At 41.8% G+C, this 127,315-nt stretch overlaps 5 protein-coding genes and 1 long non-coding RNA gene across 11 annotated transcripts in view; all 6 read left to right on the top strand.

Annotated features, from left to right (window-relative positions):
* Window positions 1–2,008, top strand: part of LOC308088899 (uncharacterized protein) — a gene marked incomplete at its 3' end in the record, with an annotated part of 2,674 nt that extends 666 nt beyond the window's left edge. The window contains exons 2-5 of the mRNA XM_080433482.1: window positions 1–84; window positions 407–564; window positions 678–990; window positions 1,874–2,008. The exon at window positions 1–84 is cut by the window's left edge and continues 189 nt beyond it. Coding sequence (XP_080289608.1) covers window positions 1–84; window positions 407–564; window positions 678–990; window positions 1,874–2,008 — 690 coding nt within the window. The remainder of the gene's footprint in view (window positions 85–406; window positions 565–677; window positions 991–1,873) is intronic.
* A 6,202-nt stretch (window positions 2,009–8,210) lies between these two features.
* pomt1 (protein-O-mannosyltransferase 1) lies at window positions 8,211–21,379 on the top strand. Of its 2 annotated transcripts, XM_080432876.1 has the most exons (20): window positions 8,211–8,323; window positions 9,212–9,348; window positions 10,517–10,623; window positions 10,806–10,856; window positions 11,249–11,395; window positions 12,833–12,941; window positions 13,057–13,104; window positions 13,946–14,039; window positions 14,296–14,451; window positions 14,575–14,705; window positions 15,185–15,280; window positions 15,953–16,045; window positions 16,173–16,269; window positions 16,704–16,796; window positions 17,515–17,635; window positions 17,924–18,021; window positions 18,243–18,356; window positions 18,569–18,695; window positions 18,881–19,058; window positions 20,040–21,379. In XM_080432876.1, exons 2-20 carry the CDS (start codon window positions 9,221–9,223, stop codon window positions 20,212–20,214), a joined length of 2,163 nt encoding a protein of 720 aa, XP_080289002.1. In that variant the 5' UTR covers window positions 8,211–8,323; window positions 9,212–9,220; the 3' UTR covers window positions 20,215–21,379. The 2 variants fall into 2 exon arrangements, with proteins under 2 accessions (XP_080289002.1, XP_080289003.1); XM_080432877.1 differs by lacking the exons at window positions 8,211–8,323; window positions 9,212–9,348; window positions 12,833–12,941 and having other exon boundaries at window positions 10,533–10,623.
* A 1,178-nt stretch (window positions 21,380–22,557) lies between these two features.
* snapc4 (small nuclear RNA activating complex, polypeptide 4) lies at window positions 22,558–53,917 on the top strand. Its single transcript, XM_080432240.1, has 24 exons — window positions 22,558–22,665; window positions 25,147–25,269; window positions 25,480–25,538; window positions 25,638–25,731; window positions 27,414–27,436; window positions 27,556–27,684; window positions 27,904–28,032; window positions 28,464–28,548; window positions 28,779–28,860; window positions 30,262–30,384; window positions 30,468–30,540; window positions 30,667–30,831; window positions 32,373–32,523; window positions 32,928–33,034; window positions 33,545–33,639; window positions 34,163–34,257; window positions 38,801–38,883; window positions 39,559–40,960; window positions 42,245–43,836; window positions 45,134–45,464; window positions 45,889–46,158; window positions 46,532–47,065; window positions 49,777–50,138; window positions 53,186–53,917. The coding sequence occupies exons 2-24, from the start codon at window positions 25,155–25,157 to the stop codon at window positions 53,312–53,314; spliced, it is 6,228 nt and encodes a 2,075-aa protein (XP_080288366.1). The 5' UTR covers window positions 22,558–22,665; window positions 25,147–25,154; the 3' UTR covers window positions 53,315–53,917.
* A 5,421-nt stretch (window positions 53,918–59,338) lies between these two features.
* LOC308088379 lies at window positions 59,339–60,209 on the top strand. The gene is made up of 3 exons (XR_013933437.1): window positions 59,339–59,441; window positions 59,828–59,889; window positions 60,067–60,209. It is a non-coding gene; the product is annotated as an uncharacterized lncRNA (long non-coding RNA).
* An 8-nt stretch (window positions 60,210–60,217) lies between these two features.
* On the top strand, window positions 60,218–69,068 carry LOC308088898 (scavenger receptor cysteine-rich domain-containing protein DMBT1-like; the record flags this gene model as incomplete). Its single annotated transcript, XM_080433481.1, has 7 exons — window positions 60,218–60,227; window positions 62,093–62,407; window positions 63,070–63,096; window positions 63,305–63,529; window positions 65,183–65,485; window positions 68,417–68,502; window positions 68,991–69,068. Coding segments are annotated over 7 exons (1,044 nt in total), but the record flags the coding sequence as incomplete, so codon positions are not given.
* A 3,484-nt stretch (window positions 69,069–72,552) lies between these two features.
* On the top strand, window positions 72,553–94,636 carry card9 (caspase recruitment domain family, member 9). 5 transcript variants are annotated; one of them, XR_013933448.1, is made up of 18 exons: window positions 72,553–72,971; window positions 75,744–75,813; window positions 76,615–76,752; window positions 78,091–78,209; window positions 79,281–79,487; window positions 81,105–81,272; window positions 81,683–81,850; window positions 82,601–82,726; window positions 83,136–83,324; window positions 84,261–84,321; window positions 85,561–85,659; window positions 85,751–85,878; window positions 88,242–88,306; window positions 88,569–88,667; window positions 89,658–89,755; window positions 91,369–91,429; window positions 93,362–93,421; window positions 94,173–94,636. XR_013933448.1 is itself a non-coding variant. In XM_080432947.1 (15 exons), the coding sequence occupies exons 1-15, from the start codon at window positions 72,840–72,842 to the stop codon at window positions 89,761–89,763; spliced, it is 1,875 nt and encodes a 624-aa protein (XP_080289073.1). In that variant the 5' UTR covers window positions 72,553–72,839; the 3' UTR covers window positions 89,764–90,540. The 5 variants fall into 5 exon arrangements, 2 of the variants coding, with proteins under 2 accessions (XP_080289073.1, XP_080289074.1); XR_013933449.1 differs by lacking the exon at window positions 85,561–85,659 and having other exon boundaries at window positions 94,173–94,634; XR_013933450.1 differs by lacking the exons at window positions 93,362–93,421; window positions 94,173–94,636 and having other exon boundaries at window positions 88,565–88,667; window positions 91,369–91,391.
* The last annotated feature ends 32,679 nt before the right edge of the window (window positions 94,637–127,315 follow it).

The following is a 127,315-nucleotide window of genomic DNA, read 5'->3' as shown; positions in this document are numbered from 1 at the left end:
AACCTGACGTCCAGTGCCTCAATCGAAAATGCAGCCAAAGCCTTTGAAAGACTTCTGTGCACAGCTTTGTACAGATGGCCCAAGGTATATTTAGTTACTAGTTACATTGTAGATATAAAATGTTACAGTATAAAACATACATTAACCACTTTAGCCCTATTTTATCCATAGGCTATTTTCAAAAAATTTAGTACTTTTATTGTGTTTGTACTTTTTTTTTGTTTCGTTTTTAAGTATATTTTGATGCCAATACTTTTGTACTGTAAGTAGCATTTTGAACACGGGACTTTTACTTGTAAAAGGATATTTCTACATTGCAGTATTGATACTTTTACTTAAGTAAAAAAAAAAGTACTTTTTCCACCACTGCTGCTATTATATTTCTTTCTTCTTTTGCATACTGTAGGTGTTTGTCCTGGATTTCCCCCTGCGTCGGTTTGATGTTGAGGATGAGGACATCTGCTTGACTTATCAACAACACCTGAAAGACGAGTACCACAGAGCCGCTGCGCGAATTGGGGTTCGCTACCTATCTACAGAAAAAAACTTCCCTCACTCAGAGAGGTAAGGGGATAACTAGTACTCTGAGAATGTGAGAATGGTAGTGGCTATATGCATGTAAAAGTTGTGTTTTATGTCATACATTTCCTAACTGATTACTGGCTTTAATCCAACAGCCGCCTGTGGTGCCACGACCGGGTCCATCTTAGCGATGACTTTGGCATGCCTGTCCTGAGAGATCTCATCTGGCAGGCGTCGCACAGAGTTCTTCATGTGAAAGAGCCAGTTACCCAGTACACAGCACTGCGCAGTGTACCGCGTCGTCGCCAGCATAAATGGTGGCTACTTCCTGTTCCACTTCCTCCACGCCAGCCCAGCAGCCCAGCAAGGAAACCGGGTTCGACAGGTCATACTAGTCCTGGGCAGTCCCCTGTACACAGGCGGTCACGGCAACTGTCAGTGGATAAACAGAAACTGATGGCCTTTGAGGTACAGTATGTTTGATCAATGTGATTCACTATAAGCGGATAATCATTATTATTATTTCTCATGCGGATTACCATCTAATTTAAATTTGTACTTGTATTACTATATATTTATATAGTGTCAGTTTCATCATGTGTACCACATATTAAACAGCTTTGTGAATGACACACTTGGGGCTCCTTTCCTTGGAAATGACCTGCTTTGCCTTAAAAGTCTTGGTCGCTATATTTGTACTCAATGTGGTGACCAGGCCGTACCATCTAGAAAGAACATATCAGAACTCATAGTGCAGCCACTTGAAGTGTCACAAAAAGGCATCTTGGACACAGTTGCCAAAATATGTTGTGGTATATGGACAGTGTGCAAGTCAAAACATATTAAGAAATGATACTCAGTTTACTAAAGTAAGAGAATCATGAATGTGTTGTGAGCCAGCCTGCCATCTGCTACTCAGAGTGTGACTGGTGAAATTGCTATATTCTAACGCAGCAACAGCTGCAGCTGAGCCAAATGGTCATTGTGTTGCTCTTATTTTAGTACATACCTTATATGGCTATTTAGAATGACTTCTTTCCTATAAGAACGGTGTAAGATGTTTGTTTGGTGTGTGGTTGTGCCCAGAGAGGGCTGCAGGAGAGAGAGGGCTCTCTGCCCTGGATGATGATGATGCTGTACTTGAATGAATAAATGAACATGGGGAACTTGGAAACCCTGACGTCTTCTCTGCTTCTTCTCCTCTTCATTATTACCACCAACGAGCCTGCTAACCTGCAGTTTATGCCTCAAATACACGACATATTTGGCGAGCCAGCTCCATCGTTGTGCATGCTTTTGCGAGTGTGTGCTTCGATTAAAGAACCTGTGTATCTTGAGGTGACCGTGGCAGCGGGCCTGTGAGGAGGATCGGACCGTGGATGTCTTCGTACGGCGGGGTGGACCGCCGCGGAACAAGCCGTGGGGACGTCAGCGCGACCTGGGTGTCTACTATGATGACGACCTCGCAGCGGCGGCGACGCTGTGATGGCTACCGCTCATGACCAGATCTCTGATGGCTACTCAACTAACTACTCTTCTCTGCGGGGCGCCTGGCTGGGTGGACGGCGGAGCGAAGAACTTGCTGGTCGAAGTTCTCCGTGGGGGGATGAGTTGGTGAGGAGCGGCTATCTTTTTTGGCTGGAGGACAATGACGTGCGTGGACATTGAGCTAGAGGCGACGAAAGCAGCATTATCGGATGGGAACAATGAACAATGCAGGAGAGAGGTTGTATTTAGTGATAAAGTGATTTAAACTACGGAGCGTTATTTTTGTTGCCGTGCGTAAAAGTGTGAAGTGAGGATTTTGTTATTCTGGTCTCTAGGGTTAAATGTGGAGTTTTTGAGGGCGATTCCCTTATGTTTTTTGTTTTTTATTTGCGCGAGGAGTTTGCGACAAAAGCTGAACCTATCATATTAGGGTGGGCGTGTGTTATGGTCCCTTTCCAGGTAAAGGAGACATTCGTTCATACCACAGGATGTTATGGTTTGCTGTGCACATTTTATCCTAGAGTTTAAATTAAACAGAAAGGCCTGCACACTGATTAGAAGGGGAAATGCATACTGGATGCGACGTGAGGGGGTGTCTCTGACAAACTAATAAGGCTATAAAAAGTTTAGTCTTGAGATATTTGATTCCCTTATGTTAAGTATGCGACTGAGATTGATAATGAGAGGCGAAGGGGGCTAGGAGAAAAAAGATTTTTTCAAAGCGACGGCAGGCGGAAGGAGAGATCGATGCGCTGAAGTGCATATTGATGTATTTTCTCTGAGAATAAGATTTTATTTTTATTCTGAAATTTGATGTAAACCACTGTATGACTATTGTGTAATTTTAGTGCCTGTATCTAAGTTGTTCTATCTGATGTGATGTTTGATGTTAATTCTTCCTAAATGTCCTTTTGTTTAAACTTCCAGTCGTTGGTCATGGGGGGTGTAGGTGGAAAGAAGGTTATTTTTTTGTGTTTTCTCTCGCAAACTGTTTATTCGATATACCTGGTTGCGAAAGAAGTTTGATTCTTTCGTGGGGGGAAGTTGTGTGGTATATGGACAGTGTGCAAGTCAAAACATATTAAGAAATGATACTCAGTTTACTAAAGTAAGAGAATCATGAATGTGTTGTGAGCCAGCCTGCCATCTGCTACTCAGAGTGTGACTGGTGAAATTGCTATATTCTAACGCAGCAACAGCTGCAGCTGAGCCAAATGGTCATTGTGTTGCTCTTATTTTAGTACATACCTTATATGGCTATTTAGAATGACTTCTTTCCTATAAGAACGGTGTGAGAGGTTTGTTTGGTGTATGGTTGTGCCCAGAGGGGGCTGCTGGAGAGGGCTCTCTGCCCTGGATGATGATGATGCTGTACTTGAATGAATAAATGAACATGGAAACTTGGAAACCTTGACCTCTTCTCTTCTATTCTCCTCCATATTATTACCACCAACGGGCCTGATAACACGCATGATGCCTCAAATACACGACAATGTTCTGCTCAACTTGACCAATGTGAAACATGTAAGCAGGACTTAAGCTTATCAACCTATCAAGTAATTCACAGCCCACAGACTTTACTTCTCCTGCTAAGATCTGGTGCAGAAATTCCCAAAACGTTCACTCTCTCCTGTCTGTACCACCAAAATGATTATGCTGTGTCCAGCATTTGTGCATTTTTTGACAAGTCACCATATGTGTCATTGTACACGTGTAAAGACCAGCAATGGCATATCATGACAAAAGCATCCAATGACACAGCAGGCTATACCTTTGAGCTGATGCTAAAAATACTGACCACAGCTAGTTGCTTTGTCGTGTCATACGAGAAAACTAATAGTGTGAAACTAATCAACTTTCAGCAGGTCGAACAAAAACATAAATGCACAGACAGATGCAAACAACACAAGCAGACAAGGGCTAGAAAAGGGAGATCCATTCCAACAGCAGCTGTGGAGAATAACGAGTGGCTGAGTGATAAGATGATCGATGAGTACCATAAGCTCTTGCTTTCGAGTGTTGAAAGAAAAAAAAATGCATTTATTTGTCCCAGCACTTTTGTAAGCCAACAGTTACAGAGTTTTTGGTGTGATGACATCAGTGTCCTCCCAGATGTACCACGAGCATCACGCAATTGGTGGAACTACGAGTTGGTGATATTGCCCGTCAACGCAAATAAGTCCCATTGGGGAGCCATCGCGGTAGATTTCACCAAAAAGACAGTGAATGGTGATGTTATAGTATTAGATGTTGTGATAATGGATTCACTACGTGTGCATGAGCAAGACCTGGTTAAGGCATTTTTTCCACTGCAAAGGTACTTAGCATTACAGTACTTTGCATTGTATGGTAGAGGTATGGGTATTACATTTAGATATGAGTGTTATCACAGTTGTCCCAATTTCATAGAACAAACTGACGGCAGCAGCTGTGGTATTTTCACTTGTTTGTTTTCCAAAGCTGTTCTGTTTGATGTGAGCCTCAACACTTTCAAAAGCCACCGTGAAAAGCGAGATTGTGTTATGCATGAGTTGTCAGGCAAAAAGATATTTATCTGAGTACAAAGTTAAAGCATGTACTGTGATTTACTGTATCTTGGACAAACTACCTAAAAGGCTCTGTTGTGTCTGTTGTAGGAGAACGTCACAAATGGAGGATGCGAGGGACCAGAACTGACATGTTCCCAAGACACCAGGAGGGAACGTCATTTTGGTCTTCCTTTTTTTCCTTTAGGTTTTGATTTAATCAAATGTTTTCTTCTTTTTTTCTTTTGTCTTTGTGCTTACTGTGATCATCTAAAAACAAACATTAGAGCACAGGACTATGCAATGTTTGGACTGAGCTGGTTCTGCTTTATATACGTACATCTATCTATTGATCAATTTGTGTGTGTGTGTGTGTGTGTACAATGTTTGCACTTTAAGTTTGCTGTGTTGCACTTTTGAGTGATGTTTGCACTTCAGTATATTGCATGTTATACTTTTTTATACATTTGAGTGATGTTTGCACGTTGGTACATTGCATGTTGTACCCGTTTATTATACATTTGAGTGATCTTTGCACTTAGGTACGTTGCACGCAGTACCATTTTATACTTTTGAGTGTGGTTTGCACTTCCTAGAACTTCCACATTTTTACAGTTTTGCATGATGATTGTGTTTGAATAATGTTTGCTGTTATTAACACACACACATATAGTAAATTGATCAAATCTGTGACTACTAAACTACTAAAGTAGCCTCTCAGTCCACCTTAAGACAATTGGCAATGTTTAAAAACAAATATTGGAAAATGTATTTATATATATTCTGTTTTTGATAATTTGTACACTGTTTTATTAGTAAAGAGTAATTAAAAGGTCTTTTTTTAAACTTTCAAAGCCTGTCTGTATTCTTTTATGGTGTGGGGTTGTGTGGCCACTTGTATACACTATTGGGTTAGGGTATGGCCACTTGTATACACTATTGTCTGAAAACGGCCCTTTTCTGACCCCTGACCTCACTGGACGGCCCGCCACTTTTCCAAATACAGCTCTCCCGCTTAGCGGAGAGTGTGGCGGTGTAGAGGGGCTCTCCCCGAACGCGTGCGTACCTCCGAAGTTCCGGCGCCAAGCACCGTCTCCTGTCCAGTGTCCAATTTGTATACACTATTGTCTGAAAAGGGACCTTTTCTGACCCCTGACCTCACTGGACGGCCCGCCACTTTTCCAAATACAGCTCTCCCGCTTAGCGGAGAGTGTGGCGGTGTAGAGGGGCTCTCCCCGAACGCGTGCGTACCTCCGAAGTTCCGGCGCCAAGCACCGTCTCCTGTCCAGTGTCCAATTTGTATACACTATTGTCTGAAAACGGACCTTTTCTGACCCCTGACCTCACTGGACGGCCCGCCACTTTTCCAAATACAGCTCTCCCGCTTAGCGGAGAGTGTGGCGGTGTAGAGGGGCTCTCCCCGAACGCGTGCGTACCTCCGAAGTTCCGGCGCCAAGCACCGTCTCCTGTCCAGTGTCCAATTTGTATACACTATTGTCTGAAAAGGGACCTTTTCTGACCCCTGACCTCACTGGACGGCCCGCCACTTTTCCAAATACAGCTCTCCCGCTTAGCGGAGAGTGTGGCGGTGTAGAGGGGCTCTCCCCGAACGCGTGCGTACCTCCGAAGTTCCGGCGCCAAGCACCGTCTCCTGTCCAGTGTCCAATTTGTATACACTATTGTCTGAAAAGGGACCTTTTCTGACCCCTGACCTCACTGGACGGCCCGCCACTTTTCCAAATACAGCTCTCCCGCTTAGCGGAGAGTGTGGCGGTGTAGAGGGGCTCTCCCCGAACGCGTGCGTACCTCCGAAGTTCCGGCGCCAAGCACCGTCTCCTGTCCAGTGTCCAATTTGTATACACTATTGTCTGAAAACGGACCTTTTCTGACCCCTGACCTCACTGGACGGCCCGCCACTTTTCCAAATACAGCTCTCCCGCTTAGCGGAGAGTGTGGCGGTGTAGAGGGACTCTCCCCGAACGCGTGCGTACCTCCGAAGTTCCGGCGCCAAGCACCGTCTCCTGTCCAGTGTCCAATTTGTAGACACTATTGTCTGAAAACGGCCCTTTTCTGACCATTTATCCATTTAGATAAATTATTAATGTTTAAAAAACCGTTTTTGTTACACAGAAACATAATATGTGTTGTGTAGAAACATAATATGTCGTTTAAATGCTTAATTTATAGTTTTAATGTGCAAATTAACCGTTTTTCAATGGCTCCTTTTTGCTCTAGAGTGTACTCTTATTCTGAAGAGATCGTCCACCGGAAGTCTTATATTTGCTCCGTTATATTTGCTGACGGAACACTGCTCCGCCACCCGCAGCCTCCGCTCCGGAAATACAAACAAATGAGGAACGGCTCACCAACCTCCGCACTATGGGAGATCGAGCATTCTATGCAGCTGCCCCCCGGCTGTGGAACTCACTCCCAGACCATCTCAGAGCCCCACAATCTGTGAACACTTTTAAGAGAGCACTAAAAACCTACCATTTTAACAAAGCATTTGGTTAGCTTTTTAAGCCGGTTTAATAACCCTGCCTCTCCTTGTTTTTAACCACCTGTTTTATACTTTTTGATTTCTTGCAAATGGTTATCCTTATCTTGTTTTATTATGTACTGTAGCACTTTGAGGTTTGTTTCAAATGTAAAGTGCAATACAAATAAAATGTATTATTATTATTATTATTATTATTATTATTATTATTATTATTATTATTATTATTACCCTTATTATTACCCTTATTATAACAAACACGTAATAAAATAGTTATTTTTAACAAACCAGTAAACTCTAAATAAAATGATGATGATGATCACTATACATCACCAAATTGTGAGTATACAGTTGCTAAATGTGGAGGAATCTGGCCAAACACTACACTAGCCTACTATTTTGAATTACAAACAAAATTGATTGATTGATTGATTGATTGAATAAATACTTTATTAATAGTTTGTAAATAGTACTGTGGTACGATTTTACAATGGTGCTAAAAGGATAACACAATAAAAAGCCCTAAGGGCTTTGATTGATTGATTGATTGATTGAATACTTTATTTAGAAGGTTGCAGAGAAAAAGCACATGGAAGTACAGTTTACAACAACTAAAATGGATCGCTCATAAAAGCCTCAATGGCTTGTTTCAAATGAGATCAAATGACATTTGTCCTGTGTATTCAATTCATTTAGACATTTAAATTACCAGTAAACTGCTAACATACAGTTCTGTTATCTGTTATTCACTCAGACTCTACAGATGATTCTATACTATTTTGCCATTGTAGTGAGCCTGACTGTTCTGTTTTTAGAGCAGTGTAATGAGTTAATGAGGTAGTACAGTAATGATGTTCAAGAAAAACAAACAAAAAGATTATGTGTTGTGAAAAAACAGAGTTATTCCTTTTCAAAGAGAATTGAGTACACAAGGACCCACATTGAAAACAAGCCATTGGCTTTCTTGGTTCTTTTTAATCCTATTTAGTTAACCTTGTATTTGAACTGTGTATCTTTCATGTGCTTTTTTCTGCAAACTTCTAAATAAAGTATTCAATCAATCAGACCATCCATAGCTCTTTTCTGGACGCGGCTACCTGTTTCCATGACAACAGGCTTTCCAGCCGAGTGCCGAGAGATGTGATCCAGACTGTGCTAGTCAACGCAGAAAGCATCGATCCATGTCAGGCTGTGCTAAACCAAAGCAGACAAAACAACACCTGAAGACTGAACTAGTGAAATAAACACATCCTTATAATGTCGAATTAGGCAAACAACAACCAGGACAGAGGTAAGGACACATTTATATACACAATGTTGCTGTTTGGACACGTATATAAATATATGTAGACTATTTGACTGGGTAGCAATGTGCTAGCAGCCAGAATGCTAACAGGAGCATTCTGTAGTAGAGGGGATAGATTTAAGATTGATCAGTGGTTGAAAAAGTTCTAAAGTGTTTTACTTAAGTAGAAGTATTGATACTGCAAGGTAGAAATACTCTGTTACAAGTAAAGTCCAGAATTCAAAATTTGTTTGAGTAAAAGTACAAAAGTATTGGTATCAAAATGTACTTAAAGTACCAAAAGTAGAAAGCACTCAATATGCAGAATTTCACAAGTTTTGAAATGGATAAATTGTATATAAATCTTTTGAAAATAGCTGATCTACAAGCTCACAATGCGTTGCATTGTGAGCTTGTAGATCTGCTATTTTCGAATGGTCAAAATGTATATAGGGCTGAAGTGGTTAATGTATGTTTTGTGATAATAATCAAAATCTACAAAGTATTAACTAGTAACTAAAGCTTTCAAATAATTGTAGTGGAATAAAAGTACAATATTTGCCTCTGAGATGTAGTGGAGTAGAAGTACGCGTACTGGGATCAGATTATTTCACTCCTATTGGTTGATGCGTTGTGAGCTTGTAAATCAGCTAATTTCACAATATTTATCTGTGGAACCGAGTCAAACTAAATGTAATTCCATGTGCTTATAAGGTTTGGGGGGTCTCCAATTCAAATATGATTATATTGGGGGGTCACGGCCTGAAAAGGCTATTCTAATGCAGAGAGAGAGAGAGTCATAAATGACTTAGACGTAGATGTCTGTCCCATTGTCTGTCCTTCACTTATTTGAAAGAAACCACCAATAATAATCATAATCTTTATGTCCTCCAGGGGGGAGCCATGTTGGGTGTGGGCTGGCTGAAGCTCCCTCTGGTGGTCAGAGCAGAGATCAACGTGGTTCTGCTGCTGGTCACCGTGCTGTCGTTCTGGACCAGGATGACCAACCTGGCCTTCCCCAGAGCCGTGGTGTACGTACACACAGAACACACACACACACACACACACACACACACACACACACACACACACACACACAATTCAAAGGGCTTTATTGGCATGAGAAAACATACGTTTACATTGCCAAAGCAGAAAGCACAATACAACAATACAGCAATACAATCAAAACAAAAAATATGTACATTTGAAAGTCAGTCTTCAATAGATCAATTTCTATGTACCAAGATCACTGGGTGCAGGTATAATGCCGGAATATACACAATGATTAGTCTTTAGGGTGGTTGTGTTCCGTTTGTGAGAGTCCGCTCATACATAGTCTATTATGCACCTAGTCTCACGAGCCAGACTAGTTGTCTCCCACAATTTTCAAATGCTTCTGTATGACGGAAGCTCTGAAAACGATCAAGCGATAAAGCGGATGTGGCACCTCCTCCTCGCAAATTTGTCCTAATATATATATCTAAATAATCTAAGCATATATAGCTTGCTGCTTAGCAGAAATGGAAATTCAAAAATAAAATGTGAAGATATTTGTTTTTATATATTTTCATGAACGGAAATGACGAACAGATGTCAGCTTCCTGACTCGGCTTTCAGGAGGTGTAGTTCCAGACTATACAGCATTTGGAGATTGTGGAATAGTCACTTTAGATTTCTTTGGCTATTCAAAAATAGCAGATATACAAGCTCATAGTGCGGCACTCGGTGCCGCGGTATGAGCTTGTATATCTGCTATTTTTGAAAAATCTTGAAAACATTTTTATTTTTTTATTTTTTTCAAAAAACTGTTAGGATTTAGCCTGGCTCCACCCCCTGAATCGCTTGCCTCGCATTCAGGGTCTGGTGACGGTGTCGAAGGCGGGGGTTTCTCGGTTGAAAATCTGTACGACGAATCGGGATAATCCAGTATGAACCAATCGCCAAAGAGTCCCAACTTTGGCCACGCCCCCACCTCAGAAAACGTCTGCACTGAGAGGGCTTTCAGACTGAATAATGGAGTGAAACTAAATGAAAATTCAGGCTGAGTGTCAGGCTAGTTAGGATTTAGAAAACATTTTTAAGAATCGCCTCAGGTCTTAATGGGTTAAGCACCAAGAACCTGTTTTGACATCTTAACTGCTTTCATGTGACCATTCTATTGTCCTGGTCCTGTGTGTGTGTGCGTGTGTGCGTGTGTAGGTTTGATGAGGTGTATTACGGTCAGTTTGTGTCTCTCTACATGAAGAGAGTGTTCTTCATCGATGAGAGTGGTCCCCCTCTCGGTCACATGATCCTAGCCTTCGGAGGTCAGTTTCCACAACAGTGCACACACACACACACACACACACACACACACACACACACACACACACACACACACACACACACATACATACACATACACATACATACACATACACACGACTCACTCACTCTGGGAGTTGCCCTAACATAGTCTGTTACATTATTTTGTGTGTGTGTGTTCCAGCATATCTTGGAGGTTTTGATGGGAACTTCATGTGGAACAGGATTGGAGCAGGTATGAAACAAACATTCCGTTTTCTCTCGAAATGTTATGCACATGCATATTAGCGCTGCTGCTGGTCTAGGTCCAAATAAGTTACAAGACCAAAAGGAAAGAAGACTCCGCACAACAGGACCTGATGAAGAAGCGGAAAAGTTGTGTTGCACATTAAAAGTGGTGGAGTAGCATGACGTTGTGCGGGCTTGTCCTTCTTTTTGATATTGCCACATTGTTACCTTGTTATGAACACATTAACGACATTAACACATTACCAACCTCAATGTTGGATCCGGTTCCTCCGTTTTCCTTTGGTGTCGGATCCCAACCCTAATCAGTTGGCTTCACAAGACACAAGTTTGATATTTCTGTAAAGCTCTGAGTTTGTTTTGTTTCGTTTTGTGGTCCAGAGTACCCCAGCAGTGTATGTGTGTGGAGCCTGCGGTTGGTGCCAGCAGTGTGTGGTTCTCTGTGTGTCCCTCTGGTCTACCTGCTGCTGCTGGAACTGGGCTGTTCTCACTATGCGGCCCTGGGTGCAGCGGTGCTGGTTCTACTGGGTACGTACTACTCGCAACACAATGCACCGTCCAGTCTAAATAAATCAAAGGGGGTGGGTGGGGTCTGGTGGCGATGGTGTGAGAACCGCCTGGCCACGTTATGCTTAGAGAGAAACCGAGGCCAGATGTTTAGACCACAGATGTTTTGCAGATGTTTTGACCGATATTTGATGAACAAGCAAACCAGTATATCGTCCCTGTCGGGTGAAAACCTTGTATGTTCAAAACTGTTACTTTTCAGGATTCAAATTCAAAAATTGTAAATATAGCAGATCTGCAAGCTCAAAACGCGTCGCTGCGTTTCGAGCTTGCAGATCTGCTATATTTGATTATTTTGTGTGACGCTGTAGTATGATCAAGTAGGGCATTAATTTACAAAAAAACACAAATAGTTGGAATATGGCGAGAGAGGCGTTTGCCCGACAGCAACGAAATAAACACAAACTTAAATATATTTTATTTAATCACTTAAGCCGTATACCGAAACATTTCAAAAATCTCAAACCGATGTCATAAAAAATGTCAAATAATGAATGAATAATGTCGGTCTGGCTCTCCTGGTGGAACTCCTCACTGTCTGGTGTGTGTACAGTACATGTGGATCAGAACAGACATGTGGTTGTCTTCATCCTCCACCGTACCGCTGTGGGCGTGGGAAGGGACAGGCACCACAGTGCACATGGCGGGAATGACACCAACTAAAATGGGGAGAAATTGAAAATAATGATCAATTGTTGAAAAGATTCATGATCAGTTAACTGTTACTTAACTCTTTAACTGCCAGAGTAATTGTGTAATAGTGTTACGCTACTGCCAGCGAAAACTTTGAAAAATCATGGAATATTTTCTGTGAATGCTATCCGCACGGTGATCCCCTCATTACACACACAGGGGTCTCGTAGAATGTGGGATTTTTTTTTATCCGATAGTGGTAATCTGTGCCATAGTTGTGGCAAGTTGAAAATAGCATGTTTTGTCAAAAATATATAGTGTAAAAAAAAAGTTTGCAGGAACCGACTTAACATTTTTAAGCAATAAGTTAACCAGGGAGTGAATGGAGCAGCACATCTTTGGATCGCGTTATCTCTGGTTCTGTGTGAAAAAAATCCATGGCAGTTAATGAGTTAAGCATCCAGAATTTTGGGGGTACTAGTGGTGAGGTACATGATCTAGTGTTGAATTCAACATTATGAATCGGCTCACGATGACTTAGGCAAGGTCCAACTTCCTCTAAAAATACACACTCACACACACACACACACATAGCAGACGCCTACCCAGGGTACGGGCCCCACACTGGCTGTTACTTGCCGACCGTCTCCTAGTGCCTATGTTTATGAATATATACTGTACATTTGAAATCAATATCTTCCACACAGTATTCACACACACATGGATTACATTATGTTTGAACGCAGCTTGTTTGTTGTTCACCAGAGAACGCGCTGATCGTCCAGTCACGTTTCATGTTACTGGAGTCTGTTCTCATTTTCTTCCTGCTGTTGGCGTTCTTCTCCTACCTGCGCTTCCACAACTCTCCGAACAGGTAAAAACACTGTAGAACAAATGTGCATATATTCATATTCATTCACATTGTACAGCATTTGTACTATATATTTTACAACTAGTGAGGAAGATTACAGATCCTCTCCTCTCCTCAGGTTTGGCTATTTGCTGTTGTCTGGATTTTCCTGTGCCGGAGCAGTAGGGTGAGCTATAGAGAGAGAGGGAGAGAGAGAGAGAGAGAGAGAGAGAGAGTGAGTGTGAATGTGTGTTAACGAAGCCCACAGAACCGCGGTAGAACAGTGAAGCTGCTGGTGGGAAATCTGGGATTGCAAGACTTTTAACACATTCATTGCCAGGTATTATTTAATTAATTCATCCGCCACTGCCAGCGCTTTTACCTTATTTTGACGATCCACAGAAGCAAACGATGTCTCGTTGGAAAGACAAGTCCCTCTTCTTTCCACCGCAAAAAAAAAACGTTGTAACCGCAATCGTCCGTTCTGTAGTTATCGGCAGTTGAATATAGGTAGTTTTCACCAAAAACGCAATCTGGGAAAATAAATCTGGTATAAATGTATTTTTTATAAATCTGATAACATTGTAGCGGACGGGGTGAAAATGTTTTATATTACGTAATTTCCGGGTGTAATCCTTCTCTCAAAGTCAAGGCATCATTCATTGGTTGGCGAAGAGCGCCCTCTAGCGTAATCACTAAAAACACCAGATGACGTAATATTACCTCATTGGCAGTCAAGCGTTTGATTTGAGATTATGTAATATTACGTCCATGGTAGTGTTAAAACGCTACTGCGCGTGCTTCTACCGTTTGAAACCACAGTGCGCCTGCATCGGTGCTCAAGTCTTCCGCATTTCAGCACCAAAATTTGGTGCCCAAATGCGGAAGAAGAGGGTACTTCCGGGTGCTTCATTGCGCTGGGTGAGCAACTTCATTGAAATGAATAGGTGGGGAGCGGGGCCGTCCGTTCTCTAGTTATATTATAACTCTATGGTGTTGACCAGTGCATTGTGTGTTTATTTTTTCAGGGTAAAGTACATGGGTCTGTTCTCCTACCTGCTGCTGCTGGGCGTGGCTGGCTATCACACCTGGCAGCTGATTGGAGACAGAGCTGTCAGTCATGTGAGTCTGCTGCTCCGCACCCACAACTGTCTTAACAGTTCCACCAATCAGATCACAGTATTTCATTCTATACGCGTACAGCTGTTAACATGAACACATCATTAATTAACACAGTAAAAGGTTTTACTTAAACACGTGTGTGTGTGTGTGTGTGTGTGTGTGTGTGTGTGTGTGTGTGTGTGTGTGTGTGTGTGTGTGTGTGTGTGTGTGTGTGTGTGTGTGTGTGTGTGTGTGTGTGTGTGTGTGTGTGTTGCAGGCCAGTGTGTTTGGTCAGTGTGTGTACAGGTGTGTGTGTCTGTTGGTTGTGCCTGTTGTGCTGTACGTTGTGTGTTTCTATGTGCACCTGTCAATTTTGCACCGCAGTGGACCACATGACCAGCTGATGAGCAGCGCGTTCCAGGCTAGTCTGGAGGTACAGTACACACACACACACACACACACACACACCAGACATAAAGTGTAATTATGATGTACAACTTCAGGAATAATGACTTGTGCTGCTACTGTACGTAACTTAACTTGTGTGTGTGTGTAGGGTGGTTTGTCCAGAATAACTCAGGGTCAGCCATTAGAAGTGGTCTATGGAAGTCAGGTGACTTTAAGAAGCTCTGCCTCCCAGCCAATCCCCTGCTGGCTACACTCACACAAGGCCAACTACCCAATCAGGTACCGCCACATCACATGACACATAGCTGCTCTCTAACCTGGTCCTGGACAACCTTCTGGTTATCTATAACAAACCAGCAGTAGGCAACTAGAGGTCCTGGTAGGATGGAAAACTGGTTTGAGATTATTTAATGTTCCAGTACAGAACCAGTCCAGCAGGGGGTGCTTTTCACCTGGTGTCTGTCTACCATGAAGTTGAAACTTCATACGTCACTGTGTTGAACTAATGCAGTGGTTCTCAAACCTTTTAATTTCAAGGACCCCCACAATGGGTCCATTTGGTTCCATTTGTACACTCTCAGAGTTACAGACCAGTAAGGGTCCATTTGGAACTCCCCAAAGGACCCCTGATAGTTCCTGGAGCCCACTTTGAGAACAACTAATGTATGACTGACTGTGATTCTGCTCTTCGAAACTGTGTTCCATGAAGCTAAACTGTGTGCGTGTGCGTGTGCGTGCGTGTGTTTGTGTGTGTGTAGGTATGATAATGGTAGAGGCAGTTCTCACCAGCAGCAGGTGACCTGTTATCCTTTCAAAGATGTCAACAACTGGTGGATCATCAAAGACCCTGGCAGGTGGGTTTCCATGGTAACATACGCACAGCTACGTCACCACCACGGTAACAGATTGGTAGGTTGTCGTGGTAACTACGTGGCTCTGGTGTTGGAATGGTTGAGCTAAAGCAGAGGTAAGGCTTTAGTGGCTACCAGTCCGAGTCGATTGTACATTCCGTCTGTCAAACCTGCAGGTTTAAACTTGAAACCCTACAAATCCCTGTCCTATATATATGTGGCTCTTTGGCCCGCCGTCTGCTGGTGTATTAAACACCTAAACCTGTTGCAACGCCTGCAGATCTTCTGTTTCTGCCAAATGTTCACCCCAGAATGGGGACGCTAGGGTTCATCTGGTTATTGAGAATACGTTTGGGAAGAGACTCCTCATTTTGTATTGAATGACTATATTTATATTCATAATTATTTTTAATGCAATCAGCCATACACATTGTAACAACACAAATTGTACGGCTGATTGCATTAAAAAATAATTATGTAAAATAAATAAGTTCCAAGGATTTCTTTTTTTGTTATTGTTTGATCTACTTATACTCCCCAGATAGTTTTGTAGTATGACTTTAATATTAGTATTGAATTATTCTATTGCATTATTGTGGTTAGCAGCCTGTAATAAGAAAATCTCTCTCCCTATCCTTCTCTCTCCCTCTCTCTCAATCTCTCTCTCTCACACAGACAGGAAGTAGTTGTTAGCACTCCGCCCCGCCCAGTTCGTCATGGGGACATCGTCCAGGTTCTGCATGGCATGACCTCCCGCTTCCTTAACAGGTAACCATAGCAACGCAACAATCACACTGAATAGGTAGGTACCTGCTAGCAACCATGAACCTGCTAGCGGTACACAATTAATGTGTGTGTGTGTGTGTGTGTGTGTGTGTTTGTGTGTGTGTGTCAGTCATGATGTTGCAGCTCCCATGAGCCCTCATGCCCAGGAGGTGACAGGCTACATTGACTTCAACGTTTCCATGGCAGCGCAGAACCTGTGGAGAGTGGTGAGTATGATCTCCGACCTCAAATACTCTTCTACTGCTCTCCTCCTTCTCCTCTAGCCTGGCATTGGCCAGACTGATAACGTGGATTCACTCTCACGTTCCTCCCCGGTATCATATTATATCATATATGATACCGGGGAGGAACGTGAGAGAGCCAATGCCAGGCTACTTCTCCTCCAACTGTAAATGATCCATCTACTCTTCTGCTCCTTCTCCATCTCCTCCTCTCCTCCTACTTATTCTTCAACTCCTCTCGTCCTTCTTTTACTCTGTTCCTTCTCTTCATTCTACAAATTTTCTCCTCCTCTTCTCCACCTCTCCTCCTTTTTTACTTCTCTCCTCCTACTGTTCTTGTTCTTCTTCTACTTATCTTCTGTGTGTCTGTCTGTCTGTCTGACTGTCTGTCTGTCTGTCTGTCTGTCTGTCTCTCTCAGGATATCACAAACAGAGAGGCAGAGTCAGACTCGTGGAAAACAATCCTGTCTGAAGTGCAATTGGTTCACGTCAACACCACTGCTGTTCTCAAGGTAACATCCCCCCCTTAGATACTGTTGCTATGTTCCACTATAATACCTGCTACAATCCAGTATAGAGAAACCGAAGTCTGACATCACTGCTGCTAGAGGGTCCCGCTATTCCCCTAGGTCACAGAGTTATATTTTTCCATTGAAAATACCATAGGGCGTGGCGCATAAGTCCAAAAATAAACAAACGAGCCCGGCGATTTTGCTCATATTGATATGAAGCATCAATTGACGGTGAAAAAGTACTATTTTCTCCAAACACAGACGTTATCAAATGTAACTCAATATCACAAATGACACATTTGTCACATACCTGACAGAATTGCCGGGCTGATTTGTTTTATTTTTGGATTGATTGATTGATTGAATACTTTATTTAGAAAAACTTTATGGCTTTTTTTTTACTTTATGGAAAAAGTACATGGAGGTACAGTTAACAATACAAGGTACAAATGGATCGCCCATAAAAGCCAACGGCTTGTTTCAAATAAGATCCCCACATACTCAAATCATGGTGACATTAAAAAACAGTTATTATATGACAAATTATGACAAATTATATGACCGAAAAAAAATACCTCTGTGACCCAGGGGGAACCCACTTCAATACTCTATAATACCAGTTACATTCCAGTATAATACCGTGCGTGCGTGCGTGCGTGCGTGCGTGCGTGCGTGCGTGCGTGCGTGCGTGCGTGCGTGCGTGTGTGTGTGTGTGTAGTTGAGCGGTGTTTCTCTACCAGACTGGGGGTTTCGTCAGTTAGAGGTCGTAGCTGATAAACTGTATAAAGGACATCAGAGCAGCTTGATGTGGACCGTAGAGGAACACAGATATGGAACCAGTGAGTGACCTTTAACCTTTCACTGTCTGTGCTTGTGCGTGCATGACAGTATATCAAGCCTACCACAAACATTTGTGAGAGAGTGCAAGTTGAACTCTGCTTAAAAAACTAATATAGACTTGTATTGTGTGTGTGTGTGTGTGTGTGTGTGTGTGTGTGTGTGTGTGTGTGTGTGTGTGTGTGTGTGTGTGTGTGTGTGTGTGTGTGTGTGTGTGTGTGTGTGTGTGTGTGTGTGTGTGTGTGTGTGTGTGTGTGTGTGTGTGTGTGTGTGTGTGTGTGTGTGTGTAGGTCAGGAACAGAAGGAGAGAGAGTTGGAACTTCACTCTCCCACCCACATTGATATCAACAGAAACATCTCCTTTATCAGCAAGTTTATAGAAGTACAGGTCAGTACTACCTGTCTACTAACTATCTATTCTAGTCTACTACTACTATTTTAACGATAACTGTTAGAACAACTATTATTACCATTGCTACGTGTCGTTTATCAATGTTTTAGAAGTGCAGTTTATTGTTTGTCTTTTAGGACAGTGTTGATAAGCTGTTACCGTTACAATGTTGACAGCATACAAATTCATATTTACTGTTGTTGTGGTTGCCATGGCAGCGGAAGATGCTGATGGTGAAACAGGAAGAATCAGAACATAAATATAGCTCCTCCCCTTTAGAATGGGTCACCATGGAAACCAACATAGCATACTGGCTCCACCCATCCACCAATGTAAGAGACACACGCACACACCCACACACACACACATGCACGCACGCATGCATACACGCATACACATATAAATAAGACTATACATTAATAACACATACATAAATGATTAAATAAAGCAACGATTACACAACATCTCATTCCTAATCTCATCACTGTTTTTTTTGTAAATCATCTGGTTGTGCTATGTCGTTGTGATTGGCTGTCTTCCTCAGGCTCAGATCCACCTGATTGGTAACCCGGTGTCATGGGGCGTGGCAAACATCAGTCTCTTGGCCTATCAGCTGCTAGCACTTACATATCTGCTCAGGAGGAGGCGGGGCATCAAAGATATACCTGAAGGTACCCATGGACGCACGCACAGACACAACCACCCACGAATATACACACACACACACACACACACACACACACACACACACACACACACACACAGAGATGCTAATGGCCATGGTATTATGAGGTTCTGTCATGAAGATTATGTATTTTGTGTGTGTGTGTGTGTGTGTGTGTGTGTGTGTGTGAAGCTGCGTGGACTCAGTTCCAGATCATAGGTGTCGTGTGTGTTGGAGGTTGGCTGGTGAACGTGGCGCCGTTCTTCCTGATGGAGAAGACGTTGTTTCTTTATCACTACCTTCCTGCTCTCATCTTCAAACTGCTGCTGCCTCCTGCTGTTATGCATCACATATACACACACCTTCTGAGGTACACACACGCACGCACACATGTTAAATCTGAAAGTGTTGTTGAACTTCCTCCTTCTGTACAGCTATCTGGTCATGATAGAAGTCCAGAAAATGTTTTAGTGATAGACAGTGTCTATCACTAAAACATTTTCTGGACTTCTACACTATTGATGGAAAAAGTACCTGAAAGATTACGATTATTTCTTTATCCAGACAGTACAGTCGAAGTAAAGTATCTGATATTACTGACTAGGGTTGGTTGGGTACTTTTCACATTTGAACTGATTCCGGTACCCAACAGTAGTTTTTCTTTTGGTATGTTTTGTCACTCCCTTTTCATTTCCTTTTAAAAGGAAACCCATCTCTTGATTTGCTTAGAATGTTACAAGTACTGGGAGGGGACATGGGGTCAATGCAGGGGTGCCGATCCTGCGGGTTCCTCCTTGTCCATTCATTGGACCTGCGGGCAACCTAAAATAACTTATACGTATTGACCACCGCTGATTTTATCACATAAACAAACACGAAACAGATTCTGCTATTCAAAAAAAAAGAAAATTGGAAGAGCCCTAGTGCTATGTATGGACAAACTTTAAATGCTGTATTTGTGTTATATTACTCCTGATAGAAGTTCTGTAGCACCACAGAAATTGATAGGTCACAATATCTGTGTAATGCAATGACGCTACTGCCAGTGGGTTAAACCAGGCAAAATACCAAGAGTTTTTATACATACTGACAGAAATGGCTTTGCATTCATTCATGAGTTACAGTGAAAGTGTCATTTTTGAGACCGGTTACTTCATAAAATGACAGTGAATCTCTATTTCTGTCTGCTTGCTCAATAGAGCACCGGAACAACATAGTTAAAAGATAATGGACAATATCTATCTATATCTTCTGTCATGTCCAGGTAGCTGTACAACCCAATCTTCGACCAACGTTATACATCATTTCAACAATCTCTCTCTCTCTCTCCTCCCCCCGCCCCCCCCAACAGCAGGGGGATCCAGCAGGGGGCGCTGTCTGTGTCCGTGTTGGCGTGCATGTGTTCCATCTATCTGGCCTACTCAACCTTCTGCCCTTTGACCTACGGAACACCTGAGCTCTCGGCCAATCAGCTTCAGGCGTTGAAGTGGAGAAACAGCTGGGACATTCTGTACCGCAGACGATAGACAGACAGACAGACAGACAGGTGGAATGGAGACAGATAAACCGCCTTGTGGTCTGTCTCACATTAAGGAACCCTGCTGACATGGGGGCGTTAGGTTTACACTACAGCATGGGTCTTCAACAGGGGGTCCGGGACCCCTAGGCGGTCCTCAGAGTTACTACAGGGGGGCCACCAAATCTTTGTGTGATAGGAACTTTTTTTGTACTTGAACCCTAGCATCCATATTCTGAGGGAACATTAGCCGCAAATGGCAGATCTACAAGCTCACAACGCCTCGCAGGGCTTTATTCGCAGTGGTTATTTTCGGCAAAAGAGCAGATTAAGTTTACTGTATTGAGGGTTACAAGTATTGACGGTTTAAGTGGTTAAATGTCTGAAAATACATATTAACATGAATCCAACATGATAATGCTGTCACAAGTTTACGAAGCTATCTATGAAATCTATGAAAAGGTTTAACCTGCAACACAATTTTATACAGTATGTAGTGGGGGTCCCTGCTTCATCTCTCTCATCTAAGGGGTCCTTGGCCTGAAAAACCCTTGAAGACCCCTGCACTACAGTGTTCCTGGGTGCGTTCGGAAATACAGCACTGAGCGCACTGGCCAATACAAACTAATAGGCGAGTGTGCTCCGGTGCGCAATTTCCGAACACACCCCCTGACAGACTTTGGGAGTCAGTGGTGGTGTTGCGATTAATATTCCCATTGACTCCGCTGAACCAGTAGAGTGGTCTTTGATTGATTGATTGAAATTTGTATTAGGCAAAAGAATGTAAAACAACACAGTTACATTTATAATACTTTTGTCTAAAAGGTCCGACCAAAAAAGTCCTTGCGGACTTGTTTCCGTTGGGGTCCTTGAAACACTGTGAACACTGTTGGTTTTGATTAAAAAAAGAATACACGTGTGAGAGCGCGGTTATTTGAACAGGAGAGTTTGATGGAAGACCTCAATGTTTTATCAGGTTATAAATAAAACATTTTTATTTCTTTGAAAATGTTTGTTTCATGTATGTTAAACTGTCTCAATCATGTTCTATGGATGTTTCTGTCATTTTGTTAAAAGACCTAAGTCTGATAAGTACATACCAGAATTTTAATGGATCACAATTTTTTGTCACAAATGCTGCTTTATAAACCTTGTCTAATAATAAAAATTAGACGTTGAAATAATCTGTTTGTTTTAAGGTTAATTACAGAAAAGAGCATTACAATTCATGCCAGGTTGCTGCTCTGCTGGTGGTGAACCACGTCTAAAGTTATTTATTTTGTAATATCAATTTATAGCTATAATATTTTTTTTACTACTGTGTGTAGGTTTCCTTAACCTCGCATCACCAGACTTTCCGCCGCGGAGGAAAGTCTGGTATTCGTTCTAAAACTAGCCGTGTGATCCGGTAGAAATAATCGTAGTTCCGGTGGTTGGTTCCGGTTGGCGTCGCATTGTTTTTGTTCCCCCCTAGTCGCGCCACGAGTTAGAATAGAAAATGGACATACCAAACGATTATTATACCAAAAGAAACAAAACTATTATACCAAACTAAACAAGTTTTAAACTAGGGGAATCCTTTTGAAGATGCACGGTGCTGGTGGTTCCGGTCGCTTGTTCCGGCCACCTGATGACGTACCGTTCCGACCGGATCTTTTCAATATAAATACAGGGCAACAAAGTATTAAGTAGATATACTCCGTGTTGTTCAAGAAAAAACATTTTAATCCGATCGGTGGCCATTCTCTCATTGAGATATAATGTATCAGAGTGCAGTACACCTCCTAACCGAGAGTGGCGTAGTTGAAAGCATATGGAGAAAATACGAAGAAAATGGACACCGGATCGGATTAAATTTATTTTTATTGAACAATACGGAAGATACGGGTACTTCTGAGGGCCCGTAAAGAATTGTAACATCCGCCATGGGGTAAGCACTTTAAATTAGAAATTTGAACGTTTATGTAGATTTACCGGGCCGTAAATGGAGAAAGAGCCAACACTATTTTGAAGATCATCCATGACTGCCATATAATATAAGACAGTCATGTATCAGGGCTAAGCCGGTTGGTGGCGATATACACCATAGGTCGTTTCAAACACGCCATTAAATGACGCAGGAAGAAGAAATGCGGCTGGACGGATTCCGTCAATATTTATTTATTTTTCATTGTATTTTTTTTCTGGTCATTATTACCAAGAGACGTTAATGTTTCATTCATATTCATGCTTATTTACAGCATGTTGGGCCGTTTAACGCAACACGTCGAGGCTCAAAGGAAGCGCTCCAGCCACGGCGCGGTGCATGCTGGGCAATATGATAATGACGCGGGACGACGTTGTTGATTCGTCAGGAAAACAAGCGAGAGCGAAAATAAAAAGTTAACCCGTTTATTTAGGTTTTTATCCTTTTGAACTCTCCATTCCATCACATTTATAAACCTTCTCGTCCAGCAGGTGAGTCTTGAAGCATGAGAGTGTCCATTTAAAAGTGAGTTAGCTAGAGGCTAACGTTTAGCATCATCACCTCGAGCTGTCAGATGAAACTTCTTTAAGCTTCATGTTATATCCATGCTCCGTCGTACGACGGTGTCGCATGCCCACAAAGACCAGGTATAAATTAGTATAAAACTCCTCCTAAAGCTTAATTTATGCTCCACATCGTCATGCATTGGACTTGGAGAACAAGTTAAACTTAACAGGGAATGTACGTGTTGCAGAAGCAGAATAATGCATAAAAATGTAAGTGTGCAAAGATCTTAATCCAGAGCGACTTTACAGTTACAGTAAGCAAGGACAACACAAAGTAATACATCAAATGCATAGAAATAGTCATCTAGGATCATAGGTAAACCAAGATAGTCATCTAGGATCATAGGTAAACCAAGAACCTATCATCAGTCTAATATCCCAATAATCTGTACATTGAAACTATACACACTATAGGATGCAATGACCTGGCATCTGTCTAGACTCTAGACTGAATATAACTAGAAACCATCATCACACAGCTGTTGTTTGTTTGTAAACCTGCGTATTGATGTATGTACCACCACCATCTGATGGATGCTGCTGATGGGAGAGTGTAGCCACCGTAGAGGGAAGTAGAGAGGCTGTGGGTGCTTCAGGTTGATGTGCCCATGATGCCACATTTGAGGCAAGCAGAGAGGCTGTGGGTGCTTCATGTTGATGTGCCCATGTAGCTCAATAAAGAACCTCTCACTCCGCTATACAGCTCCGAGATGAGGTTCTATGTGGTTACCTTCCAGAATCGGGTGAACGTCCGCCAAGGCTCCGCTGTTTACCCTTTTGTATATGTTGTATCCCAAAACTAATGGTAGATTCCAAGCCGCACGGATGTTTAAAGTTTGGAACGGAGCATAATATTTTAGGTCCGAAGCGAAACTACCCGTTTAAATCGCTTATTTAGTCAGTCTGTGGCCATGTTTCCCATTGTAGCCAAACCGGGAGCAGTACTGGCAGCGGACGTAGGGGGGTTTTCCGGGTTGAATGGGAAACATGGCCACAGACTGACTAAATAAGCGATTTAAACGGGTAGTTTCGCTTCGGACCTAAAATATTATGCTCCGTTCCAAACTTTAAACATCCGTGCGGCTTGGAATCTACCATTAGTTTTGGGATACAACATATACAAAAGGGTAAACAGCGGAGCCTTGGCGGACGTTCACCCGATTCTGGAAGGTAACCACATAGAACCTCATCTCGGAGCTGTATAGCGGAGTGAGAGGTTCTTTATTGAGCTAGTGCCCATGATGCCACCGTAGAGGCAAGCAGAGAGGCTGTGGTTGCTTCAGGTTGATGTGCCCATGTTGTGCCCATGATGCCACCGTAGAGGCAAGCAGAGAGGCTGTGGGTGCTTCATGTTGATGTGCCCATGATGCCACCGTAGAGGCAAGCAGAGAGGCTGTGGGTGCTTCATGTTGATGTGCCCATGATGCCACCGTAGAGGCAAGCAGAGAGGCTGTGGTTGCTTCAGGTTGATGTGCCCATGATGCCACCGTAGAGGCAAGGAGAGGCTGTGGGTGCTTCAGGTTGATGTGCCCATGATGTGCCCATGATGCCACCGTAGTGGGTGCTTCAGTCTGATGTGCCCGTGATGCCACCGTAGAGACAAGCAGAGAGGCTGTGGGTGCTTAGGGTTGATGTGCCCAATCTGCCCATGATGCCACTGTAGAGGCAAGCATGACCTATGGCACTGTACTTGGTCTGCTCTTTTTTCCCTCTAGTCTACACCAAACCTCTTTGCCAAGCTTGTAGATCTGCTATTTTTGGCTAAAGTTCTCCTCAGAATAGGGATTCTAGGGTGGTTGATGTAAAAAAAAGTTCATATCACATCATACAAAGATTTGGTGGCCCCCCTGTAGTAAATCTGAGGACCCCCCCCTAGGTGTCCCGGACCCCCTGTTGAAGACCCCTGGTCTAGTAGCAGTGGGTTGGAGGGAGGGAGGTGAATTTACCACTTTCAACCTGGCATCCTATTGTGGGTATTTCATCATTGCAGGCAAAACGTGTCAGAAATGGCAACAATAGTCCATGTGAAAATAGTAAACGACACCATGTGATGCATTATGATCTTTTTAGAATTTAGATTGACTGTTTTCGCTAGTGAAGAGGTTAACGTTGGTACAGAAAGTTGATGAATGCCTTCTGGCCACGCAGACGTATTGCCAACCTAATAATAATACAATTTGGAATAATACTTATATATATATATCAGTTATATCTTGGTTATTTTTGTCACAGGAAATGTTTTGATTTGTAACACACCATGTTTCATGATTATTATAATGGCTGTATGCGGTTAAGATGGCAGTCATAATGTTATTTGATATACAATTATGGGTCTATTTATTAGCTATCTTATTCATGATAATGTACTGACGGTGATGATGATGATGATGAAGGTATGTGCCCCCCCCAGGCTGCATCATGTCCGAGTCTCTGGAGGAAGAGAGACTAAGAATCCAGAGACAGATTGAACAACTGGAAAGGAGTTTGTCTGGAGCACACAACGACCTAGTGCTGTCTGGGGACAGCTCCTCAGGTACCTGTCTGCCTGCCTGCCTGCCTGCCTGCCTGCCTGCCTGCCTGTCTGTCTGTCTGTCTGTCTGTCTGTCTGTCTGTCTGTCTGTCTGCCTGCCTGCCTGCCTGCCTGTCTGCACTCACTATCTTTCAGTCTGTGGTTTTAAAGTGGCCTGGTCTCATAACCTGATTGCTTAAGATGGCTAAAAAAACCTTCTCTCTGATTGGACAGATGACGATGATGATGATGACAACGAGGACGATGATGAGCTGGAGGAGGAGCCAGTCAATGTGAGAGACATGCGTGCAGCTAGACACCCAAATACACTAATAAAGAAAAACAGTAAGAATAAGAAGTGTGTGTGTGTGTGGGTTTGTGTGTGTGTGTAGGATGCAGTCTCCCTGGCAGAACAGAGACTTCAGGTCGAGCGGGAGATACAGCAACTGGAGAGTGCTCTGGGACAAGATACCATCATACTGTCAGGTAAACACAAACAAACACTGTCATGTAACACCATCAGACTTTGAATAGAACAGAAGTCTGACATCACTGCCGCTAGAGGGCGGCTAACCCCCTGGGTCACGTCGTTGTCGTTATTTTTTCTCTTGAAAATCCCATAGGGATCTTAGATCGCGTCATATCGACAAATCAGCGGGGCGATTTTATTCATATGGATATGAATTAAGCATCAACTTTGATGTTGAAAAAGTATTCATTTATCCAAACGGTAAGAAAATATTATATATTTTTTCTCCAAACTCAGACGTTATCAAATGTTATCAAAAACTCGATATCATAAACGACACAGAGACACATACTGTACCTGAAAGAATCGCTGCGGTGGTTTGTGTATTTTTGGAAAACAGTTTATTATATGACGCAATCTCAAGATTTCTCTATGGGATTCTCCAGAGAAAAAATAACGCTGTGACCCAGGGGTAGTGGGAGTGACGTCAGGACTTTGGTTAACCCAATCAATCCGGGAGCGCATCTGTGTCATTTCAGATGTCTTTGGCTATTCAAAAATAGCAGATATACAAGCTCATAGCGCGGCACCGAGTGCTGCGTTACGAGCTTGTAGATCTGCTATTTTTGAAAAATGTTGAAAATTTGGGCAAATCTCTGAATATAGTACCGGTATATGTTTTAAAGCGAACATTTCTAACTCAAATCTTTGCTTCTGGGGATTCTACAAATGTCTTCTAAATCCTAACAAAGTGTGTGCAACGATGGGTGTTCACCAACAATACATACAACAACAGTAATTCTTGCATCCACTGTTTGTTTGAAACTCGAACAAACACTATTTCACATACGATAATTATGAGTAGTTTCGTCCCGCGTTGAGTCACCTTTCAACTTGCTGGAAATGTGCTCTTGAGACTCATCTGTAGTGATGATCAGTGTCAGTCCTTATAAACACAACTGCAATCAAACACCCATTGACGATAACAATGGAAATCACGTTTTGTTCTGGCAAGGATCTTTCATGATGCCATGTTGAACATTGCAGCACATACTGTATGTTAGGGCAGTGGTTTTCAACCTTTTTCATGCCAAGGACCCCTAAATTGATATACATTTGGCCGCCAACCCCCATTTGAAAATGTTTTGTGCCAGGGACCCCCAGAAGCAAAGATATCAGTACATTTTCACTTTAAAACATATAAATATTCAAAGATATGCACACTTTTTCAAGGTTTTTCAAAAATAGCAGATCTACAAGCTCATAGCGCGGCACTCGGTGCCGCGCTATGAGCTTGTATGTCTGCTATTTTTTAATAGCCAAAGCTTAAGTGGTTAAAAATGATTCTGACGCTATTAACTAATTTTGCTGGGGACCCCCTGGTACTCCCTCAAGGACCACTGGTTGAAAACCATTGTGTTAGGGGAAACATTGCAGCTACAGCTAAAAAAAAGAAGAACAATTACAATATCAATATATATACCCATTGTCCGGGCAGCTTTTACTACACTGTATTCTTTAAATGCCTTCTTATGTAAAGCATTTTGAAATGCCTTTGTGTATTAAAATAAACTTGTCTTGACTTCCAGCCATACTGCTCGTTGACGTTGTTACCATAGCAATTCCATTTGACATGTTGAGCTGCACTAAAGGATGTATATTGTCTCTGTCTGTTTCTCTCTCTCTCTCTGTGGGCCAGATGAAGATGATGACAGTGATGAGGTTAGTATACTTCTTCTCTTCTCCATCATTCCCTGCTGTTTATCCGGACATGCAGTCCTCTAATTGTGTGTGTGTGCGTGTGTGTGTGTGTGTGTGCGTGTGTGCGTGTGCGTGTGTAGAGTGGCAGTGATGTGGATCTTCCTATGAACACAGAGAGTTGTCTGCAGATGAACATGGTTTACCAGCAGATTCTACAGGAGAAACTACAACAGTTGGAAAGCCTTCTACAAGACAACAGACTGCAACAAGTATACAGCACACACACACCACACCACACCACACGTATAGTACAGTATATGTACATGTACCCATGCACACAGACACACTGCTGTGTGGAAGTGTTTTTAGAGGTTTTCCTCGGTTACTGGAGTGTAAACATAGTAGCACACTCAAGACTCTTATGATTTTATAATTATTGTTATTAATAATGATACAAATAATAATGTTTTTCCTTCTTTGTCCCCTAGAGGGAGTTGGAGGCTCAGCTGTCAGGCCCAATAAGAGCTGAAGCGCCACGTAGTAACTCCCAACAACCAGCCAAACTGTTCCTGGGACGCTTCCTCAAACCATACTTCAAAGACAAACTCACTGGTCTGGTAAGACTAGGGACGAGTGCAGAGAACTGGTGCCAATTTGGTACTGGTTCCTGATTGGTCAGAACCAAAATACCAATACCTGCTATCATTATTTGAAAGTAAAATCATTCTAAGAAAGTGTTTAACGTACATGCTTTAGTGGGGTGGGTTGGTCTGGTATACTAACAGCTGCCGATGTACACATTGTCGCTGTTCATTCACAGAACACACTGTGGCCAACACAGTATTACATAGGAGACACGGTCACAAGCTGTGGAGTGTTTTTAATGAATAATAAAAAAGTAATTGTGTAAACCAGTTCGTTCAGTACCAACTGCGTTGGGTCGCCAGTCACTGAACTGGCATTTAATTCCCTGACTGAATCAGTCAGGCAGACTGATTCACATATTCGACCATTGTCCAATGAAACATTGTTTTTATCTTTTTTCCAGGGTCCTCCAGCCAATCCGGAATCAAAGGAAAAGGCCAGAAACATGACACAATATCTGGACCACAAACGGATGAAACTGAAAAGATGTAAGAACACATCCATACAAGACTACTAGTCACATGAGATGAGGTTAGGTGACATTAGAGGAGATGAGATTATATTATATGAGGTTAGACTGGGTGAGGTTAGGTCACATTAGATGTAATCTCTCAAAATAGATTAGATTAGATTAGGTTGGGTTACATTAAATGACTAAGCAAAATGCTCCTTCTGATGCCTCTGACTTCCTGTTTCCTGTATGTCATTTCCTGTCCAGGGGAGGGCTGGCAAAAGACTCTGCTTATCCATGCTGTTTCTGAAGACCGCATGAAAAGACTCATCAAGCCCAAACTAAACAAGTACAAATACAAATAATAATAAAACTACTCTTACAAAGGTCATTCCTATGTTCCCTCAGCTCTGTGGTCCTTCAGCCCTTTGTTCTTAAAGGACAAGTCCGGACTAAATAACATATAGGCTAATTTTCCTACTTATATTCATCCCAAATGACTGGTCATGGGGTCTATTTGCAGAATTGCCCGTCATCCAGTTTCTCCAGCAGCCCTCATAGCATGGAGTGGAGCCCATAAGCATATCGCTACTTAAGCTTTTTTTACGGTCAGAAGTGATTCTTTTTTTCATGAATCTGTTATTAGTTGTCATTACATCCGCATCCATTCCATGCGTGTGTAATGACAACTAGATGTAATTTTGGGCTTTTCTGCCTCTATGAATAGGACAGTAGGCTGACAGGAAATGGGGAGAGAGATGGGGAGTGACATGCAGCAAAGGCCGCCGGGATCGGGACTCGAACCCGCGACACGCTGCCAGGCTACATTGAGCCTAGGTGCCCGGACCGTTACGCCAGCTGTCCAGGCCAAAAAAACAACAAAAAAACTGACCTTAACACCTTTACCGCCGGGCCCGTAGTTCTACGGGCCGTTAAATCCAACGGTTAAGCGCCGAGCCCGTAGTCCTACGGGCTGCGGTCTTTTCGCGCATGCGCGGTCCGGGTGCACTTTCGGAATTTTTTTGATCCACTTCCGTTTCCGGTTTGATGACAGGAAATAGAATTATTTGGGATCCGGTTTCGACGATCACGCCCGCTCCCATTCTACAGACGAAACTGAAACTCAATTCTCTTCCTGTAGTTTTTTCTCCTCGCATTTCACTGTTTAACGTAATCCGCTCTAACTCAAACATGGATGCCCCGTTTGACACGTGGTTTTCACTGGGAGATACAAGGAGATCTCGCGGATGTAAACAGACCGTTCACGGCTCAATCTTAAGGATTTTAACAAGATCTATGGCGACATGAAAAAAACAAAAAAACAACAAAAACACCTTGGCACTGGTGAGTACATTATGAGATTAACCTCTGGCGGTGGATGTGTTAACAAATTGCTTAAGTAGCATATATGCATATTATGCTTATGGACTCCACGCTATGCTATGCGGGCAAACTGGGGAAACTGGACGACAGAGGCAATACTGCAAATAGACCCCATGGCCAGTCATTTGGAATCAATATAAGAAGGAAAATGAGCCTATATGTTATTTAGTCCGGACTTGTCCTTTAATTTAGGGTTGGGTTTAGGGATGAGGGAACATATATACGCTCCCCTATTACTACTCTACCTGAACTACTGCATGTGTTAGATACATCTTTCTATCTGTCTTTGCCCTGTTGTCTCATCCTGTGTGAATTTCTTTCTCCTGCTGCCTCCTTGTTGTCCATCTGTCTGTCTGTCTCTCTGCAGGATAGACTATCTGACTCAGAAGTTGTCTTCGTCCCAGAAAGAAGACACAAAGTTGTCCTTGTCCCAGCAAGAAGACATCACGCAGCAGATAGACCAACTGGAGAAAGACATACTCACGCTGAAGTAAGACCGACTGTCAGTCTTTGCCTACCTGTCTTACTGTCTGTTTGTGTATCCGTCTTACTGTCTGCTCTCTGATTGGCCAGAGCGCAGAACGAGGAGGAGCTGGTTGGTGATCGCTATGACAACCACGACTGGGAAAAGATCTCTAATATTGATGTAGGTTTTTACCTGTCTGTCTCTCTCTTACTATGTGTCTTTTAATTTGTCTCTCTGTCTTACCATTTGTCTGTCTCTCTGTCGACGTGAGTGTTAAACGGCTGACCTTCCTCTCCTTTTCTTCAGTTTGAGGGAACGAGGGAGGCGCAGGACATTTGTCGTTTTTGGCAGAACGTTCTCCATCCGTCCATCGACAAGACCCGCTGGAGCCAAGAGGAGATCGATCGTCTGGAGGAGCTCATCAAGAAACACCAGGAGAGAGACTGGGACAAGATAGCAGAGGAACTGGGGGTGAGAGAGGGCAACTAGTCTGGGAGAGGATTGCACTAGAACTAGTCCATGAGCCAGACAAGATTTCATTATCGAAAGAGTGGGCAAAACCATACCTATATTAAATTATTCATAGGGTCAATACGAGTAAATAAATATATGATAACCTCTCCACAGGAGCAGCTTTTTCATGGTTATCACACATTTTGTTATTTTCCCCATACGTACATGACAGGTGAAAAAATGACAAAATTTAAAAAAGAGTTATCATAATGAAACTTCCCCAGTTGATTACTTACATGAAGACAACGATTTATCGTATTACAAGTTTTCTGAAATTGTATATTTAAATATGCAAATTAGGCATTTAGTCCATGAGCCAGAGCCCCAAAATTGAGCCAGATATTGAATATTCCCTCGTTAAAAACCTTTGACTCCAACATCTTAACAAAATGAAATAACAATGTTGACTCTGGCTTTGTCCAATGTTCCAATGTTGATTCTGAAAGTTATGCAAATTCAGGCATATTTTCCTAATGCCTAATTTGCATATTTAAATATACAATTTCAGAAAACTTGTAATACGATAAATCATTGTCTTCATGTAAGTAATCAACTGGGGAAGTTTCATTATGATAACTGTTTTTTAAATTTTGTCATTTTTCATGTTCACATGTACGTATGGGGAAAATAACAAAATGTGGGATAACCATGAAAAAGCTGCTCCTGTGGAGAGGTTATCATATATGTATTTACTCGTATTGACCCTATGAACAATTTAATATAGGTATGGTTTTGCCCACTCTTTCGATAATCATTGCTCAATTTTGGGGCTCTGGCTCATGGACTAAACTGAGAGGGAGACTGGGAGAGGATAACTCAGAGAGAGAGAAACTGGGGGAAAGAGGGGTGGGACATAGTGTTGATTTTGACAGCAATTTTATATTCAGTTTTAGTCTTTTGAGTCAAATTCCATTAAGTTTTAGACATATTTTAGTCACCTAAAATGTTTTAGTCTAGCTGACTAAATATCATAAAATTATAGTCTACTAAATCTACAGTTGATTTAGTCGACTAAAATGTATTTTGGCCGGCCTTGATGGCATCGTAATGGCTGATTTTACACTCGTTGCATGCTGAAAATAGTCGATCTACAAGCGATCTACAAGCGATCTACAAGCGATCTACAAGCGATCTACAAGCTCACAACGCGTCGCAGCGCGACGCGTTGTGAGCTTGTAGATCTGCTATTTTCAGAGTGCAACACCCGAGCGCAGCCAAGCATAAAATGACTTGCCTTTTACTTCTACTGGATCTCTTCTCCACTAGTCCCTCCCTAACATTTAGTCTAGTTTTTATTTGTTGACGAGGTCTTAGTCGTCGTAGCTTAGTTTTTATTTAGTTTTCGTCAGTGAAAAAAAGGCAGTAGACGAATATTTTTCGTCATAGTTTTAGTCGACGAAATCAACACTGGTGTGACATACTTTTTTTTCCTTCGGTTTCTTTATGTCTGTCTACCTCTCTGTCTGTCTGTCTGTCTCTGCCTCTGTCTGTGTCTGCAGACCCACAGGACAGCGTTCATGTGTCTCCAGATGCATCAGCGTTACATCTCCAAGACGTTCAAAAACAACATGTGGACAGAGGAGGAAGACCAAGCCCTCATAGAGCTGGTGGAGAAGATGAGGATGGGAAACTTTATACCTTATACCCAGAGTAAGATTACTTTATACCTACAGTATACAGAGTAAGATTACTTTATTCTTAATAACCAGGGTTAGATTACTTAGATTACTACTTACTACTTATTATTCCCATAGTAAAATGTCTTCATATTTATTTCATATTTTATTATGAAAAGTGGCTGACTAGACATTGAACGAGATTGAATGGAAGGTCAACAAGTACACAATAATACCTATATTTGGCAATCTATAAATTCAGCCACCACAACCCACCTTTTCTTGGTACAGTGTGATTAATATACTGTATTATACTCTTGGCTAGCCAGTGTAACTCACTCCCTGATTGTGTGTGTGTGTGTCTGTCTGTCTGTCTGTCTGTCTGTCTGTCTGTCTGTCTGTGTGTGTGTGTGTCTCTCTCTCTCTCTCTCTCTCCAGTGAGTTATTTCATGGAGGGTCGTGAACCTGTCCAGTTGATGTACAGATGGAATGGGGTTTTAGACCCGTCTCTCCGAAAAGGCCAATGGATTCCAGAAGAAGACGAGGTGAGAGAGAGGCCGCTTCCTTTCAATATCCAGCATAATAAAAATATCTTAAAAATAATGTCTGAAAGTGTTTTACAGTATAGAGAATATATATTTTAAGGGAGTAGTTCACCCAAAAAAAAATACTTATTTTCTATCAATTACACAGCCCATGCAGCCTTGAATTCATGGAGATTCTTTTTGTTTTTGATGTAGTCCTGAGCCAATAATTTGATAACCAGGTGTATTTCCGGTAGGAGACTCAAAGTGACTCCTTTGTGTCTCCTACCAGATACATTAGCATTTTTCAGCCGGTAATCAGATTATTGGCTTAGGAATGCGACAAAAACAAAAAAATCTCCATGAATTCAATGCTTCATGGGATGTGTAATTGATAGAAAATAAGTAATTTTTTTGGGGTTAACTACTCCTTTAAAGCATGAATATTAGTGTCAATTATAAGTTGCAGCTTCCATGTTCTCTGTGTGTGTGTGTGTGTGTGTGTGTGTGCACGCGTGTGTGTGTGCATAGCTGTTGATACAAGCAGTGTCTCGTTACGGAGAGAAGAACTGGTGGAGAATCAAAATGGAGGTTCCTGGAAGAACTGATGGAGCATGTAGAGACAGGTAGAATCCTATTGGATGGTTTCACTCACACAGACAGACAGTTAGCCTGAACGTTTCAAACTCGCATTATGTTTGATTCATAAAACCCTTGTTGGACAGCTGTTAATTGTGAGTAACTGTAGTCTCACATGGTCAGACCCACCGTTTCACATCATCGTGTAAAGTTGTCTCTCATACGATCATTTTACAAGATCAATCCCATGGTTCTTCTGTCGTGTTCAAATAACGTCCAAATAAAAATAAACATCACAATAAAATTGATTTACATTTGTATTTTGTTGTACTGTTGTAAACATGTATGTATGCATGCATGTGTGTATGTATGATCTATTTTGATTGGGTGTTAATCAATATCAACCAATCCGATGAGGGTGAGATATTTGTAAGAGTGAAATTCCTTCTGTCAAACTGAGATGTCTGAATTACAGATCATTGTAACAAACACTTTAAATGGATCTAGTACAGATTGTTAACATGTAGATAGCTGGTAACGTAATATTTATGTATTTGTGTGCGTGTGTAGGTATTATGACTGTCTGAAGGCAGGAACAAAGCGAGGGGCATTTGATGAAAATGAGAGAAGACTTCTACTCATGCTGGTCCAGAAACATGGAGTTGGTAAGACGTGTGTGTGTGTGTGTGTGTGTGTGTGTGTGTGTGTGTGTGTGTGTGTGTGTGTGTGTGTGTGTGTGTGTGTGTGTGTGTGTGTGTGTGTGTGTGTGTGTGTGTGTGTGTGTGTGTGTGTGTGTGTGTGTGTGTGTGTGTGTGTGTGTGTGTGTGTGTGTACACATATACATACACACGCTCCAGTGTTAATTTTGACAGAAATGTTTGATTTTGTTTTAGTCAGTCTTTTTGAATATAATTCCATTTAGTTTTTGTCATATCTTAGTCATCTGAAATGTTTTAGTTTTAGTCTACTAGTCCATCCCTAAAGGTAACTCCAGACCAAACAGACTCGTCCAGACTTATTGCAGACTACTTCAGACTGCAACAGACTGCAACAGACTGGTATTCGGTTGCCAAAAGTTGGCATTTAAGTCTGTCAGCCGACTGGCCATTCATGTGCTAATTTGACTTTTAGCCTGCCAGCATTGCCAGGTCTGCTTATTATAAGCGACTTTGGGCTTGTTTCCCTGCAAAGCCACTTGTACATAGGGATGTTCCCAGCGTTTTTTCTTCACTGACGTGCAGTGGTGTAAAGTAACTAGTACATTTACTTAAGTACTGTACTTAAGTACAATTTTGAGGTACTTTTACTTTACTGGAGTATTTCCAATTGTCTATACTTGTACTCCACAACAATTATTTGAAATGTTTAGTTACTAGTTACTTTGCAGATATAAATCATTATGAAACATACATTCACCACTTTAGCCCTATTTTATACCTATAAGCTATTTGAAAATAGCAGATCTACAAGCTCACAACGTGTTGCGATTCAAGCCTGGAATTTCGTCATTTTAGGGGCAAGGCCACTTGGCCTTTGGTGTTGTAATTTTTTGGAGGGCACAAAGGCCAAATGCCAGGGCAGGAAGGCCATCCAATTTTTTTTAAAAGATTTTTAAGTCCAAAAATAAGTCCACGGAAATAATGCATTTAACTTGAAGGTTAAGGATGATTGTATTTTAATATATTATAAGAATAGTATAACTATCTGTGAAATATAACCCATTTATTTCACAAAATAATGTGTTGGCAAATGACCAATATTTAGTTATATAGGTCTCAATATGTCACATTCAGCCCTGGACTTCACTGACTGAAGTAGGGGTCACATTAATCACATTAGATTCACAGAATGTATTTTACCCACAAGTTATTTTCATTCAAATGAAATGTGAATGAACTTGCTCTAATATTGACTTTAGTTGATTTTTCAGTCTTTAAAATATAGTATTTCTTAATTATTAAATAATTACAGCTTGTAGATTGGCTATTTTCACGATTTCAAATTGTTTTTAAATAATAATGAAAAAGGAACATACAAGATTTCCACCCGACAGCCATAATATATAGCCAATATATGGTTCTGTATCAGTATATGAGTCCGTTTTTGCAGATTTCATTCTAATTGGCTACTATGCCTGCATATGAATTTCATGAGCCTGGGTAGGTCACCCTGGCTTGGCGGAGATATGCCCTGTAGCGCACACTCCGCACAGCAGCAGCAGGTGAAAGCAATTCACTTAAACGAGGGTTTGGGAGAGCGAATGTCATTCACAGAAGAAAAGTCACTCTAGAGTGAATAATAAAGTTTAACTGTGTTCCTGACGTTGTCTTGAGTTATAATAACAACAGATCAACAATACACATCCAAAGCAGTGCATCCGATCGTCAGTGCAGGAAGGATCAGGCAGAGAGTGACTGGGTGACAGCTGTCAAACCGCCGCTGGCTACTGCTTGCAATCCGACTAGTGACATAAATACACTAATATCAGCGTATCCAATCAATAAAATCCAATGGCCATGTGAACATGAATGAACAAAGGTCCAAAGTAAAAAGGTGGATAAAAGTTACGGTGTTAAAATGATAAAAGGAGCCTGTTTGTAGAGGAGCAGCTGGCGTCAGGTCTGCCTCTGTCAGGTGGTGACACATAGGACAAATCACGCGACCACACATGTGTTTTTTGTTTATTATTTTTCACGGCTCGCGCTACTCAAACACTAGCGGGATTATTATTTCTTGTCAACAAAATCGCGCATTGATACTTTTACTCAAGTAAAACATTTGAGTACTTTTTCCACCACTGCTGACGTGTACACAACATTTTTGAAAACTAATTTACACACCTGCTCCCAATAAATTACATCACCACAGCGCAAAAGTAGGTCAAATCAATCAATCTCTCTCTCTCTGGGAGCAACAACGAGAAACAGTGAATGTAGGTTTTCATAGACATGGTCGCTTGTTTCTCTCACATAATCTGGCAACACCGACAGCCGTCTGTTGTCACTGCCACTGCTCTACCAGTCGGCTAAAAAGCTGAACATGTTCGGTCGGCTCTGGGTCGGCCGAAAAGGTCCCGACGGACCCCTAACCGACTGGACGACGCTTCCCAACGCCAAGTCGGCCCAAAATCGGGCCGACTAGGATTGGTCTGGAGTTACCTTAACATGTTAGTCTAGTTTGTATTTGTTGACGAAATTGTTAATATATTTAGTCATTATAGCTTAGTTTTTGTTAGTGAAAAAAGGTAGTCATAGTTTAGTCGACGAAATTAACACTGAAAGACACACACACACACACACACACACACACACACACACACACACACACACACACACACACACACACACACACTCACACACTCACACTACACACTACACACTACACACTACACACTGACAGCGTACGCTTCAGCCTCCAGTAGACATTTTACTTTTTGAGAAGGATCAGAGTGTAAGGGATTAACCACCAACTATGTAGCTGTGCTACCACTCAGTCTTGAACAGCCTAATCAAGTATGGAATACAGGCATGGTAGCAAATCAGACTAGTACTAGCTTTTACCAGTGGTGGAAAGTAACTTGAGTACATTTACTCAAGTACTGTACTTAAGTACAATTTTGAGGTATTTGTACTTTACTTCAGTATTTCCAATACTTCCACTACATCTCGGATCCAAATATTGTACTTTTACTCCACTACAATTATTTGACAACTTTAGTTCTAGTTACTTTGCAGATATAAATGATAAAACATACATTAACCACTTAAGCCCTATTTTATACCTAGGCAATTTGAAAATAGCCGATCTACAAGCTCACAACGTGTCGCAATGTTTGCTTGTAGATCTGCTATTTTCAAACATGTTGTACTTTTACTTTTGGTGCTTTGAGTATATTTGGATGCCAATACCTTTGTACTTTTACTCAAGTACATTGAGAATTCCGAGCTTATTGATACTTTTACTTAACTAAAAAATGTGAGTACTTTTCCCACCACTGGCTTTTACCCTCTGGCAGACCATGATGCAGTATCCAAGTGGTGACTCAAGTGGTGTCTTTTTAAAAACTCATTTGTGACATAGTATGAGCCATAGAGGCCATAGTCCCCTACTTTTGTATGATGGATAGATAGATGGATACAGTCCTAGATCTGATCTACAAGGATCAGATCCTAGATCAGTGGATACACAATATACCTGTGATCCTAGAAAGATCGTGAAGGGAGGAAGTGACAGAACCAGTATAGACGCATGAGGAGTGGAGCAGGAGGAATAATAATAATAATGTGCTATCCTAATATTCTGTGTAATCATAATATACTGTATGTGTATCATGCAAAGTAGATTTTCTTTATTTGCAACACGATTTGTAAAATTGTTGGCTATTTTTTTTGCAGCTGATGCCTTTAGTTATACCAGCATTGTTGTTGTGAAGCAGTTTTCACTAATAGGAAAGACAGTGTTTGAAAAAGATCACTATTTATTGAGTCAGGGACATTAGTTGCACATGGGCAGTGACAAAGTCTAAGCCAGTATTTTTGTTGAACTGTAGGATGTGTCCACAGACATACAGCTTTACATTTAAATGTAAAATCTTTAGAAGACAAAGAAAAACGGGAAATGTAACAATGAAGAAAATGAGGAAATTTATGGTTTAAAATATGTCAAACATGCAGTGGTTTCTTGACAGCAATGTGAAAGGATCAAAACTTTCAGTGTCTCCTTTGAACACATCTCTCCTGCTGTTTGCACGCAATTGAACTTTGTTAGCACGCAATTGAACTTTTACTTGGGAGAGTTTTTGCGTGTGATTATGATCACCACAACATTTGCCCTTACATTCCAAACAACTCCTCTCTGCTGTAAACTTGACAGACTCAGTTACTTTGTTTTCTTTTAACTCATTCAGTGCCAATGACGTCGCAGACGTCACGTTTTTCATAAGCCCAGAGTGCCAATGACGTCTGAGACGTCAGGAAAAAAAAATCCTTTTTTTTTTTTTTTTTTTTAAGGTTCAGAACCCAAGATGTGATGATTTGAAGATTTGCTGCTCCATTCACTTCTTGTTTAACTTCTTACTGAAAAAGGCTGTATCTCGGCTCCTAAGCACTTTTTTTTTTTACAATGTATTTTTGGCCTTGGCACAGGGGTGATATAGCCAGAAATATTTTTGGCACTGAATGAGTTAATGTGCGTTCCATTTTGTTTCAGGTCGGTGGTCGAAGATTGCTGCTGAGATCCCAAACCGTTTTGATGCTCAGTGTATGAGAGAGTGGTGGAAGTTCAATGGCAAGGTTACTGACACACACACACACACACACACGCACACGCACACGCACACGCACTCTCACTCTCACACACACACACACACACACACACACACACAAACAAACACAGGGCAGAGGTAGCGCTAGGATTTTTAATTCCCAGTTATCATGGCCAGAATGATTACAGTTTACCGTACATCTGATAAAAAATAACATAAGATTTTTTTTCTGTCAAACGGGTGCATAAACAGTTACAGCATTATATTTGGGACCAAAAAACGATGTGAACGCAAAGGAGTAGGCTAATAAACAGCTAAAATAAATATCATCTTGCATAAGGGAATTACAATCGTGCAGCTTGTGTCTGTGGCTAATGCGTGCGTAATGAATTCTCAACAAAATGTTGAGTCAGTTTTATAGAACACGTTCTTTAGAATCAAATAGAAATCTACAAAGTAACAAGTAACTCAAGTTTTCAAATAATTGTAGTGGAGTAAAAGTACAATATTTTCCTCTGAGATGTAGTGGTGTAGATGTAGTAGAAGTAAAAGTATGGACATTTTTAAATACACCAGTAAAGTAGAAATTCCTCAAATTTGTACTTAAGTACAGTGTACAAATGTACTTAGTTACTTTCCACCACTGCATACATACACACATATCCACACACACACAGATTCACTCATTTCTGTCTCTCTGTAGGCGCCTGGGGCAAAGAGGGTCAGGAAAAAAAGGAGCAATGAGGCGGGTCAACGGGCCGCCCCGACCACCAGGAGGAAACGGCGGGCCGCCGACGAGGCGGGTCAACAGGCCGCCCCGACCACCAGGAGGAAACGGCGGGCCGACGACGAGGCGGGTCAACAGGCCGGCCCGGCCCCCAGGGCGAGACGGAGACGGCCGGCCGCCAAGACCGCCGGGAAAAGAAGAAGGAAACGCATCAAAAAGGAGAGCGAGGAGGAGGAGGAGGTCAGTCTGGAGGAGAGCGAGGAGGACGACACGCAGGTGGTCTACATGGACGACAGCGACGAGGACGACAAGAAAGCGGTGATAAAGAAAGTGGAGGAGAGACGGGGAGGAGATGAGGCGCAGACAGAGGAGAGACGGGGAGGAGAGGAGGCAGCGCAGACAGAGGAGAGACGGGGAGGAGAGGAGGCAGCGCAGACAGAGGAGAGACGGGGAGGAGAGGAGGCGCAGACAGAGGAGAGACGGGGAGGAGAGGAGGCGCAGACAGAGGAGAGACGGGGAGGAGAGGAGGCGCAGACAGAGGAGAGACGGGGAGGAGAGGAGGCGCAGACAGAGGAGAGACGGGTAGGAGAGGAGGCAGCACAGACAGAAGAGAGCATGGGAGGAGAGGAGGCGCAGACAGAGGAGAGCATGGGACGAGAGGAGGCGCAGACAGAGGAGAGCATGGGAGGAGAAGCTGTGCAGACAGAGGAGAGCATGGGAGGAGAGGAGGCGCAGACAGAAGAGAGCATGGGAGGAGAGGAGGCGCAGACAGAGGAGAGCATGGGACGAGAGGAGGCGCAGACAGAGGAGAGCATGGGAGGAGAAGCTGTGCAGACAGAGGAGAGCATGGGAGGAGAGGAGGCGCAGACAGAAGAGAGCATGGGAGGAGAGGAGGCGCAGACAGAGGAGAGACGAGGTGTGGAGAAGGCGGTGCAGACGGAGGAGAGACGAGAAGTGGAGAAGGAGGTGACGGCAGTCCAAACGGTGCAGAGGGCGAAGAAGGAGCACCCTCTCCCCCCCATGGAGGAGTGGCTTCCTCGGACGAGGGTGAAAAAAATTGACGCGTTGAATGGCCGTCTGGTGGAACGCCCAGAACCCTGCTCCTCCTCCTCCTCCTCCTCCTGCACCACCACCACCACCACCACCACCACCTCCTCCTCCTCCGCCCCGCCGCCGCCCCCCCAGAAGAGACCCCCGAGTGGGGTGCGCTGCACCATCGTGACCCCCCGCGGGGTCCCGGTGGACTCTCTGTTCGGTCAGGTCCCTAAAGCGCTGCCCCGCTGGCAGCGGCACCAGCCCAAGGCTCTGATCCAGGTGTCGTGCCCGCATCTGAATTCTCTGATGCAGAGGAAGGCCTCCTCCGTCCCCACCAGCAGAGGTACAGTAGGCCTGTTCACCAATTATTACATAATCGTTTAATCGAAATTATTTGAGAGAATCGCAGTTATTTTTGCACGATCGTCATAATCGTTTTCCATGTTGAAAAATGTTCACACATTTTCAAATATAAAAAAATAGCAGATCTACAAGCAGATCTGAAAAATAGCAGAGCTACAAGCAGATCTGAAAAATAGCAGATCTAGAAGCTTACAACGCGCATTGTAAGCTTGTAGATCAGCTATTTCTGCTATTTTTTACATGTATAAAATTATAGAATATGTCAAAGTTATTTGTCATATCTGCCCTGTGCAATTTTTGATTACGAAGCTTAAAAGGCGAACAGAAATTAAGTCTTTATTCATGTGTTTCAATGTTCAATGCCAAACACACAATTAAATCGTTAATCGCAATTATTTGTGCGACAGTTAATCGCTAACTTAAAGAGGTAGGGTAAGTGATTTACTTTGGTTAAAATAAGTGTTAAATAGCTCTATATATATTCTGATAGTGCTCATTGCTATAGAGTGTTTATTCAGTAAAAGGAGTCTCCCATGTCTCTCCAGCTCTTTATTAAACAGAAAATGCATTTTCAGTGCTCTCTCCTGATTGGCTTAAATGTTGTCACCTAACTGAAAATGTTCTATATTCTGTTAACTAAAGAGCTGGAGTGTAAAAGTGACCAAAATGAAAATCGATTACTATAATTCTATTCTTACCGATTATTCGAATATTCAACGACGCCCCTTTAAAAAAAAAAATTAAACATTAAAAAAATATATATTGTTGCTTTTTTTTTTTTACTGGGATTTGATTGGGTGAAATTGTTCTGGGGATTGTCATCAAATGACTCATAGGTTACAATAACAGCATTGCATTGGCCTATAAACTGATTTTCAGAAATTAACAAAGACAGTATCATGTATATCTTTTAAATTATTGTAACTAAACTATTAAAGACGTGGTGAAATAAACAATATAGCCTTTTTTAATATTTTTTTATTTTTTAAATATTCGATTTTTATCCTACAAACGACTATTCGAATTAAACTTTTTAAAGTTTTTATTCATGTGTTTCAATGTTCAATGCCAAACACAAAATTACATCGTTAATCGCAATTATTTGTGTGACAATTAATCGCCAACTTAAATTTGTAACCGTGACACTTAAACAAGCTTAGTGCTTAATGAGAGTTCCAGTTTAGTAGACCTTGTATTGTGAATTTGTACTTCCATGTACTATTCTCATGTCTTACTAAATAAACTACATCAATCAATCAAACAGCCCCGACCAGAGGCGTCGACCTGGTGATGGAGTTCAGGCTCATGGCGGCCGTGACGCCGTGGATCGGACACCTGCTGCTGCCTCCTCCCAGGACCAGAAGAAGGAGCTCCACGGACCGCCTCCGGCAGAGGGGAGAAGAGCTGCACCTCTCCTCCACCTCGGTCTTCCTGCTGCTGCTGAAGACGCTCCGCGTGGACCTGACGGGTTGCATGGGGGCGATAGAGCAGAGGACGGGGGGGAACAGATCTGCATCGCCTCGTGCGGACTCCCTCTGCGCGCTGAGCCCTAAACGCGAGCCCAGCCCGAAAATGACTATATCCGAATCCGAAATGTTATCGTTCATCCGACTGACCAAACCACGACAACACGTACAACAACTTGTAGTTCAACAGCAACCACTACTACAGCAGCATAAACAACAAAGGGTAAAGTACTTACTTCAACAGGAACGACAACAAAAACAACAACAACAACTGGTACAAGCACACACATCTCGCCAACAGGAAGTGACACCAAGTCAACCGCGTCCACAATCGCCTCAACCGCATCATCTGCAGCTGGTGCTAACACAACAGCCGAAGAAGAGCAACACTCCTCCTCCCGTCTCTCCGTGGATGATCCCCCATCCCGTACCTCCTCACATCCTCATGCCGATACCTCCTAACATGCTTCTTCAGTATCTTCCCCTCATGCGTCCTGCCGTGCTGCGTGCTCAGATGCCTCCTTTGCCGTTTCCTCTCCGGTCCGTTCCCCAGACGTGTCATCCGCTGGCTGTGTCCATGTCCTCCGCTACGCCTATCTCCATGTCTTCCAGTGGCCCTGTCTCCATGTCCACAAATACCCCTGTCACCCTGTCTAATACCCCTGTCTCCATGTCTTCGCATACCCCTGTCACCATGTCTGATACCCCTGTCTCCAAGTCCTCTAATACCCCTGTATTTGTGTCCACCAGTACCCCTGTCACCATGTCTAATACCCCTGTCTCCATGCCCTCTCATACCCCTGTCACCATGTCTAATACCCCTGTCTCCATGCCCTCTCATACCCTTGTCACCATGTCTAATACCCCTGTCTCCATGCCCTCTCATACCCCTGTCACCATGTCTAATACCCCTGTCTCCATGCCCTCTCATACCCCTGTCACCATGTCTAATACCCCTGTCTCCATGCCCTCTCATACCCCTGTCACCATGTCTAATACCCCTGTCTCCATGCCCTCTCATACCCCTGTCACCATGTCCAATACCCCTGTCACCATGTGCTCCAATGCCCCCGTCTCCATGCCCTCTCCTAATGCAGTACAAGCTGCACCACTTCCTCATAATCCCTCAGCCATCCCTCCCTCGTTGCCTGATTCCTCCTCTATCAGTCGTGCCTCTGCTCCCACCGTCCCAGGCCAACCAAGTGTTTCCTCTGAAACAACCAGCCAGTGCCACAGCCATGCCTCCTCGCCTGCTGAAGAGAAGCCCAGTGGGAAGAGAGATCGTCCTGACGGCATGATAACCAGTCCGGGGGAAGCGTGCGAGAGCGGGAAGCGGCAGCGCAAGCTTACGGAGAAGGTGAAACTTCTGCAGGACGATGCGATCGCCAAGGTAATTACGGTAATTGTAACCTTGATGGCAACATATAACGGTCATCTTGGTCTCAAAGAGGATTCAGTGTCAACATCTGGAATGAATAGGATGTAGCTATCTCATTTACTGTGTTTCCTACGTTCAGAAACGCCTACGGACAAACTAAATCCATTTTAAGTTAAGACCTTCCTTAAAAAAGCACTCACGATTATAAGGAATATAACATTAACAAGATTACTAGTAGCTACTCCTAGTGCTGTTGCTTACATCCCACATGACCTAAGTAGGCCTGACCTCAATTAGCCGAATAGTCGACTAATCAACTAATCGATCGAGGGAGTCTGATTCGACTGCCAATCCCTCAGTTGAATCATGCAAAAAAATTAAAACGTTTTCTTTTTTTCATTATTTGACCAGTCGACTATAGGCAACATTTGGCCAATCAGATTGCATGATTCAACTGAGAGATTGGCCTAATTTGTTATATTAATTGACTAATAGTTTGCCAAAAATAGGATATATATCATGATTGGGAGAAACGAAGAAAATATGTTAAATCAGACATTAACTCTCTCAGTGCCAAGCCCCGAGTTATCCCGATTTTTATGGTTATACCCTCAGTGCCAGAACGAGAAATCCAGAGTTTTATTTTATTTTTATTTTTATTTTTTATTTTTTGTAAGTGTTCAGAACCCAAGATATATTTATCTGAAGATTTGCAGCTCCATCCACTCTTTGTTTAACCTATAACTGAAAAAGGCTGTATCTCGCTTTTTAAGCACTTTTTTTTTTCTTTGAAAAAACTAAAAAGAAATTCTGGCAAAGTTCGCAATAATTTTTTTATTTTATTGGCAGTGAAAGAGTTAAGCACCCACCACAGCCCAAATGGAATGATCCTCTTATCTTTTTTTTTTGTTGCATGATTCGGCTGAGATATTGGCAGTGGGAATCAGTCTGATTCGACTGCCAATCTCCCAGTCGAATCATGCAACAAAAACGTTATTTGTTTTCTTTTTCATGATTCCACTACCAGTCGTCTATAGGCAACATTTGGCCAATCACATTCGACTATATAAATTCTTAGTCGGGGACAGGCCTAGACCTAAGTCATTTGAACTGACAGATTAACTGGCATTGCTATCCCTAGATGCTGAGCTCTTGCTATCCGGGTTAAAAGCATCTAAAACTAGAACGTTTTCTCAGTAGAGCACAATCCTCCACCAAAGGACACAGTTTCCTTCCTGTTGTTAGTAGTCTGTTGACTCCTTGTCGTTCTGGGTCATACGAATCTGTTTCCTTGTTGTTTTGATCCTAGGTTGAAGCCAAGGAGAAGAAAATGGTTACTCCTAAACGGAAAAAGCTAAAAATTGTCCCGCATGCTCCTGACATGCTGCCTAAGGGCCAGTCACTGTGGAAGATGACAGTCGACGGACTGGTTCAGGTGACCGCCGGAGACGAGCTACCCCCTGGTTTAAAATTGCCACTCCCTCCCATCGGTGGTCGCCCGACGCCACCAAGGAACGTCGTCTTCCAACAGCTGATCCCGTTCCCAAACAGCAGCACCAATAAGATACAGGCCTCACCCCGCTCTCAGGCCTCACCCACCAGTGTTCCACCTCGATCCGCCTCCTCCCCCCTCCTCCCAGGTAGGCCTGTCACAATTATTACATAATCGTCTTATCGCAATTATTTGAGATAATCGCGATTCTTTTTGCATTATCGTCATAATCGTTTCCAATGTCGAAAATGTTTCACACATTTTCAAATATAAAAAAAAGCAGGAATAGCAGATCTACAAGCTTACAACGTTGTAAGCTTGTAGATCTGCTATTCCTGCTTTTTAAATATTTAGATATTTTGAATATATAATATTTTGAATATTTTTACATGTATAAAATATGTCAATTTCTTTGCATATTTCAGTTATTTGTCATATATATGCGCTGTGAAACTTTTGATTACGAAGCTCATTATGTTCCAATGTTCAATGGCCAAACACACAATTAAATCGTTAATCGCAATTATTCGAGTGACAATTCATCGTCAACTTTAAATTTGTAATCGTGACAGCCCTACTCCCAGGCATAAACCATCCCGGGTTGCTCGTCTTCCCCGGCGTCCTGCCTCCGCCTGGTACTTCTTCACCTGGTCCTTCAGGATTTTCCCTCCAGCTACGCCCCACAGCACCCACCACCAGTGTTCGGCCTCAAGCTGTCTCCTCCTCCTCCTCCTCCCTCCCGGTTGGAAGCCGCCCCGCGTTTCACGACCATCGCGTCTGGCATCAAACGTCAGGTTCTCCACGTGGTCCTCCTCCGCCTGGTCCTTCCCCTGGCCCTACAGGTAGGCCTGTCACAATTTTGCATTATCGTCATAATCGCTTCCATGTTCGCATTTTTTTTCACACATTTTCAAATATAAAAAAAAAAGCAGAAACAGCAGATCTACAAGCTTACAACGCATCACTTTGTGACGCGTTGTAAGCTTGTAGATCAGCTATTTTTTTACATGTATAAAATTATTGAATATGTCAATAATTTCTTTGTATATTTCAGTTATTTGTCATATCTGCCCTGTGCAATTTTTTATTACGAAGCCTAAAAGGCAATTTGTATTCATGTTTTCCAATGTTCAATGGCCAAACACACAATTAAATCGTTAATCGCAATTATTTGAGTGACAATTAATCGTCAACTTAAATTTGTAATCGTGACAGCTCTACCTACAGGATCTCCATTCCAACCACGACTTCCACCCTCACTATCGCAACCACGACCTCCTGCTGGACCTCCTTCGTTCACCCTTCTCCATCCTGGTCCCCCGTCCTTGCCTCGTCTACCCAGCCCCCCCATCTCTTCCGTCCGCGTGCCTTTTAAAGGCACAGCGAACACTGCTGCTGCCCCCGGGACGCCCCCTAGGACGCCCCCTCTGCTCAGGATCGAGCCGACGCAGTTGGATCCCTCCCTGATGTTCACGGAGCCCGTGGCGGAGGTGCAGCGGTGGATGAGCGGGTGCAGGGGGGTGGAAGTCCCGGGGTCGGACTTGGCGTTGCCGTACCTGCCGCCTTTTATCAGCAACCTCAGAACGCTGTGTGCTCTGCTCAAGGCCAAGAGGTCTCTGGTTGACAGGGCTCTACAGAGTGAACCTGTCGGTGACTCCAAACCTTCTTCCCCTAGACCTGGTCTCCCCAGCCCTGCCACTACACCTGGTCGCTTTCCAGACCACGATTACATCCAGACGAGTCATCCAGGTACGCACGCACGCGTACGCACGCACACACACACACACACACACACACACACACACACACACACACACACACACACACACACACACACACACACACACACACACACACACACACACACACACACGTGTGTGTATTTGACCCATTAAGGCCTGAGGTTCCGATTCTACAAAATGTCTTCTAAATCCTAACAGTTTTCTGAAAAACTTATGTTGCTACAATATATCAGTGGGTTCTCAAACTTTTTCATGTCAAGGACCTCCAAAATTATATGTATTAGGCCGCAGACCCCCATCTGAAAATATTTTGTTCCAGGGACCCCCAGAAGCAAAGATTCGAGTGGAAAATGTTTACTTTCAAAATATATATATTCAAAGATTTGAAAAAAAAAAAAATAATAATAAATAATAAATCAGATCTACAAGCTCATAACGCGGCACTCGGTGCCGCGTTATGAGCTTGTATATCTGCTGTTTTTGAATAGCCAAAGAAATCTTAAAATGACACAGATGAGTTCCCGGTCTTATTGGGTTAAGAGATTCACTTATAGGACAGGAATTGGATAACATGTCATGTTTTTTATCTTCGTCTTTGTGTTTATTCAGATTAGAGGGTTTAAAAAGACAGAACGTTGAGTGAAAGACACAGCTACCAGAGTTGGGAGTAATGTTTTACAAAGTAGTGTTGCTGTAATAATAATATTATCCAGAATTTTTCTCAATTGTTTTAATCGGTCAACGATCTATATTGTTTGACTATTTTAATGTAATAGATACCTATTTTATTTGAAACCACATACTTAGCATCTTGTTAAAAAGAATATTAATAGTCTAATGGGGCATCTTGTCAAATAAAAAAGGAAGGAGAAAAATGTGTTGTTTCCACAAGTTGAGTAAACGTAAAAAAAACCATAACTTAAAATGTGTCCTGATTTAATGAGGTACTTCGTCCATCATACTTTTTGGTTGCCACTAGTTGGCTGGAAAATGTTGTTGACATTGTTTTCCTCTTTAGTGTGTCCCATATGGGCTATGTGTCCCACAGTGCTATAGGAACAAGGCTGTTTTAGTAAATAATGGCATAATGCTCAAGACAAGCTGCTTGGCCTTACCACGGCAATTCCACAATCGCAATTTTTATGTTTTGTACGTGTCAGTGGACTGGAATGTCTGTATTTACCGGTTATTCCAGTTCTGTGGTCTCACTTTGTTAAATGAGACGGCAGCAGCAGCAATCTACCCCTATGTTTTTGTTTTAAAGGTGTTGTGTTAACTTATGGTTATATGATATCAACAAACATTGCACTCTTTAACTCTTTGACTGCCAGAGTATTTTCATAAAGTACTCCCCCAGTGCCAGCAATTTTCGTGTTTTTTTATTTTTATATTTTGAATTTTTCTCATGAAAATAATTTAAGGGGACATAATGTAAAGACCCAGCACAAATCCGCCACTAGAGTGCAGCACATGACTGCTTGATCAGATCGTTGGGTCTCTCTCAGCCTTCTTGGTAGATTAGACAAGGAAAAACATGAAAACGGAAGTGACGTCGTCCCAGATTGTTTTGATCGCCAAAATGCCGTCGTGATACACGACGGCGATGACTGATCGTCACCCAGACCATAGATTATAGAAGAGAAACTGTCCGTTTGTCCGTCATACCGTGTGAAAGACCGTTTATTTACCTATTTTGGACGAAAATGACTGGGGAAAAGAATCAAAAACCGGAAACGGAATCCAGGTCATGAAACCGGATGCAGATGTCCGTGAAGTAAGTGGAACTCGAGAATAACATTGAATATTAAGCAGCATAGCGCAATCAGAGATTAAACAATGAACGCGCGTCCAGCGCGTCGAGCGCGTCGACGGCCAACTGGACAAAGTAGCACTTGACGCGTTATCGCGTCGTCCGCAGTCAAAGAGTTAACAACGCAACTGATCTATAACCGTACGACAGTATCCACTTTTGTACCATAGTAATTTAAGTCATGTTAATGTTTCATTCATTACTCTGTCTCTCTGTAGGACCAGTGTTGATTTCGTCGACTAAAACTACGATGAAAAATGTTCGACAACTACCTTTTTTCACTGATGAAAGCTAAATAAAAACTAAGCTATGATGACTGAAACTAAGACTAAATATATTGACAATTTCGTCAACAAATAAAAACTAGACTACAATATTAGGAGGGATAGTGGAGAAGAGATCCAGTAGAACTAAAAGACTAGTCATTTTATGTTTGGTTGTGCTCGGGTGTTGCGCTCTGAAAATAGCAGATCTACAAGCTCACATCACGTCGCACTGCGACGAGGTTGTGAGCTTGTAGATCGGCTATTTTCAGCATGCAACCGAGTGTAAAATCAGCCATTACGACGCCATCAAGGCACCGCCAAAAATACATTTTAGTCGGCTAAATCAACTGTAGATTTAGTTGACTAAAACTAGACAAACTAAAATATTTCAGATGACTAAAATGTTACTAAAACAAAATGGAATTTTATTCAAAAGACTATGCCGTCTAAATCAACACTGTGTAGGACACATTACGTCCCCTAGGATTAAGGCCCTTCCACATCAGCGCATCGTCTTTTCAGTCGGATCAGTTTGATCCCTGCGTTTCAAAACTGATAGACCAATAAAATAGTGCATAGGACTCTGTGTGCAAGGGCCTTTAGTTGACAGATGTGTTGTCGTTTTTTCCCCCCCTGCTCCAGAGGAGGATGAGCGTGTGGCAGCAGTACGCCACCTAGTGGCTCAACGTTTTGCCGCTAACCCAGCCTACCAGCTGCTGAAGGCACGCTTCCTGTCCTGCTTCACCGTACCTGCCCTCCTGGCCACCGTTGAGCCAATCATACATCTGCCTGATTCCTGCACAGCCAATGAGGAGGAGGAGGAGGAGGAGGCGGAGGAGGAGCTAAGAGTCCTAGGGGCGGAGGAGGAGCTAAGAGCCGGAGAGGCGGAGGAGCTAAGAGTCGGAGAGGCGGAGGAGGAGCTTAGAGGTGGCGAGGCGGAGGAGGAGCTAAGAGGCGGCGAGGAGGAGCTAAGAGGCGGAGAGGAGGAGAATGTTGGCTCTGAGGTACGTCATGGTCAGAGACAAACTAGACTGTTAGGACAAGGGCGGCGGGGCGGGGGTGGGGGTAAATAGAAAGGAGAGGGGGCACAGCCAGAGGCATGGCTATTAGGGGATCCTTGACATGGAGCGTGCCATAGGACGTGTACCATAGACTGTTAGTACATGTAACATACAGTATACATGGATTAAAGTTCTCCGTCGTGGCGTGTCGTGGATTTCCGTCGTGAGGATTCCATAGGGGCTATTTATGATATCAGTACAGATCTGCAAGGGGGTTGGGGGGGAGGGGGGGGAATATGTGAAGCGATGGCCGCGGTGTGAATGACATGACCAAAATCGTGAAAATGCACCATATACTTGCTAGTCAAAATGATCTCCAAACTACAAAGCATCCATCCCCAGCGAAAGTGCTGCGCTACGACCCGCTGAATGTAACCCGGCCGACACCAAAGTGTTTAGCCTCAGCTATACTTAGTTGTGTGCCGGTGTCATGCGCAGTAAATAGCAGATCTACAAGCTCACAACGCATCACGAATAGGACGCGTTGTGAGCTTGTTGATCTGCTATTTACGGCATGCAACACCAGTGTGCAACTAAGTATGTTGTGCTCCATTCCCCTGTCATTCATTTATGACTTAAAGTAGCACGGATTTAATGTGAAGTTATGGAAGGTGATCCGTGTCCAAAAGATGAAATAACAGGAATAATGGAAGACACTGGAGTTTTAAATCGAAAGTGGATTACGCTACGTAACAGGTAGGATCTAATTATTTGTTGACAGGGAAGGACCAGCAGTAATTAACAATAAACGTATGCTTGTGTTCTTTTGCATTAAAATAAGCAGTGGAACAATTGTTATGTTTGCCAATCGGAGATTCGAGAGGATGAATTTGTCACTCACAAAAGTCACTCATACAGGTGCCAATGCAAATACTTCGGTGCAGTGTTTCATTTGGCACGGTATCATGATTGGTTTTCAAAGCAGTAGGCGGAGGTTTATCCAGCCTCTATAATGGATTGTTTCTCGATAGAAAATGCATTAAATTACTCCCACGTGTGATCGCGGTCCAGTTGAGTGATATCATCGAGGCGTTGATAAAAGAAGGTCCGGACGTGACTGTCATTGAGAGCACAGTTAAACATGAATAGAGATGAGCAACGGTTGCTAAGCTAGAATTGGACAATCGCTTTCGGGGTGAGGTTTAGCGAAGCGTCCATTCCCCCATTATTAGCAAGCACTTGGCAACAGCCAGAAGGAGAACCTCCCCTTTTACAGGAAGAAACCTCGAACAGAAGACCAGGCTCTAGGTGTGCAGCTCTTGGGGGTAAATTTCAACTTAGCATTTTAGTTAAATTCCACCTTTAAATTTTAGTTAAATTCCACAGTAATCTTTTCATGTTCCTTCATGAATCTGAAACTTTAAAACATGAACTCTTCCTTTTGTTTTTAAACAAGGATATTGATTATTTCTGGCAATATCTTGAGTTGCAGTCTGTATGATGCAAATATTCGTCTATTCTATTCTCTTCTGTCTCTGTGAGATCTCTCTCTAACTCATTATGCTCTGACCTTTCATTCCTTCCTAAAATAAAATGTGTGATGTATCTGTGTCCATGCACTTCCTCTTCTGTTCTCATTGTGAGAGAGAAGCCTGTCTTACAGGGTCAGGTTCCTCTGTTGTGAGAGAGAAGCCTGTCTTACAGGGTCAGGTTCCTCTGTTTCACCAATGGCTAGTGTTGTACGCCCTTCTAATTCTCATTGAGTGTCCCCCAGGCAGCAGGCTATTACCGCTTTTCTTCTTTCTTAGGCCGGCTCCAATTATTTATATACTGGTGGGTGTGGTGTTATTGGATCGATATTTAAGTGGCTCATTCCAACATCAATAATTACGATGCCATTCTGTATTTTCAATTGGGAGTGGAATCATGAAGGCACTAGCATGCAATCTGCCCTGAGGGCCCATGCCAGCTCCACATCTGGCCACATTGTTCACGAAAAGCTGAGCTGTCTCCAAAAATGAATATGATTTGGCTGTACAAGAGCGCATCTTTGCCTATTTTTCTTTTACCACAATCACAGCTTCAGATTGTTGGACTGTACACAAACTTGTTTTTCCTGGGCTAATGATGAGCTGAAGAGAGATCTGGACAATGCTGTTTAACCACTCAATTATCTTCAGCCATCACTCAATTATCTTCAGCCATCACTTGATTGATTGATTGATTGAACATTTTATTAGGCAAAAAGAATGTAAAACATCACAATTACATTTATAATACCTTTGTCTAAAGGGTCCGTCCAAAAGAGTCCTTGCGGACTTGTTTCCGTTGGGGTCCTTGGTATTCATTTCATAGACACATATAGTAGCAACCAAACAGTTCAAATATCAACATAAAAATACAGAGAAAAATTTACATTATATACAAAAAAAAGGCAAAAATCATGAAAAAGACAAAAAATATATACAAAAAGAGGGAGGGGGGTCGTCTGTCTGCCGAGAAACTGGTACTACCTCCTCTTTTGGCCTCCAGAAAGATGAGTTTTTAGGGCTGTTTTAAATGAGCCCGGCGAACTGCATTTTTCACTGACAATTAGTCAGTTAAGTTAAGTACAAACGCGTGCGTTTGCGTGCTTCTGAACCGATATATATGGAGATCCTTTTGCATCCAATGCAACAGCAAATGGTACCCCGTTTACATCCGCTCGGCTAGCTTCTTCTTCTTAGATGGCGTGTCTGTCTTGCTTTAAGTTTCCTGTAGGCTTTGTTCTGAGCATCCTGTGTTTTCTATTGTTTGGGTGAATCATGGCTTCATTGGCTTGTCTTTGTTGTACCTCACACTGGTCTTTTTGAGGCACAAAATGATGTAGGCAGGCAAAGAAAGGCAAGGCAGGATTTCATACAGTGCTGGTTAAATTCCTCCATACCACTGCATCCTAACAGAAGGAGACGTTGATTTGTACGGTTCTGGTATATTCATCCTTACCGCTATTAAATGCTTCTTGAGAATGAATTAATCTGTTTCTGTTGTTGTTTTGTGTCTTTCCCCAGAATCCCTTGCTGCTCATGCGGGGGTCTCCTGCCGCCCACTACTCTGGCATGACGACTCGTCTCACATCCAGACTGCTGGCTACCGAACCACCTCAGACCGGTCCAATGGATACCGGACCAGAACAGTAGAGACAACCAGATAAGAGCAGACTGTAGGTATAGCAGGGACACTACCGAACCCTATCAGACAGGACCTATGGATCCCAGGCCACAGTTGAGCATAGCAGACGGACGAGGAGAGACCAGATTAAGGTCAGATGGCTGGGAAGGGAACTATTATGTTTTACCGGCATCATCAGTTCCTCATGGTGAGTTGCAGCGTTGTGGGGGTTGATGCCAAGGTATTATATATTCGCTGTCGGGTGGAAACTTTTCACTTTTTTAAAGGAACCCGTCCCTCCCAGATGGAGCTTTGACCTTCCTAGAGGTCATGCAGAACCTATAAGAACCTTATGGAGCCATGTTGTATTTTTAAAGAGCCAGAACAGAAGAATGTGGTTTTGTGTTCAGATGAGGAGTTGTTTTGTTTTAAGAATAAACTCCTGCTGCTAACTAAATACTAGTGGTATTGTAATAAGTTGATTGTTCACAATTATCTTTGTTCTGTATGTTTTTTTGTTTATTACGGGGGAAAAAAGTTTATCAGAGTAGTACAATACTTGTGGTATTATACTAGTATATGTTTTGTTTCATGATAATCTTTATTTTTGTTATGTATGTTTTTTTTTATTACAAAAGGGTATTTGCAATAAAAGTGCATTTTTCAAAATCTGTGTACGTTAGAAAGATTTGTGAAGTGTTTTGAGTCAACTGTGTGTGTGTGTGTGTGTGTGTGTGTGTTAAGAATAGAATTGTCATCGAAGAAAATCTTTCAAACTGAACATCTTGTAATAATGAAAGTGTGTGTGTGTGTGTGTGTGCGTGCGTGTGCGTGCATGCTCCTCTGTGGTTGTGAAATGTGTGACACCGAACAGGAAGTGGCTCATATGTGTCTTCATCTGAGAACTCTTCATCTGATAACTCCTATACTTCTCAGCTGGAATATAAATAACACCTGTTTCCGTATGCTTCCATTATCAGACCTGTCTGTCAGAGTCTCTGACAGACAGGTCTGATATCTGAATCTCCTGGATTTCTCCTGGATTTGGTATCAAACTCCCAAAATTCACCAGAACACAGGAAATTAGTTACGTCTACTATGTTAAGTTTCTGGGGGAGGACCCCCAGACCCCCCACTTGTGAGGGTGTGTTCAGTGAATGCCATCATACATAGTGTAGATGGAAAGTGGGGTCCACGCGCATAGGGTGGATTTTTTTCCGCCACTTGGTTTTTCATCATCCTTGAAGTGTGTATTTTAAGATTCTGCCAGGTAACGGCCTAAAATAATGTCCCATGGGGTTCATTTTAACCCTTTATTACACATATCCTGAACCCAAACCATAAAATGGAGAAAATAGAAAAGAGCATAACTTTTGAAGGAAAGACCGGAGACAAATAAGGTAAAATAAATCTCATACAATTCGGACCCAAGGAATAAAGTGATTATTATTAAGATTCAAGCCCATCTTGACTATTGGGCTACAGGACAAAAACTGAGCTGAAAATGTTCATATCATATATTTCTGTTTTTACTAAATAGTTCTTGGCAACTGCATTTTCTTAATCCTTGAAGTGTAAAATGATGTCCCACAGGGTTCATTTTTAACCCTATGTTACACCCAAAAGGGGAAACATAGCAAATATCTGGAAGTATACAACATACAAACAAACATATTCCATACAATTTGGACTTGAGGAATTAATTCAAATTAGTATTATTAAGCATACCTTGACTCTATTTTAGGGCAAAAATTAAGAAAAAATATGTACAGATTACATCTATATTTGTCTTTTTACTAAATACTTGTTGATAGTTTTCTTGCGGACTATTTTCTCATAATACTTGGAGTGTGTATTTAAAGATTCTGCCCTAAGCTGAAATAAGGTGCGCGCACGTGTGTAATGTAATGAATTGCATTTTTATAGCGCTTTTCTAAGTACTCACTTTCTCAAAGAGTGTGTGTGCGTGTGCGTGCGCCTCTGTGAGTCTGAGTACACACGTGTGCGTCCCTGCATTCCCAGTAGGCTATGAAGGCTTACTGTGTGGCTCGTAGAATCTCAACCTAGAGAGAACTTTCAACAATCAGGCTCCTCTCCTGTTGGAACCATCTTGGAGGTTTGGTCCAGGAGGCAGACACCGTTAGTTTAAGAGCAGGCTAGGCTTAAAACGTTCCTTCCATTTGGGGAACAGCACCATCATCATCCATAGTCTCAAATGCCGTCATAGCCAGTGCAGTTTCACGTTTGATTACCCATTTTGGGCGGGAATCGCTATTTGTAACTATACCTTTCAGGACGGGAACCCCTTTTGGGGTTCTTGTTGCCATGTACAGTATATTCTCTGCCTGAGAGGCGCAATAATCATTGGTACCCCTTTATTTATTTGGTTGGAAAATTACCACCTTATATATCCTCCATGCTACGTCAGAAACCTAGTCACATTCTAACTCGCTCCAGCGATTGGCTAGTCCTTCTGGTTCCTTTTGTCAATTCGAAACTGGGAAAGACTGCTTTCAGCTTTGGTGCACCTGAGTCTTGGAACCTCTTACAACAAGAGCTTAAACTGAATACCCTAGCATCTATTGGCCATTTTAGGAATTTATATAATAACCGTGCATTACCTGTATGTAACTGATTGCTGTTAACATGCAACTGTTTTAACTGTTAGTGTCAACTTTTTTTTTCTTTCCTTGTTGTTCTTATGTTATTTATGTGTGTGTAATCTCGGCATCATTGTAAATGAGGGTCTCCCTCAATGATCTCTCCGAGAATCTTAAAAAAGGTTGAATGAATGAATGAATATAGCAACATACATTTGTTGTAATTTTTGAATAAATATTTGAAGTTTTTCAGAATTTAGAAGGCGTTTTTAGAATCGGCCTCAGATCTAAATGGGTTAACAAATGACATGACCTGCCTGGTTAAACATGTTCAACAACTCTTATGAACGTGAGGTGTGGTGAAGTAAGTAAGTATGTACATTATATTTGTACAGTATATAACACTTCTCACAGAGAGAACTCACAAAGTGCTTTACATTACAACAGAAATAAAACCACAGCATGAAACATTCAAATGATTAAAAACAACAAAAACGCACACAAAGAAATCTAAAGACATTCCTCAAGTCGTTCTTAGAAATGTCTGCAGAGGCTGCAGCTCGCAAGACTTGTGGAAGGGCATTCCGTACCTATTTGTTTTTTACCTTTTTTCGTCCCGCCTCCAGCTTAAAATCGAAGACATTCCACAACTGCTTGTTTAAACAGTAATGCTTGTAAGTGATGCTTAAAAAATTCCACAGGGCCACACCCCCCCCCCCAAAAGAAAACCACCACCCTAACATCTCCTGGATTCTGACAGTCCAATGTTGGCAGCCCTGGTCAGAGACACAGAGATGCCTTCATCACTGCTGCTTACCGCCTTGCTTGGCTTGTTCATGGGACAAATCGCAACCGGTAGGTGATGTATAGGCTAAATGCCATTCACATAATTGCGTTATACCTGTGTTGTATTTATTGTTCGTATCCCGATTATTTTGTGTGTTTTTTGTCCGTGTAATACAAAATGAGAAAATGTAAGTATAAGCCTATACATTCTATGCAGGAGCACAGTGTTCCAGTGGGATACTATGGTACAAAAAGCTCTTTAAGATATGATGATGCATGCCTCACCATTTAGGGCTTTATACTGTAGGCGAGGAGAATGATTTACATTTTATTCTGGTTTTACAGGGAGGCAATGCAGAAAAGCTAATATTGAAGACATATTTGGTAGTTCTTTCCTAGTCAGTACACCAGGATTATTATAGTTAAAGGTAGGGTAAGTGATATTTTTTGGCATCATTTTTTTTGTTAAAAAGGATAAAGTATATATTCTGATCATTGCTACAGAGCGTTTGTTCGGTCACAGGGGTCTCTCCAGCTCTTTAGTAAACAGAATATAGTACATTTTCAGGTAGGTGACAAAATTTAAGCCAATCAGGAGAGAGCACTGAAAATGCATTTTCTGTTTAATAAAGAGCTGGAGAGACATGGGAGACTCCTTTTACTGAACAAACACTCTATAGCAATGAGTACTATCAGAATATAGAGCTATTTAACACTTAACCAAAGTAAATCACTTACCCTACCTTTTAACTAAGACTAAAGGTCCTTACACACCGGGGCGATGTTTTTCATGCGAATAATACGTTCTTTTTTAAAACCTTATAAAGTCAATGCAAGCTTCCACACCAGTTTCGCGGAGCGAAAAAAGCGTCTTTTAATTATTCGGAACGAGTCCGAATTTTGCGTATATTCGCATATTCGCCGGTGTGTAACTGCCTTAAGACTAAAACTAAAACGGAAAAACGTGATTTGTTAACAAAAACTAAAGTAAAAAACTAAGAAACAAAATAAGAGCTAGAATGAATAATGCACAACCAGCAAAAACTAAATAGAATTGCATGTCAAATCATCTCAGTTTTAGTTTTCCCTCTCAGCTTGCACTGTGGTTGCTATACCTGGTGAAATTGACTGGCTTAATAATGACACATTTGTAAATCATATCTTATGTCATGCATTCTATAAATCAAGGCTTTCCTCAGAATACCTGAAAAACTAAAACTACTAAAAACGAATGAATATTTCAAAACTATAGTAACTCACTAAACTAAAGTACACACACAGCAGCATTCTGGATCAGTAGGAGACGTCTTCAGAGACTTGTTAGAGTAGCTTGATAATAAGTTATTGCAATAGTCCAGCCTCGAGGCAGCAAAGTGCATGGACGAGTTTTTCTGCATTTCTTTGATACAGGATGTATTTTTCTGTAATGTTATGTAGGTTAAAAAGGCAGTCCTTAAAGGACGACTTCACCCATTTTCAACCTATCTTCATATAATAGGTCCTCACTAATGCTCATGATAAAATGTATATATTTTTTTCTACTTGGTCTGTGTCTCAGAGGAGGGCTGTGGACAGTCCAGAAACCCTAACCCTAATGATGAGTGACCTCATCATTAGGCAGGTTTTTTTTTTTTTCTCCAAAAAGAACATTTTTTTATTGTATTAAGGCTAGAACAATGGGATCTATTATTGCATTGCAACTTTCCAGGAATACAAAGCCTGCAGTTTCTATTAGCTTGGATTCCCCATCGATGATGTCACTGGTAGACGGGTTTCTGAACTGTCTACAGCCCTCCTCTGAGACACAGTCTGATTAGAAAAAAAATTGTATCATTATATCATGAGCATTAGTGAGGACCTATTATATGAAGATAGGTTGAAAATGGGTGAAGTCGTCCTTTAACCCATTCAATCCGGGAACGCATCTCTTGTCATTTTAGCTATTCAAAAATAGCAGATCTACAAGCTCATCTATGAGCTTGCAGATCTGCTATTTTTAGAAAATCTTGTACATATTTTTAAAGCGAACATTTGTAAAATATTTTGTTCCAGGGACCCCCAGAAGCAAAGAAATGTTCGCTTTAAAATATATACTATATATTCAAAGTAGATCTACAAGCTCATAGCGCGGCACTCGGTGCCGCGCTATGAGCTTGTATATCTGCTATTTTTGAATAGCCAAAGAAATCTAAAATGACAGTGATGCGTCTCCGGATTTAATGCGTTAAAGGATCATCGTCAAATCACTGATGGGATTCTAAGGCAATAGAAACTACAGCCTTTCTCTTCCTGGAAAGTTAGCATGCTGAATTAGATGCCATATAGAGTATCGAAGTCCTGACATCACTCCGTTATCCCCTGAATCAAGGAAGTCATCTTGAATCACGTCATATACTGTAAGAACTGTGTTCCAAAAATATATATTTTTTCGATTCTGTCAGGTATGTGACTCGTCGTTTACTCTTTGGATAAATTAGTACTTGTTCACTGTCAGCTGATGCTTCATGTCCATATGAGTAAAATCGCCGGGCTCATTTGTTTATTTTTGGAACACAGAACTTTACCGCTAATCACTTTCAATATATCACTACTCAGTTACTAATTCAATATTACTGCAACTGTTTCTACCCATTGTGCAGCTACAACACCTGCACCACCAGCAGAGCCAAAGGTCGTGTTGGAATTTAAAATACAGCAAACCTTCACACCAGCACTTGCAGACACATCCTCACTCGCATTCCAGAGCTTAGCAACCCAAGTAGCTTCAGTGGTAAGTCCATTATGATGATGCACAGCCTGTCAAACCATACCCTATGTTTTCAGCGATTCCTCCTGTCATGCATTTTACTATAATATTGATCTCTGGTAAAATGTATAATAATTTTGTTTAAAAAGAAACATACTGTATGGAAATGTTTAGCTTTTATTGTACAATTACCAAATAACAAAACAACTTAAAATGATTAAAGTTTTATAGATTTTGACAAACATCTTCCTCCAGCTTTAAACATGAGAAGAACATTCTTATTCATTAATTTAATGTAAATCTATTGATCATGAACCATGAAATGAACTTGGTGGAATAATAATGATTCTTTTACAGTTCCTCTGGAATTATTTCCGTAATTATTTCAATGACTGATTTTTTGTTTACAGTTGGACAACGTCTATAAGACAAAGTATTCTAATTTCAATCGCACAGTTGTAACCGGCTTCAGGTATGCACCAATGGTTTTTACTGTATTAAATATATAAATGTTTTATTAATTGATTAACTTATAATTGATTTGTACCTTTTAATGTAGTCATAAATAACAAGAATGTTGATGCAGTAAAATTAATAATAATATGTTTTTATTATAATGAAAAACAACTTTTCGACATCAATTTCACAGCTCAGGATCAGTAAAGGTGCAGGCTGAATTAATTTTCAACCAAGAGGCAAATGCCACAGTACCAGATGCCACTTCTGTGACTGATACTCTCGTGGAGGCTGCATCCAGATCTAATTTCTCCCTTCCTGTGAACACATCATCTATTGTTGTTGTTGCCACTGGTAAGAATTAATGACTCAACCGATTATAGCCATACCTTATATCCATACATTCACCATACCTATAGTCCATACAACATCCCCACCAGTCAATGCAGCTATAGCCCCGGTAAAACAAACGAACCATTAGTCAAAAGAACTTTACCACCAATTACTTTGAACAGTGGCGTGCACAGACATTTTGAGGGGCAGGTGCTCAAGTAAAAAAAAGGGCGCCTTGTGCGGCGCGTGGAACCGCCGACTGCCTAGTAGTGTGAGATTTATTACAGGCACATCTTGTACGTCGTAATTGTATATGTATTTATTTCAATAGACATATGCTGTCTGATGCAGATGTTTAATAATATTCAACAGGTTGGTTTCTGCTAAATTACTGTAACAATTCAATACAACATAAATAAGTAGGTTACTACTATTCTTAATGTACCTGTACAGAAGATTGAAATACTACCTTGAACTGAGCATTATTGTCTCCGCCAGGCCGAAAGGCATGGCGAGAGAGTATGTTTTGCGCCCTGTCCGTCCGTCATTCTGTCTGTGTACAGCTATCTCCGGCACCGTTGTCTTGATCGCAGCGAAACTGTGCACACACACTCCCTGGATGCCAATTCAGAACCTCTGCCCCAAATTTTTCTCATGGGCCTTTTATAGTGCCACCAGGAGGCCGATTTGTGCAAAACATATTTTTTGACAGTACTCCTACAGATTTTGTCCAAAAATCACGCAAATTGGTATACAGTATCTCTATAGTCATTAAACGAAACTTGTCTTTCAGATTTTTCATATTCCATCCTGATTGGCTAAAAATGTCTTCCAAAGTTTGCAGGAGTGCTCAGTTTTCAACAAAATGACTCAAATCATGAACACAGCATGCAATTTCCGTGAAATTTTGCACGCACATTCCCAGATTAGGCTGAGGAAGAATTACCAAATCAGCCTCATGGTGGCGCTATAACAGGCCGATTCGTGTTTCTACCTATAACTGCACCGATCTGTGTAAAACTTTGTATGCACACTCCCTAGAGGTCAAGGAAAAACTTTTGCCCTGCATTTTTCACATCTGCCTTTTATAGCGCCACCAGGAGGCCGACTTATGTAAAACACATTATTTTATACTACTCCTTCCAATTTCATCCAAATTTCACGCAAATCGGTACACATGATCTCTATGGTCATGTGATCACGACGGATGTGTTAGATTTTTCATATTCCATACTGATTGGATAAGATTGACATCTAAAGTTTGCATTATTGGCTTGTTTTGAACAAAATTCCGCAAATCATGAACGTCCGATTGCGGTCAAACTTTGCACGCACATTCACACTATGTTGAGGAACAAATGCCACCCTTTTAACATTGGTCTGTTATAGCGCCACCAGCAGGTCTAATTTAGCGAAACAAATGTTTTTAACAAAATGCCTCAAATCATGAATGCAGTCAGTGTCCGATTGTCGTGCAAGGCAAAGAAGAAATGGCACCCTTTTCACGTTGGCCTATTATAGCGCCACCAGGAGGCTACAATAGCCTACCTGACCTGGCGGAGACCTGTGCTTTTTCTAGTTCACTATCAGTGGTGTCAGTCAGTGGACTCATCCACTGTCACAGCTAAAGTGCACTGTGTATGTTTTACGATTCTGCCTCGGACGGTGCTGAGTTGGCTGAAGGTGATTTTGCAACGCTGGCTCGGCGGTGCCTCTCGTGGCTCAAGTCACTTTCAGACGTTGCGCCTCCGTTGGTGAAAACGAGTGCATCATACTGTGAGTGCATCATACTGTGATATATATATATATATATATATATATATATATATATATATATATATATATATATATATATATATATCTTTTTTTTTTTCCTTCTCATTCAGGCGATTATTCAGTGAGGCTGGTCGGTGGTTCAGACTCCTGTTCAGGCAGAGTGGAGGTGTACTACCATGACAGCTGGGGGACGGTGTGTGATGATAATTGGGATCTGGTGGATGCCCAGGTTGTGTGTAGACAGTTAGGCTGTGGAGCAGCTCAGGAAGCAACAGGGAGAGCCTTCTTCGGACAGGGTGATGGAAACATCATGTTGGATCATGTCACGTGTTCAGGCAGTGAATCACACCTTTCACAGTGCAGCCATAGAGGGATTGGAATCCACGAATGTAGTCACTCTGAAGATGCTGGTGTTGTTTGTTCAGGTAAATATGAATTTTATTGCATATTAAGTATGTTTATTACATACTTAGTTCAGAAACATACTTTGTGCTCTTTAGATACCTCTATAAAATTATACGGTGTACACGTCAAAAATCAACACAGCAGAAAACAATGTGTGATATGTCTTCTTTTATTTTCCTGAGCCGAGTATTTTATAAATGATAGAGAAAATGACGTCGGCTTCCCTTCCTTTCAAAGGCTTTCTTGGGGGCTTGGGTGTGGAACCTTATGTTTGCCAGACCCAAGGGGTCGGCCTACATGAGGCTTTGTACCTGTTTTCTCCATACATGGGCATGCCCCCTTTGCCCTTAGGCCCCAGCCATAAAAGTCTGTCCCCCTTTCGTCCATACATGGGCATACACAGGCTGACACGTCATGTGAAGTCCGGCTTATAAAAGTCTGTCCCCCTTTCGTCCATACATGGGCATAGACACAGGCTGACACGTCATGTGAAGTCCGGCTTAGCCGTGACGTGGTGATCTTATAAAGTACTTATTCTGGGTCTGGCAGAACCATGTATCCTGGTCTTGTTTAACTATGGGTTTAACTTTCAAACCATGAACATGCACCTCCTATATATTCCCAGACATCAGTTGTGTCACTTTGTATAGATAATAACATCAGTTCAATCTCTTCATCACAGCTTCAAGTACAACACCTGGATTACCAAGTAAGTTTAGTTGAATTCTTTATCCATCTCAAATTTGTTTTTTAAACATCACTCATTGTGATGATGATGATGATGATGATGATTCATTCAGCATACATGGTGTACAGTCTAAGTGTCATGTCAAATCTGTATTATGAGGACACTCCTGCATGTAAGCTTTCTTTCAGGCTGATGATTGTCATGTTTTAATGTCTTTCTTCTCATTCAGATTATTCAGTGAGGCTGGTCGGTGGTTCAGACCCCTGTTCAGGCAGACTGGAGGTGTACTACATTGACAGATGGGGGACGGTGTGTGATCATAATTGGGATCTGGTGGCTTCCCAGGTTGTGTGTAGACAGTTAGGCTGTGGAACAGCTCAGGAAGCAACAGGGTTAGACTTCTTCGGACCGGGTGATGGAAACATCTTGTTGGATGGTGCCATGTGTTCAGGCAGTGAGTCACAGCTTTCACAATGCAGCCATAGCGGGATTGGAAATCACTACACCTGTGGTCACGATGAAGATGCTGGTGTTATGTGTTCAGGTAAATATGAATGTTATTGCAATCAATAATGATGTTTGTATGTGTGTTGTCATCCTATCCTATATTAAAATTGGCTAAAGGGAGGACGGGCCGGCGGTCTGGCCGGCCAGCCGGTGGGCGGACCTCTGACGTCACGCTCATGTCACCATGACTCAGCCATAACCATATAAGGAGTTCCCAATGCAGCTATGCCCAATGTTGAGCTCATAGGACTATATAGTACAATCCCTTAGATTAATCAGCACTTGGTATTGAGTGGGGTAGGGGTAGAGGTCATTATTTCTGAACGATTGCGACCTTTGTCATATAATCGGTTCAGGAATATAAAAGAAGACATATCACAGGTTGTTTTTTAATCACTTGCATTTCGATGTGCACAGTACATAATTTTATTGAGGCATCTAAACAGTGGCAGGTATCGTTTCGGTCTCGGAGGTATCGCGAGATTTGGTTGCCAGACAGGAAATGGTTGACAGTCTTGCGATACTCTGGCTGTTCAGAAACATACTTTGTGCTCTTTAGATACCTCTATAAAATTATACAGTGTACACATCGAAAAGCAACACAGCAGAAAACAATGAACATGCACCTCCTACTGTATATTCCTAGACATCAGTTGTGTCACTTTGTATAGATAATAACATCAGTTCAATCTCTTCATGAGAGAGAGAGAGAGAGAGAGAGAGAGAGAGAGAGAGAGAGAGAGAGAGAGAGAGAGAGAGAGAGAGAGAGAGAGAGAGAGAGAGAGAGAGAGAGAGAGAGAGAGAGAGAGAGAGAGAGAGAGAGAGAGAGAGAGAGAGAGAGAGAGAGAGAGAGAGAGAGAGAGAGAGAATTGATGTCACCATGGGCCACATACTGTAGGCTACACTGTAAAAAACTAAACAAAATGAACAAACACTGTTTAAAATATAAGAAACACAAGTAGCTATAACTTAACAATGTAATGTAACCTTTCCATCAGGTAATACAACTTCCCCATCAGGTAATACAACTTCCCCACCAGTCACTGCAACTTCCCCAACCGGCCCTGCAACTTCCCCACCAGTCACTGCAACTTCCCCACCAGTCACTGCAACTTCCCCACCAGTCATTGCAACTTCCCCACCAGTCATTGCAAACTTCACCACCAGTCATTGCAACTTCACTACCAGGTGAGGTGACACAATTTCATCACCACTCAACAAAACTTCACCACCATTCAAAGCAATGATGATTATTTATATTTTTCGTGGTGGAACACACCAACTGTAATAGTTTTGTTGAGTGCAGCAATTAGCAGTGATATTCTTGGTCCAGTTTCACTTGAAACAACAACAAAAAAGCTGGCAGAATATAGACCATCTATTTTTGAAAGAATCTACTTTATATATATATATATATATATATATTATATATATATATATATATATATATATATATATATATATATATATATATATTCAGCATACATGGTGTACAGTCTAAGTGTCATGTCAAATCTTTATTATGAGGACACTCCTGCATGTAAGCATTCGTACAAGCTGATGACTGTCATGTTTTATTTTTTTTCTTCAGATTATTCAGTGAGGCTGGTCGGTGGTTCAGACCCCTGTTCAGGCAGACTGGAGGTGTACTACCATGACAGATGGGGGACGGTGTGTGATCATGATTGGGATCTGGATGATGCCCAGGTTGTGTGTAGACAGTTAGGCTGTGGAACAGCTACGTTAGCACCATGGAGAGCCTTCTTCGGACAGGGTGATGGAAACATCATGTTGGATCATGTCACGTGTTCAGGCAGTGAATCACACCTTTCACAGTGCAGCCATAGAGGGATTGGAATCCACGACTGTACTCACCCTGAAGATGCTGGTGTTGTTTGTTCAGGTAAATATGAATTTTATTGCAATTAATAATGATGTATACTGTATGTGTGTTGTCATCCTATCCTATATTAAAATTGGCTAAAGGGAGGATGGGCCGGCGGTCTGGCCGGCCAGCCGGTGGGCGGACATTATAACGTCACGCTCTTATCACCATGACTCAGCCATAACATACTGTATAATAAGGAGTTCCCAATGCAGCTATGCCCAATGTTGAGCTCATAGGACTAGATTGTACAATCCCTTAGAATCTAGGCAGAGGAAGAAATGCCACCCTTTTCATAATATTGGCCTATTATAGCGTCACCAGTAGGGTGTTTTTTTCAAAACATTTAAAAAAAAAATATTACTCATTTTTGATATTAGCTAGATTCATTTACTCAAGTACTGTGTACTCTACTTAAGTACAATTCAGGGGTATGTTTTACTTTACTGGAGTACTTCCATTTTTCAATAATAATACTTCTACTCCACTACATCTCAAAGCCAAATATTGTACTTTTTACCACACAATAATTATTTGAAAACTATAGTTACTATTACTTTTTATTTACATTTAGATTAATATTTTTTTTAATACATTTTTTATCCCGCGATTTTTGTAACCCATTTTTTTCACCCGGTGCCAATTTCCTAAGTGATCCTGGGCGCTATACTGGTAGCCCTACACCAGCACTACACCAGTCCCCCACAGTAGGGAGGCCAGGGCCGAGCTCATGCTTCCTTCAATGCATGAGAGCCAACTGACCTTCTTGTCACCTGACAGGGGGGAGTTTCCCTGGTTGGACGTAGCGCGTGGAAGGAACACGTTATTCCAACCAGTTCCCTTCCCCTCCATCAGGCGCCCCGGCTGTCATGGGGGAGGCGGTATAGTGACCAGGATTACTACATGTTTTTGTGAGGGTATTAACTACCCTAGGAGACACGGGGAGAACATGCAAACTCCACACAGAGAGGCCCTTTCGCCAACCCCACCTAGGGTATGGGCGCTGATGACGCGGAGGAGAAGACACGCCCCCAGCGCCCACAGCGCCCCCGGCGGGAATCGAACCCAGGACCTTCTAGCTGTGAGGCGACAGCGCTACCGACTGCGCCACCGTGCCTCCTAGATTAATATTACAAAACCTATTGAGACCTAAATATATACTTTGTCAATTTGAAAATAGACGATCTGTTAGCTCACAACGCGTCGCAAAGCGCCACGTTGTGAGCTTGTAGATCTGCTATTTTCAACCAATCCTATATACAATTGAGAGATCGTCGCTCTTCCGGTGGTGCTGAAGGCACTTCATTTTTAATCATTTGTTTCGGCGAAATAACCACAATAACATCTCACATGTCACTACAACACCAGTCATAACGTGCGCAATTCATTCACGCAGTTATTCGTCCACTTTTCATTGCTCAACACACATTTGCCCCCTCACACCATAATTAAATCCGTCCAACACAAAATTCCCCCCACATTACCGACACACCGGACGGTGAGACCTTTTAGGAGCCTCAAAGACGTTGCCAGGTTGCGCGAGAGTAATACGCAATCCGCTCCGTGAATTTTCCTCCGGACGACAAAAGGCCAGCAACAAGCCACCAGGTTGATGCCAAAAACACCACAGATGGGGACAGACACGCTGGATCTATATAGATAACATACCTATGCCTATGGACCTTTCAATATATTCTACATATACATGTTATATATTATTAAACGCACTTTTTCTAACCAATTTACACCCACTTCACGCTTACAACTCCTGGACATGGCAACGTCGCTCATCGTTCTGTGATTGACAGCAAAAGTTGGCCAATCAGGTGGCGAGTTCGCAGCCTGAAAAAACACGAACGGCAGCCATTGTTGGTTGTGCGAGTCAGGGTGCGAGTGCCTTCACTTCTTATTTTCGCTTATTAAACGCTCTCAAACTTCTTCTTTGAGGCAAGGAATTCACTTATAACATATCGTTTGGATAGAATTCAGTTGTTTCACTTCATATGTGTGGTCAATTAATCATGACAGAGCCTATTTAAAAATAAAAATTCAGAGAACCCAGAGGGGCGATCCTCTGGGTTTTTTTTTTTTTTTTTTTTTTTTTTTTTATCCCATGATTTTGTACCCCCAAACGACATTTTCTTTGGCGGGGTTAGGGGGGGGGGGACTAGAATTCTGCCCGCGTAGCAGGCAGAACTTCTAGTTTTTATACATTTGAAAACTTTTGAAATGGGACCTTCTGCATAATGAGTACTTTTACTTTTGGTACTTTAAGTACATTTTGATGCCACTACTTTTGTAGCCTGGCATGGCCAGACTAATATCACTGCGTAGATATTGGTCTCGAATCTCTGTCGAAAAATGCCTTTGGTGATAAACCCGCCTCATATTTGCATAAAGGGCCCTGATTGGTCCCTCACAACTTCAGAGGGAGAGAAATCCAATCTCTATTGAGAGGGGCCAGACCTGATCTGCCGAGGGCAATTCTTTTTGCAATGGCAGATTCGTCTGGAACCAGGCTACTACTTTTGTACTTTTCCTAAAATACATTTTGAATACCGAACTTGTACTTGTAACAGACTATTTCTACGATAGGGTATTGATACTTTTACTTGAGTAAAAAATAACTACAACGATGGGCCTAGTTTGAGAGATTCACTGCAGACACACAGGGGTGAAAACAAGATCTCCTGGTGGAGATAAACATACTAATTGGTAAAAAAAAAGAACATCTGGCCCTAGATATAAAATAAAAAGTTTTTAGGGTTGATTCTATACTGTCACTGATGGAGAAATGTTGACTTTTAAGGTTTTGTTGCAACCCAACTTCCACCAATTGTGACAACTTCACCAGGTCTGACTATTTGTATGCTTGCATGTGTGTGTGTGGTTTGTCAGTGTGTGACTATCAAGCCACCATATTTATCGTCTTGTTTAAATCATCCTCAGAGCTGACAACCTCTGCTCATGCAAAATTCAAGATCTCCAGCAATCGAGAGTTGACTGAAGATGAAATCGCATCTTATATTGACGAGGTTTGACCATTATCATCTGTGTGTGTGTGTGTGTGTGTGTGTGTGTGTGTGTGTGTGTGTGTGTGTGTGTGTGTGTGTGTGTGTGTGTGTGTGTGTGTGTGTGTGTGTGTGTGTGTGTGTGTGTGTGTGTGTGTGTGTGTGTGTGTGTGTGTGTGTGTGTGTGTGTGTGTGTGTGTGTCTTCTGTTATAATTGTGATTAGCTAAGGCTGAAGGATCTGCTCAAAGAATACATGAATGATTTATATCTTGTATACCATGATTTCTTTTTTTGGGGGAAAGAACATAAATCTCTTAATCTCTCTTTCTCTTAAGTTCATCATTTGGATACAATTATGACATAACTTTACAAACTGAGACATTGTATTACCCATTGTCTTTCACAGACATGTTTAAAGTACATTCAGTTGATTGAATGCTGTGACATATTGATCGTTCTATCACTTTATTCACAAGTTGATATCTGGTTTTGTTGTTCCCTTCTTTTTCAGTTTGTTAAACAGACCAGTGGGAATGCAGTCAAGGTGACTGTGAAGCGTATCGTCAAGCTGAAGAAAAAAGGAACTTAATCACCAAACTTCAGCTTCACCTAAATGTAAATGTTTGGTTTTGTGCCATGATATAAAAGGGAAAGTACTACTACTACTACTAATGACCTATCTTGGGACTACCAAATGTGCCACAACAGTTCTTTATGCGAATGATTCGACATCATATTACGCTGCACCATCATGCAATGTACTTAATGAAGTCTTGAGCAGAGAACTAAAAGTTGTGCATGACTGGGTGGTTAGTATGTAATAGACTTGTCCTTAACTAAATGTATTGTGCTGGGAACAAGGCACAGGTTATCTACAAGCCCAAAGCTTGATTTAAACTTGTGTAATTCGGCAGTTCAACAAGTTGAAAGTATGAACTCTTTGGAGTGATGCTGGATTGCACTCTGTCTTGGTCTCACCACATTCATTATATTGTTTTGAAAATGGGAAGAGCAATTGGTATTTCCAGGAAATGTGCTTCTTTTGTTGCCCGTCAGCTTTTATGTCAGATAGTTCAAAGTTTAGTTTTCTGTCATGTTGGCTATTGCTCCATGGTGTGGTCATCTGCTGCCAGTGGTGACCTCAGGAAGCTCCAGGCTGTCCAGAACAGGGTTGCTCACTAAGGTCTAATGTGAGCCGTATGCATGCCTGCCTCTCCTGGCTTACGGTTGAGAATAGGTTGTCTTTTAATACACTTGTGCTGCTCAAGTCAGCCATGAGCAGTAAAACTCCTGTTTTTATAATACTGTGCATGATCATAACACTAGAGGTTCCACTAATGGGCAGCTTGAATTACCTGGTCCAAGACAAATGCTTTAAGGAGATCTTTTATTTATAGACCATTGTCTCTTTGGAATAACCTGCCTCAAAACCTCTGCTGCATTTACAGTAAATTTACTTCTCACAGAATCTCACATTTGATTTAACACTACTGTAACACGTTTTTTTTTGGGGGGGGGGGGGTTCTTTTCTCACATGTAATTTCAGCTTTCAATTTGTTAGTTTCAATATGTATTGTGCATTGAGTACTGACATAATTTTGTATTTGCAACTGTATTCATTTGTTTGTATGTGTTTTTTATGTGGACCCCAGGAAAACTAGCTGGTTGCTCTGGCACCAGCTAATGGGGATCCTTAATCAAATCTATTAAGCAATCTCAAGATGTATGTTTGGGTTCAGATGGCATTTTCTGTTATACATTAATTGTAAAGTTAAATGATTAATAAAATAAATGATTTTTTTTCTCGATTATTAAATAATTATTATTGTGAAATGGGCCATTCTGCATAATGAGTACTTTTACATTTGCCACAGTACATTTTGCTATCGGTCTCTACTGACAGTACCATGCCAGTTATCACTCCCTTCTGCTTTGCTTCTAGACTGCTCCGAGTGGATCTCTTTTTGTCTCCGCCGAAGGTGGAGAATATGTTTTCGCTTTGTGTGAGCAAACATTGTTTGCCAAGCTAACATTGGGCAAGCTCCACGTGACACGTGTCAATATGTTGACACCAATGCCTCTGATTGGCTAGAGGGACGCGTGACGAAATAAAATTCTATAAATAGGTGTGTCACTTCAAAAAGCCCCTACTTTTTGAAGTGAGGTAAAACAGGATCAATCAGACTTGATTGGAACAGTACCTTCAGTAAGTCCAAGTCACCCGTCTGTGCGTGTGTATTTCCCTCTGAGAACACCTAACATTGGTCAAGCAAAGGCGCAGAAGGCCAAAGCTAAGAAAGCATACTCATCTACAATTGTAACGTAGAAGAGGACTAGAGTTGAAATGATCCCACAACAAAGCCGAACTCTTAATACGTGTCAATATGTTGACATCAATGTCTCTGATTGGCTAGAGGGACGCATGACGAAATACAATCCTATAATAAAAAGGTGTGTCACTTCAAAAAGCCGTTTACGTTTTTGAAGCGAGGTAAGACAGGATCAATCAGTCTTGATTGGAACAGTATCTTCTAGTCCAAATCACCCGTCCGTGCGTGTGTGTGTCCCTTTGAGAACACCTGACATTGGTCAAGCAAGGGCGCAGAAGGCCAAAGCTAAGAAAGCATACTCATCTACAACAGTAACACAGAAGAGGACTAGAGTTGAATTGATCCCACAACAAGACCTACAATAGCAACACAGAAAATGACTATAGAGTTGAATTGACCCCAAAACAAGGCAGAAGTCCTAATACTGTAACAATTGGCCACCTTGATCAAATACACTATGTAGCATTAGAGAAAATTGACATAGATCAAACACACCAATTAACTGCTGAAACTGTTCAAGACAATGAAGATGAAGAAGACAGACAAGCATTTGAACAAACCAGTCAATTACGAGGACTCCAAAATATGATTTTTAAATCATTTTTTTTTAAATAAATATTTCTTCAACATACACCTTTTTATTTAACTACAGTATATATCTTTTACTCTACTGTATCTCATTAGTTATTGCTATGATAATGTAATTGCTATAGTCTGCTGGCGGAGACTTGTGCTCCGAGGAGCACATTTTCTAGTTTAGGACTATAGTTACTTACATCGGGCACATTATACAGGCGGGTGGGGTTTGACAAACATGTTCTAGTGTTGTACGCCCTTCTAATTCTCATTGAGTGTCTCCCAGGCAGCAGACTATTACTGTTTTTTCTTCTTTCTTAGGCCTCTAATTATTTAGCTGGGTGTGGTGTTATTGGATCGATATTTAATTGGCTCACTCCAACATCAATAAATACGATGCCATTCTGTATTTTCAATTGGGAGTGGAATCATGAAGGCACTAGCAAGCAACCTGAGAGCCCATGCCAGCCCCACATCTGGCCACATTGTTCGCGAAAGCAGAGCCGTCTCCAAAAATGAATATGATTTGGCTGTACAAGAGCACACTTTTGCCTATTTTATTTTACCACAATCACAGCTTCAGATTGGTGAACTATACACAAATTAGTTTTTCCTGGGCTAATTAGTCAGTAAAGTACTTTTTGATGCCTTTGGAGAACATGAAAATGTACCTGAAATATAAAAAATAAACACATTAACCAATTGCCTGGGAAAGGCAATAGTACACGTTCTTGATTGATTGATTGAATAAGTCTATAATAGATATCTTAGAGGTGCTCATCGTATCATAACTCAAAGTCATCTGCATCACTACTGCAGATGACATCATGTCAATGAATGTGAGAGGTTGTGATGTCAACCTGACCAGTGCATCACTACTGCAGACACATCTGTCCATCTCCTCTATAAAGATGAAGGCAACTGTGTGTGTGTGTGTGTGTGTGTGTGTGTGTAGAATAGAATTGTCATAGAAGAAAAGATTTGAAACTGAATATATTCTAATAATGAAAGTCTGTGTCTGTGTACGTGCGTGTGTGCTCCTCTGTGGTTGTGAAATGTGTGACACCGAACGGGAAGTGGCTCATATGAAAGAGGAAGTTACTCTGTTCCCCATCAAAATTGCTGCTCTCATCTCCCAGTATCTCAAATACCACACGGCACCGAAAGTAGAAGGATGGTTAGATATTAACACTCCAACTAGTAGAGGAAGACACTGTGGTTCGGTTTGTGTGTGGTTTTGTTTTCTGTGTAGTGTGCGCGAGCGGTTCTGTTGTGTGTGTGTGTGTGTGTGTGTGTGTGTGTGTGTGTGTGTGTGTGTGTGTGTGTGTGTGTGTGTGTGTGTGTGTGGTTCTGTTGGTGTCTGCGGCTCTGTTTGTGTGTAGTGTGTGTGTGTGTGTGTGTGTGTGTGTGTGTGTGTGTGTGTGTGTGTGTGTGTGTGTGTGTGTGTGTGTGTGATGGCAGGAGACGTGCAGGCTGTGTGTGTGTTGGAGGAGGAGGCCTGTTGGCTCCAGTTGGAAGACTTTAGAATGCTGCTCATTAAAACCATCGAACCTTCACGCATCACTCCTTATCTACGCCAATGTCAGGTACTCCTCATCACTCCTTATTCCCCTCCTCTCCTCTTCTCTCATTGTTCCTTATCTACTGTACACCAATGTGAGGTACTCTTCCCTCCTATTCTCTAATCACTCCTTATCTACGCCAATGTCAGATACTCTTCCATTCTCCTCTCATCACTGCTTATCTCTGCCAATTTCAAGGTACTCCTCTCCTCCTCTACTATTCACTCCTTTCTCCTTATCTGCACCAAAGTAGGGTACTCCTCTCTCCTATTCTCCTCTAATCACTCCTCATCCTTATCTCTGCCAATGGCAGTTAATCCTCTCCTCTCCCATTCTCCTCTCATCACGGCCTTATCTCTGCCAATGTCAGGAACTCCGATCCTCTCCTATTCTCTCATCACTCCTTATCTACAGTATGCTAGTGGCAGGTACTCCTTATCACTACTTATCTATGCCAATGTCGGGTACTCCTCTCTTATCCTCCTCATCGCTCCTTATCTACGCCCATGTCAGGTACATCACTTTATATCCAATGTCAATGTCAGGTACTCCTCTCCTCTCATCCTTGTCTGTTGTAATGCTCAAAATCAGAAGCTTAATGTACCTACAGTATGTTCACACAGTGACTATATTTTTCAATTAAACTTTTTTTTATTGCTTTTCAGTGCTTTGGAAAAACACAAAATTCCAAGAAATATAAAAAGCATAGAAGGAAACTACACGACATGTAATATAACAAGAAAATACAAATACCCAAGAAAAACTGTTGCACCTATATACATTTATTTCCCTTTACCATACATCTCACCTACCACAACTACGTGTATACCTCCCGCACAATAACACTGAGCACAAACAAAGAACAATGCATGTTGAAGAAGAATGGGACGCATGACATGACCTTCAATGTTATGGTACTCATTTACATTCAATATATTTAAAACGTATAAGTTATTATTAACTTTGTGAATGAGTTATTCGAAGATTATCTAAGGGGCAGAGGGCAGTTTAATATTCAGGATACCCAATACACATAATGCTGGACCAGTGGACACCCAATGAATTCAGTTTCCATTATTTTAATGCGTATAACATTAGTTGACCTCAAATTATGCACCATTTCACATTCATACAACATATGGAGTAGTGTTCTTTCTTTTTTGGTGGAGTCCAATAACAACTATTCATAATTTTAAAAGAAATCAGGCATGCCTGTGTGCAGAAATAAGAAACAAATATAAATCGAATATGGGAAAATATGACATAATATTGTAATATTGTCAGAATATAGTTTAAAAAGGGAATTCAGAACACATTTTAGGCCTACAGTATATGCAGTCAAACATTTAACACCTTTGTCCTCAATAATTAGAACAGGTGGGTTAATTGTAACCACTGAACAAACTTCCTTTACCGTCAAAGCTTGTACATAATCACTTTGTTATTAATATGGCAGCGAGTACTTCCTGTTCCATTTAGTTACTCAGAGCTCAACAAAAGGTTGTTGTTGGCAACCACCATGGTAACCACTTAACCAGTGTTTTTAAATAACGACATTCATGTTGAGCAACACAGATACAAAGTGACACAGCGACAAAGTTGCTGTGTATTTTTGTATCTTTGTATCTTTGTATTTGGCCTGTATGAACGCACCATTATATCGTCTCTGTATATAGGCGGAAACCTCATGTCCAAAAGTGTCACTTTTCAGGATTCAAAAGTATCAAAAGTAGCAGATCTGCAAGCTCAAAACCCTGCTTAGCAGACAGTGAACATGGATGAATTCACTTTATTCCCGTAAATGCCTAGATGTTAACCATCACATAACCTGTCTATGCTCAATGACGTCGGTCAGGAGTTGTAAAACCAGTATTTAGGTGTACAGCAGCAGATGAGTTTACCTAAACAAGCGTATGTTGATGTGAACTGTTTTATGCCAATGAAAATGAAGAAATGAAGTGTTCTTCCTAGTTTTTGACCGACACAGTTGTCATTCACACCGTGCCCACATTGTGCGAGTACTCTACTGTAGGAACTGTACTTCTGTCCATATCATGTTAGTCTTTAAATGAGGTGTGGTCAGGTGCATTGTTTTTGCATTGCTATCTTCTAGAGCAGTAGTTCTCAAACTTTTTCGGACCCCCAAATTGATGTATATATTTTGCCGCGGACCCCCTTCTGAAAATGGTTTGTGCCAGGGACCCCCCAGAGGAGAAGATTTGTGTAAAAAAAAAATCAGAATCAACTTTATTGTCACATCACACAGGTTTACAGGTGTAAAACAGTGGGTGAAATTTGTTTTTGTGCAAGCTCCATCGTTTTTATTATTTCCATAAGAAAGGGAAGAAGAATCCGGTACTCATAAAGGTGCTTGTCTGTCATAAGTCCTTATACTTCTGATGGTGTTGATTAAAAAAGAAAGGCTAAAAATACCCCCAAAAAAGGAAATAACACTTGGTTAAAATGATTAACACATTTTACCTGCCACTTAATGCAGTGGTTCTCAAAGTGGGCTCCAGGGACCCCCAGGGGTCCCAGATAAATGATGGATAGTTAGGAACCAAATGGACCCTTACTGTATGTGGCTGGACAGAAATCGGGGGAGTAAAAAAATAAATAATAATAATAATAATAATAAAAACTCATTTTTTTTCATTGGATGTTCCAATATTTGCAGTACATGATTCTCAAAATTTACAGAATAATGTATTTCAGTTACAGGTGGGATAGTCTTAAATAATAATCCTAAATCATGAGTATTATGTTGTATTTAAGCAATGCATGTGTTGTTGGCAGGTAATCAGTCCTGAGGATGAGGAACAGATATTTAACGACCCCGTGCTCGTTATCAGGCGACGCAAAGTCGGTAAGAAGAACCCATGAGCAACACACTAAGGGATTAGACCCAACATACACTGAGGGATTAGAACCTACACAGTACACACACACTGAGGGATAGACCCGACACACACTTTTTTAATACATCTATACAGGAGCCCTATTGAGTACTGAAGTCCTGACGTCACTCGTTCATCCCCTAGGTCGAGGAAGTAATTTCTCTATGGAGAATAACATTGGGTCATCTTAAAATCGTCTCATATAAGAATTGTGGTCCAAAGATAACTGTCCCGGCGATATTGTTGGGGAGGTGGCTCTGTATCGTTTATGATAGTCAGTCACTCATATTTGTGATACAGTCTGTTTCTGGCGAAAATGCAACTAATTCGGCGGAAGTAACATTAGCGTTTTCTCGCTGTCAGTTGATGCTTCACATCCATAGGATCATTTGTTTATTTATTTGACGCGATATTAAACAAGTCTATGGGAATTCTGAATGGGGAAATAAACCGCGACCCAGGTAGGATGAGTAAATGACGTCAAAGTCGGTGCTCTGTCCTCTGTTATTATACTATAATAGCTAAAATAGCTGGTCTATAAGCTACAAAGCATCACAATGTGACGCGTTGTGAACCTGTAGATCTCCTATTTTAGCTATTTGTAAAACTTTTTTTAAGCGAAAATATTTGAAATGTTTTGAAAACTTTCCAAAATTAGGGACGCCAGGGTTAAAGTGGTTAAAATGTTAGAGATGTCTGTGCCTGTGGGGCCTTTGCCTCAACAGGATGCTAAGAATACTTCGGTGCCCTGATCCTGTGACCTTGTGTAGGAGCACTGTTGGACATCCTCCAGAGGTCAGGGTTCAAAGGCTACACAGCGTTCTTGGAGAGTCTGGAGCTGGACTATCCTCAATTGTACAGCCGTATCACCGGGAAAGAACCTAACAGAACTTTCAGCATTCTGGTTGGTAAGGACTGGACCATGTGTGTGTGTGTGTGTGTGTGTGTGTGTGTGTGTGTGTGTGTGTGTGTGTGTGTGTGTGTGTGTGTGTGTGTGTGTGTGTGTGTGTGTGTGTGTGTGTGTGTGTGTGTGTGTGTGTGTGTGTGTGTGTGTTCGTTCATGTGTGTGTTCTGCAGAGGTGGACGAAGTACTCAACCCCAGTACTTGAGTAAGAGTACAGATTCGCCTGGTAAAATTTACTCCACTACAAGTAAAGGTAGCTCAGTCAAAATGTTACTCAATTAAGAGTAAAAATGTCATCGCTTTTAAATTACTTAAAGGTAGGGTAAGTGATTTACTTTGGTTAAAATATGTGTTAAATAGCTCTATATTCTGTACTCATTGCTATAGAGTGTTTGTTCAGTAAAAGGAGTCTCCTCCAATGTCTCTCTTAAATGTTGTCACCTACCTGAAAATGTACTATATTCTGTTTACTAAAGAGCTTGGAGAGACCCCTGTGACCAAACAAACGCTCTGTAGCAATGATTAGCCTACTATCAGAATGTGGTACTTTAACCTTTTTTATAAAAAAATAAAAATTACCAAAAAATATCACTTACCCTACCTTTAAGTATTCAAAAGTACTAATGTACTTTGGCTTAATTGTTATATCAATGAATTGCTGTAATGTTTTCACAATGAAATTATAGGACCTTGTAACTCTTGTTTCAGATACAGTAAGTAACTCTCTGTAACCACCTGCACTGCATGCACTGATGTGCTTGCTAGTAGAACCACTACGTTATACAAAGCCAGCAGAAACACCTATTGAAACATAGAAATGACTGACATAGAAAACCAGAAACTAAATACTTGTACTCCTATACACCCATACAAGATGTAACAAAGAGGCGAGCGGAGGGAGAAGCCACAAACACGGCTAGAGTGAGAGCAGAAGTGTGTCCAATTGCATTTTAGGGAAGAAAAAAAAACAGCCAACCTAAAAGTACTCAGTACTTTACAGCCTTTCTAGAAATGTACCAGAGTAAAAGTAAAATATTTGTCTTGGAAATGTACTCAAGTAAGAGTAATAAGTATTAAAAAATCAAATACTCAAGTAAAGTACAGATCGTCAGTACAGTACTCAAGTACATTTACTCCGTTACTGTCCACTACGCGTGATCTGACAGTGTGTTCTAACTGTGTGGTGTTCTTACTGTGTGTGTGTGTGTGTGTGTGTGTGTGTGTGTGTGTGTGTGTGTGTGTGTGTGTGTGTGTGTGTGTGTGTGTGTGTGTGTGTGTGTGTGTGTGTGTGTGTGTGTGTGTGTGCGCGTGCGCGCGTGTGCGTGTGCGTGTGCGTGTGTAGACACAGCAGGTGACAGAGGTCTGACAGAGTTTCTGATGTCAGAGGTTTCTAGCCTGCAGAGGGCGCTGCAAGAGGAGAAACGCAGACGGCAGGCTGCATGCTCCGTGGCCAAGGACCAGGTCAGCTTGGCAACTAGGTCTTTAACCAGCTGAACGCCAGCATTCCTATTCTGGGGCCGTGGCGGACAGTAATGAAGTGCATTTACTTGAGTACTGTACTTAAGTACATTTTTTGACATATTTGATATTCATTTTTATCAGACGCTTCCTATACAAACCCATTGTAACTTCAAACTCCATTTTAACCTTGATAGATTCATCGAAAACACCCTGTCCTTGGTTGTGGTGACTGATATAGGCCGAGGAAGAGGGCGTGTCTGATATGATGAATATCAAATATCTTAAGTACTGAATCAAGCAACTTAAAAACTGTCTGGAGTGCTCACAAAAGCCAGAATAGAATTACCCCAAAAGTGAAATATCCCTTTAATTATTTCTGATTTATTTCATATGCTTGTTTCTATTTGTCTTTGTTCTATTCTTCCTTAGGATCTAATATTTTATCTTCTCTGTTGCATTGTATTGTATTATATTATACTCTTGCTATTATGCAGTGGTGTAAAGTAACTAAGTACATTTACTCAAGTAGTGTACACTACTTAAGTACATTTTTAGGTGTTTTTAATTTACTGGAGTATTTCCATTTTCCATAATTTTACTTCTACTCCATTACATCTCAGTGGCAAATATTGTACTTATACTCCACTACAATTATTTGAAAACTTTAGTTACTACTAGTTACTTTGTAGATTTTGATTATTATTACAAAACATGCATTAACCACTTCAGCCCTATATATATTTCGGCCATTTGAAAATAGCCGATCTACAAGCTCACAATGTGTCGCGATGCGACGCATTGTGGGCTTGTAGATCAGCTATTTTCAAAATATTTGTTATCCATTTGAAAACTTATGAAATGGGACATTTTGCATAATGAGTACTTTCTACTTTTGGTACTTTTAAATACATTTTGATACCAATACTTTTGTACTTTCATTCAAGTACATTTTTTATTCCGGACTTTTACTTGTAACAGAGTATTTCTACATCGCAGTATTGATACTTTTACTTTTTTCCACCACTGCTCCTATGCTGCGTTGTGTTGTAATTGTACTCCGCTGTGTTTCAGGAGGAGAGCAGTCGACAGCAGCAGTTAAGAGACAGGGAGGTGCGTAAGCTCTCTGAGCGCGTGCAGAAGGTGCGCGAGGAGAGAGACCGGTTGAGCGAGGAGGTGAAACAACTCAGAGAACACAACTACATACTGATGACCAACATCAATGCACTCAGCGATGACAAGAACAGCGCTCTGCTGGCCAACAGGGATCTACAGCTGGAGGTAGGACTACATATCATATGGATGGACCCACCTTTTTGCCTGTATTAAACTGCCTTGAAGGGATAGTTCACCACCAAAATGACTTATTTTCTATCAATTACTCACCCCATGAAGCCTTGAATTCATGGATATTTTTTGGGTTTTTGTTGCATTGCTAAGCCAATAATTTGATGACCGGTGGCGGCTCCGGTAGGAGACACAAAGGAGACATTAGCATCTTTCCGCCAGTCATCAAATTATTGGCTTAGGACTGCAAAAAAAAAAAAAAATCTCCATGAATTCAAGGCTTCATGGGGTGTGTAATTGATAGAAAATAAGATTTTTTTTTGGGTGAACTATCCCTTTAAAAATCTGTGGCATAGTTCCAACAAAGATGCTCATATTGATACTAATAAGGGGCTCAAATATTGAGGTTGGGAACCGGAACCGGATCCAACATTGAGGAACCGCCGAACGGGAAACGGTTCTATCACATCTGGAACAGTTTCCGAAACGGTTGCGAACGCGGAAGGACCAAGTGGAGCTTACTATGTAACCCTGCTCAGGTTGTGTGTCTGTGTGTCTGTCTGTGTGCATGCACTACCTATGTAGAGGGCGCCAGAGTGCAGGAATTTAGACAATGCTCTGATTTAAATGCAACACCACACACACACACACACACACACACACACACACACACACACACACACACACACACACACACACACACACACACACACACACACACACACACACACACACACACACACACACACACACACACACCACACAGTTCTCTCCCCATCACAGTGAAATAACACGGATTACAAGTCCGTAAATACACAATATTTTCGAGCTGCGTTCGCTTCCAGCGTTCGCGCGTCTTACTTGTTTTATCACACTGTTAGTGGTACTCAAACATTTTAATTTCAAGGACCAGCGTAACTCTGAGATTGTACAAATGGAACCATAGAGCAGTGGTTCTCAAACTTTATCATGTCAAGGACCCCCAAATTGATATGTATTTGGCTGCAAACCCCCCATCGTCTCAACAATATTTTGTGCCAGGGACCTCCAGAAGCAAAGATTTGAATTAAAAATGTTTGCTTTAAAAAAAATATATATATATTCACACACACATTTGCACACATTTTCAACATTTTTCATAGCAGATCTACGATCCACGAAGTGACCCGCTATGAGCTTGCATATCTGCTATTTTTGAATAGTCAACGTATAAAATATGGTTAAAATGGTTAAAATTATTGTGACGCTATATTAACTAATTTTGCTGGGGACCCCCTGGTACCCCCCCATGGACCCCTGTGGTTCCCCGGACCCCACTTTGAGAACCAATGCCGTAAGGGACACATACATGTAGGGGTCCATTTGGGACCCCCTCAAGTAACCCAGAGCTGTACCTCACTTTGAGAACCACTACAATGTATGCAATACTGTACAGTATGTGTGATTGAATTTGTGTTCATCAAAAATCAAAAAGGCCAAAACATTTAAAAATATATAGTATGTAGATAGAATCGATAAAGGCAACCGTTTAGGAATCGGACCATTAAGAGGGAATCGTTAACACACACACACACCATTCACCACCACCATTGTTTGTGTGTGTGTGTCCAGATAGAGAAACTGAAACACAGTCTGCTGAGTGCGGAGAGCGCGAACCGCCTGGCCCGGCATCGAACGGTGACGCTGCGCTCTGCCATGGAGCAGAGACCCAGCCAGGAGGCGCTGCTGAGCCTCCAGAGGCACAATGCCCTGCTGTCAGAGAGAGTCAAAGAGATGGAGGTAAGACAGACAGACAGACAGACAGACAGACAGACAGACAGACAGACAGACAGACAGACAGACAGACAGACAGACAGACAGACAGACAGACAGACAGACAGACAGTTCAAGTGAAATCTCTGCTGTACTGTTTCCCGAACAGTGTTCCTCTTTTTCGTTTCCTACATCTAAATAAAATATATATATTATTTCAAAAGATTAAGACAAGTTTAAACAGAAAAAAATCACAACTTTTATTAAAATTAAAAACTATTCCAAAATGTTTCAAAACTATTTCATATAGTGTGTGTGTGTGTGTGTGTGTGTGTGTGTGTGTGTGTGTGTGTGTGTGTGTGTGTGTGTGTGTGTGTGTGTGTGTGTGTGTGTGTGTGTGTGTGTGCGTGCGTGCGTGTGTGCGTGCGCGTTTTCAGAGCAGGAAGCTCAGCCCCTCCCAACACAACGGTGCGAAGGAGGAGGAGAAGAAAGGGGAGGAGGTGAAGAAGGAAGAAGAGAAGAAAGAGGAGAGGCAGTTGGACCTCCTCTCTACCGTCTTCAAACTGAGGAGGGAACTTCACCAAGCAGAGGAGGAGAGGAACAGGGTGAAGAACACCGTCTACATCTTTGGTTGTTGTTTAATGGTGGTCGGCAAACAAGCTTTTATAGGTGCATTACCACCAACCTCTGGCGCTGTTAACGCGTTACTTCCTACCAGACGTCCGTAAAAAAAACAACTGAAAATATATTTTAAGACAATACCATAGTCGCATAAACTATTGGATTTTTTAATTAATTGAATGACTATATAATAACTTATAGATAGTCGTATATTTAGTAGTGTCGCTGCTACGTCTTTTGACGTCTCTTAATAATATATTTTTTAAATAGCGCGATCCAAAGATTTACTGCTCCATTCACTTCCTGGTTAAAATATTAGGGAAATATTCTGAATCTCGGCTCCTGTGTTTTACTATGTGTTTTTGAGCGAAACATGCTATTTTCAACGGGGTATAACAAGCGAACAGGAATTGCGATGACTTAATTTTTTTTTACGGAAGCACAGTGAAACCCTCCGTGATTAGCAACCATTAGGGAATCGATCATACTGGAGAAAAATATTCTGTGACTACTTGAAAAGGTAAGAAAATCGCAAAATCCTGTCAGTCTGGGCTTTTTGGGCCCTTTAGTGAATGGCAGTGAATGAGTTAATGATGTGTTCACTGCTGCTCTCCACTAACACATGAATACAAAGAGTTCATGTAAAAGTATGTTTTCGACGAGATGAGGTTGGGTGTGTTTGTTTAGGAAGTCCTGGTGGTGCTGCGCTGAGACAAGGTGCGTTTGTTTTTCAGACCCAGGACCAGATGGAGGAGTTGGTGCTGCGCTACTCCCAGCTGAAGGGAGACGCCAAGATGTACCGTCAACGAAATGAGCAAACCCTCCGTCAGCTGGAAGAGGTGTCCAAAGAGAGAGACAAGGTTGATACGATGCGATAGTGTTGATATTAAAGCTACAATCCATACGTTTTATGTCTCTCCCCAGTGCAGAAAGGTAATTGCAACTGTGTCCGAGCTACAATAAAGATGGCGGCGCATCTGGCGTCCAGTCCAGAGCGCCGTCTGCTTCAAATAACTTTATTGACATTGTCAAGCAGTGTGGTTTCCTACCCGACACCGGGGTCTACATTTATCTATGGAAGTAGGTTAATAAAGTATAACTAGCACACCTGCAGTGGTTGGAGGTGGTCTCCCGCTGTAGTATGATCAAATAGGGCGTTGATTTACAAAGAAACACAAAAGGTTAAAACATGGTGATAAGCTGTTTCTGCCCGCCAGCGACGCCGATATGAGTTATTGTCAGTTATTAACGTGGATGTTTGTCTAATAGGCCATGTCGTCCCGCTCTGACCTCCACGCTGAGTCCACCGTCTACCTGCAGGAGAAGGACCAGTACAGAGAGCAGGTCAGACAGCTGACCGAGAGATGTGACTGGCAGCAGCTCCAGCTGCTGCGGTCCAAGGGGGAGGTGCTTCAGTTACAGACACGCGTCCGCAGGCTCACCTGCTCCACTCATCAGGTACAGTACACACACACACACACACACACACACACACACACACACACACACACACACACACACACACACACACACACACACACACACACACACACACATGCACACATGCACACATACATAGTACACACACACACAAGACACAACTGTGTTTCATTTAGTTTTTTGTGTGACGTCATGAAGTTACAGACCAACTGAAATGGCTTTTCGTTATGTTTTCCGATCCATCAAAGAGCACATGCTGCTGGCAGCTGTCTTCAATTTGTATTTTATTTTTTATTATTATAAACAAAATGTCTTACTTATACTGACATTCATTACATGACATTCACGACAATGTAAAAAAAAATGATAGTTTGGTAACATACAAGAGTCCTGGTGAATTTTCACAATGTATAATTTGGGCATACACTCTTATCCAGAGCATCTGCTCCCACCATGTTTTGTATATTCCAGCTGGTGCCACGCTCTTTTATACATCACGGGTCCCTAAAAGGATAGTACACCTGTCACGTGACATGTGTATCCTCGCTCATACACTCATACAGTAGCAGTTCCTCCGGCAAGCCTCCTCTCTCCTTGCTCCTCGACATTCTTCAAGATGACCAATTTCTTGGTGACAGGCAGTAGGACAAGGAGAGAGGAGACATGGTGGCACAAAATATAAAATCGTTGTTGTCGGGCAGAAACCTCTTATGTCCATATTTTAACTTTTAGTGTTTTTTCATAAATTAACGCCCTACTTGATCGTACTTCAGCGTCACACAAAAGTATCAAAAGTAGCAGATCTGCAAGGAACTTGTACATCTGCTACTTTTGCTATTTTTGAATCATAATCCTGAAAAGTAACAGTTTTGGACGAAATGATAAGAGCCCTCAGTTGCTTTATTTTTATTATTATTATTATTATTATTATTGCTGTTGTTGTTGTTGTCTCAGAGTGGGCGGAGCCAGAGTGCCAGCAGTGAGGAGGCTGAGCGCACAGAGGGCAGGGCTAAAGGTGAGCGCACATAAAAAGATCACTTTGTTTGTGCTGTAATTTGTTGTGATGGTACTAATTAGATGTGTTGTTATGATAACTCTCTATAGGTAGTCATCTCCGCCAGGCCAGAACGGCCAGGGGTGGGAGATAAAGTTTTCGCCCCTGTCCGTGCGCATTTTGGTGTTTGATTGCGTGTCTGTGTAAATCCAATCTGGACCGATCGGCGTGAAACTTTGCAGGTACACTCCTAGTAGGCCAAGAAGGAATCTCTGCCCCATTTTCTTTTTTATACTGTAGGTGTCATGGTGGCATTATAACTGTCTGCTTCGCATTTTTGCCTATAACTCTTGAACCGTACTGTATGTCGTACAATTAAAAAAAATAGTTCTCTAGATTGGTTGGATCTTGACACAATTCCCCATAATAGACCACGCCCATTTCTGCCTGACTGGCCATTTTGCGTTTTCTTATAAACACACGTTGTGCTACTACTCCTACAGATTTTGTCCACAACTCACAGAAATTGGTACACATCTTGAACCACGAAGATTTATCAGTCAGATTTGTCATGTTCATTCCGATTAGCGATGATTGGCTTCCAGATGTTGTGGGAAAACTGCCGCAAATCATGAACACAGCATCTGATCTGCCCCAAATTTGAATCACACATTGAGGGATTATCTTCCACCCATTGGGTGTGCCACAAATGCTACAAATGCTATAAATGTCATCGTTTGTTGCCTATTTCTTAAACACCCTATTTATATCAGTGGTTCCCAAACCCTGGGTCGGGACCCATTTGTGGGTCGCAGACCCATTTTTATGGGTCGTGATTATATATACCTTTTTTTTCCTACAATTTGTTACAATTATTTAACAGGTAAAAAAATAAATAAAAAAAGAGTAAAATAAAAAAAAGGCAAACATTTTTCAAAAGAAATGAATAAAATCAAAGGAATTCCATGAATGTAATAAAAATTTAGAAAAAGTAGTGAAAATAGAAGATCTACAAGCTTGCTTTGTGAGCTTGTATCTGCTATTTTCACTAGTTTGGTTCCCAGGGAGAAATTTCTCTTTTGGGTCTCTAGCCACTGCCCTATATCATGACCGCAATATATCCAATCATCACCAAATTGTAATCGCATGTTGAGGGGCCTCTAGAGTGCACCTCCAAAACCACTTTCCCCCCCGCAAGGGGCACCACAAATGCGACCAGTTGCACCCCCTGTTGCACAAAACTCTATTTCCACCCCGCAGCTTCCTTGTGTCCTGACGGCTGTACACCTCGACTGACACAGCCCTGGGTAGGCAAGCGGGCCTGGCGGAGATCTGCTATCCGAGGAGTGCACTTCACTAGTGAGGACTTTGTGTTGTGTTGTGTATGACAGTATAATATTGTACTTGTACAGTAGTGAGGACATGGTAATATAATATGATTAATTGACAGGCAGTAGCGATGACATACCCAGCGGGACCTCAGGAGAGAATGAAGAGGCTGCAGCGCTGCAATGCCACCAATCACCTCTGGATGGCGCCGCGGAGTCAGGGCAGCAACCTAGCACTGATGCAGCATGGGTAATATTCTGGAAGAGAACACTCAACTTCAACCCAACACATGCACGCACGCACACACGCACGCACGCACGCACACACACACACACACACACACACACACACACACACACACACACACACACACACACACACACACACACACACACACACACACCCTTAGTCCTGGTTCAAAGAGAGGGACTCATTCAGCCAAATAGTAACAGTTTGGTGGGGGATTGGGGGTGTTTTGGAGGATCTGTTTTATTTCCCTCGCAGTATCACTTTTCATTAAATCTAATTTAATTTCCACCATGGTCTCAAGTATCGAAACGCTGCTCTTTCAGCTCAAGGCCTAAAACAGGGACCTGACCTCTTCTTAACTTTGTGCCAACCTGAATTCAAGTGGAAACAATTTCAACTGACTGTAGCGCTCATCAGTGAGGGACTCAGTAGGAGCTTAGCTCTTAAAAGAGGAGGAAAACATTATGCTGGCAGGAGGCAGCAACTTCAACAAATATCTTGACAGATCTGTAAAGCCCAGTCCACATCAATGATTTGCAATGCAACCAAACCGTTCTAATGTTTTGAAGAGATAAATTGAAGCGGTCTTCAATTGCCCCGTTGCCGGCGGTCGGTGCAGTTTTGGGATTCGGTTGCAAGTGGTTGCAAGTTGCATCTCTTTGCATTGAGAATCATTGGTGTGGACTGGGCTTTTGAGCACACAAACTAATTCATATTGTGTCATTAATTATTGACAGTGAGATATCGATGATATCAGTTGTAATCGCCTTGCTGCATAATATGTGACTGTTTGCACATTGAACTGATTGATGCCTCTCAGAATAGGAGTAGAAAGAAAACCACCACACAATATAGTATATATAAAGAATGTCCCTAAGGCTGATGCTAAATAATATTACCTCCAGTGTATTTAAAAGTCAAAGAATACAGCTTGGAATAACATACTTAATGGATGCTTCCAAGGCTGATATACAGTACATGTAGCTATGTTGATGTGAAAGATTAGTAGCTCCCAGACTGTGAACATTAACCCTCCAGATCTGACACAATAATTGACCTCAAGGCAGATAAGAAGTAATGGCAGCCCTTTAGGATGATAAAAACTAAAACGTACTACTTACTACAGGCTGATAAGACAGCAAATGTCCATCATAATGCATCTTCTTCATGTATTAGGCTGATGTACACAGTACTGGACTCACAGACTGACACAAATCATCATTAGCTCCCAGAAAGATTACAAAGCCAGTAGACATTTGTGAACATACTGTAGCTTCCTTGAATTATCTCTGTTCCAGTGTATTACTGTGCCTCACTGTTGAGGACAGGGTTCCAGTTCTCAGTAGTCCTCTCAGGTTATTAGTTAGTACTAGGTTGGGCTTTGAAATGTGTAGCGATGGTTTTGCAATGACAATATCAATATTTGAGGCACCATTGTCCTTTGAGCTATCAACTGTCTGATAGTCTAATTAGTACACACATGGAGCAACTTAATGCTGGATGCTAAAGCTAAGCATTTGGACACATGGCCTTAAAGTCACTACTTGTAATGGTATAATAGTATAATAGGTATGAATAGTGGTGTTATTGAAACTTATTGGTGTTTCTCTTTTTTTTCATCTCGCACACACAGTGGTACAACTCTAGCTGTGGCTGTGACGGTCACAGCAGGGGTCCTTCTGGGTTCATGCAATGACTCTGCTCTGTCACTTTAAACATAATAATAACAACGACAACAATAATAATAAGCTGCGTTACACCTATTCCATGACTGGAAAAGGGTTGGAATTGGAAAAAGTTTGAATATATATTTTATGTTATATATTAATATATTGGCTATTGATTTTGTTCATAAAAAACATGTCCCAAAACATGTCTATCGTACGTGAAATATGTAAAATGTAGTGCTGCGCTGCATGAGCTGCATGAGTGCGGCCTAATGTATACAGGATGTCATGCAACAAAAATAATAGATATACAAGCTACCGTAACAACACGTTGCACAAGCCTTTGCAAGAGCCTTATTGCACCTTATGATTGCTATAGGCCTGAAAATGGGGTAAAATACTTTTGAAAAATTGGAAAAGTTTTGAAAATGTTAAGAAATGTGTACATTGATTGGACACATCCTATCTACACCCTCTCTCCTGGCTAATCCTGGTACAGTCTGCTCACCCTCCAGAGGCGTCGCTAGGTCTCTACTAGGTTGGGGGCGCATGTGTTATGTCTTATGATTGCTATAGGCCTGAAAATGGGGTAAAATACTGTTGAGTGTGATGTGTGATGTGTTTGATGTGGCTGATGTGAGGTGAGTAACTCTGGTTCCTTGACTGATATTTCAGTCTACCTGTCTGTGTCTCTAGGAAGATGAACTGTCTGACTGCTGGAGACCACGGAGCAGATGTCATCGCAACTTCTTCTACCGCAGGTGAGTGTGATCAGTCACATTATGTCAACATTAGAGTCCTCAAAAACATTGTACTAACTTAATACACGGTACAAAGACAACAGGCCTCATATACAGTGAACTTAACTAACATAGTAACACACATGAACTAACACTGAACTAACATACTGTAGTACCACAGTACATATACTGACACACATGGTGCCCATACATACCCCCAAAGGATATGACCAGCTCTCAACACAGTGCATATGATTACATAATCCCCCTTGACCACAGGAAGCGAGCCGTCAGGTCAAAGGTCATTGGCATGGAGCATGCACCGTGTAATCTTGACGACAGCAGTGGAAGTGACACCACCGACTCTGATGGAATATGATTGGTAGGGTAGGACTGGCCGCACACACACACACACACACACACACACACACACACACACACACACACACACACACACACACACACACACACACACAGGTTACAGACAGATGCCATATTGGACGTGTGTAATATACAGTATAGTCATTATGTAGTAAATCAAAACATTTATGTGTGTAAAACATAACAATATGCAATCGTTATTCACTTATTTCTTCTTGGTATGAATCACCCACATGAGCTGGCTGAGACGGCCCTCTATCGCTACGCCATTGTCTCGCCAATATTGAGTGTTCATTTTGGTTCACTCAATAAAATACAACTGCAATAAAATAAAATACAAACTTTTTCAATCACTTGAAAACATGGCAGGTGCTCCTCACAGGCCTCAAGGCCTTGTTGTTAGTGCGCCCGCCTTGTGTTCAAGTGATTTCAACTGTTTTTCAAAATTGCTAGTGCTGTATGTACTGCAGTGCACTGAGTGAACCAAAAGGAGCCCTCCTCAAAATTGCTGAAACAATGACATTAGGGGTGTCTCAGCAATCGGAATGAGAAAGGATTTATTGTCACACCTTAAAAATACTTCCAGTAAAAACAAGGGTGCAACACTTTTGCCCAGGCTCCTCAAACTTGCAGTGCTATAAATAAAATAAAAGCACAATGTATCAGAAACCTCACTGGATAAAAGGCATCACACACATCAAAGAGCTTAGATACTGTGTGCGATGCAATCATAGTGATGGTGGCGTGTTCGGAATTGTTCGTCCGCCATGTCATTACAGAACTCTGACCCAGGACCATATTATACACAACCAAAATGCCGTTGCCCACTAGCACTAGCATCATTTTGACAGATGGTTGGTTTGATTTTTAACAACTTTTAAATAAATCCATTTGGGATCAGATAAGGAATAAAAAAACAAGCTGACTGATAGACATCCTGCGTATTTGTTAAATTATGTTGCTGATCTACTTTACTGTTGTCTTTTTGTAGGTCAACCCAGATGTCATCTCAACCACTGATTCCTACAGCACATTTTCAAAGGATATTTTGCACTGGGTGTTGGATAAATTATGAAAATAAGCTCTGTAGTAAATAAACGCTTTTGATATTATAATGTTTTTTAATCACACACAACTCATTGACTGCCAATCGCGTAGATCTACGCGAACCTATTTAAAGCCGCCACGTGCCACTCGCGTAGATCTACGCCATCTTTAAAAAACAAATAAAAATGTTGACCCAAAGACCAAGGAGATATGATTTTTCGAAGATCTAGACTCCTATCCACTTCCTTGTTAACTTAAAACTTAAAAATTCTGTATCTCGGCTCCTGAGTACTTTCTTTTTTTCAATGAAAAATCTTTGGCAGTGGGCAAACGCGGCCAGAAATAAGTCAGGCTACAAATAAATACAGGTGTAATGTATATCATAGAACAAACCAAGAAACTCTTTTAGGGTTACAAAAACCCAATGAGAAAAAAGCATTGTACATCTGATAGTCTTATTAACTTTAGAAATGTTTATTTAGTTTTTGGCGTTTGATGCTTTATTTCAGATAGGCGAGTTTAGTAGATAGACAGGAAACCAAGGGGCGGAGAGAAGAGAGACATGCAGAGACAAGACATGGGTCAGATTCAAAACCTGGGTCCTCATGCTCACAAGGAGCATTATGGTCTGTCTATGGACTTTAGACATATTGTTATATTCATGTATCATATGCTGTACAGGGGTTAATATTTAATTAAAAGGATAAAGTCCAGCTGTGTGATGTAATTAAATCTACAATAGAGTATTCTCAAATAATCTCTTTTACCTTGATAAAATGCTTTGTACAACTTTAAAAAATAAATAAAGTTCTTACTTAATTAATACATTTATTTTTTTGTAATCTATTTATTGTTTGTAACCACAATGCAACTAGACCAACTAGATGGATGATCAAGATAGACAGAATGTAGGTGCAGACAGATTTCCTTTTTGTATTTTGGGGGGGTTTATTTTACATGCCTGAAGGTCTATTGACCGAAATAATTATGATTAAAAAAAAGAAATAGAAATATCATCAGGTTTCAATCAAACAGCTTGTTAGTACAACAACAGACACTTTATAGCAGGAGTTAATGATCAATTCAAATATCTATTAATGATTATCTAGTTGGTACTGTATCCTGTCTACAGTTGTTCAGGGCTGGTCTCTCATTCTACTTTAGTTGTTCTTGTGTCCTTCAATGAATGTTGCAGTAAGAATACATTGGTAAGTAAAGACAACAGAAAATAAAACTAATCAGAAGACAATAGGAATAGTAATGGATATTGGGAATGCCACTCTTCATTTCTCAATTGAATTATATATGTATTAGTATTATTGATTAGTATTATTGATGATGATCTTTTGTGTGTTGCATGGAGTGTTTTAGTTTTTTAAATTGTCATTTAATACAGAAACCAGGTTGGAACTGTGACCTCACTCTATCATGTGATAGATGTGGTTCAGTTCAGTTCAGGTGAGGAAGGTGTTCTCAGACACCTGAGACCTGAGTCAGTTAACCTCCAATTTCAATGATCTCAAATAGTTTTCATTAGAATTTGCAGACTTCAGGATTTTTATTTTTAGGGCAGCAAATGCAGTTAGTGTTACAGAGCAATGTTGGAATTTCAACTTATTCTACTAATTAATTAACAATGTGTCACTGTGATTCAGATGGGAGTGAATACAGACCTGGTGGATGACATTATGGCAGAATCAGCGACGACAGCACCTGGTGAGTCCAGTTAGACTTTACATCATAAATGTGAACTTTCACTGAATCTGTTGAGATTTTTTTCTTTTTTCTTTTATCGTGTTGGTTTGATGTTTTTTTTGTGTAGTTCATCTGAAAGTGCCATACAGCTGTATTCATAGTATTCATAGCAGAGAAACAGCTGGAAATCAGAACTTTGTGGGCGAGGCCCATCATGGCTGCAGGGTGCTGGCCGTTTTGGAAACAAGTTTGAACAGGGGATAAAGTTTTGCTGACAAAGTCCACAAATGCTCAGAAAAATTTCCTCACCTCTTGTGTCCTTTCGGGGGCAAAATTGTGAGCAGCTCCTCTCATGCACACACAATAGGAGGCTGAAATGGCCATACTTCTACTCCACTACATATCAGAGGCAAATATTGTACTTTTACTCCACTACAATGATTTGAAAACTTTAGTTACTGGTTACTTTTCAGATATAAATTATGATATTATGAAACACACATTAACCACTTTAGCCCTATTTTATACATAGGCTATTTGAAAATAGCCAATCTACAAGCTCACAACGCGTCGCATCTTTTGGTACTTTAAGTATATTTTGATGCCAATGCTTTGGTACTTTTAATCAAGTACATTTTGAATTCTGGACTTTTACCTGTAACAGAGTATTTCTGTATTGCAGTATTGATACTTTTACTTAAGTGAAACATTTGAGTACTTTTTCCACCACTGGTCATCGCTGTGCAGTTACTGCAGATGAGACAAATACATTTTCCATTCAACATAGTCACTATGTATGGTAATGTCACATGTTCCACTTTGGTTCATGAGCCATGTCACATGTCATCACCTATCTCCTCACACCGAACGACTTGTGCCACAGATCTCCGGCTGAAATGGAATCAGAGATGTTGCAGTTATGTGGTTGATACACTATCCAGTCTGACGATATTATGATTATTATTTGTATCTTTAAATGTGGACTATGTCCACTCCTCAGCTGTTGAGGTGAAAGACAAACAGAACACGTTGCGGCTTTGATGTATTCCACATCATGACATCAATCAAGTGAGTCTCCTGGAGTAGGGAAATTTGTACCTTTTCCCTTTTGAGCATACTAATTATTTTAACAGTCCATTTATAACTTTAATATTCAAATATTATTATTTAATATTATTAACATCTTAAAATCAAAACAGCAAAATGTTGTTGGGACTTGTTCCGCTAATATTGTGCAACGTCGTAGACATAATATATTAAGTAAGAAATAATCTAATTAAAGCAATATATACAGTGAGAAACAAATATAAGATCTTGTCTTAGACAGGTACATTAGCTTATCAATATGCAGCAAATAAACTAATAAACCTGTGAATCTAAGAGGCACAGTGAAGCCTTTTAATTACGCTTCAATGTGTAATAATAAGGCTAAATCATTTACATAAATAAAAGCCCTCCAAAACACCCACCTACTGTAGTTCAGATTAATCAATCTAGATAGCTATTTATTTTAAATAGCCACGACTTTTGCTAAAATAGCCTGACAGCAAGAGCAGGACAATTACATTTTAACAAGACTGATTAATAACCCTGTCCTGCCATGTTGATGATGTCAGTCTTGACCAAATAATATTGGGGGATGGTGGATCTGGGATTATGAATTCACCTTCAATTTAAAAAAGATGATTTACTTCATTGGCCGACTGGTAACTTGCACAATACATGTGGCGCTTGTAATTCCAGCAATTGGAATTACAATGATATTACAGCCCTGGAAAATCAAGGTAATTATGGAAATATTGGTCAATGATTTACTTAAATGATTGTACTGTGTCCATATTATATGACAGCTAGGTGTTTGTAATCGGAATAGACATCTACCATAGAAATTATGTAACAAGAATTAAACATATCAATAATAATTGTACATTTCTATATTCTATATCATTACAGAGAGCAAGGGTAAGAAACCTCTGAAACAATGCAGCAGCGATGACTTACTACGTCCTGACAGTGAGTAAAGCTGAACTGAATAACAACTGTTGTGCTGTTTCATTTGTAAAGATTTGACATTCGTGCAATCCCTAACAAAACCTACAAGGATATTTAAATTGACCATTCCTGCTGTACATGTTCTGAGACTGACATTAATTTACCTGGATCTTGCGTTGTCACAGTTTACCCTGTGACAGTTTCACCCTGCCCAACCCTGTTGGGCAGGGTGAAACTGTATATCCCGTTATTCTGAAACCACGATTGGACCAAAAGCCCATTATCCTCAAAACAAACACCCATTGATCCCAAAGGCCCATTGCTCTGAAAATGCACTCTCCTTATTTATATATCCTATATGTCTACAGCTGCTTTTACCTGAATCAAACAGTCATAATGTGCAAATACACATATCTCTGTGGTAAAAGGAAGGGTATGTATTTGTGACAACCTAGACATGGCTGCGTGTGTAATGACAAATAACAGATTCATGAAAAAAACTAACGCTTTTGATTGCAACAAATAGTGTAAGTATAGCAATAATGCTTATAGGTTCCACTCTATGCTATGGGGGCTGCTGGGGAAACAGGGGACAGGGGCAATTCTGCAAAGAGACCCCATGGCCAGTCATTTGGGATCAATATAAGTAGGAAAAAAGGCTTTGTTATTTTAGTCTGGACCTGTCCTTTGTAGGACAGCTTTGTAGGGCAATACAGAATAACAAGAAACTATATGAATCTATATTGATATATTTTCTAAATTATCATTACAGTGGGCCAGGATGGGAAAAGCCCTGGGAAACGCCAGCCAAGGAGGAATGCAGTCATACTGGATCCGACTGTGTTCAGTGGCGCTCTTAGTGACCATATGAAACAAAGTGGACAACAAACAGATGGTGCTCATTAACACACCTGACTCCGGCCATCCAAACATCTCGCCTGCAGAACTGTCAGAGAAAGTACATCCAAAGCTGTGAAACATCGTGCTCCTGGACCTCATGTGTTTCTGCTGGTGCTTCAGCCTGAAGACTTCACTGAAGAACAGACTAGAGACTCAAGTTACAGAAGGTTCTTCAAGAATTCAGCGATCGCTCATTTTATCACTCACTTGTATTAGTGTTAATACCCCGAAAGCAGCGTAGAGGTCCCATGATAAACTATATGTGGCATCCTCAACTACATGAAATGATCAGAAAACGGTAAAAAGGTACAGACATTTACAGCAGAAAAACCTTGAACTCCCAGAAGGTGTGGAAGATAAAAGATCTCATTGAAGCAAAAGAAGCTGAAATAAACGAGCTGAGCCTCAAACCAGCTCCATAAATGGAACGGGGAGAAGAAAAACATGTTATTTAGAAGAACAAGCCGCAAAGACAATTGAAGAAATAACTAGAAAACAAGAAATAAAATGAAATAAAAAAGTGACATAGTGACCTGAACAAGAAGTATGGAAGTGATAAGTGAATGCTTCGTCTGAGAGCATTGTCATGATGTGAGCATTTCAAAAGCAGTTACATTATTTGATTTTCACTCCACATTACGCTTGGGTGGGGGGTGCTTGGGTGGCACAGGGGCAAAGTACCAGCCCTGTGGAGTATAGGGGTTTGAATCCACATGCGGACTGCGGAACTTCATATTACTGTACTGCTGTTTTGCTGTCTGCCTTTGAATGGGTTGTGTGGTAAATGTGATGAACACTAATGAACTGTAGGGTTAATACAAACATTACTTCTTTAGACAGGGACAGATTGATCTGTTTGGTAATTATACATATCAACACACACAAACTGAGAAGGGAATGGCTAGCTTTGTATTTAGTAAAACTCTTGTTAAACTACATTGTTGAACGTTTTGTATTGATCCTGTTAAACTGTCTGGTTAACTAGTAAAGCTTTGTATTAATTCTGTTAAATTATCTGGTTAACTAGTAAAGCTTTGTATTCATTCTGTTAAATTATCTGGTTAACTAATTACAGCTTTGTATTGATCCCGTTGAACTGGTTAACTAGTAAAGCTTTGCATTGATCCTGTAAAAAAATTCTAATTTGTTGTTTTATTGAAACTTATTTGTAGTTATTAAAGTTCTCAGTCCCCACGACTGATTTCAGTCATTTGGATTCCATGAAGCAGAGGTTCTCAAACTGTGGGTCACTCGGAATCCCAAGTAGGGTCACTGGAAGTTGATGGTGGGGTCACACATTGCCATCTAGTCTGTTTTAGAAAAGTTCAGCAGGAATTGTTAATGTATTTTATAATTGTGTAATATTAGAAAATAATAAATTGCACTATAAATCATGCGTGGGGTTGCCAAAAAAATCCACTATAAAATGGAGCCCGGTATGAGTTTGAGAATCCCTGCCATAGAGGGAGCATGTAGTTCTCTTGGCTTGTAACTTTCAACGTGGCTGGTAAAATCAAGCGATTTGATTCTTAAACTGGAACCATGGTCTTGAAATAAAACAGCAGGAACATACTGTACATTTAGATGAAGACGGGCTCCTTTCATGCTGTTTGACAAATCGTAGTTTGGGAAATTCCAGCTGTGAGATTATTATCATTATTAATCCCTGAATAATGACAATTATTTAAAGCTGCACTATGTAACTTTCCTCTTCAACCCCGGATTTGAACCCGGTTTCCTGCGCAAGTGCTGAAATCTAATAGAGCCGGCCTGCTTGCTCAGGGGAGGATAAATTGAATCTTGACCATCAGGTCAAAATTCATGTCAGATCCTGTGTCTAGGTGAGACATGACCTTTGACACGATGTAAATGTCTCAATAGAAGAGCAGGGAGACAAAATACACCCCCCCCCCCCAATTGTATACGTTATATTGTATTAACATACTCTACCATACAGATTGGACAAAATTACATTTTATTCATTAAAAATAAGTTACATAGTGCCGCTTTAAAAATACTAATATTATTCAAGTAGAAATAAAGAAAGCTCAGGCAGTCATTCTAAATAAATTATTTAAGTAAAATATTTTGCACAAACATGTCAGCAGCACTCAAATGTATGCATAGATTCTGATCTTACCTATGATAGAGATGGGAAAATTACATTTACCTCCACTTGTGGTCTCCTGATAGATGTTTTTTTAGGCTGGTTTTTAATGGATGGTGTCAGGGCATATTCCACATTTTGGTGGCAAAGCAGTAGAATGAACATTTTCCCCTGTTTGTTCTAAGTTCGGGTGGTACCAGATCAAATAAGAACAAATCCCAAATAAGGAAACCTTAGTGAATGTCAGAATCTTCGTGAAAACTGTGGGTCTTAAGAATTATTTATTTATTTAGAATGATTGGTGAATGAGGCACGTTGAATTTGACTATTGATTAAATATTGAATTTAAAATGCTGAACAGGACAGCTGTACACCTCGACTGACACAGCCCTGGGTAGGCAACCGGGCCTGGCGGAGATCTGCTCTCTGTGCACTTTTCTAGTGAGGACATTGTGTAGTTTTGTGTTGTGTTATGTATGACAGTATAATATTGTACTTACGTACAGTAGTGAGGACATGGATGATTAATTGACAGGCAGTAGCGATGATATACTGTACCCAGCAGGACCTCAGGAGAGAATGAAGAGACTGCAGCGCTGCAATTCAATTCAATTCAATTCAATTTTATTAAAGTGTCAAATCACAACAAGTTGTCTCAAGACACTTTACATGTAGAGAAGAGACCCGACATCCCACCCTGAGCAAGCAATTTTGCGACAGTGGCAACGAAAAACTCCCTCTTAACTGGAAGAAACGTCAGGCAGACCCTAGGCTCTAGGGTGGCGGCCTTCTGCCTTGACCATGTCGGGGGAAAGAAGAGAGAGAGAGGGAGAGACAGACAGTGGAGAGACAGAAAGAGATACAGTGCAAGTAGTAACAATAACAATAGTAGCAAATATAATAGTGTAAGATAGTATATGATAATATAATATAGTACAGCAATAGTGTGTATGCAGTATATAATGGTATAATAAAAGTATATAATAAAAAATATACAGTATAGTGTAGTGGTATAGTGTAATGTAGTAGAAATCCACGGTCGTGCTCCATGGAGAGGCCCGGTCCGCAGTCACAGTATGGAGCCGCAGCTGGGGGTCCATGGACCTGCGACGTGGGAAATAAAAGAAACTCCTGGGAGCGGGTCCCCGGTTGTAGAATTATTGGCAGGCCTTACTAGAGCGTGAATCCGTACAGGGTTAATTACGATTGTACCAATGGGACACAAACCCACACAACCAAAGGGAGGACGAGAAAAGAGAGGACGAGAGGAGAGAGGAAAGGGGGGGGGTGGGGAGGGGGGGGGAGAGGATGACTATAGGGTGACTGAGTCTATACACTTCGGCTATAGGCTTTATCATAGAGAAAGGTTTTTAGTCTAGTCTTAAATATACAGAGTGTGTCTGCTTCACGGACTGAGACTGGGAGAAGGTTCCACAGCTGAGGTGCCTGAAACGTAAATGCTCTGCCTCCTGTTCTAATTTTTTGGGGGTTTCCTGGAGCCGTAAGCATTTTTTCATACTGTGGACGCAATGGTGTTCTGGCTGGTTTATAGGGCTCGATGAGTTCTTTGAGATATACTGGTGCCTGTCCATTGAGAGCCTTGTATGTGAGGAGGAGAACTTTAAACTCTATTCTGTATTTAACCGGGAGCCAGTGCAAAGAGGCCAATGAAGGAGTGATATGATCTCTTCTTCTGGTTCCTGTCAGTATGCGCGCAGCGGCATTTTGGACTAGCTGCAGGCTATTTAGGGACTTACTTGGGCAGCCTGATAATAAAGCGTTGCAATAGTCCAGCCTAGAAGTAACAAATGCGTGAACAAGTTTTTCTGCATCATTTTGGGACAGAATGTGCCTAACTTTTGCAATATTACGCAGGTGAAAAAAGGCATTTCTTGAAATTTGTTTTATGTGGGACTGAAAGGACATATCTTGGTCAAACGTGACTCCCAGATTCTTTACAGTGGCCCTGGAGGTCAAGGTAATACCATCAAGAGGCAATGCCACCAATCACCTCTTGATGGCACCACGGAGTCAGGGCAGCAACCTAGCACTGATGCAGAATATTCTGTTTACACACACACACACACACACACACACACACACACACACACACACACACACACACACACACACACACACACACACACACACACACACACACACACACACACACACAATGACCCTCTTAGTCCAGGGTCAAAGGGAGGGACTGGGCTTTTGAGCACACAAACTAATTAATATTGTGTCATAGATTATTAACAGTGAGATATCAATGATATCAGTTGTAATCGCAATTTTAATAATGGTAATCGTATTTTTTTTATTATGGCTGTTTGCACATTGAACTGATTGATTGACCTCTGTCACGATCAAGGCCCCCTGTTGTGTCCATGATGTGACTGTTTAGCCACTGAGTGTGCCTCTGCCCCTTCCTTGCCCTGCTCCTTTTTCCCCTCAGCCAATCTCCTACTCTCCCTTCTTCTACCTGAGGCCAAGACTCTGATTGCCCTGAGTTCCGTCACCTGTGAGGACCAGCTGAACCTGGTTGGGTGACAAGCTCCTGAGACTATAAAGACTGTGCTTTTCTGTGTGTCAGTGCTGGGTCATTAAATGTGTGTCAGGTCCTCTGTTATGTGCCAGTGCCTTGTTATGAGTTTAGTTTATTGTATTAGTTACCAGAGTGTTTCTGTAAGTTATCATTGTTAATATGTGTCGTTATAAGTAAACTTGTGTTTGTGATCCTCATCTCCTGGGTTTGTCTGAGTTCCTGTGCTTGGGTCCTAAAACATCTTCCGTTCCTGACAACTTCAAGGCAGATGAGAAGCAATGGCTGATGAAAAACTTACTACAGACTGATAAGACCATGTCCAAAAAAAAATGTCCATAATGCATCATCTTCAGCGTTACTAAGGCTAACAGAAGTTGCACTAATCCTTATTAGTTCCCCAGAAAGACTACAAAGCCAGTAAACATTTGTGAACATATTGTAGCTTCGTTCCAGATGGCTGGTATTGAATTATCTCTGTTCCAGTGCATTACTGTGCCTTGAGAATAGGGTTCCAGTTCTCAGTAGTCCTCTAAAGTTATTAACCATTAGTACTAGGTTGGGCTTTGAAATGTATAGTGATGGTTTTGCAATGAGAATGACAAAGTCAATATTTTAGGCACCATTGTCCTGATTGTCTAGTAGTAGTCATATTGAGCAACTTAATGCTGATGTTAAAGATAAACTTTTGGACACACTAAAGTCACTACTTGTAATGTAGGTATGAACACACTGTGGTACAACTTTACCTGTGATGGTCACAGCAGGGGTCCTTCTCATGACCCATCACCCTACCTCTTCAATTACTCTGCTCTGTCACAGCTCTGTCAACATAATAATAATGACTGACTGTGTTAGATCTTTAATATTGGACACATACTCTCTGGCTGTGTTCTCAGATATCTTGGCTCAGCCTGGTCACCCTCATCATAATACCATCTTGCATTTAACAGTTTGTAAATACACCAGCCATGCTATGAAAATTCCTTGACACTAAGCTTGCACCCCTGCGCCATCTTGGCACTGCAGGCTACATCATCATCATCATCATTTTCATGTTATGTTCCCTGGGCCTTGAGACATCAGCTGTGAGCTCTGTTGAACTCAAATGTGTCTTTAAGTTTTGTGCATTTCGCTGCGTTAATTCAGGTTGTTTTCTGCTCCCCTGTTCTCACATAAACTTGTAATTAATGGCATCATTGACCAGTCACTATCTGAAACAAATTTGTACTCCACTAATTTAGGATTTGGGAGTAGTCGCTCTCCTCATATCCATGTGTTTGATTGGCTCATATTCAGTCTCTCCTGGTGGCTGTTGTTTAGGGAGTATTGGAGGTTGAGTGGGGTGACTAACTCTGGTTCCCTGTGTTCCGCATCTGCCTGTCTGTCTCTCTAGGAAGATGAACTGTCTGACTGCTGGAGACCACGGAGCAGATGTCATCGCAACTTCTTCTACCGCAGGTGGGTGTGATCACCCAATAGAGACCTCAAATACATTGAACTAATATAGTAACACACATGGTAGAGAGACAACTCATATACAGTGAACTGAACTAACATAGTGACACACATAATGGTTTACAGACATCACGTAACACTGAACTAACATACTGTGGTACCACAGACTCAGTACATACTGACACACATATGGTATACTTACCAAAATGAAATATGACCAGCTCACAATACAGTGCATATGATTACATAATCCCCCTTGACAACAGGAAGCGAGCCCTCAGGTCAAAGGTCATTGGCAAGGAGCATGCGCCGTGTAATCTTGATGACAGACATCACCACAGACTATGATGGAATATGATTAGGGTGGATTGACACACACACACACACACACACACACACACACACACACACACACACACACACACACACACACACACACACACACAGGTTACAGACAGATGCCATTGGATGTGTGTACTACTATTATACAGTATAGGCATTATGTAGTAAATCAATAGTTATTCACTTATTTCTTCTTGGTATGAATCACCCACATGAGCTGGCTGAGACGGCCCTAACTCGCTATGGCATTGTCTTACCAATATTGGGGAGTGTTCATTTTGGTTCACTCAACGCCCTGCGTAACTGCAATAAAATACAAACTTTTTAAATCTCTTGAAAAAAGGCAGGGGTCAGATTCAAACCTGTTTCCTCACGCTCACAAGTAGCATTATGGTCTGTTTGTGGACATTAGACATATTGTTGAATTCAATCAAATTGTTTTACTGCAAGCACCTTGGACATACTTAATTTCAGGGAAGTTTATGTTTCGTTGTTTCACCGCCAACATTTGGAGTTCTGAAGTCTGAATGATAACACTGTTAAACTTGACTTTAATCTAGATGCAGTACTGTATACATAATGTCATAGTGTGACAAAAAAAAAAATTCCATTAGATCACCTGTGTCAACTCACTAACAAGACAAGATGCTGCCAAGTAACAGGCAAAAGAAAAACAAAAAAACCTGAATGCTCAAACTTCTCATATTCAGTCAAATCCTCAGTGTTAATTTAACTTTGATAGTGTACAAATGTAACCACATTGACCCGTAAGATTATAAACAGATAAAGGAACACTGAGGATTTTACTGTGCAGGATTTATTGAATATGACAGCATGTTTCGCAACCAGTGGGGTTGTGGTACAATAATTTTATCTATGTGATACAATAAATCATATCAAATACACTTTTATGCTATCAAACTGTACATTGGTTAATACATAATCTTGTTTGAAGAGGATAAAGTCAAGCTGTGTGTTGTAAATGTATCTACAATAACATTTATTTCATTTATTTATTTTTTATTCTCAGATAATCTCTTTAAAAAAAAAAAATCTTTGTACAATTTTTTTTTTTTAAAGTTCTTACATAATTTCATTTCATTTATTTTTGTAATCTATTTATTGTTGGTAACCACAATGCAACTAGACAGATGGATGTTCAAGATAGAGAGAAAGTAGGAGACAGCTTTCCTTTTTATCCATTTATTTTTATCTTATGAAATGTTTTTGTTTTTTTCAACAGGTTTCAATTGTTTCATATCCAACTGCTTGTTAGTACAACAACAGACACTTTATAGCAGTAGTTAATTATCAATTAAAATACCTGTTAATGATTATCTATCCTGTCTGTGTTTAGGGCTGGTCTATCATTCTACTTTAGTTGATCTTCAATGAATGTTGCAGTAAGAATACATTGGTAAGTAAAGACAACGGAAAATAAAACTAATGAATTGAAGAACATTTCTAATCAGAAGACTTAATTAAATAGGAATAGTAATTAATATTGGGAATGACACACTCAATTTAATTATATATATATATTTATTATTATTGATCTTTTCTATTATGAGTGTTGCATGGAGTGTCCAGGTTGGAACTGTGACCTCACTCTATCATGTGTTGATAGAAGTGTTGTGGTTCAGTTCAGGTGAGGAAGGTGTTCTCAGACACCTGAGACCTAAATCATTAAAAAAAATATATATATCTTCCTATTATTTGGAACAAAGTCAGTTAACCTCCAATTTCAATGATCTCAACTAGTTTTATTTGCAGCAACATTTTCAGGATTTTCTTTTTTAGGCCAGCAAATGCTGTGGCACCAGTTGAGCAATATTGGAATTTCAACTCATTCTACTTAAGTAATTAACAATGTGTCAATGTGATTCAGATGGAGTTTGGATACTGCTTGTGGGAGTGAAGACAGACCTGGATGACATTATGGCAGAATCAGCGACTACAGCACCTGGTGAGTACAGTTAGACTTTACATCATGAATGTGAACTTTCAATGAATCTGTTGAGAATTACATTCAGTTTCATTCAGCCACACCATAAACCTTAAAAACCATTGTTCTCATTTTGCTTTTATTGTGTCGGTTTGATGTTTTGTGTAGCTCATCTGTAAAGTGCCATATAACTGAATTTTGACTGGTACCCATAGTTCTGTCACTGCCAGTCATACAATAGACTATGGCAGTGGGGGGCAAATTATTCAGGTACAAGATCTACTTCACCGTCTTATTATAGGCTGCTAATTAGAATAATGCAAACATAGACTAAATCAATAGTTTAATATGAATTATAAAGTAAAAATCAATTCTGAATAAAAATCTTATGCACATAAAACTATAATGCAAAGAAAACTTATGGGACTTTTATAATACTGAAGACAGCAATTGATTCAGTTTTATACAGAAGTAGAATTTGTACTAGTTGGATATTAAGATTCAAGATTAAGCGAAAGAAGACAGTTATCAAGTTATATATTTGACAACCGAAGACCACAGAATAAATGTACTGTGCTATTAAATAAAATAATTAATCAAGCAGGTATTACTGGACTTCAATATGCAATGAAAAAACATATATCTGTTGCTGTCTATTGTAGCAACACAACACTGTCTTCTGTGGTGTCTCACCCTTTGTGTGAGAGTTGTCCGTGGGAACTAGCTGTCAGTCTATTAAAGTAATGTTAGTAGCTGCTGGTTGTGATTCTCAAAGTGGCAATAAGGTGGTTATTTGTCACTGTTGATCTGTACTCTCTGAATGGAACACACAACCTTCATGAATGACATCCATCATGTCCTTCATATTCAGTATTGTCCTGCACAGTGCTTGCTGGTGAATAATGTACTGTAACTAATCATAGTGGAGAAACAGCGGGAAATCAGAACTTTGCGGGTGAGGTCCATGGCTGGCCGTTTTGGAAACAAGTTTGAACGGGGGAAGTGCAGTTTTGGTGACAAAGTCCATGAATGCTCAGAAAGTGTCCTCACCTCGTGTCCTTTAGTTTCAGGGGCAAAATTGTGAGCAGCTCCTCTCGTGCACACACGATAGGAGGCTGAAATAGCCATCTTAGCTAACCATCTTTGTGAAAGCAGACTGCCATGTTGTTGATTTCAGCCATTCCTGTGCAGTTACTGCAGATGAGACAAATACATTTTCCATTCAACATGTTCCACTTTGGTTCATGAGCCACGTCACATGTCACCTATCTCCTCAGACTCAATGACTTAAGTTGTGCCACAGATCTCCGGCTGAAATGGAATCAGAGATTTTGCATTTATGTGGTTGATACACTATTCAGTCCGTTACCGGCATGATATTATGATTATTATTTGTATCTATAAATTTGGACTATGTGTTTGAGGTGAAAGACAAATAGAACACGTTGCACATTAATCAAGGGATTCTGCTGGAGTAGGGCTATTTTTACCTTTTGAGCATACTCATTATTTTACTTCAGTCCATATACCTTTAATATTAAAAAAAATATATATTTTTTATATTATTAATATCTTAAGATCAAAACAAATAAACTACCTACTGTCGTTCAGATTAATCAATCTAGACAGCTATTTATTTTTGCTACGATAGCCTGACAGCAAGAGCAGGATAATTATATTTTAACAAGAGTGTGGGTCTAATAACCCTGTCATGTTGATTATGTCAGTCTTGCTCAAATAATATGGAGGGATGGTGATTCTGAGTCTGAGATTATGAATTCACCAAATGTGAAATATATTCACACAAAACAATATTCACAATATTTCTAAAAAATATTCACTGATTTACTTCATTGGCTGACTGTCAACTTGCACAATAAATTTGGGGCTTCTAATTCCCCCAAGTGGATTACAATGATATTACAACCCTGGAAAATCAAGATAATGATGGAAATATTGGTCAATGATTTACTTAAATGATTGTACTGTGTCCATATTATATGACAGCTAGGTATTTATTTGTCATTGCAAAATACATTACCCTAGAAATTAATTAACAAGAATTAAACATATTAATATAATTGCATTTTTCTACTTTCTATATCATTACAGAGGGGAAGGGGAAGAAACCTCTGAAACGACCCAGCACCGATGACTTACTACATCCTGACAGTGAGTAAAGCTGAACTGAATAACAACTGTTTTGCTGTTTCATTTGTAAAGATTTTACATTTGTGCAATCCCTAACAAAACCTACAAGAATATTTGATATATAGTTGGGCAGGCACCCTGCCCAACAGGGTGCCATGCCATTTGTCCGACAGCCCATTATTCTGCCCATTATCCTGAAAACAAAGACCCATTGGTCCAAAGGCCTGTTGCTCCAAAAATGCACACTCCCTATTTATATATCATATGTCTACAGTCTATTTTACCTGAATCAAACCGTCATAACGTGCAAATACACGTGACACATCTACATGGAATTATTGTATTCTTTGTGCAAAATCAAGGTAGTGGTAACGAGTACCAAACCTCAGTTTGTAGGTAATCTGGCTTCTGATCATTTATGGTGCCATGCACACACTGGCTCCATCATAGAACAGAGTTCACAACAAAGGCGAGCTAAAAGTCCATTGACTGCTTGGACACTGCAGGCTGAAAGCTCCTATACACAGTACACACATGTAAAAGTATGAAGTATTTAAACAAATGCAATGCCTGTTTTTTGCTTTGTTTTAGCGTTTGATGATGCAAACTTTAATTGATATTAAAATTATCTAGATAAGTTCAGAAGTAAAACGGTTAAATGACATCAGACTAAATTATAACATCACTAAAATATCAAGTTCAAAATTCTCAATTTGTCTAGAATTGATTAAAAATGTACATCGTAATGTAAGTAGAGTTGATAAATAACAACAACTAAATTGTAGTTACTGCACTATGCTTGTGCTTTAGTATTACAACCATTTAAGGCAATTCAAAGTCAGTGTACAGTAACTAACCTTTTGGGTTAAAGGTCAATTAGCAATTTTTGAGACGTACAAATTACCTAATGAAAACATGTACAATTAGTACAAAATCACTTGTATACCGCTTACCCATTTGGCTGGCCAGTTAATTGTACTTGTTAAAGCCATTTTTCTCAGTTTTACCTTTTGTGCAGTTACTGCACTTAGATTTTGTAGGGCAGTACAGATTAACAAGAATCTATTATCATATATTATTATATTTTCTATATTACCATTACAGGGGACGAGGGTGAGGTACCTCTGAAACGGTGCAGAAGCTATGAGATACTACCTCCTTGGAGTGAGTAAAACTGAACTGAAGTGGTGTTTCATCTGTAAAGATTTGACATGTCTGTAATCCCTAAAAAAATCTACAAGGATATTTGAAGTTACCATTATTGCTGTATTTTGAAAAATCGCAAAGGATCGTGTAATGGTTGATTTAAAGCCTATGTAATTTTCCTTTTGTACCCCGGATTTTAAACCGGTTTCCTGCGCAAGAATGCGCTGAAAATGTTGAAATGTTTTACCATTGAGCTAATGGAGCCTTTCTGCTTGGTCAGGGGAAAAAAACTATCTTGACCATCAGGTCGAAATTCGTATCAGATCCTGTGTCTAGGTGAGACATGACCTTTGACACGATCTAAATGTCTCAATAGAAGAGCATGGAGATAAAATATAACGACCCCAATTGTAAAAGTGATATTGTATTAACATACTCTACCATACAGATTGGACTAAATTTAATTTGATTCATTAAAAAAAAGTTACATTGTGCCACTTTAATCTAACGCAGCTGAGCACATTGCAGAACTAACACTGTAGATGAGGAATACGTTTATGAGGTCCAGAACACTCATGTTAGTAAGAATATATCAGGGAAAAGTCATGACAGGTTTATTTACTATGGACATGGGAACATATTGGATGAATGCATTTGGGCTTAATCTTAAGAAAAATGTGCTTCTTTAGTTTAATCATGTAATGTTTTAATGGAGTGTTTTCATTTCAGTGTCCGAGAAACTGAGAGTCGTTCTGTTGGGGAACAACCAGTCAGAGAGGAATGCAGTTGGGGATCTCCTACTGGAACAGACTGTGTTCAGTGGACATGATGCTCTTAATGAGTGTATGATAGGCAGTAGTCAAGTGGAGAACAATCAGATGGTGGTCATCAACACTCCAGACCTGCTACATCCCAACATCTCGCCTGCAGAACTGTCAGAGAAGATCCAAAGCTGTTTGAGATGTTTAGCTCAGGAACCTCATGTGTTTCTACTGGTGCTTCAGCCTAATGACTTCACTGAAGAACAAAGACTGAATTTGCAGAAGGTTCTTAAAGAATTCAGCGATCGCTCATTTGATCACTCACTTGTATTAGTGTCAACACCCAGAAAGCAGCGTGGTCCCATGATAAACTATATGCGGCATCCTCCACTATATGAAATGATCAGAAAATGTAGGTACAGACATTTACAGCAGAAGAACCTTGATCGCCCAGAGCTGTTGACACGATTGGGTCAAGTTGTTAAGGAGAACAATGGACAGAGTGGTCTCACTAGAGAGTTAAATCCTCCTCTGAACCTGGTGCTCTGTGGCAGAAGAGGAGCTGGAAAGACTGCTGCAGCCAATGCCATTCTGGGTCAGACCCAGTACAGCCCGGGGTCTAGTTCCTCTACAGAGTGTGTGAAGAGACAGGCGGAGGTGTGTGGGCGCTGGGTGACCCTGGTGGATCTGCCTGCCTTGTATGAAACATCTATGGAAGCCGTGGTTCAAAACGCACTGAGATGTGTCTCTCTCTGTGATCCTGAAGGCGTCCATGCATTTCTGCTGGCTGTTCCCATGGATTCCCTCACAAATAAAGATAAAGGAGAGTTAAAGAGCATCCAGGATGTATTCAGCTCTCAAGTCAATGATTTCACCATGGTTCTGTTGACTATAGAGTCAGATCCAGCCATTACAGATGATGCCTTAGTAGGTAAAGACACAGGCATCAAGGAGCTGTGTCAGAGCTGTGGAGACCGATATGTTGTCATTAAGGACCGCAAACAAGTTCCTGAGATGTTGGATGCTGTAGAAAGGATGAGATCTCTGGAGGGTAAACCACTCTGCTTCACAAGAGAAATGTTTACCAAGGCCCAGATGGAAAAGGTCATTCAACTAGACAAACACATCACCAGGCAACAAGCTGAAATTGAGTTGAAAAAAGAGGGCAGAGACTGCCTCAGGATGGTGCTGATAGGGAAGACAGGGAGTGGAAAGAGCTCCGCAGCAAACACTATCCTGGGTGAGGGTACATTTATAGCCAAACCCAGCCAAAGTTCTGTCACCAAGTGTTGCCAGAAAGCACAGGGTGAGGTAGACGGCCGTCCTGTTGTTGTAGTTGATACACCTGGATTGTTTGATACCAGTGAAAGTCTGTCCCAGGAAGACGTTCATCTGGAGATTATAAAATGCATCAATCTGCTGGCTGTGGGGCCTCATGTGTTCCTGTTGGTGTTACCGATTGGCCCACTCACGGAAGAAGAGATAAAGACATTGATGATAATCCAGAATACCTTTGGAAAGAAATCTAAGAAGTTCATCATCATTCTCTTCACAAACGGAGACTCATTGGAGCATTCTAATCAGTCCATTGAGGACTACATCAACGAGGGTATTGGAGATTCATTGAAGAACCTGATCACTGAATGTGGAGAAAGGTACCACGTCTTCAACAACCGTGATAAAAACAACCGTAAACAAGTCAGTGATCTGCTGGTAAAGGTTGAGAAGATGGTGGTGGAGAATGGTGGGGAGTGCTACACAACAGAGATGTTCCAGGAGGCTGAAGCAGCCATTCAAAAACAAATGGAGAAGATTTTAAAAGAGAAGGAAGATGAGATGAAGAAAGAGAGGGAGGCCCTGGTAATAACACATAAAGAAGAAATGCAAGAAATCAAAATAAAGATGGAAGAGCAGAAAGATGAAAATGAAAAGGAGAGACAGAAAAGAGAGGAACAATTGAAAGAAGAGCAGGAGAAGAGAAAAAAAGAAGAGGAACAAAGAAAAGTGGAGGACAGTGAAAAGAGGAAAGAGGAAGAAATGAAACAAAAGGAGTGGAAAAAAACCTTGGAGAGACAGAAAACTGGTAAAATGTTGGAAAAGAAGAAAGATGAAATGAGAGAACAAGAGGCTTGGGAGAACGAAAGAAAAGGATGGTGGGAAAAAAGGCAACAGGAAGGTGAAGACATAAAAAAAGAAATAAAAACGCTTCAGGAAGAAGCAAAACATGAGAACAAAAGAAAAGAAGAGTTTCAAAAGGAAAAACATAAAATTCAGAAAGAACATGAAGTAAAACTGAAAAAAATGGAGATGAAATTCAAAGACGCAGCCAGAAAACAAGCTGAGAGCTACAATGACTTCATAGAAAGCAAGAAGAATTCAGAAGATCTCATAGCAAGGCAAGAAGCTGAAATAAATAATCTGAAATTAAGAGCCCATGAAAACAATGAATTAAAGAAAGAACTAGTAAAGAAAACAGAAGAACTGGAGGAAATGAAAAAGCAACAGAATGACGAGAGGAATGGAAATAGATGCATCATCGCATGATGTAAGCATTTAAAAAGCAGTATGTGATTATATTCATCTCTTAATCACATGATTTGATTGTAAGTGCATATTACTGCTGTTTTTTTTGTCTGCATTTGAATGGGCTTTGTGGTAGATGTGATGGCCCCCACTGCTGAATAGTAGGGTTACCGCAAACAACAGCCCAAATGCCTCAGATTACACATAAAGCCTCATAAATTAATTTTGAGGCTAGGACACAAACCCTATCTGCTTGATATATGTAGTTGTTTGACAACGTAGGTTCAGGAGTAGAGACCACCCTCTGCTTATCACGGCCACTCCCCGTTCTCAATCGCTTCCCTATTTACCACACTTGCCTTCACTCATTAGCCACTCCCCATTCACGATCAACTGCATCCACTACACCTGCGTCCACTCACCAAAGCCAATCCTTGCAATCACCACAGTATAAATGCACCTGCCATCTCTCACCCAGCTTGTTCTGCTTCACATCAGACCAAACATTGGTCGTGAGTATTGTGCTTGTACTGTAGATCGGCTATTTCTGCATTTCATTGCTTTCAATTTGTCATCCCCCTCCACCCCAACCTCCTCCCTTCCGTTTCTTTTTCTATTCTCTAGAAATCCAGGGGGGCAGTGACGGAGCAGAGACGAGTAGAGCAACGATGGCCGTCAGCTCCTGAGACTACGCGCCCACCCTGAGTCTCAACCTAACCTTGGGTTCCTCATCCCATTCCACATTCATCTCATTTCGTTTTAATAAACTGTTAAACTTAGGTGGAGATGTGGTCTCTTACTAGTGAATAATGAATTAAGTCCTTGGGCTGCTTAGAAATATGTTATCTTCCTATATTTTGACCAACCTCTGTCTGTCCGTCTGTCTTGGGTCGTCTGTGTCTTGGGTCGTGTCTGGGTCTGTGCCCGATCAAACTGCGCATGCGTCGCATCCAATCCAGCCGCGACACACTGTTGCCCGTGTGTGTGTGTGGCGAGACGACTCGCGCTAAACTGTGTGTGTGTGTGTTTGCGACGGGACCCGGGGGTTCCGCGGCGGGGGGGGTTGCCCGTGGGGGGGGTTGCCCGTGGGGAGGGGTGACCGCGACGGGCGCCGCGACGGGACCCGCAGGGGGAGGAGGGGGGGGGGGGCGCCACGACGGGACGCACGGGGGGGGGGGGGGGGGACGACGACCGCGCAACAGGACGTGCAATAACCCCAAGTTTGCAACTACTTTCGCCTGCGCCCTTCACCGGGTATGGTCTAGTAGTTATAAGCACACACAGAACAAGTCAGGAATGGGTACAGTAGCTTTGTACTGATCCTGTATAGGTGCCGTGTCATTGTTCCGACGGCGCATTGTTCCGACGGTTACTAACCCTAACCCTAACCGCACGCGGAAGCCACCTAGTCGGAGTAGTAGTAGTAGTAGTAGTAGATTTTATTTGGTCTGTAAGGCAGTTATATACATACACTCTTCTTGTCACTCTCTTTTTTTTTCCCATCAATAATAATTACAATAATAGTAGTAATAAATAATAATGATGGTAATACACAGACCAGACTAGCACATGTTAATAAACATCATGCTAAAAGGAGATACTAGCATACTGGAGTAATACAAACACAAAACAACCAAAACAAAACAAAGATCAAAACATACAAGATGTTTTGACAGAAACGAGTACAAAAAAATAAATAATCAAAGTACAATCACTTTGTAATGAATTTGCAAACAATAAGGAAGAGAAGAAAGCAATGAAAGGTTTTTGTCACCCGATGTCTTTTTTATAGGACACGTATATATATATATATATATACACATACATATATATATATACATATTACGCTTATACTACACCTACATCCTCACTTTGTATATACAAATTAGAATATACTTCACTCTAGGGTTCTATATTTATTTATTACTTTTGATTTGTACATCTTTTTAAATTTATATGTAGAGCTACAGTTTTTTAAATCGTCATCTAAACTATTCCATAATTTTACCCCTATTACCGATACACAGCTGTTTTTGTTATTTATTCTTGCGTTATTTTGTTTGAAAATGGCAGTTCCTCTGAGCTCATAGTAATAAAGTAAAAAAAGGAGTAATGGCATATCGGACTTATGGGCAGTCCTCCCTGTATAACTATCTGGTTTTGTATTGATCCTGTATAACTGTCTGGTTTTGTATTGATCCTGTTAAACTACCTTGTTAAAAGCTTCAAGTATTGTTTATGTAAAGCTATATTAAATAGTAAAGCTTTGAATTCAACCCTAGTCAGCTACCTTGGTAAAAGCTTTGTATTGATCCTGTAAAACATTCTGGTTGACTAGTAAAGCTTTATATTAATTCTGTTAAACTATCTGGTTAACTATACGTAGTATAGCTTTGTATTGGTCCCGTTAAGCTACCTTGTTAAAAGTGCTGATTCTGTAAAACTTTCTGGATAAACTGTAAAGCTTTCTGCTGATCCTATTAAACTAATAATGCTTTGTATTGATTCTGTGAAACGAGTAAAGCTTTGTGGTGATTCTGTAGAATTATCTCATTAACTAGTAAAGCTTTGTATTGAACCTGTAGTTAGTGTTACCCTACTTCCTGCAGCAAAACCAGATAACTACTGGTTAACTTCATGTCGTAGTGATGACAACATGCCATCATATCCTGTCACTGTGTTTGCACTGTAATGATGTCATGATGACAGTCTTTCATTATGTCTTCCCACATGCCTTTTCATACAACCTCAAAACGTTCTCTTCACAAGCCCCAGATTCAGTCCATAATGTATTCCAAAATTGAGTGTTTTTCAATGCCATAAATGATAAAACATAATTTCTTTACGAGAATGGCATAACATTACTTTGAATTTCCAGCATTTAAATATACATATCTGTTTCCTTCCTTCCTTTAGTGCAATATAAGCTCTGAGAATAATGCTCCGATTTCTGAGCGGTCTGGTTTCAACATCGTTGATGTATTCTCATATCAGTATGATTATAAAGTAGATATTGACTAACGTTGGCATTTTCATCTTTGAAATTAATGCAAATGAACATGAATTAATTCCATACATAAACAGGATTATCTGTTTTGTTACATGTCGATGTGCTGTCTAGAGTAGGTCTAACAAATGAACCACAACCAGTACATTTAGCTATGACTTCCAGTTGTCACCAAAGTTTTATGGCACAAAAGAGAGAGAGAGGAAAAAAGGCAGGAATCAAAGAAAGACAAGTTATCTACATATTTACACATAGCATATCCATTCGAACATTATGCACATTATGTGTATGAAACGAAAGGTGGTACAGAAAATGGCTGACTGAAAAAAAAAAGTAAACTATTTTTAAGAAATGTAATCTATTTTTTAAAATCCTTAAAATACGTTTTAATGTTTTTAGCTGAAATCACCACTCAGATATAACATTTTCAGATTCCTCTTAAGTCACATTTCTGAACGTTTTGGGTGTAATACCTAGCAGGCTGTTGGTCTGCTGGGGAAGCTGTTGAGGGAGTTTAGACATGATTGAGACTGTAATGATCGAGGATTGGGGAGGTCCTGACGGCCAGACAGCCTGAATACCAGGACGGGAAGGACAGTGCTAACAGGTAGCCTACTCACGTACAGTAATGTTTATCATATTGTGTCTCGTCTTGTATTCTAGTGCATACATGGGTATCTGGCGACCCGGGGGCCACATGTGGCCCTCACCTTCAGTTAAAACGGCCCACAGTTTAATATCAGAATACTGTTATATTGATTTCAGCTGTTACAATTCCAAACATGCAAACATGACCCCCTACTTCAGTCTATATTATTAGTTTAATTACTTTTTTATGTCCAATGTATTTGTATTTAAGTTCATAAAGCATAAACTTCAGTATAACTAAATGCATTTGAAATTAAATAAAAATGTTACTTCAGGATTCCAAATCAAAAATAGCAAAAAATAATTCAGGATTCCAATTCAAAAATAGCAGATCTACAAGCTCAAAACGAGTTGTGATGTGACGTGTTTTGAGCTTGTAGATCAGCTATTTTTGCTTTTGTGTGACATACTAGAATGACGAAAATAGTTAAAATATGGAGATAAGAGGTTTCTGCCCGACAGCAACAATATTCAATGTGGTCCCCTGGAGTGAGTGTAGAAATGTAGTGGCCCTCTCCATCATCAAAGTTGCCCACCCCTGTTCTAGTATATCGTATCATAGTCGTATGTTGTTTTTATTTCATTTCTGCCAAACCATGCCTCAAGCCATCCTCTGTCTCTGTCCCATTGGTGAGACATTAAATGGCCACAATATTATATAATATTTGAGGGGTTAAGCTGAGGGGACACTAGCCTGAATGGCTGACATTATATATGTGTGCATGTTTTTTCCAGTTCTCCTCTGCAGCGCTGGCATTCTCAGTTGATTGAAGGGTGCAAAGTACTGTAGAGGAGGAGGGGTGTTTTCTTGTTTTTCATGTTTTGTTTTATATCAAGTCTTGTGAAGGAATTGGCGCCTGGAAATGTTTTTGAAATAAGTTTGAACATGGGTGTAATTGTTTAGATAATTCATGGGCTGTGGTTTGCCTGGTTTGAATTAATTGATACCAATTTGTGGTAATGCTCTTGGTATGGCTCACCTCATATAAGATGGAGGAGCTGGACAGTGTTCATTTTAAGTTTGGCTTTGGGTGAGCTACACCTACACCCAAGGGAGAGCTGCCAGGGCCCTTGGACAGAAAGGGCATAGCCTGTTGTTTCAGTTTTTAAAGATCTTGGGTTGTTGTTTTCTTTCTTTTGCCGTTTTCTATGTCTTTATTTCTAAGTCTAAGTCTAAGTCTAAGTCTTATCTTTTGTTAAGTATTATTTGTGCCTGTACTCTGTTCCTGCAGGTGACTTTGGTGGTAATTGTAGGTGAATACAAAATCCAAACCAGCATTCTTGCATTCTATCTGTTCTTGGAGCTTTGACCATCCGGCAAACCTTCACAGTGTAAACATCTTTATCATCAAGTGTGTTACAGAATCATACAGTTATGCTGCTTGCCATGCCGTGTTTCTTTTGTCGTGTCACTTTTACCTTAGCGCTAGGTATACTCTTGGTTGCTTGTTTTTGCAGAAAATGCACTAAAGACTTCTGGTGATTAGTAGTTTTCGTTCCCTACCTATGTTGAATACAATTATTGTAAGTCGCTTTGGATAAAAGCGTCTGCTAAATGACTGTAATGTAATGTAATGTGTTATAAACTGATGAAGTAGAAATAGTATGTGAAAAAACTTGTTTCGGATGGGCTTTCCAAACTACTTCAGACAGTGGGGGAACCAAAAATCTACCAGAAATTCTGATTGACGTCCAAATGTATAGTTCTCACCTCCCTTTCATAAAAAAAAAGTTTGGACGTTGGAAGGAGCATGTATTGCGCTTTAGGGTACCCAACACAACTTAATTATTTGCATAGGCCTACCGTTCACTTTCATTCTACGCGACTCATGCGCAAATTTGCATCACGTTCCTCGTGTGGGGGTCAGCTTTGGTGAACTTTGATGTGGATTTCATCTCCCCTGCATTCATGTATGTGTCATACAGAGGCATAATCCACATCAAAGTTCTGTTCAATGTTAAACTCTACATGGTGGCACGTGACGCAACAATGCTTTGAGAAGCTCCACCCGTTCACTCACGTAGAATGGAAGTAAATGGCATGTGTGACTGACCCTGTGCCCTTTCCCCAGGAGGGGATGTACTGGGGGCAGTGGTGAAAAAAGTAAAAAATAATATTTTACTTAAGTAAAAGTAGCAATACCACAATATACTGTAAAAAAAAATCTGTTACAAGTGAAAGGCCTGTTTTCAAAATGTTACTTGTAAAAGTACAAAAGTATTGGTATCAAAATATGCTTAAAGTACCAAAAGTAAAAGTACTACAATGTTTGAAAGTAGCCGATCTACAAGATGCGACGCGTTGTGAGCTTGTAGATCTGTGTGTATATATAAAAATAGGGCTAAAGTGGTTAATGTATGTTTTATAATATAATGTATATCTGCAAAGTAACTAGTAACTAAAGTTGTTCTTTTCGTTTCTACATAAGAAACGTATGGGATATCATCGCCCTCTGGCGATTGCACAGAGCACAACACATGAGCTCCCGGAAACAATCTTCGATTGGACAGGGTTCTGTGACGCAAACCGGAAACCGGTTGGGTTATAAAGCCCCCAGCGTCACCAGGTTCGTCCTCTTCCTTCACTCTGCTAGCAGCGAATGCGCACGAGTCCTGAAGACAACACGACTAGCAACCGCAACAAACTTAGACGAATCCCAACAAAACCCATAGCGAGGGCACCCAGTGTCGCTCTACGGGCGTTTTCGTTATCTAATCAGTTTATCGTTGTTAGATTAAAACGCTCCCGCGTTACTTTTCCTGTCCTCTCAGTCTTTCCACGAGCTAAGAAGTTAGCTAACGCCGCTAGCCAGACTACAGGCCGCGTTAAGCCTCGTGGTGACTGGAGGAAAAGAAGATGGAGGCGCCTCGAGTCTGCGGTCTGACGGGCTGCGGCCTACCAGTAGCAGCGGACGACCGCCATCGGCTGTGCATCCTGTGCCTGGGGCCCAACCATGCGTGGCTCGCCCTGCACCACGCAGGCGACGAAGACGCATGCAGACCTTGTGACGACTTCACGGTCCACCAGCTGGAGTGCCGCCTCAGGAGGGCCAAGGGCCTGGCGGCCTCCAGCGGTAGTGCTAACACTGACGCTGGCCTCGCCATGGGCCACACGGCGTCGGTGGGAAGCACAGGCCTCGAGTCAGGCCTACTACAGGATGCGCCACGATCCAGCGGAGCCAGGAGGATTCCAGGGCCTGACGCCCCTCGCTCCCCGGCAGGTCGCATCAAAACTCCTGCCCGAGGCGGTGGGAGTCCGTGCAGCCCTGCACCACTCCTGGCGGCGAGGTAGGGGGGAACCGGAGCGACCAAGATCCTCTCCGGGGCGGACCTGGGGGTCGTAGGCCTTCCCCCCATGGACGCTGCTCTGGCCACGAGAATCGAGAGGGCGAGGAGTGGCTCGGTGGGAATCGGCCCGGGACATCGGCCCATCTTCGCCGAGCATGCCAGGCAAGATCGCACGCGGCCCTCAACGCTCTCTACAAGGCCTCGGGCTCGGCTGCGGAGGCGCTCAACGTGGTGTCGTTGCTGCAGGGGTCGGCCGCCGTCAGGCTTAAAGAGCTGGTGGCCAAACCCCTGGTGGACGGGATGTCTTCGGCAGCGGTCCACAGAGAGTGGGTGGAGGATGCAACGGAGCTGGACAGGCTGGTGCAGATAGCCATCCTCTGCACCTTCCAGAGCCTGATGTGGACAGGTCGAGCCATGGCCCTCACAGCGGACTTGGAGAGGGCCCAGTGGTTGGACCTGGCCACAACTGCGGGGGCGGATGTGTCTAAAGGACTTCTCGCCCTTCCCCTCCAGGCCCACAACCTCTTCGACAGCAGCACGGACCTGATCGGGAGGACACAGGCGGAGGAGCAGCAGAGGCGAGGGGCGACCGCAGGTCTCCTCGCCACCGCCGTCGCTGGACGCAGGCGAGGAGCGTCCAGGTCGTCCTCCGCCAGAACCAACTCCTGGGAACGTCCCTGCGGCTCCCTCGGCGTGGGGGACGTGAGGAAGCGCAAGGACTCCGAAACCCCCCCTCCGGTAAAACCCCCCCGAAAGGACCTCGGGGCTGGTCGCAAAGGGAGGGGTAAGTGACGGTCTCTGGCTGATCCTGTCACGGCCACTTGGCCGGTATTATGCGGGGTCAGCTCCCCACTTGGGGACCGGCACTGGCGCTCTTCTTGCCCCGACGGACAGGGCCACGGGCGGCTCCGCGGGAACACAGAGACTATAAGAGACGCTAAAAAAAAAGACAATTTAATTGCCATGCTGTCCTTTCAGTCAAATGTATGTAATGTGCTTTGTGTGTGTGGAATAAACCTGTTGCCGAAACCACAAATGCTCATTCCTTCTCATACTAATGTTAGAGGCGGATCGCACCCCGGTGGGGTGCCCTGTCCTCGAAGCTATGCTATGAGCCCTCAGTGTTCGGTTTGCACCCTGGACGGCATTCCGAACACTGCAGGGACAACTCCTGTGCGTGCCATGAACACATCGAGTTCGAGTACGAACATCGAGGAGTACACATCGAGGAGGACCTCAAATGGGAGACGCACACCACACACGTGAGGAAAAAGGCTCAGCAGCGACTGTACTGGCTCCGCCGCCTGAAGAAGCTCGGAGTAGGACATCGCATCCTCAGGCTGTATTACAACAGTTCTGTTGAAGGCATCCTAACAGGCTGTATCACGGCCTGGTACGGGAACTGCACTGCCCGAGAAAAGATCAGCCTACAGCGAGTAGTGCGATCGGCAGAGCGGATAATGGGAATCGAGCTCCCAGCGCTCCAGGAACTGTACAAAAAGCGGTGCGTGGTCAAAGGCGTGGTCAAAGCCAAGCGCATCATCAAGGACAAGCACCACCCAAGTCACAGACTGTTCAAACCCCTACAACGACCGCGACCGGGCAAGGGGCTCTACCGCAGTATCAAGAGTTCCACCACCAGGTACTGGTGCAGTTTTAATCCGGTTGCTGTCAGGATGCTGAATGAGGCATAAGCCTTGTTCAGCAGCCTGACAGCAGGCGGTGAAAAACTTTTCTGGCTCTTCCTGAACACACCTGTGGATTATACCAGGGACAATGACTTGGACTTAGCTCCCCCTCGGACACACCTGTGGACTACACCAGGTACAAATGACTTTTTTGTTGCACTCCCTCATGGAGCTACTTGCGGATTATACTAGGGTCAGTCCACCCTAGGTGGACACGCACTGACCTTTTGCACCTTAATCCCATGTATAACGCACTGACTTTTTTTGTCTATATTGTGCTCTTTTTTCTCTAAGCACCTTAACGTCCATATGTATATCATGCACAGTATAAGTATAACATGCACAGTATACATACATTGCTGCTATGCTCAGGCACCTTAGTTTTTATTATCTCAGGTACTTTGTAAATATGTAGATAACTTGTCTGGCCTTCTGTTGCTCTCTTGTTTTGATCTCCTTCCCACTTGCCCCCCACCCCTCTTCTTCTCCCCCCCCCCCCCCCTCTTCTTTCTATGGAAATTAACGTTGCGATGGGAACGATGTACAAAAACGAATTTCACCCACTTTTTTACCTTGTAAACCTGTGATGTGACAATAAAACTGATTCTGATTCTGATTCTGAACATGATGAATCAATCACAGGTAGTACCTCTTTCTGCTATGAATCAAATGTCTATAGAGTGTTGTTTTCACAATGTGAAACAGGGGCTTTCTGTGAGTAAAAAATGTCCAACTGCGACTTTGCAGTTCCTTCTTCCGTCCGGCAGATGGCTGCAAAGTTCATCTGTAGGACGGTCGAGAGCCAAAATGGTGGCCTCCCTCAACTGCCCTAAAATGGCGGACGAGGGAGGGCGGAAATGTGTTTTTCAGTCAGCCCCGGTGTTGCACCGTCAAAACTCCCAGAGTGGGACGGAAGGTTTGTTCCGTGTAGCAACAACGTCTCCGCACAAGAGGCCCGCCCCAGTTGACCTCCCTAAGATGGCGGTCGTCAAGAGGCGGAAGTTGACGGACCGACGGAACCCGGCGTTACGCTTTCAACTCTCCCCGAGAGGGACGGGAGTTTCGTTCCGGGTAAAACCTCAGCCGCGTAAATGTTCCACTGTCTCGTCGAAAGGAGTGTCGACGCCTCCAGTTCCCATGGAAACGGGCTCGTCCCCCAAAGCGGTGAGTTCTTCGCGTCCGTTGAGACACGGACGGAGGAGGCCGCTGCTGCCCCCCGTGGACGCCCTCCCACTGGTTACTCCAGTCGGGAGTCTACCCCGCACACCGGAAGTTCCTACGTTTTGGCTTTGAAGGCAAAATATACGAATACACGGTGCTCCCGTTCGGCATGTCACTGAGCCCTCGGGTCTTCGTGAAGTGCACGGACGCTGCTATTGCCCCGCTACGCCAGCAGGGTCTCCGCCTGGCGACGTACATTGATGACTGGCTGCTGGCGGCGGGGTCGAGGGAGGAGGTGGCGCGACACACAAAGGTAGCCATTGCGCACCTGACGTCCCTGGGGTTTGCGATCAATACTCAGAAGAGTGACTCTATGGAGCACATTGCGTCTAATCTCGTTATGCGCCTCCCATGTGCCGGGTCTCCTCAACAGCGGTGCGGACCTGCTGTCTAGGGGCGAACTTCGGTACGGGGAGTGGTCTCTCAACCCGCAGGTGGCAGGCCTGATCTGGCTCCGGTTCGGTCGGGCTCGGATTGACTTGTTTGCGTCCAGGGGAAACGCAAAGTGTCCACGATTCTTTTCCTTGAATCACAAGGATTCCTCCTTGGGAGTGGACGCGTTGGCACACGTCTGGCCGGACGTTCTGCTGTATGCTTTCCCATCTTTGGAACTGATCCTGTCCATTCTGGAGCGGGTCAGGGTCCAAGGCAGGACGGTCCTGCTGGTGGCCCCAGCATGGGGAGTATGGAGGTCGGAGATCGCTCCTCTCCTCTACGCTGAACCATGGCCTCTCCCGCTTTTCAGAGATCTTCTGAGGCAAGGCGGCGATGAGGTGTTTCACGAGTTCCCCGGGGATTTGGACCTGTGGGTCTGGCCCGTGAGGGGTCGGTGAACGACCGGAGGTGGTTGGACCGGTGATACATGTCCCTTGGGGACACAGTTATTGCCGCCGGCCGTCCGGCGTGGAGTATTGACAGAGGGTTTTACCTCTGTGGCCCTGGCTCGACCGTGATGGCACCTGGGGTGTCGTTCGTGGTCGGGATGGGGTGAGACTATGGTCAGGGGAGGCCGGCGCTGGCTTTGGCTGGTCTCTCTTCCCTTGACCGGTGGTCTCCTTTCTGTATCCCTGGGGCCGACTAGGCCAGGCCTAGGGATGGGAGGTGGGGACAGGAGCCTGACTCTCTTTCAGGGGGAGGTCAGGTTCTTCTGATGGGCTCCTGTCTCGTTTCCCTTCCTTATGACCTTTTGGGTCATGCGTCTGGGGGTCGGGGTCTTGCCGGGAGGCGTGACCTCTTGACCTTGGGGCGTACATGTTGGATAGGGTTGCTCCTGGGACTCCCCAGGGGGGTTTATGTGTCCCATAAGTAAGTTTCTTATGTAGAAACGAAAAGAACAGCTAGGGGTTACGTAGGTAACCCCAGTTTTCTTAGTTTCGTAGTAAGAAACTTACCGGAGACCCCTTCTGTGCGCTTCGACTAGCGTGCAGAGTGAAGGGTATCAGAGGACAAACCTGGTGACGCTGGGGGCTTTATAACCCAACCGGTTTCCGGTTTGCGTCACAGAACCCTGTCCAATCGAAGATTGTTTCCGGGAGCTCATGTGTTGTGCTCTGTGCAATCGCCAGAGGGCGATGATATCCCATAAGTAAGTTTTTTACTACGAAACTAAGAAAACTGGGGTTACCTATGTAACCCCTAGTTTTCAAATAATTGTAGTGGAGTAAAAGTACAATATTTGCTTCTGAGATGTAGTGGAGTAGAAGTGAAAGAAATACTCCACTAAGTAAAAATACCTCAAAATTGAACTTAAGTACAGTACTTGAGTAAATGTACTTAGTTTAAATGTACTTTACACCAAGGGTTCCCAAAGTTGGGGTCGCGGGAGACTGACGGTGGGGTCGCGAAATTATTTTGGGTCATAAAAAATGTTTTTATTTATTTTTTATTTTAATTTAAATTCAACAGAATGGATGAAATACAACCTAAAATGATTACAAATAGTACATTTTACCATTTTAATACATTTTAAATGCGCACCGAACGTGCAAATTTATGTGCATAAATTACCTCCAGGTTTGGGTGGGGTCGCGAGTTAATGGTCCCCTTATTTTGGGGTCGCGGGCTGAAAAGTTTGGGAACCCATGCTTTACACCACTGACTAAGGGGGTTATGTTTCACAATCAATACAAAGGTTTACTTGTTAACCGGCTTTATAGGATCAAGGCAATGCTTTAGTTATTTTGTTATAGTTATACAGGATCAATAAAAAGCTTTAGTTGTTTTACAAGATCAATAGGCCTACAAAGCTTTATTAGCTAATCGTATACTGTAGTTATACAGGATCAATACAAAACTGCACTAGTTAACCAAATAGTTTTAGGAGATCAATAAAAAGCCTCAAATTAACCAGAAACAGGGTCAAGAAAATGCTTAATTAGCCAGATATACTGTACATGTTTGATAAAAAGCTTTACTAGTTGTTAAGATCAATACAAAAGCTTTATTAGTTAATCACATACTGTAGCCATACAGGATCAAGAGAAACCAGTTAGTTATGCAGGATAAATACAAAGCTACATTACATTACAGTCATTTAGCAGACGCTTTTATCCAAAGCGACTCAATAAGTGCATTCAACATAGGTAGGGAACGAAACTTCTAATCACCAGAAGCATTAAGTGCATTCTCTTCTAAAACAAGCAACCAAGAGTATACCTAGCGCTAAAGTAAAAGTGCAATATATCAGCTGCCTAATTTCATAAACAGATGAGACAAAATAGGAAAATCAAATGAGCAAGAGCTAAAACAAATAAGTGTTTCGAATAAACAAGATCCAATAAAACAATAAAACAAGAGTTTGTACAACTAGTTACAACAAGTAGGCAAGGCGAAGAGGAAGGGTAGTGTTTCCTGAAGAGGTGGGTTTTCAGCCTGCGGCGAAAGATGGGCAGTGACTCTGCTGTCCTGACATCAGTGGGGAGTTCATTCCACCACTGTGGGGCCAGAACATAAAAAAGCTGTGACCGTGTAGATCCGCCAGAAGGACCCTTGAGCGACGAGGCAATCAGTCGCCCCGAGGTGGCCGACCGAAGTGGTCGGGCAGGGGTGTAAGCATCGACCATAGCCCGGAGGTAAGAATGAGCTGTTCCTTTCACTGCACTATAGGCTAGCACCAGGGTTTTAAACTGGATGCGAGCCGCTACGGGGAGCCAGTGTAGAGAACGGAGAAGGATAGTTGTGTGGGAGAACTTGGGGCGGTTGAACACCAGACGAGCCGCAGCTTTCTGAACAAGCTCCAGAGGTCTGATGGCAGATGCCGGAGCACCAGCAAGGAGGGAGTTGCAGTAGTCCAGGCGGGCGATGACAAGAGCCTCTGTGGTTCTGACATAGACCCTCTCAGCATCACTGAGTAGGAGCGACCCATCAGGTAGGATGCAAACAGGGAGAGTGCAGAGCCTGAGACACCTATCCCCTCAAGGGTGGAGAGGAGGATCTGATGGTTCACTGTGTCGAACGCTGCAGACAGGTCCAGGAGTATCAGGACGGAGGAGATAGAGTTCGCTCTAGCGGCATGGAGCGACTCCGTCACTGCCAGGAGGGCAGTCTCGGTCGAGTGACCCACTTTGAACCCAGACTGGTGGGAGTCCAGGAGGTTGTTCTGGTGGAGGCTACCTCTTCCCTTCTTGGTCTCTCTGTGCTGATAATAATTTCTAACCAGACAAATCACATTTATATCAATCAGATCATGTCTTTGTCTCCAAAGTAATTTAACTGGCTTTGTTTGTAATCTCATGTAGGCTACAGGCAATAAAACAACAGTCACGTATCTGCAGTAGGCCTGTAATGTAAAATCACATTATTGACAATTGAATATACAGTATTATAATCAAACAATGGTGATGACATGATGTAAGAATTTAAAAGCATTTAAAACATGCTATCAGGTGATTATGCATGATGATTCCTTCTCTTTTCTTCTTAGTTCTTCTGTCAGACCTTTTTCTGTGTTTTTAATTTCATCCAGCTCTTTGTCTTTTCTTATTAGTTCTTCTGTCAGACCTTTTTCTGTGTTTTTAATTTCATCCAGCTCTTTGTCTTTTCTTCTTAGTTCTTCTGTCAGACCTTTTTCTGTGTTTTTAATTTCACTAAGCTCTTTCTCTTTTCTTTGTAGTTCTTTCAGTTCTATGTCTTTTCTTCTTTGTTCTTTCTCATGTTTTCTTACTTCCTCCACCAGACCTTTTTCTCTGTTTTGCATTTTGTCCAGTTCTTTCACTTTTGTTCTTAGTTCTTTCAGTTCCATGTCTTTTCTTCTTAGTTCTTCTGTCAGACCCTTTTCTGCATTTTTAATTTCCTCCAGCTCTTTCTCTTTTCTTCGTAGTAGGCCTAGTTCTTTCTGATTTCTTCTTACTTCCCCTGTCAGAATATTGTCCAGCTCTTTCTCTTTTCTTCGTAGTTCTTTCAGTTCTATGTCTTTTCTTCTTAGTTCTTCTGTCAGACCATTTTCTGTGTTTTTAATTTCATCCAGCTCTTTGTCTTTTCTTCTTAGTTCTTCTGTCAGACCATTTTCTGTGTTTTTAATTCCATCCAGCTCTTTCTCTTTTCTTCTTAGTTCTTCTGTCAGACCTTTTTCTGTGTTTTTAATTTCATCCAGCTCTTTCTCTTTTCTTTGTAGTTCTTTCAGTTCTATGTCTTTTCTTCTTAGTTCTTTCTCATGTTTTCTTACTTCCTCCATCAGACCTTTTTCTCTGTTTTGCATTTTGTCCAGTTCTTTCACTTTTGTTCTTAGTTCTTTCAGTTCCATGTCTTTTCTTCTTAGTTTTTCTGTCAGACCTTTTTCTGTGTTTTTAATTTTGTCCAGTTCTTTCTCTTTTGTTCTTACTTCCTCCATCAGACCTTTTTCTGTGTTTTGCATTATGACCAGTTCTTTCGCTTTCGTTCTTTGTTCTTTCAGTTCCATGTCTTTTCTCCTTAGTTCTTGCCTCAGACATTTTCCTGTGTTTTTCATTTTGTCTAGTTCTTTCACTTTTCTTCTTAGTTCTTTCAATTCTATATCTGTTCTTCTTATTTCTTCCATCTGACCTTTTTCTGTGTTTTTCATTTCATCCAGTTCTTTGTCCTTTCTTCTTAGTTCTTGCCTCAGACACTTTTCTGTGTTTATCATTTTGTCCAGTTCTTCTGATTTCTCTTCTACTACTTTCTTTAATTCATTCCCTTTATGCCTTGAAAGTTCTTCTGAACTATCATCTTTTTCTTTAGCTTGTTCCATTTCTGAAGCATGTTGCAATTTCAATTCATGTTCTTCTATCCTTAGTCTCATTGGTTGCACTTCTCCTTCATGTGTTCTTGCCATGGCCTCTGTCTCTCTCTTCATCCCATCTTCTTTCACTTCTTTTAGAATGGCTGCTTCAGCCTCCTGGAACGTCTCTGTGGTGTAGCATTCCCCAGCATTCTTCTTCACCATCATCTCTACCTTCATCAGTAGATCACTGACTTGTTTACAGTTATCTTTATCATAGTTGTTGAAAACTTGGTACCTTCCTCCACAGTCAGCAATCAGTTTCTTAAATGAATCATCACAATCGTCTTTGATGTAGTCCTCAATGGTCTGATTAACATCCTCCAACGAGTCTCCTTTTGTGAAAAGAATGATGATGAACTTCTTGGAATTATTTCCAAAGGCCGTCTGAATTAACTTCAATGTCTCTTTCCCCTCTGATGTGAGTCGGCCAATTTTTAACACCAACAGGAACACATGAGGCCCCGGGGCCAGCAGATTCATGCATTTTATCAACTCCTGTCGAACATCTTCCTGGGACAGATTTGTATCAAACAAACCAGGTGTATCAACTACAACAACAGGACGCCCATCTACCTCACCATATGCTTTCTGGCAACACTGGGTGACAGAACATTTGCTTGGTTTGGATATAAATGTCCCCTGACCCAAAATAGTGTTTCCTGCAGCACTCTTTCCACTGCCTGTCTTCCCTATCAGCACCATCCTGAGGCAGTCTCTGCTCTGATTGTCATCACCTGGAATATCAAAAGACATTGAAATAGTAAGTACCAGCTCAAGAGTACTGTATTGTGCTTGACCTGAATTATGACAAAAATAACCAATAATTATGACACAAAACTAATAATTACTCACAGGTGCTGTCTTCTTTCGACTCCTTAAGTTCAGCTTGTTGCCTGGTGATGTGTTGTAGCGGTTTGCTGGGGTAACTGCCGGGGTACCAGTCAGAGTCCCAGTCTGACAAAAAGGGTTAAATAATAATACCAAGAGGGGATTAAAGGGATTGACAAAATATGATTTTGTCTTACCATATATTTATCAACCCCTGAAACGAACAATAAACACACAAATAGAAAATCATAAAGAAAATACACACACACAGAGTACTTGGTTTGCCAACAGTGTATTCACTTATTTCCCCACAAACCCCCAGTCAGTGTTCAACACAAATATCACAGATCCACAAGGCACAAGGTAATGTTCAGATACAGACGCCACAGAAACGGATCAAACGAACGTTCAATGACGCAACCCTGTAGCACAGATCAAAACGAATGTTCCTGAAATGTCCACCTCCGCAATAAAAGAAACAAGCAACAAGTCAGTCAAACGTCACGTCACTGTCAGTCACTCAGGAGGACGCTGTGAATCTCCTTACAGAGTGGTGATGTAGGTCGGTTCCCTCATCACTTAACATCTCGCGGAGAATTCACTGTAGCGTTGACGGCGGCCGTCATAAACCGGCGTTACCTCCCGTAACGAGGACTGGAACAGAGGACACCACAGCAGCAGCGCTTCGACGGGCAGACGACGGGCAGACACGTCCCCGATCGCGTCGATGACAGCGCAGCGTGGGCTACAAACAAACGGACTGTATGTTTCGCGGGCCAGAGGTAGGCTACTAGTGTGAGAGGATCTCAGGGAACGACACCACCCGTGTTTGACAGGAGCCGGCTCATAGTGCTCGCGCTCTTCCCTTTGATTCATTCATAGTTTCCTGGAGAGGCGTGGGAACGGGTGACGTAGGGAGCAGCGTTAAAGGCGCAGATCGCCACACTCCCCCCCCTTGGAGAAAAGCTGCAAGCGATCAGAGGTTGATTTCCTCCTCTTCCGTCTTCGTCCTCGCTGTCCGAGCTTTCTATTTCGGAACAGATTTTTCCAGAGGCCGTTGGGCTGTTGGGGAAACCCAAAAAGTCCTCTTCATCACTTTCCTCATCAAATATTGCCTGGACCCGCTCTCTCTCCAACTTATCCAACTCTACTGCCGTGGGATAACAGGGCTTCAAGCGTGCTACATGCACCACCTTCCTGTTCTCCCCAGTGTCCTCCAGGACGACGTCAAAGTTGACAGGGCCAACCTGGGTAACAACGCGGTAGGGCCCTAGCCACTTGGGAGCCAACTTTGCAGCAAAGGACTTCTCTGCTTTAGAAAGTGGATGGGAACGCAGCCATACCCTGTCTCTCTCCTGGAACTGTTGATCCCGGCGCTTTTTATCATAGTTGCATTTTTGTCTGATTCTGCTTTTTGTGAGGTTTTCCTGTGCAAAGGTAGTGAGGTCCTGAAGCTTGCTTATGGTTTTGTAGGTTGAGGAGTCAGGGGTGGCATCCCTGGGTTGGAGTAGCTGGTCCTCGGAGAGCTCGTCCGAGGTTCAGTTCTGCCGTGGCTTCATGTACCGCTGAATTGAGAGCAAACTGGAATTCGGGTAGATGTTTGTCCCAGAGCTTGTGATTCTCTCCTACATAGGAGGCGATCATGGTTTTCAAGGTCCGATTTACTCTCTCTGTCATGTTGGTTTGGGGATGGTAGGCTGAGGTTCGTTTGTGTTTCAGGCTCCATTGGTCACAGGTGGTTTTAAACAGTGAGGAGACGAACTGGCATCCCTGGTCCGAAAGAATGTAATTCGGGACCCCCCATCTGGTGAGGATCTCCTGGGTGAGTATTCGGGATACGGTCTCTGCGGTGGCTTTGCGAAGGGGAAATAACTCAACCCATCGGGTGTAGTAATCCACAAATACCAACAGGTAGACATTGCCCTTGGAACTCCTAGGGAAGGGCCCCATCAAATCCACACCCAGCATCTCCCAAGGGTGGTTCACGACTGTCTGCTGCAGCTTTCCGGCGACCTTGCGGCTCTATGGTTTGTACCGCTGACACACTTGACAATTTTGTACAAAAGTCTGGACATCCAAGCTCATTCGAGGCCAATAGACCAGAGCTTGCAACCTCTT

This window comes from Gymnoscopelus braueri (genome assembly GCF_963280865.1).
Source record: "Gymnoscopelus braueri genome assembly, chromosome: 7".
NCBI lineage: Eukaryota > Metazoa > Chordata > Actinopteri > Myctophiformes > Myctophidae > Gymnoscopelus > Gymnoscopelus braueri.
This window is presented reverse-complemented; position numbering and strand designations above follow the sequence as displayed.

Excerpts from the sequence above, each read along its gene's own strand:
- pomt1 (XM_080432876.1), top strand. The coding sequence starts at position 9,221 with ATGTTGGGTGTGGGCTGGCTGAAGCTCCCTCTGGTGGTCAGAGCAGAG. Across the intron at positions 9,349-10,516 it reads GCCTTCCCCAGAGCCGTGGT|GTTTGATGAGGTGTATTACG; the intron begins GTACGTACACAC and ends GTGCGTGTGTAG. Across the intron at positions 16,270-16,703 it reads CGCAGAACCTGTGGAGAGTG|GATATCACAAACAGAGAGGC; the intron begins GTGAGTATGATC and ends TGTCTCTCTCAG.
- card9 (XM_080432947.1), top strand. The coding sequence starts at position 72,840 with ATGGCAGGAGACGTGCAGGCTGTGTGTGTGTTGGAGGAGGAGGCCTGT. Across the intron at positions 83,325-84,260 it reads TCACCTGCTCCACTCATCAG|AGTGGGCGGAGCCAGAGTGC; the intron begins GTACAGTACACA and ends TTGTTGTCTCAG. Across the intron at positions 85,879-88,241 it reads CTAGCACTGATGCAGCATGG|GAAGATGAACTGTCTGACTG; the intron begins GTAATATTCTGG and ends CTGTGTCTCTAG.
- snapc4 (XM_080432240.1), top strand. The coding sequence starts at position 25,155 with ATGTCCGAGTCTCTGGAGGAAGAGAGACTAAGAATCCAGAGACAGATT. Across the intron at positions 25,732-27,413 it reads AGATACCATCATACTGTCAG|ATGAAGATGATGACAGTGAT; the intron begins GTAAACACAAAC and ends TCTGTGGGCCAG. Across the intron at positions 27,685-27,903 it reads AAGACAACAGACTGCAACAA|AGGGAGTTGGAGGCTCAGCT; the intron begins GTATACAGCACA and ends TTTGTCCCCTAG.